Raw genomic sequence first — 108,964 nt, 5'->3', positions numbered from 1 at the left:
GCTTCCTGTGCCAGCAACCTAAATTATCAAGTTACACATGTATTGATCAATCATTAATTTTATACTATCTAATTTTTATACCTGCATAATCCAACACACTCAAAAATAGAGGTACCAGCTTGTATCTAAAAAGGTACAAATGCTTGTCGCTGGGGGTGTACTCTTTTGAGAGACGTTTCTGTACCCTTCAGTTCTGGTCTATTTTTGTACCTTATCAAGTTCAACCTCACCTTATCAAGTTATGTTTTTTATGTTTTCCACAGCATTAGGCCTGGTCCATTCCACCTAGCAATATTATCTTATCTTTAATCTAGAAATAATCTTCAAAAACTCAAAATACTGACCAGCCATACACTTAGTTTGCAGCATCTGACCTTCATTGTCTGGTGTAGTAAATGACTGTTAAGTAGTACTACTGTCATCACTCAACTCTGCTTCAGTTTGTAACATTAAAGCCATTAACATTACATTTTTCAATGCTGCAGGTACCCTTATGGTCGAAATGGTACAAATTTGTACTTTATGTCACTTTGAACCCTTTTTCGTACTCTGAAGGTGTGCTTCTGGTCTCTTAAAGACCAGTATTGTACTTTTGAGAGAACATTTCTTTAAAATGTACCTATAGGTACAGAAATGTCCTTATCTTGTACCTCTATTTTTGAGAGTGAACCGTCCCATTACAGGCAGATAATATGATGGCATCTTAAACAGACAAAAGAAAACAACCCCCCTTGAGTCAAGTTTACAGAATAGCAGAGCTGATTTTACAAAACATAACTTCGCAATGTTCTTGATTAAATGTGTTGAAAGTAATTCTTTTTGATTCTGTTACACTTTGCAGTTTTTTCCCCACACAGGTTAACAGTACATAACTCTTTTATCCCATACAATATTCTGTTAACACATTAACCCTCCCAGAGTACCTCCAACACAATAACCAAATCCTAAAAATGTATCACGCCAAGAACAACAGAAAACCATTCACTTCCCTTTGCTTTACTGATCTGTCCCATAAAAGAGAAATATAGTTTGTGGCAGACACACGGTCTGCACTTTCTTTATTTGAAACATAGGATACCAGAGAACATAAAATGTAATGTTTATACGAGCAGAACAGATGTGCCAAGTCCTTGATCTAAAATCACATAGAACCAAAATGTATAGCAAAGTAAATAGATAAAGAACAGGTAAAAAGAAAATCCATTCAATACTATAAGAAAATACATCTAACTTCAAGTTATTAGCTACACATTAGCCTTTGTGAAGCTGGAAAACAGATGTAGCTCAAAACATTTGCTAGCGTGCTAGTTAAGCTAATCATGCTAATTAAGCTAATTAACATCCTTGGGTTGAACAGACACTAATATAAATCATATGGGAGACCATTTTTTCAGAGTCTCAATAAAACATGTGTTAAAAGTGTTTCACTGTTTTCAAGCACTTGGATACCATTAGGAATATGTGTGTGTATTAGCCGAATCACAATTTAACCAAATACAAGTGACCTTACGACTGATATCAGCCTCATGTTTTATTTGGTAAAACTCAATTTGAAAATGGATCATGTTTGAGCCATCTGTGGTGTTAGTGTCTTGCATATTTTAAATCTTTAGTTGCTTGTTGTTAAGGTAAAGTAAAATTTTGTGAAGTAATGAATTGTTGTGTTGTCCGCTGTGTTTAAAAAAATGTACGATGCTGGGAGACAAAAACAAATACCACTGAAGGGAAAGGTGGGTCTACAGTGTTGTTTTTTAGTTCTGAAAAAAAATGATACACATACAATTACAGCACCAGTCTGATGAAAAGGTGTTTGTGGCGGTACATAGTGTCAACATGCTGGTTGCAAATACCGTGTTAAGTTCTTGCTTTGAGCCAAGCATTTCTCCATGTGTTCTTTGCTAATGTTTACCCATTTAGGTTTTAAAACTGAAGATTACAAAGGTTACCAATGGATTTAACTAAAACATTAAGACTGCTTTAGGTAAGTTATCACACAAGCATGGTCTGTTTTGCTTCAGTAAAGTAAATCACAATTTCACATCCTGTAGCATTAAGAGTTAGCATGTTTTTAAGTAATTTTCATTCTCTTTTTTTCATTAAATAAACAGACACCTGAATTTTACACAGTAAATGTTAATATTCTATTTTATTTTGTTCAATGTTTTTTTTTTTTTGGTCGTTTTTGTTTTTTCTTGGAACTTGTGACTGCTGTTGAAAGTAACTTTGTTTTTTCTTTTTTCATATGTGAATGTAAAGCTCTAATCCCTGAGCATATTCATGTACACAAATAGTTGATCATGTTTTTGAGAATAAAACACATCATGAATACTCTTAAATTGTGGACAGTAAATACACATTTTTAATCTTCGTTAAGAACAAATTATGTTCATGTATTTCCTGTTAATACTTCATTAATGGGATCTACTGAAGTAAATAAATCACTGGCTGGCTTGTTAGTAAAGTTTCAGTAACACCTTTATTTTTGTGTGACTAGCACTTATCTAGGATGTCCCCTACTGTTTGATTTTTTGCTTGTGTTGTTCTCACTCTCAGATGTAAGTCGCTTTGGAGAAAAGCATCTGCTTTTGTAGTATAAAATAGAGTAAAATAGAATACAATATATTCACATTAGCTTTTATTTAGAAAGAATGATTTGGATAAAATACCATTAATCTAGTGTTACTGCACTGAACTTATAGTTTCATGTCCTATCTTTTTGCTGTTTTAAAGAGAAAGAAACCATTAGTTCAAAGTTCTGATGCCTCATATTTTGCTTCTGCTAAAAAGAATCCAGCCAATTGCTCATTGTACAGTATGTAGACCAAATGTGTGGTCAACAAACCTAGCTTTCTAAATTTAAGGCCTGTTGTGTTTGGATGAAAATGACTATGGTCATGTCATACTATAACATTTCTAGAGAACTATAAAAACAACACAACAGCTGACAACATGCTGTACATAAATATAAGAGAGAAAATAACCGAAGATAGCACAAACCTTCTCATAGGTGTGTATGTATATATATATATTGTTAATTTTATATATATATATATATATATATATATATGTATATATATATATATATATATATATATAAAATTAACAAATTCAAGGCTTCTTTCATCTGAAAAGGGAAAGTATATTTATTCAGTATGAAAACAAATACTTTATGAGAATACTTTATGAGGCTCATTGTGTGAGATTATTGTTTTAGACAGTAATGACCTCTTGTACTGATCTGTTATATAAATCTGAATAAGCCTCGAAATTGTTTCTCAGCACAGGCCATGCTCTCCTCATCAGCTCATTCAGTTTGTGTTATTGGCTCAGATGCTTCTGCCCCAGCAAATGATTTCAGATAAAACTGCACTCTTCAGCTTAAAGAGTTAAAGAAGACATGTAACCACTCGCTACAAATGTTAAAGAGAACATTTTACACAGAAACAAAAATAAATTATTTGTTGACACATTTGCTACTCTGAAGAGAGATTCCTAAACTGAGAATTAACCAACTGGAATAAAGCATGAAATTAAGGATCTTGGGTGTTCAAATTATGTCAAAGGATCTCCGGGTGCTCCAGTGTTTTTATTACTTGCTATATGTACTGTAAGTCAGGATTCACAGTCATCCTAACAATTTCATAGTTACACAATGATAAATAGACTGAAATTTCCCAAAAAGCATCTCACCTCAAATCAGAATCCGCTTCAGATCCTAATGGATGTCCCAGACATTGGCTACTTGTAGCATTGTCAGCACTTCGCGATGACAGAGGTCACTGTGAATGAATGTGAAGTCATTTGGGGAGAGATCTCAGGAGTGCTCCACTAAAAGCTAATGTCATTTTGCAAAACACTTCATCGCATGTGGCGCTAAGGACATGCTTGATATTATGGATGGTTGATATCTATAGCGATCCACATTACTCTCCTAACAAACAATTTAACGTAAAATCGGTCTCTATGAGCCCAGTAAGTTTAATTCAGTGAATTCCACATAGGATCAAACGGCCTTCATTACTAAAGACCAGTTCATTTTAGTATATTTTTTCCCATATCTGTTTCACATTAGTAACCCCATGTAGAGATACACCATTTCTGTTTATTCAACTGAAAGTACAGTTCTGAGTACTTAGGACAATTTCAGTAACTTTCAGTGATTCAAAACAGTAATCTTCTTGCTTGAATTTCATTTTTGGGGTAAAGGGAGAAGATGGCTAAAGCAAAGAGCAAGTGCAAGACATGATATGAATTGTACATCTCGGTGATGCAGGAAGATTCTGTTATGCATGATGGCAATTACATAAATGTATAAAAACACATGTAAACTTCCATGAATGTCAAAGGAAATGAAAATCATTCCTTTGCTGACATGTTGTACTTGGTGCTTTCAGATGGCTGTCACTTCCACTGATGTTTGGCTTCTGGATAATAATTAAAGTTGACCCAACTTCCATTACTTTTGATGATCCTCAAAATCAAAGTTGTGTCAGTACGACAACGAATTTGATCTCTGCTTTGCACTCACACGGAAATTGCAAATGTACATCTGCAATTGGTCAAAACAGGACTCATTTGGACCCATTCAAGTGACGCGAGGGCGATTGCAGAGATGCTTCACTGCACAAGATGACTATTTTTAAGGGAACTGCAATCAAATTTAAGTCAGGCTCAAAGATTTCTGAGTAGGGCTGTAGAAACTGAACAGCATATCGAACTGCCAAAATTGTTCTTTGTAAATAGAAAATACAAAGAACGGTTGTTTATACTAAGCTATTTATACTAAAAGACGTTATTTATACCCCTTCTGTCATATTGCACTGTCATATTTTTGTCAAATTAAATAAATGTATATATATATATATATATATATATTAAAAAAAAATAATATATATATATATATATATATATATATATATATATATATATATATATATATATATATATATATATATATATATTTATTTAATATAATATATACACTGCTAAAATAAAGGGGAACACTTTAACAACACAATGTCACTCCATGTCAACCACACTTCTGTGATATCAAACTGTCCACTTAGGAAGCAACACTGATTGACAATCAGTTTCACATGCTGTTGTGTAAATGGAATAGACAACAGGTGACAATTACAGGCAATTGGCAAGACACACCCAACAAAGGAGTGGTTCTGCAGGTGGTGATCACAGACCACCTCTCAGTTCTGATGCTTTCTGGCTGATGGTTTGGTCACTTTTGAATGCTGGCGGTGCTTTCACTGTAGTGGTAGCATGAGACGGAGTCTACAACCCACACAAGTGGCTCAGGTAGTGCAGCTCATCCAGGATGGTACATCAATGGTAAGAAGGTTTGCTGTGTCTGTCAGCGTAGTGTCCAGAGCATGGAGACGCTACCAGGAGACAGGTCAGTACACCAGGAGATGTGGAGGAGGCCATGGGAGGGCAACAACCCAGCAGTAGGACTGCTACCTCCTCCTTTATGCAAGGAGGAACAGGAGGAGCACTGCCAGAGCCCTGCAAAATGAGCTCCAGCAGGCCACAAATGTGCATGTGTCTGCTCAAACAGTTAAACAGACTCCATGAGGGTGGTATGAGGGCCTGACGTTCACAGGTGGGGGTTGTGCTTACACCCCAACACCGTGCGGGATGTTTGGCATTTGCCAGAGAACACCAAGATTGGCAAATTCTCCACTGACGTCCTGTGCTCTTCACAGATGAAAGCAGGTTCACACTGAGCACATGTGACAGACATGACAGAGTCTGGAGACGCCGTGGAGAACATTCTGCTGCTTGCAACATCCTCCAGCATGACCAGTTTAGCAGTGGGTCAGTAATGGTGTGGGGTGGCATTTCTTTGGAGGGCCGCACAGCCCTCCATGTGCTCGCCAAAGGTAGCCTGACTGCCATTAAGTACCAAGATGAGATCCTCAGACCCCTTGTGGGATCATATGCTGGTGCAGTTGGTCCTGGGTTCCTCCTAATGCAAGACAATGTTAGACCTCATGTGGCTGGAGTGTGTCAGCAGTTCCTGCAACACGAAGGCATTGATGTTATGGACTGGCCCGCCTGTTCCAAAGAGCTGAATCTAATTGAGCACATCTGGGACATCATGTCTCGCTCCATCCACAACGGCAAGTTGCACCACAGACTGTCCAGGAATTGGCGGATGCTTTAGTCCAGGTTAGGGAGGAGATTCCTCGGGAGAAGATCTGCCACCTCATCAGGAGCATGTCCAGGCGTTCCCGGGAGGTCATACAGGCAGGCCACACACACTACTGAGCCTCATTTTGACTTGTTTAAAGGAGTGTACCCGTAGTGTGTTTTTCCTCTTTCATTTTGAGTATAACTCCAAATCCAGACCTCCATGGGTTGATACATTTGATTTTCATTGATCATTTTTGTGTGATTTTGTCAGCACATTCAACTATGGAAAGAAGGTATTTTATAAAAATATTTCATTAATTCAAATCCACAACATTTTACTTTAGTGTTCCCTTTATTTTTTTTGAGCAGTGACTATATATAAATAACTTAAATATCCAATCAGCCAATCACATGTCAGCCTCATAATGTGAAGATTAGTTACTGAAGTTCAAAGCAAGCCTCAGAATAGGGAAGAGGACTTAAGTGACTTTGAATTGGCATGTTATTGGTGCCAGACAGGCTGGTCTGTATTTCAGACACTGATTATCTGCTGGAATTGTCACACACAGCCATCTCTGCAGTTAACATTGACTAGTCGGTTGAAAAAAAGGGGGAAATATCCAGTGAGAAGCCACTGATTGAACTAAAATGTCTTCGATTTCAGTAGAGAATTGGCAGGCTGGTTGGAGATTGTAATAAGGCCACGGTAACTCAAAGACTAGTTACAACCAAGCTGTGCAGTATACCATCTCTGAATGCTCATGTCCAACCTTAAAGCAGAGGAGTCACAGAATGAATGAACGAACCAACATTTATTTGACCAACATTCACAGCGACCTCAAAGGTAAACATGTTTGGTGCTAAGCTGTAGCGAAGCTCCTAATTTCCAACTGCCGTTTCATGGCAGGTACTTAAAACATGGACTCAAATTGAAAAGCAATTGAAAACATTTTAAACGTATACAAACCATGTACAGGGCATTCACACAAAATATTTAGTGTGCAGGTTTTCTTGGACACCAACCATCTTTTGGTTTGGCATGAAAACATCTTTAGGTTTGTGCGTTTAATTAATTCTCTCGGAAGAGTGTTCCACGGACTCGTGGCTCTCTAAGGAAGGCTGACTGAAGGTTGTTTTACATCAGGCATCATCCTTGACATGTTTTCCCATGTACGAGATATGGATTTTCTTAAAGATGGAGAAGCGGAGTTATAAAAACCTTGAAATAAAAGACCAATTTGGAAAACTTGGATCATTTTCTCCAAACTTAGAATGTGATGCTTTTTTAGGAAGTTAACAGTGATGGTGGTTTAGGCTTTCAGTCATTATTTTGAGTGCTCACTTGTATGCTTCCACGGGTTTGAGAGATGTCTTTCATGCCCGATACCAGGCTGTTCTGCAATGTAAAAAGTGTAGAATATTCAGTGTTAACATTGATGCTGGAAGCATAAGTCAAAGAATGTGTAATATGTGTAGAATTTTACTTTTTTTTGTTTTTACTGTAACTTTTTTAAAAAATTAGGTTTAAGTCTCGTGTGACATCTATGTATTTAAATTTCACTGCACCAGAACATACCGGATGCCAGTTGTGTCAGCTTAGAACAGGAAACTGACGGTACAATTTGCACAAGATCCCTTAAATTAGCCAATGAGAGACTGACAGACAGAATGACTTTGATATGATGGAGACAGAATTCAGTGTTATCAACATGAAAATGTGAATTAAGCTTGCCTTGTTGCAAAAGTTGAGGGTGGAGGAGGTGGTGTAATGGTGTGTGGGATATTTTGGGCACGATAACCAAATAGGCATCATTTTAAAACCACAACCTACCAGTGTGTTTTTGCTGACCATGTCCATCCCTTTATGATCACAGTGTAGCATCTTCTGGTCGTTACTTTTAACCGGATAATGCAACATGTCACAAAACTCAAATCAAGAAACCAGATGAGGTCACTGTACTCTGGTGGTCTCCACAGCCACTGAATCTCACTCCAACAGGGAACACACGGGATTCTCATCGTAGATGTACAGCCGGCAAATCTGCAGCAACTGTGTGACACTATCGCGTCAATATGGAGAAAAATCTCAGCAATGTTTCAAACATCTCAAAGTCATTGTTTCAGATCACACAATTAGTAAACTCGCTTTTTTTTAGTTAACACACTTTATTTTAGAGCAAATATTGCTAAATCTGATTCAGACTAACGTACAAAAATACCATTTTAAACTGCTTCCTAAACTGTGATGGCTTTCCCACTGCTTTATCCTTATTGTACTGAACTGATGATGCAGAGAGGCAGGTTAATAAAACAGAAGGCCACTTCATTTAGCTGACGTCCATGCAAATAAGCATTGATAAAGATTAATTTCCATATCCGCTACACTGGCATGAATCATGCTGCTGGAAACCAACACCACAAATACAGTACTTACAAATGACATTCAAACTAGGCTTATAGAGCTGCTTCAAAATGTTCCTCTTAAACCAAACGTCTGTAACGTGAGAATGGGGATCTTAATAAAACCAGAATGATTGATGGTTTGGCCTCAGTGTGGATATTTTTTTTATCAGAAATATTGCAATATTTCCTATTAAGGTTATGTTAAAAAAATCTTCTGAAATATTTACAGCATAAGATTAAAGACACCTGCCTAGCAATGAATGCAATCCCCTCACAGAAAGGTGTCAAAAGGGTACAACAATTATTTATTTGGTTTTATGTGACTTCACATTTTTTATCTTTTGAGTCTTGGTGTTAGAAGAGTAACCGTAATTAGAGCAACTCAATCAACGCATGGTGGAAACACACATTTGTTCTCTACATCCTCACGCAGAAGGTCAAACTGATTCTGTACACAAGTGGCTCTTGTGTGTAAAATACATACACACTTTGTAATCTCTTTTTTTTTTCTTTTCTTTTTTTTTTTTTTTTACATGGCCTGACGTATCTTTTCCAGGCTCTTCTCAATGTTGTCAATCACTTCAACTGCAGCCTGCGGGATCCTGGTTCCTGGACCGAAGATGGCGCACACGCCGCTCTGATACAAGAACTCATAGTCCTGCACACACACACACACGCACGCACGCACGCACGCACGCACGCACGCACGCACACACACACACACACACACACACACACACAGAGAGAGGAGAAACACTGGGATTAATAAGAAAGGAAAAGGAAATGGATCAGTGTTTAAGAGACATACAGGTTAAAAATGGGGACGGGATTCTAAAGTTTTATTTTCTTTTATGAAGCGCAACTTTTAGAATTATGAGTCTATGTTTCCATGACAGCAGGATAAAAAAAACAAACAAAAAACAGCAATTATCCTGAAAGCTAGACAGAGTCGCCTCAAGGAGCTGTAAGGATAATTGATTTTTACCCATTTTTACCCAGGGAACTGAATCAAAGTACTTAGTTTGATTTCCATTTCACACCAATTTTCTACTGAACCACTGTACTGGTGTCATGACACGCAACATCCAGCCCAGTTAGATGCACTGACCATACAAGCATGACCAGTAAACCCACCAGTGTTTGTTGTGGGTTTAAAAAAAACAATAAAGTAAAAGATAAAATCAAGTGGTTTCGTTTTATTCGCCTAAGGAAAATACTCAGAAATGCTGGAATAGTGTCACTAAAACCAGTAAAAACACATTCAGCTGGACAGTCAGAGGTTACCTGTGGTGGGATGACACCTCCGCAGATGACCAGGATATCTGGCCTGTTGAGCTTCCGTAGTTCCTTGATGAGCTCTGGGACCAGGGTTTTGTGCCCTGCAGCCAGTGTGCTGACCCCAACGCAGTGAACATCTGCATCCACCGCTTGCTGGGCTACTTCGATGGGAGTCTGACCAAAACCACAAAATGTTAGGCAGAAAAGAAAAAAAAAAGAATTAAAGTCAGACAAAAAAATGAATACAAATAAAAAACATCTTTACTGTAAATATCACGAGCAACACCACAAACATCAAGCTACACATATAAACGGCCATGATGCAAATCTCAGAAGGCAAACTATCCAATCCACAAAACATGTTGTATTTTATGTTCCTCTTTTTATTTCCTCTCTGCCGGACGAAGGAGCTGAACAGCAGGCCATGTGAGCAGTGGCTGAGAGCTTATGCCAACCAAGCGGAGCTGCAGGGCTTCATCCCTTCTATGTGCACAGTGGAATACAAGCTGGGACTAATACCATTGTGTGTTATACAAATGGAGCGCATGAGTGGTCAGACTGCATTAAACTGGAATTTATAAGGAATTGATAAGAAATAGACTATTTATGTAGTCAAGTCTGCATGAATGGATTCATTGTGGACCAAATGCTTTTTTTTTGTCTCGCCTTCAACACCCAATAGTTGTTTTTTAGGCTTTTATTTTTTAACTGAGAACTGCTTCTAAATCCCCAATATATATAATGATCTTTATTTTTCAAATATTAGAAAAGGAATATTAGAAATGTTCTCTGAGACTAAAATGAGAAAAAGCTTTTATCTGAATGAGCCTGGCCTACTTTTCTCCCTTTTTTTTTGGTGATATAAACAAGCATCAGTCAAAATGCTGCTTTTCAATCTGCTAATCTTACCTACCTCCACATGTTCCTCACTTTAATAAAGCGGGAATGTCTTTTACCATTCGGGTGTTTGGACTCTCTTAATTATGAAGACTTATAAGATCCATGAAATGTTATTTTAGTTTTTTTTTTTTTTAAGCTTGTTAGGTTTTTACACCAAAAAGCTCCATCTACTCTGAGCATCGTAGAACTTCTCACTGTAGTAAGTTTGGCTGTTTGCAAGAAAATAAACCCCAAGATGTTACCAAGAGGTCTGTATGAAAATGTCACCAGAGGAGGGAAACATTTGATGCCAATCTGTCCTTCAGTCTTGTATAAAGTATGCGGTCATGGACTGCTCGTCTTCATATAATTGAAATTATTCAGCCAGATCTGTGTGTCATATGACGTTTACAGGAAGGAACCCTCGAGATGCAGGGTCTCATTGTGGATTACGTTGAAATTGGCTCCTTTGTAGTCACTTAAATCCCCTTTTCCACCAGCGCTGGCCCTGAAATTCTGGCGTGGCAGCAAATGGCTGCAAAATTTGCTCTTGTGATGTTCACTCAGCGAGCTTTATAGTGTGCAATGACACTGTGTGAACACGGTAATCCCTTTATGGCAAGTTGATAACAGATAGTCTTTGCTGCTGTTCAGTGTGTCGTTTTCTATTGGCTTTACAACGTCTGCATGTCCGCAACAACACTTTCCTCTCCTGACAGGTAAAATTAAACCTGACTGTCAACACTGAATTTTTTTGCCGGACTTATTTTTCAAACATGATGCTTATATTTTTAGATGATCACATGTGACAAGAGCTTGAGAAACTGACCTGAAACAGCGGTCCGATGTCTACATCAAACCCCAAGTCGGCAAAACCGGTAGCGATGACTTTGGCGCCTCTGTCATGGCCGTCCTGACCCATCTTTGCCACCAGCAGTCGAGGATTCCTTCCCTCGTGGCTCTTAAAGTCTGCAACTCTGATTTTTGTTTTGGGAAGGAAAATGGAAACATATACTACTTAGCTAGATAAAATATCAGCCAATACTTTTTATTTTCTTTTACTACCTATTGTGAGCCTGGGCGATCTCTTCATGCTCTCCGAACTCGCTGCGGTAAGCACCGCTCACCATCCTGGTGCTGGCCTTGTGTTCGCCAAACACTTTCTTCATAGCATCAGTGATTTCACCAACAGTGCATCTGGACAGAGGAGCAGAGACAAACATCACTCATGTGTCACGCAGCCCTTCAAGCTGCTGGGAAGACTGTAGCTCTTCCAGTTATTTGTATTCTGGGTCTTTCTGCAGCACCAACTTCTAGATTTCTTTGCTACATATATGAGAAACTGAATTTCCTCAGATGTTAGAGGGATTAGCCAGTGTGTGGAGGTTGTGTGAGGACTTTCAACCTGGCGCGTGCTGCCTCCACAGCCAGCCCCAGAAGGTTGCCCTCCCTGGTTTGGGCACACTCCTCAATGGCTTCCAGGCACTTCTTCGCTGCCTCGGGATCACGACTCTCCTTCACCTAAAACAGAAACAAAGCATTAAAAGATTTCATGCTTCTTGCTATTCTTACATAAAAGAAAACTTAAACCATTATTAATGGTTCCAGATACATGAACTAATCTCATTTAACCACTCCGTCTCTCAGCTGGGTAGTGTCTCTTAAAGCTGGGGTACGTAATGTTGGGCAGCTGAAAGCGGCGCCCTGTCTTGGCTCCTCCCCCTCTCGTTTTGCTCCTTTCGTGATCCAAGGCTTTTTTATTTGCAGCTTTTTCCACCAATGTTTTTCTCTTTCTCGGCTGTTTAACGAGAGGAGGCAAATAAACCGAGCCAGGTCGGGGAAATCCTTCCTGCATTTTCTCAGCCATGTTTGCCTTCAGAGTTTCTTCTTCACTACTTTGTATTTTCATCCTAACACGCTGTTTATATGGCTATCAGGTATGCGCTGTGGGAGGGGGAGGAGAGGAGCCGGGAGATGAAGTTTAAGAAAGAGAAGAAATGAACAACTTTAATTCTGCCCCCAATGTTTGGATTGGTCATAGTTTTTACAGATTTAAAATAAACTGAGGGGTCTAACTATATTTCTTATTGTTCATGATTACAAAATGTATCGACTACTATCAGGATGAGTAACCACTTCACCCAGAGTAGGAAGAAAAGAAAAAAAAACCGTCTGAGCAAGATTACCTATCCCAGCTTTAACTGAGCAAGCCATTTCATTATACAATTAAACTTGGAATGAAAGATCATTGTTGGAAGTAGTTTACCAAATTTCAAGGTGATTTCTCTTTTTGCTCTATCAGCAGTCCAAACCTCAGATATTAAGTATAAAAGTCTAAAAATGAAAATAAGCAGCCGATCCACACTGAAAAAGCAGAACTCTTTTTTTTTTTTTCTCTCAGCACTGAAGACAAACATGGTGCTAAGTGGCTACAAAGCATGGCGGCAGTGAAGGAAAATCTAATGGGGCTCACCAGTCGTGAGTGCAGTCAGGACTTACCTGATGCGACAACCCACCAAAACACTGGTACACAGATTAAACGGTAAAGCAGCATATACTGACCTGATTTTTAACAGGGTTGGAAAATCCTTTTATTTTAAGCATGCAAGTCAGAGGACAGGCTGATCAGCCCTGGCCATGCAGCGTGCAATTTCTCTCCTTGTTCACAAGCTTTTCTTTAAAATGAATGGCATTCATTACTTACTGACCTTCTAATGAATGCAGTGAGCCTGAATGTAAGCTGATAACATTTTCTCCTCAGTCTGCCCACAGCATGAATGATCGTGTACTGAACTGCAGTGTCACTTCAATAGATGGCCATTTCAGTTCAATTCAACTCAGCATTATCTGTATAGCACCACTTCACAACAATGTCATTACACTTTACAGACACATCAATACGAGCTAATTTATATTAAATAGCCTAGCTAAGGAAAACCAATAGAGCGCATGGAGTCTTGACTCTGATCCAATCCTCCATCCTGAGCATGCACAAGGCTACAGTGGGAAGGAAAAAACTCCCTGTATATTATTTAGATATAAGGAGAAAAATAAACTTTCCAGAATGAGCTGTTGCTCTTTTTCGCATAACATATTTATTACATGGTGGTTTGGATACTTACTCAACAGTTTATTGAATGAATGAATGAATGAATGAATGAATGAATGAATGAAAGAAAAATACTTTATTAATCCCCAAAGGGAAATTCAATATTGTAGCAGATAATTAACTTGAGGAGGTCTTGTTCCAGAGGCTGAAGGCTGCTGGCAGGAATGATCTTCTGTATCTTTCAGTCTTACAGCAGACCTGAAGAAGCCTCTCACTGAACACACTTTTGTTTTAAGAGGCACAAATCACAAGTTTGATAAAGTTTGTTGCTTTTTTTTTTTTTTTTACCTTGTTGTCAGTGTAGAAACTGTAATGTTAAAGGGCTCCTCTTGTAAAGGAACAGAGATTTTCTGTATGGAAAATCTTTGTGCAGGTGAGGATTTGCTTTGTTAATGATGTTTCTATGACAAATATAGAAATCTGTGTTTAAAGATGGGATGTAAAATCTAGCAGAGTCTTGAGATCCATCGTGAAGATAGCATTCAGCTTTGCTTTGTTTAACAGCAGCCCCGTTTTTACACATACTTGGATTGAAAGCTTAATCAGAACAAAAATGCTTCAAATAAAAACCAATCACGTTTCTGATTAAATTACAATTGTTTTGTTTCTCTGTCATCTTGACTCTCTGAAGTGGTCACCACAGCAAATCATCGCACAATTGAATTGGTACGTGTATTACACCAGATGCCCCTCTTCAGACAGCGATGGTGGGGAGTAGGACTCGATTCGCCGACAGTCAGGTCACAAGACAGGCAACCATACCATGTGAGCTGCTGCCACCCCCGATTCAATCACAGTAATTTGGATCAAAATTCAATTATAATAGAGACAGGTGAGATATGCCGTTTGTATTCTGAAATGGCCTGAAATTTTGCTTCAAGTTATCATTACTGCACACACTTGTTACGTCAGCTGGGTGTCAACATAACACAGTCCTTTGCTTTATGTTCGGTCCTCTTCACAACACAAGTTCGTTTCTGTCTGATGGAAAATGTAATAATACACCTTCTCATCCTTGTTCCATCCTGGTCTCTCTGACACCTCTCAGGCTAAATATAACAAGGCGGTGGTGATGCTGTTCTCCTTTACATCACATCACTGCTTAGTTCTGTGTCATTATTTTAATTCAAGTGTTAGATTTTAAATGTTAATGGCAAACCGGTTCTCTATACTTGTTCTTACAATGTTTGTCTCAAAGTGGGATCAAATTTTTTTGTTTGCTTTTAATTAAGCTTTATTCTTAATCAGCTTGTCGTGATTTAAACCTTTGGTTTGTTATCTTTTATTATTGGATGATTTTATAAGTATTTTAATGTGTGTGGATGTGTGTGTTTGCTGTGTAGATTTGATCTGTTTTATTTTCCTGGTTGTGTTTTTATCTGGGAGGAGAGAGCGGAGGGAGCAGAACGATGTGCTGGGAGAGCTGCTGCATGGATTACAAGCAGAAGAGGTTGCAGGTTTGGGCCAGGTGGAGAGGAGAAAGATACAGGACGCGCTAACTGCTAAGTAAAGGAACGTGAAATCGCTTGTGCGTGTTATGAGCATGTTGACTTCATTTATCATAAGATACAGCACCACCTGAGCTACGCTTCCCTCTGTCCCTACGGCAACGCACTCTGGGCATCAGCTGACGGCGAGGTGTACCATGACCCTGGATCAATACCCACTGACTGACCCTGATTACCTTCCACTAGAAGTACAAACAGGAACTTTAAACATCTTTTTTTCTCTCTCATATGCAAGCTTGATGCTGCTGTTCCACATTTTATTCATTTTCTCTTATTGTTTTAATTATTCCACAAAATCTTTAGACCCTATTGTGGTTTTTCTAACAGTGACAACCTAATTTAGATGGTATTCAAAGGTCCCACACTCTACTTTGTGACACTTGTGAATCTGCAGACTTCAGTGACACATCTATAATAACACTTCAAGAGGTTTTTTTTTGTTGTTTGTTTTTTATTTTTCCAAATCAAATTCCATTTTGTCCGTTTCTACTTGAACCAGTAAATGGCATCTAGTTGCTTTAGGTATCAAAATCTTTCCAACACAACTGCAACACTGACCTTTTTCAGTTTCTCAATCTGTTTCTGACGTACGATGGTGTTATCTATGGCCAGCACATCCACGGTTTCCTCCGTCTCTAAGCGGTACTTGTTCACCCCAACAATGACTTCTGATCCTGAGAAAGTGAACCAGAAACAGCATTCAGACACATGAGAAACTCCGGCTCCGTAATGGGATCAGCCACTTACAAGACAGTCTGCTGTGTCTGACCGACCACAAAGAAAAACTGACAGAAAACAAACAAAAGTGCTTTTGTTGTGTGCCTCTGCATTTGCTCTGGGTAAGCCGAGCAACATGGCCTCACATTGCTTTAGTTTTCAAATAAACATTACAGGAACACAACATGTAAACAGCTGGTGAAACATTGAATGAGCCATGATCAAAGTGAATACTTGATTATGATTGGCTGCAGAGTGCCGGTTAAAAAATGTTGTAGGACACCTTTAAAAGATTTCTGGTCAAACAGCCTGATTTTTCTAAATTATTGTGCTGGTTCAAACACTAATTGGTAACCGTGGCAACAGAAACTCAGAACTTACGTTAAAATACATTATTTCACAGTTTATTTACAGTAGAGCAAGACAGTCGAGAAACATTAGTGATTATATAGTTTCCTTTAACCTATTTGGTGAATTTGATCATTTTGAAGGCCGAGATGCAGCAGAAGAGAAAGAGAAGAGAATAAGATGTGACACAAGGAGTCGACACCAGAGGAATTGAACAATTTAGTGGATGACAAGGATCAGAGTGAATGCTGGATAATATTTCTTGTAATAAACAGTTGAGAAATTATCTGTGGACACACAGATCGTGTGCATCCCCTCTGGGGACACACAAGTGGTAAGAGGTGCACTTGTCCTCTGAAGTGATACTTTGTATCACGTAACATAACATTAAGCAATCATCTCACTTTTCTCCACTGATTAGGCCTAATGTAACATCTGCAGCCGGCCGAGCTGCAGGCTCTGTGACCAGAGCCTGTTACCTTGGCAACGCATCAAAACGACCAAAAATCAAAGTCTACTGAGCCGCTTTTTGTGCAAAACGTACAATTCATGGTAAAAATTAAAAAACAACAATAACGTATTAATATTTGATTTAGTATTTATTCCTTTCCTAAGCGAGCACAGTGCAAGCAGGATAATTAAGGGCATCCATTATCAGATATTAATGGACATCACGCCAAACAGTTCACACTTCCGTGTCATCTAACACGACAGCTTTTTGGCATTAAGTAATTATTTGCAGAGGTGATGCTAAGATCTTAGTAAAAATATGACTTTAGCTGTGTGAATGTGTTACTTTACTGCTTGTATTTTTCCATCATTGTCATTATTTCACTCTCAGGCAAATCAAAACAGAGCATTTGCATTTTATGCCTTACAAATGTTACACAATGGGTATCTGCTGTGAGCAACGCTGCACCATTTATGCTTTTCTGATATTTTATGAAAACAAGCAGCAGCGGCAACATGACTGATCTTTCAATGCTTTTCTTTATTGAAGACCGCAGCAGCTTAAGCCTGCCTGATGCAGTCTTTGTTGTTTTATTTCCTTTTCAAATAATTAGAAAACTAGCCTTTTGTGTTTCTTTGTGCACGGAAGAAGAGTACAGCATCACAATTCCCTCCTAACTTTGATGACAGGAATTTAAAGGCCACCAGTAGAGAAAAGTCTGTCAGGAGATTTTTCTTTTGCAGCAATGAATTTCAATGAGATGGTATCAGAGGGATTTAACACAGTATGTAAAGGTTCTGCTCAGCTCAGTAGCAATCACGTCTGCCGTTATGAAATAAAAGTCAGCGTATATACCAGAACGAAAGACAGAAGCCAGGATTTATCTCCTTCATAACCATACAAGTCTCCCTTACCTCACAACAATAACAGAAACACATGATCCTCATACAAAATTTGCTTTTCAAACCATCTCACCAACTTTGTCATGCTATTGATATGTCTGTACTTTTATTTTTGGATCTAGCTGTAGCTGTTTCAATAAGGAGCAAGAAAAAGCTCTAGTGTTTACGTGAATATATGTATATGTAGTGTATTCATGTATAAATGTAATATATACATGTAAAATATGTGGTGTATACATGAAAAAAGGACACTAAAAGTAAATACTGGTCAAACATAAGTTGTTTTAAAGTAAAAATGTAACCCTGTTGGGAAGTCGTATCCTTATATCTTAGACTACTTAACTGTGCATTTGATCTTTTCTAAGATTTTACTCTTTCTGGTTTTTATTGCTCTTTTTGGTCTTGGTCCTGAGTATTTATCCAAACTGCTTGAACATTACAAACTGGTTCGGACCCTCAAGTTCTTAGGGTTTTTTTTATTGACTCATTAAGCTTGAACTAAACTCCTATGATCCATGTGTAGAATAACCTTCATGAAGACCTGCAGACAACAGATAACACTAATGATGTGTGACTTGCTGACATTTTTTTTTCTCGTTATTTCTGTTAAGTCTTTGCGGTAGAAAATTGTATGAAAATTGCTGTATAAATGAAGCACAGACAGATGGATTGATTAATGGACTGACGGCCGATCAAAAGCTGAAATTCATAATATTTTAAGCACGTACTTTTGGGGTTTTTAGTTCTAATTTATTTATTGACATCTTGGTTGCTCAAAGTGTTGCAAAATAAATAAATGAATAAATCATTTTGATGTTTTTTGTGTGTTTTATGAGGGCTCCAGACTGCATGACTGGGAGATGAATGACATTTCTTAATTTGCTTCCATTTCCACCTCATGATATTAGTTTATTCATTTGAAGGATCAAAGTGGATTTATGAGGAGATGAAAGAAGCTGGATATGCAGAAATGATACATTTGTTTCAGTTCATTGGTGATGCCACTGATTCATAATCCGTTCAGCACAAATTAAGGGTTTCCCTTGAAGCAAAGTTGAACACAATTATATCATTATTTTATCTGCAAAAGCACGACTTGACTTTTTAGCCGCTTCAGTAGCAAAAAAAAAAAACTCCCTCCACGATTTCTGCTAAATGTCTCTTCATTACCAAAGCACGCATGAATAATTTCTTTAACATTTCCAGCAGGGAGCTCAGCAAAAAAAGGGAAAAAAGTCAGTCTGGTTTCCTTTGAACAAATATTTTAAGTGTTAATAGAAGCCTTGCAAAGTTAGGAAGCTCAAAGCGCATCCCACAGGGATTCACAGGAGCAAACCAATGTTCAGAACCCCCGTTGCTCACAATTTCTGAGTGAATGGAAAGTGAATAAACGTCAAATTTATGCATTTAAGATGATGAGTTTTCATTTGTGTGAGAACCAAAGTGAAAGCAGAACCACATGTTCTTCGAAGATAAAAAGAATTAAATAGCAGCTGAAAGGACTAGTGTTGTTTGGAAGAGAAATGAATCAATCTATCTGACTGAAAAACTTGAAAAACAGGAAGTATCAGAGGTGTTGCTTTGCTGTAGGAAACAAACATTTACTTGAGTCATGAAAAGAAAATCTTTAACATTTATTTGTCATAAAATTAAGCTTGCACACTTCTGTCATGTGAATTGTGTACATGGAAGAGGTGGCCTTGCTGTGGGCTTCCTAAAGGGAGATATTATTAAATAACAAGACTGCAGGCTGACTGCAGATACGCTCCCTGTCTGGCTTCAGGCCCTTTCATATAAAGCCTTAAAAGTTATACTGAAGCCATAAAAGATGAAAATGAAAAAGTAATTGTATTTTTAAATATGAAAGAAGTGCTTTTTAACAAATCATCTCTTGCACAGCTAACCATCCAGTTAGAAAATCCTTTAACCAAACTGTTATGACTGTGGTCGTTTTGTTGGTTTGTCTCTATGTTTTTTTTGTGTATGGTTTTTTTTTTTTTTCTTTCCTCTGGATAGGTATGCGCCGCCCAGCACCGGCATCGGACCGCCTGAGGAGATAGGTCGGGATGGGATTGGCTGTCCACTTTTTAAAAAGAGGGAGAATCGCGGGCCTGGTTGGAGGGCTCAGAGGGTCGGAGCAGAGTGCGAAAACTTGTGAAATGTTTCCAACGTTTGTTAATAACTGTGAGCTGCTTATCTTGGTTTGAGTTTCCTCCTGTTTTTGTTAGATAAGGAGGTAAGCACCTGTCTTTTGTTTTCACGTTAAACTCAGAGGATAGGATCTGTTTTGTTTGTTATTTTTGGCATTTGCTCACGTTGAGATTCATTTTACACATTGTTAACTCTGACGTGTTTTCCAGATCAGACGTTTTCTGTTAGATCTTTGTTTCACATTGTAAAATAAATCTTTTTTGTTTGAACCTTCCCAAGAGCCAGTCTGTCTCAATTGAAGGATGGTATTTTCCTGTTGCGTTCAGGAACCCCTAGACTGGGCGTTCGCACCATAGACTGTATATAGAAAGATGGACGTAGCCTCCGTGAAGTCACCCATAGATTTCTAAAGAGCTGAATTGAAGCTCGGTGGGCGCTTCCTACCATCGGCATCTTGGCAGCGTCATGCGCGTCGTCTGGCCCAGAAAATACAAATATGGGCAAAGAGGTGGAGCTCGGGGGGGGGGGGGGGGGGGGGGCTGTGAGCATCATGGTGGATGACTGACATCGAGTGAACTCTGAGCTTTCTGTAGCTAAGAGCTAACCGAGCTAACCTAGAGATAACGGGAGCTAACCAGCTAACGGAAGTAAGCGGGCTAAAGCTGTCACGTTGTTAACTGGCTAAAAACCGCGGTTGTTCTACATTCTTCTTACTTGAAGACGGAGATTGGTACCTGTCAATCAAAAGGACACGCACCTAAATATGCCGAAGGGGTTTTTTTTCTAGGGGTTCCTGAACGCAACAGGAAAATACCATGCCGAACTTTGAGATGAAACTACTTTAAAACGGGGGAGTTAGAAAAAAATTCACTCCCCCCACAGTTGTCATGAAGGTAAACCTGACCTATAAACTAAAAATGGATTTTTGAACCACACTGTAAACAAGGACACATCCCTAATTATGCCAAATTTTGAGATTAAATTACTTATAAAGTGAGTTATATAAAATTCACTCCCCTCCATAGTTGTAAGGAAGGAAAACCTGAGCTATTAAACCTAAAAGGATTTTTGTACCAGGCTGTAAACATGTGTTTTAATGCTGTGAAGTTGGCCTTTTTAACATGGGAGTCTACGGGGATTTGCTCTGTTTTGCAGCCCCTAGCGGATGAAGGAGGAACTGCAGTTTTATGCACTTCCGAATAGGCTTCACTTTTTACCGCCGCAGGTTCCCACTTGGTTTGCACGCTGCAGCGCGTTGTGGAGTTTTCATGCTGCACTGCAACCTGAACTTACACGTTGGCCTGGTGCTGTGAAGAATAACAGCATCCTAATGTGCTTACGGTGGGAAAAGAGGACTTAAAAAATGACAGATTTAAAAGCACTTAGAACAGGGATCATCAAACCTGGTCCTCAAGGCTCGGAGTCCTGCAGGTTTTCCTAGTGTCCCCGCTGGAACACACCAGACTCAGACTCTGGACAAGCTCTACATACGTCTGCTAAATACATGTTGATTTGTTGAGGTGTGTTGCAGCTGGGACGCTTGGAAAACCTGCAGGACACCGGTCCTCGAGGACCTGGATTGAGGATCCGTGATTTAAAAGGTATCCTCTGCAGCACCTGAATCGATGCGAGCCTGTCTTCGTGCAGCACATTCCTCGATGCGAAGCTTGGGAATGCCCTCTGCCACAGCTTTGGCCATGCCTCCCATCTCTTCAATCTCTTTAATGAACTATGAAAAGAGGAACGCTGGTTATGATCAGAGGTTACTGTGGTCACCTCATCTTGTCAGCCCAATACACCCAGACAGGCTGTTTCTAATACAACTGCATGTAATTAGAATAGATATGACAGTAAAATACTCATAAATAAGGAATGACAGAAAATCATATAAAACTGAATAAAAAGGATTTAAATAAAATAATTGTAAAAATAATTAAATTATAAAACTCTTATTTATCTGCACATAAACAAAAGGATTTTAAATATATAAAATGTAAACCTAACTGTAAACCTAACTATTCAGGTCAAATCATGAATTAAATGACACATTTTAAATAACCCAGTCTGGTTAATGTCTACTTCCTGTTTGTCCCTTTGACGAACCTTCAGAGCGGTGTTGTAGACATCATCAGTAAGCGCTTCCATCATGTGGGAACCCCCCCAGGGATCTGCCACTTTGGGGATGCCCGACTCCTCCTGGATGATGATCTGGGTGTTCCTGGCGATGCGAGCACTCTTCACAGTTGGCAAACCCAGCGCTTCGTCGAAAGAGTTGGTGTGGAGAGACTGGGTGCCCCCGAACACAGCAGCCATGGCTTCGATGACGGTTCGGATCACGTTGTTGTATGGATCCTGAAAACGATCCGAGGGGGTCATTTATCCATGCAGACAGTTTTGGAACGCCAAGAGAACTCAGTTTGATATAATAATCTGTGTGTACCTGCTCAGTGAGAGACCAGCCTGAGGTCTGGCAGTGTGTCCGCAGGAGGAGAGACTTTGCATTCTTAGGCTGGAAGTTTTCCTGAAGGAGAGTGGCCCATAACCTCCTAGCTGCCCTCAGTTTGGCTATTTCCATGTAGAAGTTCATCCCTATGCCCCAGAAGAACGACAACCTGACACGACACAAAAACAAAAATGCCTGAAAAGGATAAAACATTCAATAAAAAAAATGATAAACAGAGATCTACATTTTATATGATGGGGTGGAGAATCAAATAAAAAAAATTAAAAAAAAAATTTTAAATAAAAAAAATCTTTTTGCTTCAATTTTTAAATCAATATTTTTGTTTTTTTAAAAAAAGTTGTTTTTCCCAAATGAATAAAAATACTCCAATATAAAAAATTTAGTCATTTTTATTGCTTTTATTGACTTTATACTTTTCTTCTTTGGCATAATAGCAGCAGAATGATGGTCTGGCTGCTGTGTTGTTTTTTCCTAATTGAAGATGACGAGCAAATAAAGTTTTGTACATGTCGCAATTAAAGTCGATTCGGTTCAAATAATTTCTCAGTTCTTTCTAGCTTATAGGAGAATGAAGTTACGAGGGAAATTAGCACCTTTTGTTACTAAAGTGTAATGATTATGAATAAAAAATCTGTTTAAATCAAGAATCAATTCTGAATCGAATCATCACTCCAAAAATCAGAATCGAATTGAATCATGAGTTGTTGTTAGACTTACATTCCTATTATATATAAAGGTACTAATTAAGCTCCATACAGCTGAGATCCACTAACAAGCACCTGTCATGCAATTTAAGAAGCTTCATCCAGAGTCCTGACATTCTTTACTGCCTTTTGAAGGAGGTAATGCAAATGAAACAATTCCTTCTGATTATACTGAATGGATAAATTCAGTTAAGTTGGAATTGCTACACATACAGCAAGCCCCAACCCTGCCATATCAGCTCAGCTGTAAAAGATATATCATTCCTGAGCAGCTGCACCAATGCATAAAATATGCTGCAGCTTTACAGCCAAAATAAATTATTACTGTTCTTTCTGTGTTTCAACATGGAAAGGTTTTTAATCATACAATAAATTAAACATTTAAATAATGTAAAGGGTGAGGAGAAGTGATGCAGCTACTGCAAAGACAGGATGGTGTCTACTGATGTGTTTATGTGCAACGTAACACTCCAAAAGTAGCAAACTGGGATAAAGGAAGAATATCCAAGTACTCGTCTGCGATGACAGATAATTCATATGGATGGAAATCTCTGATTGATTGGAGGCTTTTTGTAGTTCTGATGTCATATGAGGATAACATTTGGTGGGTTCTAAATACCGGCGGGGGGGGGGGGGGGGGGGGGGGGTCAAATCGAAAAATCAAATATCATGATTTTAGCTTCACAATTTTAAAATAGATTTTTTTTTTAAATATATATAGATTTTTTTAAAAAGAAATAATCCATTATAAAATTTTTGTCATTTTTAATGTTTTTACAGATCTTTTTCCTTGTCTTCTTGGGCCTTACAGCAGGTCTAGCTACTGTGTTGTTTTTTCCTGATTGAAATCAAGAAAAAGGACGAGAAAAAAAAGTTTTGTATATTTTTTTTGTTTTTAATCTACAAAAATCAGCAATATCGAAAAATTGTGAGAGTCGCAATTAAAATCGCATTGGCACCCAAAAAAATCAGAATCGAATCGGGACAAAAGCAAATCGTCACAGCTCTACTACATACAGCATCAATGAATAGTACAGAAAACAGTGAATATCTCCTCTTAGATCAGCTTATTTGACACAAATGTGTGTGTACAACAGGGAATTACGCCACCTGATCCTCTGTGGCCTGATGCCTAATATCTAATGTTCTTTTTGGATTAAAATGCACAACCTTGTTTGTAGTAAACAGAGAAATGCGCTCTAAAAACGGCACTTCCAAAAGTTGCCTTTTGGTTTTGTGATGAAAAATCATTTGTTCCTTTCTCCTGCTGAACTTGCAGCAGAAACCCATTTTTAAACCAAAGAAGCTGGAATGGTTTCTCCCAGATCTGGAATAAATCCCTCACCAGATTCACAAGCAGCAGCACGATGAGTAAACTCTGAGTAAAGTCATTTCAAGGCATTTTTACTGACACAGTCAAATCAAATCCAAATTACTGCAGTTAAATTATAATTCAGTTAAAGCAAACCTATTAAATTAGTCCATTTTACAATTACTAAGTAAATAACCCTAACCCATAAAAAGCATGTTTAAGAAGCCAAATATTGCATTTAATTCAATTCCAACCCATGGGCATGCATGTGTTTAAGCTTTGGAAAAAAAAAAAAATCTAAATGTGGAGTTGGATTTATATGCTGGTCACAGACTAACGGTTTGCCATTTCTTTGCATTTCTTCACATTAGTATTTAATATTCACAGATGGCATTTACAAGCTACAATTCAAAAGGGAAATCTTTATATAAATACATAAAGGAACTGTTTGATTTGAGCAGCATGATCTCAGTCTGGTGCAGTCTTAGACATTCAAAGCGAAGGAAATTTTCCTGTCATTTAAATCTGGCTGTCAGTCTTTATCATTGCACTTATAGATTAATGATATAACTGTAGTGTATAATATGCAGCTTGTTCTTAGCAGTAAAGCTGCTTGTTAATCTCAAAGATCATTCCCTTCCTGTTCTTTAAACTGAATATACACACTGCTGGAAAGCTGTTGAACGTCTTTAGATATGATAACCAAATCAATAGCTCCCGCTGTAGGAGACGTCAAGATGTACATCAAAGTTAGCATGTTTTTGTACCTTGGGGCAAATTCGTCAATGGTCAAACCTGCCTTCAGGCCAGTGCGGCAGTACTCCAGGCCGTTAGCGACAGTGTAGGCTACCTCCAAGATGGCGTCCGCACCAGCTTCCTGAAGATGGTAACCACTGATGGATATGGAGTTGAACTTAGGCATGTGCTGTGGATGCAGTCGTGGGAATACATCAGTTTAGTCCCATCAGTCATAATACTGCATGAGAAAGATGCTGCATGGTTTCCAAAGCAGCCTTCTTCCCCCCTTGATGTACATACCTTGGATGTATATGCGAAGATGTCTGCTATGGCGTGCATGGAGGGCTCTGGGGGGAAAATGTAGGTGTTGCGTACCATAAACTCCTTTAAAATATCGTTCTGAATTGTGCCGGTTAATTTCTCTTTGGGCACGCCTTGCTCCTCTCCAGTCACAATAAACATCGCCAGCACAGGAATAACTGCTCCGTTCATGGTCATCGACACTGACATCTTCTCCAGGGGGATCCCATCAAAGAGCATCTTCATGTCCTCCACTGTGTCGATGGCCACTCCGGCCATGCCGACGTCCCCGTGGACTCGAACATTGTCCGAGTCGTAGCCGCGGTGCGTCGGGAGGTCAAAGGCAACAGAAAGACCCTGCTGACCAGCTGAAATAAGAGAAGAAAACTGGTTACAGATAAAAGGACAGGAAAGGGAGGTTGTGTAGTACAGTCTCGGTAGGGCTGTGACGATATGCTTTTGTCCCAATTCGATTCAGATTTTTTAGGGTGCTGATTCGATTTAAATTGCGATTCTCACAATTCTTTGATACTGTTAATTTTTGTAGATTTAAAACAAAATAAATGTATAAAACTTTTTTTTTGCTCATCATTTTTCTTGATTTCAATGAGGAAAAAACAACAAAATAAGCCAGACCATCATTCTGCTGCTACAATGCCCAAGAATACAAGTAAGAAGATCAATAAAAACAATAAAAAGGATTTTTTTTTTTTTTGTTTTTTTAAAAAAAAAAAAAGAAAAAAAATAGATTTTTTTTTTTTTTTTTTTTTTTTTAAAATCGATTTTAAAATTGTGAAGCAAAACAAATCCTGATTTGCGATTTTTTTTTTTTTTTTTTTTTTTTTTATTCGATTTTCCCAATCATAAGTCTCAGTGCAGGAACCCTCAGTATGGCTAACACGAGTGTGGCCACAGTGAGAACAAAGCTTTGGTGCATAAAGTGGACATTAAAAGTTTAAAACCTCGGTTGAAATGCCAGATTTTTACCAAGAAACCACAATAAACCTTTCTAAAGTCTTTCCTACCTATATGGAACTATTATGTGCATTTCAGGCTACTTTTTTTTTTTCTGAGACCAGAAGGGCTGGGATTGATCGAGTTATTGTCACAAATCGCTTTATTTACTTCAGACCGACCCTCTCCGTAGGCTGTCAGATCAGCCTGTGGGCAAAACGAGTGGATTGAGACTCTTCCGCATTAAGCCCCACCTCCCGCCACTGCACTACATCAGGAGCGCGCACCACACCTGCTTTCGCCGTCATTGTAACATCTCATAAACAGAAGGATTAGGCTAATATGAACTCAATAAAAAAAACTAAATACAATGTCAGCACATAGCATACAGCCCTACATGTTGGAACCTGAATCAGAGCCTGGAAACGAAGTGGAAAACAGCAACCCACAGCAACGAATGCAGCAGGATGTCTCTCTTTGGTAAACTCACCAGCCATCGTTGGAAATAACTTTATCCAACGTTTTCCACCCGCCTGATGTATTTGTACATGCCCTTGTTAACCAGTAGAAGGAAACCAATCACCGAACCTTATCCCCCGGGACGTCACAAGGACTTCCAAGTAGAAAAAAACTCTCTAAAACAACGCGTTTTCCGTCGCCATGGAAACCGAACGGAGAGCGTACTGGAACTCAAACTCAAACATGCGTTTAGGTCACAGGTGTCAGACTTCAGTCCTCGAGGGCCGGTAATCCTGCAGGTTTTTGTTGTCTCCATGCTCCAGCACACCTGACCGAAAACTTGAAAACAGGTTGACAAGAAGCTGCTGGATGCATTTGATTTGAATCAGCTGTGCTGGTGGAGGGAAACAACAAAAACCTGCCGGATACCGGCCCTCGAGGACTGGAGTTCGACACCCCTGGTTTAGGTGATAAAAGACAGTGCCTTTCACATGTCTGATGAGGATTCAACACTGTAACACTATAAAGTGACGTATAAGTGACGTATAAGTTGTAAAGTTAAAAACAAACACAAATATGTTCAGAAGGGAAATATAAAACAAAAAATAAGCCATCTGCATTTCTGTTAGTCTGTTAAAGCCCCTTTTGATTTAATCACAGCCTTCAGGCGTCTGTGGAGGAGTCTACCAGCATGGTGCAGCTTGACTTGACTTGGCAGACTATAAGGGCATCTCCTGTCCACAGCACCCAGGAGACTTTCTTCAGGATTTAAGTGTGGGCTTGGCTGAGTCGCTCCATAACTTTACATTTCTCATGTTAAAGCCATTCCTTTCTTGTCATGTGAAAAGGAGACAATCTTCTGCTGCTTCAGCATTCAGGTTTTAGAACAAAAGCGACTTATTTGGTACTGTTCATAATTCCCTCCACTTAACTAAAGTCGCAGTTCAAGCTGAAGAAAAGCAACCTCAAAGCATAATACTGCCTTCACCGTGCATATGCAGATAAAGTATTCTGCTTAGTAGGGGTTGAACCGAACCCACCTTTTGGAAATATAGCTAGTCCCATCAGACATTAACGCCTTTCTCCACATGCATTCGGGAGATTAGATTTTCTTCTGGCTTGGATCATTTCATTTCACTGTCTTGCAACCAGACCCGACAATACAGGAGATTTTTGTCCCATTTAGTGCCAGTACTTACTGGGAATTCCTACAACTCCTTCAGCCTCGCTGTAGGTCTCCTGACAGTCTGCCTGACCAATTTTCATCTCATATTTTCATCAATTTCTGGGGAAGTACATCCAGCTCTTTGCAATTTCATTGTTGTCCCATATTTTCTCTATATTTTTAATGAGTGTTTTCACCATGTCACATGCTGTGAAGATATTTGTACCCCTCCTCTGTATGAGACTTTTCAACACTGAAATCCCTTTGATGCTTTTACTAAAAAAACCAACTGTGTAAATGTAAAAAGAAATCCTATTTGGAAGTTTAAATTTAATTGGGGTTAATCTGAGGGTGAAAGAATACATTTACACTAGACTGCTTTGATTATATAAAAAGGTTGTTTAAAAAGTATTAGTTTAAGGTTGTACACACAAGCAGCTTATTGTACTCTTCCAGCCAAATAGATTTGTTTGCCAGTTTAGCTATACACAGATAATAGGTCATATTAAAAGTTATTATTATATATTAAAAGAAAGGTTTATACAATATTTATTTCAGACACAAATTTTAATGATAAAAACCTGACATTTCAACAGAGGTGTGTAAACTAATGTGCTGCATGAGAATGAATCTGAGCAGATGTTTCTTCCCCTAACCCAAGAGAAACTTGACCTTCAGACCTTGAAAGCCACAGATCTGCAAGTTTTCCCTGTTTCAACAAACCTGGCTGAAATGAAAGCGTTCTTGAGTTTGAACCAGGTGTTCTGAAGCAGGTTAACATCTAAAATCTGCTCTTGAGGACTGGAGTTAGATTTCCCTGCAATTCATTTTAGTCAGATGCCGCCATCTTCTGTCACATCATCAACAGTACTATAGCAATGCCATTACAAGCCACACATGCCCACACATCCATCAATCATTCCTTACTGTAAGAGCATCTAAAAGATATGTTTGTACATATCAAATCCAAAAACCTGTTTTGGTCAATCCCTAAAATGTCAAAGTTTATATCGGTGTCCACATATTTCCAAACTAAAAGCTGAGAAGATAGTATCAACTGAAAGGATGATTTCTTACAGGAGTGTACTGTTTCAATGTAAAACGGCAGAAAAAATACCTTTAATGTTGTCTTTATAGAACTTGTTGCTCTCTTCCACAGTGCTAAAGCCAGCATACTGCCTGATTGTCCAAGGCCTGTAAGTGTACATGGTGGGATAGGGCCCTCTAGTGTAGGGAAACACTCCTGGTAATTCATCAGCATGTCCCTCCGAGTCTGCCTTTGTGTACACTGGCTTGATGTTGATTCCCTCCGGTGTGCGCCAGATAAGATCTTCTGGGTTTTTTCCTTTCAGTTGTTTCTTGGCCAGGTTGGCCCACTCGGGATGCAGCTCGGCCTGCTCCTGACATGATGCCGAGGTATGGATCAGCGAGGAATGTATATGAGATGAGGAGACAGAAGCTCTTACCAGGCTGCGGGCAGCCATCGCTGCACATGCCCTCTGTGCAGTCAGCATGCTTGCTGTTGGCTTAAGTCAGACAAGCATGAACAACCTGACGGGACAGATATAAAGCAGTGAAATGGTCATATGTTAGACAATGCAGGTTTGCAAATCCAGAGTGGTCATGATCACACAAAACTGTATAGTGTCAAATGAGTTGAGGGGCTATGTCATTCTTCTGTTATCTAATCTGGGGCGTTTTAACGTATACATTTCTTGACTTTTTTCAATTCAACAGACCTTTTCCTGCAGCACTTGTTTAAGACAAATGTTTTTGACCTTTCAGTGTTTCAAATGTCCCTCACATGATCGGTCTACCTACAGATAAAGCCTAATTTAACATGCTCAAATTGTCAGCAGTAGATGAAAATAACGTTGCTATGATCTGGTCTGATATTGACACACAGTGTAAAATGTCCTCAGGATAGCTGGTTAATATAAAACATTTTAAGATATGTTAAAGAAAAAACAAAATAAAACTTCCAAATAAATATAATTAGAGCATAATTCGTGCGAAAATAGACACATTCAATCAAAACCTACGTGTGTAATACTGTGGCTAGCAAAAGAAGCTACAGCTATTTAAAACAATTATTATTCGTTCAGTTTGTTATTTAATTAAAACTCTTATAGAGTAAATTAATCTTTTAACTGTCGAGTGACTTTGTGTATGTATTTTCCAATAAAATTGGAGAAAATAAGCGTCAAGTATAAGACTAAATGCTAAACATTTGTTAGCTGACATCGCATGTCTCGAGCGGTCTTGACTTACTGTAAAACACCAAAACAGAGTTCACTAAATGCAACCTTTTGTAGTCGTGAATGTTATAAAACACTAATTATTATGGATATTATGATAAATTTCTGACCTTGTGGTTTGTTGTGTTTGTTCAAGTTGGTGGCAGGTGTGTGTTATTCTGCCCAATGAAGTTTCATAACACTAACAACCAGCGAATCAGTGGAGAGTACCGTCAACTTTAACCTAAGATACCGGAAGGGAATGTTATAGTCAAGAAATGGTCCGCTCCTTTTCCGTCAGCTCGCAAGATGAGCCAGGGACGGCGAGCGGGGAAGGAGGAGCTTGCCGCTTAAATATACGAGAAATCATTTTAACGTGGATAACAGGTTTACAAAAACAAATGCATTAATCTTTCGGAACGAGGTCAATAATAAAATGTTTATGAAACTATTAATTTTCTTGCATATTTCAGGCTTTAGTATTCAAAGTGCAGAAGTTTCCATGGGGTGTCTCTCAAGGATGCAAAAGTAGAGCAGCTCCTCCCAACCAGTCACAAAACCAGGTGAATTTAATTACATCAGCTCCACTGCATGGTAGATGATCCTGTTAGTGAAAACACCTGTTCTGAATGCATCAGTAGATCCAAAAACATGGCTTCGACTTTATTTCTACTTTACACACCTCCTGTGTCTCTTAATAAGTACAATGCAGTATAAAAATAGTTGAGTTTAAATAGTTATGTCAACTTAAATAGTTGACATAACTTTAGATCCTGCTTAGAGCAGCCGAACAGTAACATAATTTAGAGAAAGGTAGTTTGAGAAATCATTTTAATACAGCGTCAATAACTGATCCTAAATTAAGGCCACACATAAACATAATTTGTCAATCCGGAACATTTTTAAAGTTTATCTTCGAAGCGACTCCGATTTGTTTGTCCCACTCGTGTTTAAACAGGCGTTCACTCATGAAACCCGCCTCATGTGAGTGGGTTTTCTGCATACAGTCTATGGTCTTCTGGCTGCTGCCCTGACGCAGGGGCGTCGCCAGGAATTTTGGGCCCCATGACAGACAATGGCATAGACCCCACCACTTGATACAAATTTTATATTTTTGTTTTTGCTTCAAGCTGATAAAAAAAAAAAAAATAAAGCTTTTCATGGGAATAATAAATACTAGGGCGGTGTTTAACCCTTTATAGGGCAAGTTACTATTTTTGATCACTTTGTTTCCTTTTATATTCAGCATTAAACTTTTTTTTTTTTTTTTTTTTTTTTTTTTTTAATTTTACAACAGAAAGGAGGTCTTGGTTCATAACAGAGGAACAATTTTAGGTTAAACTTTCCAATCTGAAGGTATTTCATCGAGTGCCCTAGAGTTAAATTACATTGCATACATATAACTAGGTTATTTTATTATAAATGGTTTATCAGTTTATATTACTGTTATATTTTATTACAACCTTTGAAAACAGTATTTATTATTTTTACTGAAGGTTTAATGATTTTTTTATATAGTTTGTACATCTCTTTGGGCCCCTGTCAAGTCATGGGGCCCTTAGGATCTTCCTAACTTTTCCCCCCCATATGGCGCCTCTGGCCACACGTATCAACCGATTTGAATATCAGAAAAACTCCGCCCACTCGGCAAGCCGCTCTCTCGCCCGGTCAATAAATGGGACGAACCATTTGTTGTGCGTAATAAAGACAGACAAATATCAATGTTTAGCATTGTAGCACTGTGTATTGAGACATAGCATTATTTATTATTCTTTATGTTTATGTATGCTTATCTTAAAATCTCACTTATCATTCTTCCTGTCTGGATCACCCATGCATCGAACACAGAAGGCAGACTTCAACACAGTACATGCCATTTTTAATTAAGAGTTGGTCAGTAAACTGTCATAGTAGTAATGGCTCCTCAAGAGTGCTGTACAGTATTGATCAAATTTAATAGGGTACACTTTGCAGTAAATGTGCATAACGGTTATAAAATACACTAAACAGCAACATCATTCAGAGCATTCAGCAGGACAAGCCTTTATCAAAGTGGCAATGAAGACAGTGGCGTATAATGCCCAGTTCATGTACAGAGCAGAAATATTGTATTTTAAACACATGTACCCTTCCTCTGTTCAAATTGTAAGGCAGTTTATGTTTTGATTGCAACGTCGTATTGATTTTCATCTGATGAAAGATTTCCTCTGGAAAAATTTACAACCTGAAATGAAACAAAGATAAAGCATCTCTAACAAACGGAAAATAAAACGTGTGTGTGTGTGTGTGTGTGTGTGTGTGTGTGTGTGTGTGTGTGTGTGTGTGTGTGTAAAAGTCTTACGTGGTGTGATGTCTTATAGCAGAATTCATAATGACAAGATGGAAACAAAGCAGCAGAAGATACATTTTAAATACTGATCTGAAGAAGATGGTAGAAATCAAAATAAAGACAAGGAGGAGGTGGAAGGTGGGAGGCAGCGACCGGGTGTGGTCTCCCTGCAGAAACGCAGCCTTGTTGACCTTTGCGTGTTACTACAGGCATCACTCCAGCTTGAGCAGTTCCACGTCGAAAATAAGGGTGGCGTGTGGTGGGATGACCCCGGGGTGGCCTGTTGCTCCGTAAGCCATGTCTGGTGTGCAGGTGATTTTAGCCCTCTGGCCGAGGCTCATCTGAGGAACAGGGGGGGATGTGGTTAAGAAAAAAGGATAATAGACATTTCAGGAAATAATTCTGCAACACAGTCCTCTGACAGGGGACAACGACATATCACACATCTTTTTCCAAACCAAATGGGTTTGTCTTCGAATGTTGCACCCGAGTAACATCTCAATCCAACTATGGAGTTTTAAAGTCCGTGCTTCTCTCCAAACCTGGCATGTGCAGCCAGTAGCCAGGGGATTATTAACAACTATCGTAGACCACTTCTCTTACAGCATTAGAATTATTATGTAATAATAAAAGCCTGAATGTGCTCTCAGACTGCAGCCGATTATCACCATCAATAACAACATCAGTGTTCTCTGTTTTTAATTAGATGTAGTAAAAAATGGTGCAGCCGGTACACAACCGGCTTCAGATCAAGACCATCCTACTGTAATCCCATCGTGCAGATCAACAGAAACATGACAATATTCTGGAAACTAATTAGCAGCATAAATTCTGTGTTAACATTTCTCTTTCTTGAATGTAAGTGCTGAAAACAAGAGAAGCAGTAGCAGCAGGTGCTCGCTGTTTTAAAGCAATTATCTTCTATGAACTGATACAATTTAAGGCCTGAAAGACAAACATAACAGACCCTTTTTTTTTCAATTTATGCATATGTCACATGTGTTTGCACACAGCTGCAATGGAAGGCAGAAAGCTGAGATGTTACTCAGGGCTGGACGATACTTCCAATTTTGGTATTAATCTGATAACAAGTAAATACAGTATTTCCAATATTGATACAGATAGATTTTGCTTGAAGTTTTATAATCATTCTATGATTTTATTATTTATTAAAACACAGCAGAAAGATTTTTGTCAAAACATTTTTATTAAACTGAAATTTAAATTGAAGTTTTTTTATAAGAAATAAAATAACAACAATATATCAAAATAATCAAATCTCTTATTCCCTGTAATCACTCAAAATTTGTTTAAAATCTAAAGTTAGTAATGCAAATTACCTACTATTGGTTACCTCTCTTTCATATTCTTCAGGCTTTTTGTCCCTTAAGGCCCTCTGAATGATCAATCTCACCAGCTGGTATTGAACAATACGGAAACTTGCCTTCGTATCAATATTACCAGTAATTGGATCACTCTTTCCACTCTCCACCATTAAGTGAAACAGACTATGTGTTTGTCTTTGCTGAGGAAATTAGAACAATTCCAGACAGCTGCTGTGTGTATTTGACAGATCAAATCATCCGGGCGAGAAGAGACCTGAACCGGTAACGGGTTTTTACTGATTTCCGATTAAAAAAAAAAAAAAAAAAAAAAAAACAGCTGCAGCTCGCCTGGATTTGAGTGACTGTCTGGTTAAAATGTTCAAAAATTATTTGTTCATGTGATTTCTCCCCTCGTCTATTTGAACCAAGCGGCAACCTCGGGTGGTTAAAAGTGAAGCCTATGTGGAAGTGCCAAAAACTGCAGTTCACCCTGCATCCACTAGGTGCTGCAAAACAGAGCGAATCCCCAAAGACTCCCATGCTAAACAGACCAACTTCACAGCATTAAAACACATGTTTACAGCCTGGTACAAAAATCCTTTTAGGTTTAATAGCTCAGGTTTTCCTTCCTTATAACTATAGAGGGTAGTCAATTTTATATAACTCACTTTATAAGTAATTTAATCTCAAAATTTGGCATAATTAGGGATGTGTCCTTTTGATTGACAGGTACCTGTAAGAAGGCAGAGTGCAGCACAACCACGGTTTTTAGCCGTTTAACAGCGTGATTTCTCTTTAGCCCTCCTACCTCCATTAGCTGGTTAGCTCCTGTTAGCTTCAGGTTAGCTTTTAACTACAGGCAGGTCAGAGTTTGCTAGATGTCAATCATCTACCCCCACGCTCGCAACGCCAGCTCCATCTCTTTGCCCATTTTTGTATTTTCCAGGAGAGACGTTACGCATGACGCTGCCAAGATGGCAACAGCAGGAACCGCCCAGTGATGTTCAATTCAGCTCTTCAGAAACCTACGTGTGAAATCACGGAGGCTCTGTCCATCTTTTATGTACAGTCTCCATGATTTGAACAGTCAAAGAAACAACAAATATCCAGCAATGCTTTAATTTACTTAGTGAAGATGAACTCAATGAACCTACTTCACTTAACAGCCTGCTTTGTGCTCTCCATCATGGTGATTAACATGTGTCCTTAACATGTGCATAAATCACAGAAGTCTGCCATTGAAGCTCATTTCCCTCTCACCTGTACTACTCCTTCTTCCCAGCCCTTTATGACCTCCATCCGTCCAATTTTGAACTTAAAGGGCTTGTTCCTGTCACGAGAGGAGTCAAACTTTTTCCCATTTTGTAGCATACCTGCAGAAATGAAACCAAATCAAGTTAACACACTTCTAAGACGAAAGAAATACAAAGTGAAACTTAAGTGCTTTTCTTCTGTGTTCATTCCGGCTGTTTCTTTGCACATGCAAAGTTAAAAATTGCTCCTACAGCTAGAAATTCACTTGATGGGGTTTCATATCTTGGCTCCATTTCAATTACTCAGATGAACAAAGGCAATGTGATCCAGGAAGCACTGGCCTCCTTAGTGGATTATTTTTAAAGTTAACTAGGCCATTGCTCGCATGTATCTAGACCACAGGGAGAAAGGGGTAACAAAGAGAGCCGAACCGGACCCTTTTCCTTCAGAACACTGACTGGTCGTTCGTTCAGGCATGATAATAACACTGGGACCATTAAACACGTTTAAAGAGACAGAGAAAAACAGTGGCAGACTTCATTAGTTGTTTTAACAGCCTGAGGAAATCCTAGCTGCCACGTGAAGTCAGTCTGCAGTCGTTTTCTATTTTTTCTGAAGACTAATGACAGCTTATTAACTCTTGAGGAGCAAACCAGTAAAAACACTTAAGTCCTCTCAACAGTTGTGAACCCGAGGTGCAGTTTATGAAAAGGGCATATCAAACCACTAATGTAAGATTGCCTTAGAAGAAAAAACAAACAACAACAAAAAAAACTTCCACCAGACACAGGAGGACATATTTCCATTTTATAGCTCTTCCTCCCTCTTTAGGTTCTAATGCTTTGCACAAGCAAGGCCACAATCGTCACCATTTCCATCATCTGGTCCTTACTATGTCTTAAAATCAGGTTAATGCAACATCAACCATACAGCATAAAATATCACAATATGTCATTGATATTAAAAGACTCAGTGTGTGTGTGTGTGTGTGTGTGTGTGTGTGTGTGAATCACCTTCAGCAGCAAAAACTGGAGGTTATTGGTTTCTAAGACATTATCAGTCTCTCATAGCGCTCTAAATGTAAGTTTGGTTCTCTCTTCCTAACAAAGTTGCTTCTGTCCACTTGAACGTCTCTGAAGATCCCAGAACAGATTTTTAGGTCTGAACTTGATCTGGATCCCAGCAGCACTTTTATCATTTTAATCAGACATTGTGTTGCAAATTTGCAGCTGTAACCGGGACCGGTGTCTTGCTGCATGGCCCAATTTCAGCCGGCTTTAGCTTTTAGATGTGTTCATGTCCTGTGACTTCAAAACAAGCCTGAACCCCCCCACCACCACCACCACCACCGCCGCGCTTCACAGGATGTGTGATGATACTCACTTTTGTCTTTCCTATTCACGAACATTGTTACAAAACTCTGTTTTGTTTTAGAAATCTAAAATCATGCTAACATGTTCTTTCTGGAGACAAACTTAAACATTTAACAAGCAAAACTTTTCAGATTCTAAGATGTATTTTTAAGTTTAATGGCATTTTTCTATCATTCAGGGGAACGCTTCATGGCTGACACCAGGGTATCCACTTCTGGTAGATTGAAAATTGCATTTAATGAATAATTTGTTTTGGTGCAGAACAACAGACACCAAGTAGGTGGGATATTTTCTAATAATCCCTTTTAGATTGATGGTGCAGTAACAACTGCTTTGCTAAGGTCATTGCTGATGTCTTTCCTCCTTGGCATTGTGTCAAAACACATCTGAATCCTCCAGACCGGCAAACTGTCCAAACTTCTGCTTTTACAGAGGTGCTCACAATGATAAGTTAATTAAGTTCATTTAAATAGCTGCTATTATTTATATATAGAAGCAGGGAGAGTGTACTTAAATGACAAGGTGTAAAATGTCATCCAAGGTTGCTTTTACTCAAATGCAAGACCAAGCAAGGACCAGATAATTGTATTTTAATTACAACCTTTTCTTCAAAGGCAGTACATTCATTTTATGTCTATGAACATTAAATTCATTTTGTAAAATAAAGACCGCCTGTCCGAGTGGATTGCTGCAAAGTATACATTAGTAAGATTTTACAGAATTTACAGAATCTTGCTTTTAAAGCACAGTGATTTGTTTGGTATCTTACCATCAACATTAGCTAAATATATCATTCAGTTTGGGGTTATTTTAACTGCTATGACTTTCCCTGCTTAGAACCCAGGAGATGAAAATTAAAATAATATAAAGCGCAACAGCACATATATGCAAAAATCAGCATTTCAGATTTAGTCTATGTAATCCACCTGTGCAGGTAGCAAAATACCAATTCTAAACATTCAACGTTATGTTGGGGTTAGGCCTGCAACGGTTCTGATTTACCTTTTCTCTGTCGTAATTCAGCAAGTGTGAATACTTGGCATTTAAGGTTTGTGTTAACCAAGGTTTACTTATGGTGTCATGCTCATCTAGTAATATGAATGTTGATACTGTACTGCTTCTCCTCTTTCATTTCCCCTAAACTTAGCAAGTCCACCATTTCCAAGAATCCATGTAGCCCATATATCAGCAGACCGGTCCCTGTCCAATCGTGGAGTCATCAACTTCACACACCAAGGCGAATACCACCTGCTGCAAGTCATTTGAGTAGCAGAAAGACAAAAAAAGAAAAGAAAAACTTCTTGCAACAACTGCAGAAAAGCGGGTTCGGTTTCTGGCGGTGATGTCTGCATCTTCAACAAAAATACCGGCATGCAATGTCTGCAGCAGGGGGCTAGTGGGCGTTGCACTGCTGAGTGCTACGGTTGGTTGGGGAGTCACCGGAGAGGCTGCTGAAGCGAGGGAGTTATTGTACACCTATACACTTCACTTTTAGAAAAGTCCTCCCTGCTACAGGAAGAGGAACCTCTTCATGTGGATTTTAGGGGGTTGCAAAGACAAGCAGAGGGGTTAGCAGAAATGGGGATTGTGGTGGACACCGGCAGCTGTCCGAAACCAGTTAGAGAAAAAATAATGCAGAAAAACGCCATCTCATTCCCCATTTCAATCATTTATTAAATCGCAGCAAAACATCAACTCTAGCTCAGTTTTAGAGAAGAAGAGCCGGCACTACACTTAAATCCCCTTGTATCACTGCTCCGTTATCACTCTTTGTGTAGCTAAGCATGGGTGGGGTGTTTGCAAAAATACACCAAAGCCTATCCCTTCCTGAGGTTGGCTCCCAGACTCGTTCTCCTCGTGAGAAGATTTCACTTGGTAGTAGGCTGGCTAAAAGCCATACCACACAGGGGTGGGGTTATTTTTACTTCGTTTACTGTATCCTGTCTTGGCCCTCGTCTAGAACGGATGCCAGTAGAGGAGCCCCCTGGGCTCAAGTTGGGATGAAACGAGATATGTGTAAAGTTATCCTCCTACGAGACCTGTGTTCGTTGCCATGTTTTACAGCTACAGGCAGACATCTCAATAGAAAGAAGAAAGTTTTGATCACCCTTCATTGGTATAAAGTATGAAGTAGTTATAGGTTATAGTAGCAGGTGTTAAACAGCAACAGCTTTAAAGTTACTATATTATCGCAGAAAGAGAGTAAAATCCTTTTTTTTTTTCTATGTACTGAATAATCATCAATGTGCTATGGCGTTATTGTAATATTCCTACTCATATTCCAGACAGGTACTGCATTAAGATATGTTCATAATTAGAGTACAAAATGCTTAAAGCACAAGAAGAACTACAACGAATAAAAATATGATGATACTTTTGTCTTTCTTGCATCTAAAATATGATGGTGAAAATGATTCCTCACAGTAAGAAGCACTTACACAACACATTACCTTGCAGGAAGAGTTTGGCAGCTCCAGACTTTCAGTTGGTCTATTTCTGGGTTACACACCTACAGTCATTAAGTTGCAACTTCAGCATGTTTCCTGCTGATGTCCACAGCACAAATATGGTAAAGAATGACAACCATGTTTATATCCTTTTTCAAAAGCTTGTGCCACTTGTCACTGGAGACAAACTATGAGGGGCCGTATAGGCCATAATTCATACACACACTCACATACATACATATATTCTTACTCTTGCATACATATATTTTTACACTTACATACTTATAATTATTCTCTCACATACCTATATTCTTATTCTTACATACTTGTATTGATTCACTCACATACACATATTCTTATTCTTACATACTTGTATTGATTCACTCACATACACATATTCTTATTCTTACATACTTGTATTTATTCACTCACATACACATATTCTTATTCTTACATACTTGTATTTATTCACTCACATACACATATTCTTATTCTTACATACTTGTATTTATTCACTCACATACACATATTCTTATTCTTACATACTTGTATTTATTCACTCACATACATATATTCTTATTCTGGAAGAATGTATGTATGTGAGAGCAAAAGTATAGTGGAAACGGAAGGTAGGCAATTTGATTGGCTGAGAAACAGGAAAAGGTTCGTGACTTGTGTTTGGGTCCCGCTCAAAATGGATGGAACAAGTGAACCAGGAGTAGTCCTGCAGGAAGCCGTTGGTGTGTTACGAAATATTTTATCATCTCCCACTGTCATTTCATCGTTGTCTTCGACTCTTGAGTATCAAAGAGCAGGCTCGTCTGTTCCTAGTATTTCACACGCTGCTGTGGAAAATGAGATGAGAGAACTCTTCAGATCTACGTCCACAGCGAGCCAGGCGGGCTTACAAGACCGGACCGGAGGATTTCGGCAGTCATTAAGATATGAGACTCAGAAACACTTTGGCAATTGGAAGTCCCGACCAAGGAAAAGGTAAAACAAACAAACAAGTAAAATCTTAATGTAATTTGAACTATTGGTTAACAGTTAGCTAAGTCCTTGCTCTAGTTATATCTGCTAAATTAGATACATGGTCGGTGCTCCAGCTCCGATTTAAAACAAAACAAGATTAGTGATGATGAAACACTGAAGGTATAACATGTTGTTAGAGGAACAAAATGTCTTCATTTATTTGAGGTGCATTCACACCTAATCGGTCAGTCTGTACAGTCTGATGTTAAACTCAATAGCGTTACTAGCGGTTTTAGTATTCCAGTTGGGGTAATCTAATTACTCTTTCCATCATTCGTTACAATGCCGTTAGCGTTACTTACGACAAAACAATTTCGAGAGCTCGTATGAGCTAGTTGTGCCCATATTATTTCTCTTACCCACAACTCACATTCACCAATAGTTTGCTTCTTTGGTATGAATGATCGAATTTTATTGCGCACTTACATCTCCTAAAGTAAACGGATCTTTCGAGCAATTAAACTTAGATTAAAATAATATAGACTGGTGTGAATGTATCCTAATGATTTGATATTGGATTTGTGATAATTTTTGAACAGGCATGGATGTACACTATCCCGGCTAAAGTATTTAGTCTCTTTTTTTTTTTTTTGGCTTTGTCTTTAATCTATTTGAATTAAATGCCTCAATATTGATTAAAACCTTTTAAGAAACATTAAACTTGATGGTATCATGAAACCTTATTTAGTATAGAAAATTGATACAGCTGATATCCTGGCCATCATGAATGTTAAGAGTTTTTTTTTTTTGTTTTTTTTTTTATGAAATGCATCTCGCATCTCACACAGATTTGGTCTTTGTATTGTAAAAGATTAGAATGACGCCATGTTTAAAGCCATGTTTGTTTGAACTAAAGCAGTTTGAAGAATGCTTTTTTGGATGTATTTTTTGCATTCTCATGTGTGCCATTTTTGACAATCATGGCTTGTAAGGGATATCAATTGGAAACAGGAATATAAGGATGAATTGCCAAGCACCTTCTAAATTATCAGGCCTCTTATTTGGACCAAAACATATTCATTCTAAAGCTAATAGATTTTTTTCTTAAGTTGCTGTCTTTTATTTACAGTTTTTTAGTAAAACACAAATAAAAGTGACAGTTTTTTTTTAAGTTTAGTTTTTTGATAGACACATTTTTTTGTTAAAGAGTGCTCTGAAAACAGTTCAAATCATTTGAGTCAAAGCATTTCTAAAGCTAAATGTGTGCTTTACAGCTGGGATCCCCAATCCTGGTCCTCAAGGCCCAGTGTCCTGCAGGTTTTCCTAGTGTCCCTGCTGAAACACACCAGACTCAGACAAGCTCTGCATACATCTGCTAAATACACATTGATTTGAATCAGGTGTGTTGCAGCTTGGATGCTCGGAAAACCTGCAGAGTCTTTAAGGACCTGGATTGAGGATTCCTGTTTTATTTAACCAGTGACTATTTGCTCAATCCATAGGATGCAACATGAGAAACTCTCATACCTTACAGTGGCAAGAGTTTAATGTCATCTAAAAATGCATACATGTTTAACATTTTTAAAACAACTGTAGTAACATTCCAAAAAGATCTAGTATTAACTATGAATTTTAAAATGTGTTTTGTTTTTAGGGCAAAAATGCATTATCACGATACTTTCAACAAGGATGTCATCCTTCTTCCGGGGCCATCAAGCTGTCGTGTTGTCAAACATCGCACAAAGCAAAATTTACATGAACAAGGGCATATTCTGAATGGATTTGAATTCCAGAAATCCTGGGACCAAAGGACTGTTACAAATAAGGGATGCCTTTGGAGAAAAGTTGTCAACTGATGTCAGGTATGCCCTTTTATGTTGTTATTACTTATATACATGTCTAATGTTTTATTAACTCAGTAATTGATATAAATACAATTGGTAAATTACTATAAAGCCATGTGATATATTTTGCCTGTATACCTTCTGAGTTTATCCTTTTATGGAGTGTATCATCATAAAAGGAATTGAAAACAAACTATTTTATTGTATTGCTGCATTATTGTAATTATGTGTTGTACATGCTTTAACTTTTTTTTTAAAAAAATACTTCTATTTACATGTTCTAAACTTTACTTCTGTTACAGTCTGGAGTTTCTGATGGCATGTGGCAACAGATTGATTTCACCCAAACTGCGTGCAGGACAGGAGCTGGATGCAAATCTTATACACAAAATATATAAATCAAAAGCTCTATACATTAGACCATCAAAGCAGATTATGGTATGTTTTGGTTTCACTCTTTAAATAACTTAAATATTGTTTGTCACCACACATCTTTGTAATGTCAGATCTTCATAAACTATTATTTTAACTTTATGGCTGCAAACAATTTGAGGTACTATGTGAATCTGCTCTACAAAGATTTACAAAAGTATGGACAGTATGGGTTTTAAAAAAACAAATTGTTGAACTTCGAAGATACTTTTACAGTTTAAATTTAGTGCATCAAAAAGTGTATAATTTTTTATTCAAATGTCTTTCCAAGGATGACATCACAGACTACATCAGTGAAGATAATGTTTGTGAGGATACCACTCTTCCAATGAGGCAGTTGCGTTCCTCGTCTCAAGGTGGACCTTTATCTGCATCTCCTGATTGTTTCACCAGTGCAGTGAATCCCTGCACACCAAACTATACCCTTTCACCTGAGCCTCCTGCACCATCTCTTCCTTGTGGTCCATCATTCTCTCAAACCTCTGCTCTGATATTCCAAAACATCTCACCCAGCCAAAGCAACCCTTCAGCAAGCTGCTCCTCGACTCAGCAACCTGTGTACCCATTGAAGGGATGCCTTTCCACTAGTCAGCCTTCTACCTTGCCTCTTGAAGGAACATGTTCACTCGATCCATCAGAGCCATCTCTGGTTTTTATTTGCCAAGATGCTTCAAGTTCCTACTACCAAAGCAGCACTCCTGCAACTCATTCGGCTACCACCTCAACCCATCAGCAGTCCGATAACTATGACAACTATCTAACAGTGATGGCTGCTCTGTCTGATGCATCCTCTGATGATGAAGAGTTGAACCAGGCTATTCTTGCAAGCCTTCGCGCTGAAAGGTTGGTTAAAAAATGTAGCTGTTTTGTAGCTGCTAATTCCAAATGTATTTTTGCATTACTGCTTAATGCTTGCTGTGATGGACTGGTGACCTGTCCAGATGTACCTGCCTCTCGCCGGAGGATTGCTGGGATAGACTCCAGCTTTCCCGTGACCCTTAATTAGACTAGTTGGGAAAATGAATAAATGTTTAATGTTTGTTGTAAGGTCTTACACTTTTTCAGTATTAAAACAAATATACTTCTTTGGCATTGAGAAGTACATACTGTCAAAGCTGAAAAAAGTGACACTAAATTGGACAAATATATTGTTCTTCTGATGGCAATGGAGTTTTTATTTTTGTTTATTCTTAACTATTTATACATGTTTCTGTTTTGACAGTACAAAGAAACAATTTAACTTTACAACATGCAAAGTAATTCAAAATTTAGTTAGTTAAGGCTGCGAACAACCAGTCCTAATAAAGAGCTTCTGTGATTAACAGTGAGAAATTCCTTAAAGTTTTTTATTTTAGGTTAATTTCTTTTTAAATATCTTCCAAAATTGTTACTCTTAAGGAAAACAGATGCTTCTGAGATTGTGTAAAAACAGTAAGCAGAACATCACTAAATGATCTTTTCTAGATATTATCTACATGACTAAGCACACATTCAGTAGAGTTTAAACATACTATTGCAAAAAAACACATGCTTAAATTCACAACAGTTGGTAATAATGAAAGAGCTCTAACGTTACTTTGTCAGTGTATACTTATCCTTTTCTTGTTTGTTTCAGATGTACCACTGGGTCTTCAGTGCCAGCCAGAGACATATTGGAGGAACTTGCAATGAAAATAAACCATCATAAAAAATCCAAATTCAATATTAACAGAACCACTGTCCTTGATGGAGCTATTAGAGGTTTTAAACGAGGAACATATGATCCATGTCATACAATATCAGTCAGATTTTCTGATGATATGGGGGTACCTGAAGAAGCTGTAGACCTGGGAGGTCCAAGAAGAGAATTTTTAAGACTTTTATTGGAAGCTTTGCCACAGTCCTCAATGTTTGAGGGAAATGAAGGCAAAATGAACTTGGCCTTTGACAGTACTGGTATGAATTGATTGTACTTTGTATCACTAATAGGCTAAATTCATAAATCCTTCATTTTATGTTTAGAAATGAACAATGCTGTAAGGTTTGCTCAGTCTTTGTTAATTTCTCACTGGGAATTAATCTGTTTTTTCTCCAGCCATGAGGGAAGACAAGTACGTCATTGCAGGCAGGGCCATTGCAGTGAGCCTTGTACATGGTGGTCCTCCTGCTGGCTTTCTGTCCCCAACCCTTTTCTCATGTCTTGTTGATGGCCCAGAATTAGCCAAACCTGTTTTGGAAGATGTTGCAGATAGAGATATCCGTGAGAAGATTAAGAAGGTCATTTTTTTTTCTATTTCAAAATATGATGAAGTGCAATTGTTTTGAACAGGTTTTAATTATTGTATTATCCATATTTTATACAATATATTTTTTGTTTTATTTTTATACATATAAACATTTTATGCATTTTATTTATAAATGTATATAAAATATAATATGTATACCAAAATTATATTCATTTATGATATGTAGATAGCTCACAGAGTGCCAGTCGTTTGAAGATCTTCTAGCAGCTACCGAACCGCTTCAGGACTACCTGGCTAATGCTGGCTGCCTAAAACCACTGCGGAGGCTGGAAGACAAGAATCTGCTTGTAGATGACATCCTCATGTTCCAGGTACTGCACAGAGTACGTGGACCTTTTGAAAGGTCAGTGCTTTTTGCATTTCTTCTGAATAATTTAGCTTTACCTGTTTTTTGGGGGTTTTTTTTGCCTCCACTTATCTATTAAAACACCTCTAATCTGTCTGTAAATTTCTTCTGTATTTCTCTGTCTCAATCTTAGATTCCGAGATGGACTGAGAACACTTGGTGTGCTTGACAAAATCCAAGCTCACCCTGACAGTTTTCGCCCTCTTCTATGCTGGTCTCCTACAACCCTCTCAGCTGATGTGGTTGACAGTCTCTTCACTATCCACCTATCTCCAGCTGGCAGCAATCGAAGGCGGGCTGAAGAAGTTGTTGTTCCTTTCTGGCGAGACTACCTCACAGATGCAGAAGGTAAATTCATGAAATTTGACCTTTTTGTTTTGTTTTTTTTTTAAATGCTGAAATATTTTTGATGCAATTGGTCATCGTGTCAGTTTACAATCATGATATGTGCACTGTACTTTGTTCATAGTCTAAAATCTTTTTCTTTTTTTTTTTTATATTAGATGAAGAAGGAACACAGAAGCTGTCTATGATTCTGGCATTTGCCACAGGAGCCAATACTGTTCCACCGATTGGGTTTTCTCCACAACCTTCAATAGAATTTCTTCACCAAGAGGATGATTCAGGAACCACTGCAAAATTGCCCATTGCAAATACCTGCATCAATTGCTTGAAACTACCCCTGCACACCTCATACAGAGACTTTCAGGAAAATATGGACTTTGCACTCGGCAATACCCATGGTTTTGGCTTAGCTTTGAGTACAAATGTGTATAAGAGTATTCTGTTTAGAGTCAAGTTCATTCATGCACAATTGGCCACAAAGCATTTAATTTAGTGTTTCATTCTGTGCTTTAAATGCAATAAAAATACAAACTTGTTGCATATTTCTACAAACTGAAGTTATAAAATATAAAGTTCAGTTCACTTTTCCAGCTATTTTCAACAAGTAATGTTAAAAGTGTTTAAGGGTAGTTTTTTTTGTTTGTTCTACTGATAAGATAGATTTAAAGAGAACTAGCTTAAGACTTCATTATTCACTCTTGGTTTTGTTGTCTACTGTTTATTCTGGAGCTTGAATCATCTGCCTGCAAACAATGAGATAATTCAGATTTTTATTTTTAGGGAACAGTTTTAAGTTTCATCAAGTCTTATTGTCCCTCTATTTACTGTATAATGTAACTTTGATGTGACCAGACATAAACCATAATTAGTAATGATCTGCATTACTTATTTTTGGATAATTTATAATGTCTGAGAACAGCCTTTTAAGAAATGCACATGGTCACATGTGGTATATTGTACAGTAAGAAATTCAAGTTCAGATAAATTTTGTGTAATCTGGTACTTGAAGAATGATGTAGTGGATGATACATTTTCATTTATGTATCATTGTTTCCTCCAAACAAGCAAAAGTTTTGTTCAGCGAGTCATTATTTCACATGTTAAGCTAAATAGTTTATTTTTGCCTTGACTTCACCTTTTGGGTATACTTCTTAGGTCTTCCTAACTCTTAGTTCCACATGATGGTCACACAGTGTTGCATTATAGATGTTATTCTTTGTTCTATTCAATGAAGGATATAAAATGTTGAATATGTTTAACATGATGTTACACATGGAAAGAACTTTTCAGACATAAACTTTCATAAAATGTTCCATGTGCTTGACTTTTTTATTGACAGGATGAGCTTGCATTAAAAAAATTCTTTGAATGAACTGGAAGTTTGAATTTTAAATTTTAAAGTTTTTGAACAGAAAAAAAACACTTAATATTTAGTGCAATTAGTAAATAGTTTTATGATGTACTATTATAACGCTTGGTACAATGTTGGCCTATTTGGAATTAGATTAAAATAATATTCTATTTGTCTGATCATGTAAAATTGATATTGCGTCTCAATATCAAATATGGTCATAACTAGGAACTCCTCCCTTCCAGAAAACGCACAAGGTTGCAAAATAAATATATACCATGGTTTCCATCATCTTCACATGGATCAAAAGTATGTTGAAGAGTATACATTGTGGCATCACTGATAGTAATGTTAATAGATGGAATAACGACATTATTGTTTGTTTGGAACTGGGAAAGTGTTGCATTCTCATCATCCCCAAAGCCACAGTCTAATTCACAGATGCCATTCATACTTGGGTTATGTATTCCTGCATTGTTGATCACACCCTGCTGCCACAGCTAAAGAGGAGTTTGCCCTCTTTGTGTTGAAAGACCATGGTTATTCCACTGATTCTGAAATTCGGTTGCAGCCCTTTGAATTCGTGGCAAATAAATGTAATGAAGACAAAATAAATGTAGTTCACTAATGGAATCTAGTACACCTTCTTCTTCCATAAAATTGAACAAATTAGCAAAATGAAATGATACAACTCTATTCAATTCTGCCCACAATCTCTCAATTCTTTGATTATGCACTGACCTGCCAGTAATAACGCTACGTCTATTTAACCCTCTCCTGTAAAGCATGAAACGGCCAACACCAGTGTTTTCCAGTCCGTGGTCGCATCTCACCCGAGATGGTATTCCAAAGTTCTGAGTTCCAGTTATGAATAGTGACAAAACACTTGAGGCTCTGTTGTTGTCCAGACAAGCAAGGTAAATGATGGTCCGACTGAAACCATCAACACAGCCGTGAAACACCATCCTCCATCTCACAAGCTTGTGGTTTCCATCTATGTGCCTAAGAAAAGTGAAATCAGTGATTTATTAGAAGGAAAAGCATAACAAATGTGAAGACTAAAAATCTAGCTTTTCTGTCAAAGGTCAGTTATTTTTATTGTAAATGAGCAACTTCATTTTAGGGATGGGCAATACCGAAATTATTCCTGTCGATATTATAATGTGACTGTTTTTTTTTCTTCCATAATGATGTCGATATCAAGACAAGAACAAAATAAAACTTAAATAAAACTCAAGAACATCAATAATTGAAAGAAATGGTTTTAAAACAATGAATTATACCAAGTAAGTCAAGTAAGATATTTTTTAAATAAAATATAACTACGGTTTTTAAATTTATTTACATCTATTAAATTAAAAATAATAAAATAAAATGTGTAATAGTAATATTTTAAATACTGAAACATAACCTGCATTAAAGGTGGAGTATGTAAGATTTTCAATATTTAAAAAAAAAAAAATTAACTAAAAAATTACTAAAATCATAATTAGACAGTTTTGTTTTTTTTTTTAAACTGTAGGTTCCAGTCTGTCCATATTTGATGTGTTATTAAATACAAGTTTAATTAATGACAAAGACCCTTTTTAAATGTTTTCCTACCAGTAAAAAAAATGTGCTTTTTGTCATTTGTCAGTAATTAAACTTGTAATTTAATAACGCATCAAATATGGACAGACTAAAACCTACATGTTCAAAAAACTTTCTAATTACGATTGTAGTTATTTTATCAGTTAATTTATTTTGAAAATATTGAAAATCCTACATACTCCACCTTTAAACCAATGAACAATTAAAACACAACCTCCTTATCCCTTAAAGTAGTATAATCATCATAATCATGTCACATAGAAACACACTGTTTCTTGGCTTCACATAGCCTAAAACTCTCAAAAGTAAAAACAAATGATGGGTTTTGTATCAGCAGAGTGGTATCTTAGTCTTTAAAAAGGTATAGAATCCGATATTTTGACTGGCAAATATTGAATTATTGACTACAGCGTATCGATACACTCATCCTTGCTACATGTAACTGCTACTGTTGTTGTATGAATGTCCTTACCAAAGTTGATTTGAAGTAGAGACATGATAAATCCGTCGACGTATTGCATGACGTCTCCTAAAGGACCGCCCAACAGGGTCAACTTCTCTTAGACTTTGTCTAACACGCCACCTTTGAAGGCGTAATCCACGTGACCGCAAACTGCCATGAACATATCTTTCACCTGCATTTGTGGTTGATTGTAGAATTTCACCAACAGCTCTGTTGAGATTGTCATTTGATATTGTTGAATATGTAAGTGGCTGAATCCCAAGATGTTGTCTGTGCCTGTAGAGGGTACGACGGCTTATTCCCAAGCATGTTGCAATATTTTGCCAGTTCATTCCAAGGGACACTAAATGAGAGATTTGCCCTTCTGAAATGCCGTACCGAGGTCGACCTTGATGTCTAGCCATGACTGATGGTGGCAAAAGGACTTCTCTGTTCTCAGACCTGCTTCTTTGTTTGGTTTCGTATACACTCAGCAAAAATTGTAGACATCCACGTAATGACTCTAACATACCAACCGCTTCTCTGTTTCTTGAATCTTGAACAGAACTTGGGATTGATAGAAATCCAGATAAGATGTGAATATCATCACGGAGGTCTTCATGGAGTCTCTGATTAACAAAGTCTGCAGGTTCTCTTTGTATTTGTTCAATACATCCCAAGACATTTCCCAAAAAGTATCTGATATCATCTTCATTGCTTCTTACTTCCAAATGAAAAAGCATTAGAAAAGAAATTGCAATGAATTTGAATAACATTGTTGTACTATATTCTTCTCTATATTATTACCACATCTGCACAAGCTAAGCAATTCTAGCTAAAGAATTTCCTAGTTTAAGAATTACTTCCTGTACAGAGAAGAGCGTCCTGTACTGCTGACAGTTACAAATGCTAAGCAAACAACAAAATGAGAAAACACACAATTTATGTGTGAAAGGAGAATAGTTCTATATGTACATGAGAGAATATGCTTATGTAAGGGGAGAGTGTATAGTGTAAGAGGAAAATGTATGTATATAAGAGGTGAATGTATGTGTGTAAGAAGTGAGTATGAATTTATGTGTATGTGAGAGTAAGAATGTATGTATGTGAGAGTAAGAATGTATGTATGTGAGAGTAAGAATGTATGTATGTGAAAGTAAGAATGTATGTATGTGAAAGTAAGAATGTATGTATGTGAGAGTAAGAATGTATGTATGTGAGAGTAAGAATGTATGTATGTGAGTGTGTGTATGAATTATGGCCTATACGGCCCCTCATAACAAACAATACTGGTTGACATTGGATCCCAACATGGTGACTCACAGGTTCATTTTCTTCATAGTGAATATCAAATACACCTCCATTTTCCTTCTAAATAAAGAGCCTGATATACAGAGAAAGAAGCCTGAGACGGCCAGGTTTGACAGAAACAAGAATGAGACTGCCTTATTTTGTTGCTTTGAGGCCCTAACTGGTATCTTCCCACCATGAGCGCTTTGCTAAATTGGGCAACCACAACTCTCAGAGTCAGAGAAGGGTCAGTCCCATATCTGCGTATCTATGAGCTCTGGCATGTGTGTCTGCATGTTTAAAATCCCAGAAGAGAAAGTGAGGATCAAAAAGGGGTACCAGTAAAAGAGTGAAGTTCTCTAATGCCAAATACTGGTTACGCTGAGTGGTTTCAAATTCTATTAAGTGTTAGGAAATCTCTCTTTTCATATTGTGCCTTTAGTTTCTGGAAAAATAACACCACGGCTGAGTTGAGGTGAGGTTATGCTGTGGCTACACAGTTAAGAGCCAGCTGGATGCCTTGGACAGGGCTTGGCATCTGACTAAACTCTTATCAGCACCATCTCCTTATAAGATTTTTAACTAATCTGGTCCTTGAGCTTTCGAATAAGTCTAATTGTTTTTTTCTGTCTTTCCAACGGTTGGCTGTATCATTCATTGCAGCACAAAACTAGTGGTGGCCAGCTACAACCGATGTGGTCACAGTCTGACCTCCTTTGAACTGACTTTTTCGCCATTTAAAATGTTGAATTTTGAAACATTTATCTGTGTTGGTTTGGTTGCCATGCTTCCAATTTCTGCCTGACTCCAACATCTATATTCCTGTCAACAGGAAAGTCAGGATCTGTTTTGATTTGGATTGACCTCCGGGCCAGGAATAAAAACTAATAAAATGCTAATATTATTTGATCTCTACATTTTTGGCATCATAAAACAGGGTCTTTTGGCTGGCTGACACTGGTGCTTTCGGGCATAAGGGAAAGGGAAACTGGGTTCCGGTTACAAAACAAACAAGAATAACATTAATAGGTGTGTTGTAAAATGAAGCAGAATTTTTTTGGTAATGAAGCTATTTGGGAAAGGTAAACTGAAACAATATCTATTCCTCAGTAATTTGGTAATTAATATTTCTTCAATGGATTTTCTGTGTCTGTTTAGTAGAACCTCTAGGACAAAATATAAATTCAGAGCACTTTAGTGCACTTTAGGGAGCTTGCTCTAATTAAAGTTGTCATTTGGTTTCTTCCTAAGGACGTAAGTGGTGATGCTCATATGACAGAGAAAATGAGGCTTGAATCATTTCAAAGAATGAATTTATTCCAATGGTAAACATTGTTGCATTGGAGAAAACAATATATGGATTTCATACATTTAAAGCTGGGGTAGGTAATCTTGCTCATAGTTTTTTTTTTTTACTCTGGGTAAACTGGTTACTCGTCCTGATAGTAGTCTATACATTTTGTAATCATGAACGATAAGAAATATACTTAGACCCCTGAGTTTACTGTAAATCTGTAGAAACTCTGACCAATTCAAACATTGGGGGCCGAACTGAAGTTGTTAATTTCTTATTTGTTGTAAGCTTCTTCTACCGGCTCCCCTCCTCCCACAGTGCATACCTGAGAGCCACACCCTGCATATAAATAGCGTTAGGATGAAAATACAAAGTAGTGAAGAAGAAACCTCGATGGCAAACATGGCTAAGACATGGCGGCAGGAAGGATTTCCCCAACCCGGCATAGTTTATTTGCCTCCTCACGCTTAACAGCCGAAAAGATGAAAAATCGCTGGTGGAAAAAGCTGCGAACTAGAAAAGCATTCGGAGAGCGCAAACCTCCAGCAAGGCCTTTAAATGTTCCTGGATCCAAACGGTGATCCGGATCACCACCAAAATTAAATCACTTCTTTCTTTTTACATTTACAACATCTCCTGAAAATTTAATTAAAGTCTGTCGATAACTTATTGAGTTATTTTGAACACAAACAGATAAACGCCGGTAAAAACATAACTTCCTTGGCGGAGCCAAGAAAAAAGCCTTGGATCACCCAAGGAGCAAAACCAGAGGAACAGGAGCTAGGAGCTCTCTAGCATTACCTACCCCAGCTTTAATCTTTTGTTTTGTGTGTTTTCAGCTTGATTCTTCATTCAAATATTTGTTCAACTTATTAAATTTGTTTTAAAATAAAAATAAACGAAAAATGATCAAAGACAGGAATATTGTAGTTCAACTGAAAAGTGATAACTAAACTATCACCATTCAGACACAATGCTGAAATTATATATATATATATATATATATATATATATATATATATATATATATATATATATATATATATACACATATACATACACATATATAAAATAGGGTATCTAAACAAAAGGGAAAGAAAAAGAGGATAAAGTTCCTTTATGTGTAATTGTATTTAGGCTCTTGACTCCAAAGTTCCACATTTATATGCATGACATTTTGACACTCATTTCTACCATCTCTGCAAATTGTAATTTCTAATGCCTCATGCTCGACACCAGTCATGTTAACAAAACACATTCACATGCACAAACTTGCAGACATACAGACACTCCTTAACCTTTGTGCCGATTGTCTGGTGAGAATGGCAACCTTTGTAAACAAAACACTGAGTGTGAAAAGCTGACAATCAGCTGGTGTCAAATGTCTGCAAGTGCATGGAGATGTTTTGCTTTCTCATATATGGGTTTAACTGGACTAATGAAATATGTAGAGAAATTTTAATAATTTGAAAGGATACCATGTAACTTTTGGCCATTAGGGCAGCAACACAACACTGTCGCGGAATGAAACAGTCTCCATCCATGTTTTGGAATCGTGTTTGCAGACCTCTTTGACCAGCTGACAGTGATTCAGATTCAGCACTCAGGAATTTTGTAAAAGATTCTTAACCATTAAAAGGATGGAGCCCTGGTAGATGTCTGTGCCCCTGAAATGTTTAGGAAGTCACATTAGGTTTGGTCTGTAGCCCACTAGCTTCAACTGGATACATTTAGTTTCTACTAAACAGCAAAATAAAGATACAGATGTAAACTGCAACATTCTGCAGCTCATCGGACTGAAAGATGAAAGATATAAAAAAGTACATCACAATTTGGTACGTTGGCACTACAGGCAAAGAGCTAACATACCAGTCTATTTCTTCAGACTCCAACAAGCCAACTCTTTGCCAGGGTTGATTGGTGTCTTTCTTCTGTAGTGATCTCTTCCCTGTTTCTCTTTCCGACCTCCTCAGACACCATTTTCACCTTCTCACTTCGATCAGCCTTGACAAACTTTTGTTCAGAGGAGAAATAAGTAGCAGAAAGCAGAGCTCTCTGTTTTTATAGAGGGGAAACCATAAAGCAAAGCGCTCCAGGTCATAGGATCCCACGAGAGACTGATCCACTCCAGCAAAGTTACAATCTCTTGGTTTTTTGAAGAGGACAGCCCCCTCGTTGCACTAACACACACCAATCACTGTAAACTAACCCATATATAATCTATTATTACTCATATTAGGCTCATTTTGGGCCGAAAGTTAAACACCATCCCTTTAACTTTTTAATGCAACATTAGCGAAATTACAAACCAGCTAATCTGGGTCTTTTATGTCACAGCATTCTGCACTTGAAACAAAAACATACATAGGACACATCTGCCCGCTGTTATTAATAAAGCTTAATGCCTCATTTATGCTGAAAACAAAACAACTGAATGGATCCTGCAAAATCTGGAAAAACACTTCAAAACTCCCCAAAGGATGATAAAGTTGGAGACTGTTTCATGGTTCACACATCTAACTCACTCCCTACAGGATCCATAATGAAGCGCAGATTCCACCTGAATCTTGTGTCTTCAGGGCAGATGACATTAATTCATCTGCTAATGGTAATATTATCCGATCCCAGTTATACTGAAACATTTACCCTTTCATGGGTCAGCTAATGGACAAGTGGGAGGAGATTTGTTTTGTGGAGAACTTGTGATTTTTTTCAGTTCTCTTGCACAGTGGCTGTACGCAACCATGTTATGACTCTGCTCTCACATTCTGTACTTCGAATTGGGTCAAACGACTTGATGCTCCTTATCTACATATATAAACGATGCTCTGCAAAAGAATGCTTTGGTCTCCCCCTCAATGGTGTGGACGGCTTTGCTCTCTGCATGACAGACTGCCCTCCTAGTCAGGATTAAATGCATTTGATGCTCCAGATCTCTTTATGTTGCCGAATTCTCACCGCAAGACGCAGCAGTAAATACTCTGAAGTGAAACTCTCTACATACTGGAAGTACATCGTGGTCTCTCCTTACCGTTTGTCTTTGCTTTCTGGAAAACTAACACCAGGGCTGAGATGAGGCAGGGTTACACTCTGTGCTTATGCACTAAAACCAAGCTGGATTACTTGGACAGACCTCTACAGCCTACTAAACTCTAATATCAGACCATCTCTTTATGAGATTTTCAGCTAATCTGTTCCTTGAGCTCTTGAATAAACTAAATTTAGGTTTTTCTCTGTCTTTATAACAGTACACCAGTCTGTCTGGTAAACTACCAGTCATAACAGTACAAACCCATTGGTTTAAATGTAAAATCTTTAAGGCCTCTCGAGAACTGAAATTGAGCAGCTCTGCTCTAGAAGGTAAGGTCAGACAACTACTAATGTATTTCATATACCATCTGAATATGGCAATTATATTTCATGATGTTACATAGTTATATGTCACATAAAAGCACAGACAGGTTATGCGGCAGGTCTGAGGTGGGGAATAGCACACATATTGGTAAAAAAAAAAAAGTGTTGTAATTAATAACACTGACACAAACCTGTGCATTTATTCGTCTATACAAGCAAAGTCTACAGTTGTAACTATATAATAATAATAATTTTAAATATACTCATTATTAACAATAAATACAAACTATAAGCAGCAGATGAACAACTGACTGAGCTGCTTAAATCCCAACTAATACCTGGAACATGGCCCTAAATGTAGACAAGTTCAACAGAAGGCATCACTGGTTTGCGCAGGAGCAAAAAAAAATAAGTTTAAATCACTCCTAGCCTCAACTTTCATGAAGAGTGTGAGATCACGATAAGAAAGAAAATAAGCACGAGCTTGGAACTGTTGAGGACACTGCAGGAATATCAGAAAAGCAGAATAATGAGCTTCACCATCACATGACTGCTGGAGTATATCCAACACATCTCTACGCGGCTCTCTAACGGTTACACAGGCAGACAGCGATGGCAGACAGAGCAGCACGAGAAGAGGAAGGGAGACTGCAGCCCTGGTTAATCCTGAACATGTAACTGAGAAGGAATGTCTTCACACCTCACATATGAAATTGTTAGCTGGGAGTTTCTGTCCATGTCATCTACAAGTTTGTACATCTGTGCTACCAGCCGATGGCGCGTTCGACATCATCGGCTCGGCTGTTGCCAGGCTGCAGACACAGCGATCTCTGGAGGGTTCAACCACACCTCAGTCAGCTTTGTAATAATTTACAAAACGTCAGTATAATTTCCCCTTGAGACTGACATAAATTATTCAGATTTCAAATATTCATGAGTTCAGCTTTCTTGGATATTAACTCACATCAATAAATGTGCACATTTAGTTTTACAACAAATGTAAAATGTGGATTCTTGTTCAGCATCACTGCATGATGCTTGACTTAAAAGTGGATAAATACCTCAACATATAGCGTGTCACTTCTTACATTAATATTTCATATAAATGCTTCTTGTTTTGTTTAAGTACATTAAATTCTCCAGCTTTGATATTAAAATATTACTTTTGGACTAATCTGTGCAAATGTACTTACTCGACGGATAGAAAAACACATTGTAAGCTTTTTTGTTCCACAGGTTAAGGCTTGTTTTGATTAAACTCTCCATCAAACTACGAGTAATTTATAGGAAAATCCTGTGACAAGAGAAATGGCAAACAAGGATGAAGAGGACCTGATTCAAGCTACCTTAATCTAAATATAACAAGTTACAGCTATAGCCAGTTCATTTAGCAGAGGGCATTTATAAGAATTTTTTTTTTTTTTTTTAAAGTGCAGCTTTTTGTCAATAGCTAGTACAGACTTCTCTGCGTGCTCATTGTTGTGTATAGTCACTGCTCTGTAGGCCCATCTGAGTCTGTCCCAAGCTGCGGCACATCCCATTTGTTATCAGATTCTGTAGACTCATCCACTTTGGTTTCATTTCAGGATGTGATAAATAAAAACAACAACACTTAATGTGATTGTGACACCAAAGAGAAAAAGAATAATTACGGAAAAGTATGTGATACATGCTATTCTGGACTGGGTGACATGCTGATGGGGGTAGAAATCGAATGATCAGATTTAGCTATTTGAGTAATTTAATATTGTAGATAGAGGGAAGCAGAACAACAAGGAAAACAGCAACCGACTCTTAAACCGTCACTGTGCAGAACGGCATACTGGGATGGGCTGTATCTAAACAGATCGGTTCAACATCATGAGACATTTCCATTTACAGCCAATTTATCCAAGTAGTAGCTCATCTCAGCCTAAATCCAGCCAGAGAAACAGAATAAGCATGAAACAAAGACTTTAATACAACACTGAGTGTCCAGTTTGTTTTCAGACAATAACACAAAGTAAGAGCAAAAACTGCTGCAATTGTCAAGATAGCATCCTGTAAAAGAAGTCTTATCGAACAAGTATTACTCATTATATACTAGTATGTTCAGCAAGAAAACGCTCAAGCTCATATCTAACTCACTTACCACAGAAACAACGTACGTGTTATGATTTCTATAAGCACATAACAAACATGTGATACTCAGACGGTGGACAGATGACATGCGAACTGGGATTTGTTTACTTTCTGTCTGACCTAGTTGTCTGGACTGCCAACCCGAGGGCACAGAACAGCCCAAATTTATTTCCCCAATGTCTCAGCGTCTCGGTGCCCCACCTCAAAACTGGGCAATCTGACAAGAGGCAAATAGGAAAACGATAGCGTTTGTTTGTATGTATGTGTGTGTGTATGGGTGTGTGCGTGTGAAACAAGCTGGAATACTCTGAAGGATTGCAAACACAATGAAACAGCAAATTTCTCATTCAAAGACACATTTTCCACAGAATGTCTGAAACGCTGAGCAATACACAGGTGCTTTAGAGTAAAACAAATAAATAAATAAATAAAAGGCTGTGTGCATTGTTAGAATAGCTTGCAATCTGAGCAATGTTTTGCTGCAGATATTGTCCAAAGGGGGGCAAATTTCCTCCTGCAAGGAGACAGGAAGGATGCAGGGTTTCATGATTACCAGAGGGGGGGGGGAAAGGGGGAAAACAAAGTAAAGACAGAAAAAGTAGTTACCTATGTAATGAACAACACATGTTTGGCCTTTCTTTGGAAATGTTCGCCCTGGTAAGGAGAGAGAAAGACAAATGTTATTGCATGTTTGTTAGTCTGAATCTGGGAGGCTAATCTTGTATTTAGCAGTCTCCTAAAGCAGTGATCGTGTTAAAGTCTGGTGAGGTGTTCCTGGCAGGAATGTCGCTCCCCTTCATTTTTTTTCTGTCCAAAGAAGGAGGCTATGAAAGGCGCCTAAACCTTTACCAGTGCCTTTTGACAATAAGAGATAAGCCTTCAGGCGCCGTGTGGGTGTAACTCTCCGACTGTTTCTCTCTCTCACCCGAAATTGTGGTGTCACAAATGGCTGGTTATACTCGAAAATATGGCACCTTTTTAAAAGTATCATTTATATTTTTAATCTAATTTCTTATTTGCGGAGCTCTGTAAATTGAATTTGCCAGAATTCCCCTCAATAATAATAATAATAATAATAATAGACAGTTCTGGAAAGATGCCGTATAGGTGTCAGTGATGAGGAGACCTGTTTTTATATTTAAGAAAGCTCTAATTAAATATATAATAGTTGATAACTATCAAAATGCTCATATTATTTGTTCACAAACCTGAAATTTAATGTATAGGATGTTTCCTAAGGTTTATACGGCATTCCGGGGGAACTACCGAGCCCCAACCCCACCACCACTTCCACCCCGCATCAAAGCGCAACCAAGCGGATAAGTCCACTTACCATCACCCGGAGATATTGTCTCGACTTCCACGCCCATGGTTGTGCTAGTTAAAATATTAGCTATAAAACATACAGTCTAAAAAGCCCTTTCTACAGCCAGTGCTATCCCTTTGCGGCTACAAGTCGGGCTTTAACGATTGAAACCATGCATTCACCGACCCGCAGCTTCAGCCAACCAGCCGTCAGACACCCGAGATGTTTTGTCGCGAGACAACGTCAGAAACTACAACTGCACAACAGACGCGGTAGCGTCACCAAGCGCCAAACGGCGGATGTGCAATATTAATCACTGTAGTGGTTACAATTTTCAATTTCAACGTTGTCATTGTCGGTTTTGTTTATTTATTATTTATTTTTTGCTCAGTAATAATCACCTCGTGCTTTAAACGGCATGGTTGTTTGACCTTACGTCGTTACAAAGCAAGAAAATAGGTTTTTAAAACTGATTAATTGCACTACATTTCCCATGATGCACCCCAATTTTCGATTCGTTTAGCTTCCGGGTCACAACTACAACGTTGGAGACACATTTTAGCTTAAAAATGTGTTTTGAATGGTTAAAAACTCCATTTTCTTGCTTTAAATTGTTTCCACGTGAGATGCTTTTAGTGTTTTAAGGTAAGTGCACGTTAAAGTGATATGTTTTGGTCGTTTTCCTGTCTTTTCATCTTTAAATACTAAATATAACTTAGTCAACATTGTGTGTATTCTAGTGTAACTGGAATGACCATGGATGTAATCACACTTGCTCTCTTGTAGTTAAAAAGTTTTTTCTAAATAGCCTCCAGTTGTGGCACATATTTTAATATATATCAGCCGTGACCTAATTTGGAGTTTAAACTTTCAGTTGTGTATATTTAGCTTGCTTCTCTACATTTAAAGAGATTTCTCTGGTCTATTTCTGGCTTGTTCCAAATCTTCTTATGGGAAAAAATCTATTTTTTCCTAAGGTGGTGACCTAAAATCCCCATTTCTAAATAAAGTAAATGCTGTAGCAACATACTCACAAAGAATTGTTAATACCCTTAGTTCCTATCAATGTGCTGTTAAGGTCATCCGGCGTAAGCAGCTATAAGGTGTTCGTCACCACAGCCTCAGCTCAGGCAGGGGCGGATTAAAGCATGTACTTGGTAGGAAACACAGGAGAAGCTTGTGCTATTCTTAATCTGCATAGGTAGCAATAGCTACTCTTCCACAAGCCCATTTCAGATCATATAAAGGTCTTTCTTACCCATGCAAGCTTTTTGATTTTTTTTTTTTTCTTCTTCTTCTTTTTCTCTTGAAGCAACTTTCTTCATTACTGCAAGGATGGATCTTGGTAAGGCGAAGCTGCTTAGGACAGGACTCAACACTCTGCACCAAGCTATCCACCCTGTGCACGGGATCGCATGGACAGACGGCAAGCAGGTCTGCCTCACAGCTCTCTATTTCATCAATGGTGAGGTGAAGTTTGGAGACACCAACGTCATCGGGCAGTTTGAGCATGTCTTCGGGCTCTTCTGGGGTCCCCTGTGCTGCTCCGACTCTCCAGCCCTGCTTGCTGTTCAGCATAAGAAGCATGTTACGGTGTGGCAACTGCAGCTCAGTGCCCTTGAGCAGAACAAGCTGCTTTGCACCCAGACCTGTGAGATGAGCGAGCCTTTCCCTTTGCTCTCTCAAGGCTGCGTCTGGCATCCGAAACTGGACATTCTGGCTGTGCTGACAAAAAGGGACACATCTGTGTTGTTTTCTGTCAGGGTGGACAACAGGAGGATAAAAGCAGACATTAAAGGTGGTGGACTCATTCACTGTGCTTGCTGGACTAAGGACGGCACGCGCCTTGTAGTGGCTATAGGCAGTGCTCTTCATTCTTTTATCTGGAATGACATCCAGAAGAGTTTAGTGGCCTGCTCCTTCTGTCCCATTTTTGATGTTGGGGGCTACATCTGTGCCATTGAGGCCACAGGGGAGACTCAGGTAGCCGTAGCTACAGAGCTACCGCTTGATAAAATATGTGGGTTAAATGCTGGCTTAGCTTTTGACATACCAGCAGAGACAGAGCCAGGGCACGGCTCACATGTGGTCATGTCAGACGATGACAGTGTTCTGGACTCAAGGAGGAGATCATTTGAATCAGAGAGATCTTACATCCCCAGCTCAGGCCCTCTTGATCTTACCCACCTGCTGGCGAGGCACCGTCGCTCTGACCCTAGCCCTCTTATCCACTTGCGTCGTCGGGACACAGTAACAGGCTCTGGCCAGGACTGCTCGCACCTTGTTCTGGTTACTTATGAGCGAAAGGTCACCACCACCCGCAAAGTAAGCATCCCAGGAATACTGGTCCCCGACATCATTGCTTTTGATCCACATGCCTCCACGGTTGCAGTGGCTTCCAACTCCTGCAATATGGTGCTTGTGTATTGCATCACAGCCTCTGCAATGCCGAACATCCAACAGATCTCTCTGCAGCAGAACGATAGACCCAAAGGAGTCTGCTTCCTCAGTGACAAGGTGTTGCTGCTGATGGTGGGCAGGCAGAAGTCCACCGATCCCGCCTTCCTCCCGTCTTCCAACACAGATAAATATATTCTTCGTCTGATAGCCAAAGAGTTAATTTATGATGGAGGGACGCCTATTCCACCATCCCCCTCTGCTCACAACCATGAGTCTTCTGCTAATTTGTGCGCAGGGATTAGGAGGCACTCAGAGCACCTGTCAAAGGATGACAGGGAGCGCCAAGGGATAAAAGACTTGGTGTTGCCTGGTGGTGGGGCAGTTTGTTCACCAGGGAACAGACGGAGGCTGATTCAGGAGGTGCGGAGTGGCGATCCCAGCCCTGTCACCAGTTCCGTGGACTTTTCCGACCGATCAGACAGACCCCTGTCCAGCATCTCCTCCATCACGGTAGAGAATTTTGACATGGACCACGTCAGCCGAATGGCCAGCCTGGCGGTTGCCGGCCAGGCCAGCAGGGACTCCAGTCGAGCCAGTTCACCTCGTTTTGAACCACCAGAAAAGATTCATACAGAAACAACACTTCCTGTGCCGGAGAAGGCATCCAGCCAAACCAAGGAGCGTGCACTGGAGCAGCTAGTTGTCAACATGGAAAGGCTTTTTACACGCTTCGCAGATGTGCAGCAGTGCCTGACAGAAATCCGAGATTATACCCATAATGGGAAGAAGGCTCAGAGTGGCTACCCCACTGCCTGCGAACCCCCATACGTCAACGTCACGTGCCAGGTACAGTTTACTCATCACGCTCACCTTTATAGCTTCTGATAACCTATTGTTGACAAGTTATGTTCACACTCAAGATGCAAAGCTAGCTAATGGAGAAGAGATCCTCCCTTAATCCACCTCTCATCGGTGGTCGTTGAATGTTGGAACAGTTGCACCTTTCATAAAACCCGTCAAATACATCGTAAACACAAGTCCAAGTAGATGTTTGATTAGCGCTTTAAATCCAGACGTCGATTGACGATGATAGCATCCGGCACAAGCTCTTGTCATCACCTTGTATTCTCACACAGAAGCAGCTATCAGAAAATGTGTTCATCGATGAGAGGAGGCCGGTGCTGCTGTGCGACGGAAAGCTTTGTCTGCGCGCCCTCCAAGACCTCTTCAACTTGAGCATTGTGGAGATGCTGTACGGTACGCGTGAATAAAACTAATTTTGCTGTAAAAATAGGCTAAAAAGTTAGCATGTCTTACTTTAAATCACTTTCATGACTGAATTGTTGCTATGTTTTTGTTTTCCACTTAAATCCAACTATGGCATTGTCTTTACTCTGAAACGAGACCTAAGCTGGCTTTGTTAAAGCCCATTGTGTCGCTTTACCTTTAAGATTAACTGTGCAGTGACAGTGTACAGGGATAATTCATGAAAAGCACTCGGAGGAAACTCCTGGTAGTCCTCTCGGGCCAGCAGGTAGGTCTTCCCTTGTGTGTATTTTAAGAAAGGTCATAGTTTAAAGGGCTTTCCCAGTGGAGTTTCTCGGAGGTGTTTGATTTAATCTTGCAGCCATGTGGGGTTTTTTTTTCTCTCAGTTTTACTTATTTTTATCAATTCCTTTTGTCACACACTCAGGATGTACTTTTGTCCTAAAAGAAAATCACATATTTTAAAGTAACTTGAAATCACTGACAGCTTGCTCGAGTGTTGTTCTTCCCCTAACGTGCCTCAACTATAATTGGAGGTGATTAAGAGCCCAGGTCAGATTATAAGGTTTAAAACAAAAGCGCCTTATCGCCCTTAAGAAGCATAGTGTTTTGTTGCTGTTGTGGCAAAGACTAGGTGTCCCTAAAGGGACACACACACCAACATTAGTCCTATGCATTTTAGTTACACATTCTTGGATGTTGTTTCTTTTTTTCCAGGACCGTTGTGGATCGTACTTGTGGCCGACGCGGATGGCTTCGTGCCTCTAATGTTTAAACCCAAAGATGAACTTACAGTGCGGAATGGGAAGCGGAAATCTAACCTACGGTCTCCTGGAAGTCCAGAGAACTCTTGCGCATCCAGTCCAGCACCCAGCCAAAGTCCCACCACGATGACCACAGAGACCACTACATAGTAACTCTTGCCTCACACCTCACTGTACGGACTTGCATAGATATATTGGTCTGTAAACCTTTTTTTTTTTTTTTTTAAATCTCCAAAGTGCAGCAGATTTCACATTCACAAATTAAGATTTTCCTCATAAAATGTTTGATTTAGCCCTTTTATGCTTCATAAATACACCTAAGATGTTACAGACTGAATTAAACTGCCCTGTAAAAAATGAACTTGTAAAATGTTAAAGGTGGAGGATGTAAGATTTTCAATATTTTTAAAAAAAATTAACTAATAAAATAACTACAATCATAATTAAATAGTTTTTTGAACATGTAGGTGCCAGTCTGTCCATAATTGATGCGTCATTGAATGACAAGTTTAATTAATGCCAAATGACAAAAAGCACTTTTTTTTTTACTGGTAGGAAAACATTTAAGAAGGGTCTTTGTCATTAATTAAACTTGTAATTTAATAACACATAAAAAATGGAAAGACTGGAACCTACATCTTTAAAAAGAAATATGTAATTATGATTGTAGTTATTTTTTTAGATAATTTATTTTGAAAATATTGAAACTCTTACATACTCCACCTTTAAAGGAAAGATGCACCGTTAACAGATCTAGCCACAAGAGGGAGACAATCCTCCCAAAAAGACTCTTCCATTTTCTGGTTGTGCTATTTTTAAATCAGCAACAAAAAAAAAAAAAAAACGGTCCCCATAGATCTTTTCTGAATATTAAATTTGCATAACTAGTGCAAATATATTCTGTCTACCAACCAGTCTCTGCAGCATTTATTCATTTTTATACCAATCTTTGTATTCCTGTGATAAATAAACAGCAGTGTTGTAGAGTTAAACACAGCAAACAATGATATACATTCATTTATATAAATTAGATAATGTATGTTTATATAGATCCAAGATGATTCTACAGTACATGTGAAAATAAAAACCAAACATGTTTACATTATTACAATTTTAAATATTTGCCAGTGTAATATACACTACAAAAAAAAAACAACCTTCCAGCTGCAACGCTGGAATCCGTGGCTTTGTGAATTCACTCCATTCAAGATCCAGCTCACACGTTACTCAAATCTTCCACTGTTCTGGAGCCAATGCTTTGTTTCCTGCGAGAGACATCAGTATCAGTGATGTGCTACATTCATAGGAGTGGTAGAAAATAAGTACAGTGCATATGAAAAGTTTTCAGACCCTTTGTTTCTCATGCGACAGTCTTTTCTTTTTTTTTAACTATGAGAATGCAAAATAGTTTTTCAGGACTGTATTTTTTTATCAGTGATCCTTCAGACGCTTCAACAACTCGACAGGAATCAGCCGACTGGCAGAATTAATTGGACATAATAAAGAAGGCACACACCTTTTCATGTCAGACTTGGAGTTAATGGTGTATGTCAGGGTGAAATATTAGCCATGTAATTAAGGAAGGGTGTCAATTAAGTGACATTGGATTGTGTCAAGGCACAGATCTGAGGAGAAATGCTCAAAAGTTTACAATTTAAAATCACTGAGCAACTTTAAAGAGCTAGCTACCCAGCAAAAAGTGAATGAGACAGATGAGTGGAAGGAGTTGGCTCGGATCAAACCTAACAGTCAGAATGCAAAACGACATGTACAGAGCATCATGATGTGGGGTTGTTTTTTCATAACAAAGTGCATGTGGTTAATGAGGATAGAGCAAAAGCTGCATACAGATTGGTCAGGAATTCAGTCTTTGAAGGAAGAAAAGGAAGGAAAAAAAACTGTCTTTTGGAAAAACTGAAGTCCCTGAAGCGATGCAGCAGAAGTAGAAAAAAAAAAAAAAAGAGTCCAGTCCAACGTGGTCCCATCCAGGCTGGTCCAGCTTGCAGATTTCTGCTGAAAGAAATCTGTGAGATGCTTCTAAATGAAAAGAGTGCCAAGCTTGATAATCCCAAAAGACCAGAGACAAAGTTAGTTACGATCTGATACAATTATGAGACTAAGTTTGCTTCTTTTTTTTTTTCTTTCTTAACTCCAGCATGTTTTTGCTCCGTCACTGAGGAGCACCAGGTAGCACGATGAAGAAACAGAGAAATACATATAGAGAGAGTCTGAAACATGGCTACAATCTGAAGATCTTCAAAGGGTCTTAAAACCATGCATATTTACTGTAAGTACATGTACCCAGGTGCTGCACCTGTGTACAGTTCTGAGATATTTGTACTTGAGTATTTACATTTCCCGCTGCTTTGTACCACTATGACACAGACATGACAGAGGCATATATACTCCACAGTTACAGAAGAGCCTATACAACTGGTTTTGACAAGTAAACTGGGCTTGGCGTGTAAGGTCACTGGAGTTGAAGGATTAGAGTTTTTTCCCTCAGCTGTCCGTTAATGATTTCTACACACCGTAGCTCCTCCAGGCAGAGTTTATTCCTGCGCCGCACATCTTCACTGATGGGATACAGGAGAAGGATCATTAACCCTGTGACTATGAAGGCTACGGGGGCGGCACCGATCAGCAGCTTCAGGGTGTACACTACAGGAGCGGGCTGCTTGCAGGCCCCGGTGTCATACCCCGCAAACCTACACACACACACACAAAGAAAAAAAAAAAAAAAGAAGCTTTTACCTGTCATGAGATGATTCATACATATGACACACAAAAAAGGTGTGTGAGAGCTCAACGGACTCACTCCAGGCAGAGGGTGGACACACCGAGGGAGATTCCAGCGGCAAACTTTGTGAAGAAAACGTAGAACGAGTAGAAGATGGCTTCATGGCCTTTAGAGAAAGGGTTAGCCAGCCTGAAGTCATCTACCACATCTGGCAACATTGACCTGGATTGCAAGCACACACAAAAAAAGCACACACACATATGATTTCATTTTGATTTTTGGAAGCATTCATCCTTAATCTGAAAAGCTTTAAGCCGATGTACCTCTCAGACCTCCCTCGTGATCTTACTTTAATTATCTGGCACAACCGGTAAAAGATGTCAGCGGAGCTTTAATACACCGGTGGGATACAATTAAAGCACTAATAACAGCATCAGATGATGAGCAGTGGGTGCATCAACCACCAGCCTTAGCCCACAGACAAGGAAAAACAATCTGCCCCTTCCAAAGTAAACATGCCCCCATGGGAGGCTATAATTTGGGTGTAAAGGGAGGGGACAAGACGTGAGCGAGGAGTGGAGACATCCATAGAAACGACTGGAAAACAGATGTAAAGAAATGGGAGATTTACAGCAGATGCCGGCTTTAATCCTTTGAAATGACTACACTGTCATGACCGTTTCATGAACTGGGTAATCAGACCATGCAAAGAGCAACCGTGCACGTCCACAGCAGCGCAGACAGCGGTAAATCTGAGATCCCTTTGCAATCGATGTTTGATGCAAAATGAAACGTCTCACCATGGGAGCAGCAGTGACGCAGCCACACTGAGTCCAGAGGACACAGCCACAACGTAAGCCACCACCACGTTCGGGATGAACACCAGCATCATGGTGAAGGGCATGATCCACTGAAGAGACATTAAAAAAAATTAGGTAAAAATCAGATTTTCTTCACTTTTTGCATAAAAAGGCAGGTGCATCAGGGATTCCACACTTCTAAATTCATCCACAAGGTGGCGCAAACATCCAAGCTCAATTTTAAGAGCCTCTAGCACCAAAACAGCAGCTGTACTTGCCGTGATGCCACAATAAGCTGCTGTCTTCTTGCCGAAGCGTTGCAGAAACCATTGCCAGAGTGGGATGCTTATCACTGCAGAAACCTGAGCAGGCGAGTGCAAGCAGATCATTTACAACATATAGTCAATGTGAAGAGATTCAGTCAGGTCAAGCATGTGCAATGAGGTGCTTGTGCTTTTTAAAATGATTCAAGATGACTTACAAGGATGGTCAGCACAATGTTCTGGAAATGATCCCTCAGGTCGGCGGCATAAGTGCAGAAGAGGACAAAGTTGCTCTGTATCAGCTGCGGAAATCAGAGACAAGACAGTCAGATATTCAGCCTTGTCTGCTCAGCGCTGCAATCCGGCCACTATTGCTGTGCTGAGTGCCTAATGAAGTGACTGGAGAAGCTGCTGACAGTGTTCTGCTGCGATGCATTCCCACGCCGATGACAACTGACACCTCCAGCTGAGACGATTGGAGAAAAACGCGCAGAAACGGCTCATTTGCTGCAGCCTGAAAAGTTTGCATCAATCTAAACAGTGTGACAACGACTTGCCAAGTCCCATCAAGCGCGTGCTCAGCGGCTATCACAAAACTCCCAAGACTTAAACACACTTTTAAAGCGTGAGCTCTCAGTAAGTGCTCTTCTGCATTGATCAAATCAACATTGAGCGGCAGCAATTCTCCCGGGCTGTCAGGATGCGGGACCGGCTCCGTTTACTGTAACTGCATGTCATGTCTGAGTAGAGCTTTATAAATAAATTTACCTGGATTGCAACGGTGATGAAGAGGAATGCGGCAGTTAGAGTGAGGTATGGCCCGTGTCTCATCACCAGGATGAAGGCCTGATGGAAAGGGATCTGCTTCTCTGTCTTCGGGGCATACGGATCTGAAACAAATGGAATAAATACATGAGCATGCAGCGTATCATATAACATGCAGTAAAGGAAGGGGAAATAGACCTGCTCATCCCCACTGCTAAAACTGCCCCTGCATTGCAGTGTGTGTCCCTCTTAAAGTAATCATTTATACAGCAATAAAGATGAATGTTAATGATTTTATATTTTATTGCTCCATTACATGTAAGCATGTTTTGTCTGAATTCTGCGGTGTGTTATGACCGACACATCTCCACTTTGGTTTTATTTTTCAAAATGATATTTTTTCCAGGAATCCTGTTGTTTGTTCAGATGGAGCTTTACAAACACGAGCCACATTGCCATGTTCTTTTCAGAGAAAAGCTTTCTTCTCCAACCTTCCAAACAAAGCCATGCATGGAAAGTCTCTTTTTTTTTTCTTTGTTTTATGTGTTGCTATGAACTTTAACACACCAACTAATGCCTGCAGAGTCTGAGATGAAGCCCATGAGTGTTTCTTTTCAGAACATCTTTATGCTCTGCACTGTGTGACCTTGAGGTGAACTTGCTGAGACTTAAACTCATGAAAGACATCTTGACAAATCAACAGCAAATTGTTGTGAAATGAAGCAGTAAGGCTTTTTCTCACACATTGCCTCTGCACTGTAGCCTGGTTTTACTTTTTTTAATAAGTAATTGCTGTCAACCAACTTAATCTGTTGGTTTCCTTATATAGGCTAATATGAATTGGCTTTCATTATGTTTTTTTTCCTGTCTGTAAAGCGTCTTGACATTGGCATTGCTGTGATTTGACGCTATATAAATAAAGTTGAAGTTGAAGTAAATAATGTGTGGTCTTTTAACCTTGTAAGTTCCTGTTCTGCTGTTTGGTAGGCCATAATTTTTAGTGAATATGAAGAATGTATTAAAAAATGTGGAAGTAAACCTGCCTGAGTCATCTCTACCAAAAAGTTTGTGTATATAATACCCAAAGTAAGTGTTTTTTATCCCAGTGTTATTTCAAACTCTGACCATTCTACTATTTTCACATTTTCATTCACTTTTATCTCAGTCATTTGCTAAAAAAAAAAAATCATCCAAAATAAAAGGGGAAAAAAAAGAAGCATTTTGTCCTTTCAGTGTAAAGTTTAAAGTCTTAAGAATAAATGATATTTTATGATGCCCTGATATGTATTTTTCTCTTACACAGGATTGTGTCCTATAGTCCAAAAGAATAAAATATTTTTTATAAAGTGTGACACTGTGAAATACACAACTACACAAAATGAAAAATTAAAATACATGAAATGCATAAATGTATAAGGTTTACAGAAGTGAGAGAAATCTCTACGCACGGAACAAAACCCCAGACTGTTCGCTTTGAAGCTTCACTGCACTGCATTAAAAACATCACTAAAAGTAAACACACTCTTTGTCCCCTCAAGAAATAAAAACACCTCAGAAAGTCTACATCTTCTGGCAGAAAACTTTCCAATGATCGGAACAAAATGTGAAGTAAATGTAAAATGTGAAGTTCCAAAGAGCATTTCTGTGTTTTAACACATGGCACGGCTCACTTATGTGCTGGCTCCTGTAAAGCTGAACGATATATACAGACTAGAACCGGAGCAACACATGCAGCTTTCCAGATTACATTCTTTTGAGTAAAAGCTTTGTTTATTTCAACGAGACAAAACCAAACCACATTCAGTACCTCATATCTGTACTGCCTTGTAGTAAATACTTTGCTTGCCTGCAAATGAGTATTAGAAATGAAAACTGTGACAAAAGAAGCGCTGCACAGCTGAAACAGCTAAACCAACAACAAATCTAAATTTAGCAAGAATAGTAAAACAGGTCACGCCACAGTAATAAATGTTTACCGAATCCAGCTTTTTAAAGGAGATGTTGGCACATGCAAAATTAACATGTAAATAAATAAGACAGCTGTTAAATTAACTGAAAAAAGACAGCCAATTAGAGAACAAAATTTGCGGCGAGCCCTTTAAATGATTGATGAAGTATTTTAATAAACAACTTAATTAAACGTGGGGGAGGGGGGGGGGGGGGGGGGGGGGGGGGGGGGCTTCTGCCAAGTCTCACCATCTCTCTCTTTGACTCCCAGGAACATCACCACGGTGCAGATGAGGAACACGCCGCCAATCACACCGGCAGCTATCATGTACACCTCCTTCTGCAGAGAGAAAGAACAAACATACGGTATGGCCTACATCTATCCATCTCCTTTCACAGCGGCAGCACAAGTCAAGTCTATTCTGAGTTCTTCCCCCGATCTTTAATTCATAATGTTCTCAAATGTCTGAAAAATTGAAGCGCTTCATTTCAACGTGATCCGCATCTAATCTGCAGACAAACATCCGCAGTGAGAGTGAATCTGTACGTCTATTTTGTTTTCATTAGTATACTTCCTCTTTCATGTGCTCATGAATGCGTGATTTATTGTCTGTAACTATCTGTGTGGATCGTTCATGCCAGTTGGAGGTACCCAACCTGCTGCACACATTTCGCTGCACAAACAAGAAGAAACCTCAAGCAGCCAAAAATACAGACATGCTGAATCCCAACAGGAACTGCTCTGCCTTAAACAACCTCTGTTTGTTTGCTATTTTTCCATGCGGCTCAGCCCAGTGGTTCATTATTATTTATGAACATCAAACGCTCCCTGTTTCCGAGGGCAAGTCGAGTTTGCCCAAACGGTGTGCCACCCTGACCAGCAACCACGGGGGAATTTAGCGGGTGGCTGCAGAGGGTTTGGCATGGCGAGTGGGTTGCCCTGATACAGTTCACCCAAAATCCACTGGAAAAGGAGCATTCAAAGCTCAAATAGCTGCGGCGCAGCTAAAATCCAAAACAGGACAGCTTCGTCTTTACAAAAAGTCCCATGAAGGATTCATAGCAGCGACTTCTGTTTATTCGCAGCTCTGCAAACGGAAATGTGGACACGGCTCTATCCAGTCATGTTACTTTCCCTTCAAATATAAACTTAGCTGCAGCTACTGGAGTGCAAAACAAATATTTCCAACAGAGTAAATCTGGGGGGCTCTAAAAATGTTCTATATAAATAGACCTAATGACTTACAGACTGGAGGGACCCCTCAATGTATTGGGGCCACTTATGGAGCCTGATGTGAGGGAGGAACCCCCTTTGTGGTTGTGAATGTGGAGCTGGCTCAGAATGCTGGGTTCAGATATCAAACGAAACCATCTCCTTTCAATCCCAAAGGGTTACATGGGTTGAAGCATGAACATATTTTGAATGTCAGAACCTTCAGACAGTAAATATGGAGCCAATTTTCAACAATCCTCCTTTTCATTCATTCGTTGTTGTTTTTTGTTTTTTTTTCTTGAATCTTGTGTATTTTGCCAAAGCCAACCGCCTTGAGCACACACTGTGGCTCCAGGTTGAGAGAGAACGCTCATGACAGCCCTTGTTATTTTCAAAGCAACTCTTCGCCCTACTTTTAGCACACCTGAGCTCCCGCTTTTGGCACAGAGACACTTACAGCGTGTGACAGGTAGTCCTGGGAGCGAACCAAGCTCTTGACGATCTCTGCCCCGCTGCTGTTGCCAAGGTAACTAGCAGACATGTTGTGAGTAGGGCAGTGCTTCAGAGTATGCGCACTGGCCACAATCTGGCCCTGGATGGCAGCACCCACAAGAGTCCCCAACATCTCCATTGTCATTCCTGTCATCACACCAGTAAAGATTCAGATCTCAGTCCTGGTATTTAAGGTATTTTATTCACAATGCATCCAAATTAGAAGCAAATTAAACACTGAAAGCAGTGATAAAAGACCTTACGGTAGGCGGTGGCTGAGTCCCTTTCCTTCTGGTCTGTGCTTAGGAACATGGTGAGAGCAGAATAAGGCACATGGAAACACTGCAAAAGAACAGAAATACTCTGTTAATTTTCATAAAATAAATATAACTTGAGTAATAACGTAGGTACAGTCACATGCCAAATAAGAAGACATGAAACTGGTTTTTATTTGAATTTGCAATAATGGTTTATTCCTAAGGACAGCTTTATTCGCCCATCAATTCATAATTTTTTTTAGAGCAAATTATTTAAAAGATGGACTGGCGAGCTGTCCAGGGTGTACCCTGCCTGTCGCCCAAAGCCAGCTGGGATAGGCTCCAGCTTCCCCGCGACCCTGAATTGGAATAAGCGGTTCAGAAAATGAATGAATGAATGAATGAATGAATATTTAAAAGAAAATACAGAATGGAATGACTTTTTTTGTCTTAGTCTTAGTCTTGGTCTTTGATTTGTCTTGTGTAATGAAGATGAATTGGAATTATGTTAAAGATCCTGGTATAAGTGAATAATTTCCATTTTAATAAAAAAAAAAAAAATCACTTCATACGAAAAAGAAGCCTACGCAATATCACCTTAGATGTGTAAATGTTTAACTGGCCAGCAGGCTTTAGTAATTTGGTTGCAAATTGTTGGACTCTGAGTAAACAACTGTATTTCTAGGGCTTTTTTATGCTCAGTGTAGAATTTGAATGCACATATAAATGGGGACTCTGTTGTCTGCATGTCAGTATATTTTTAAAGAGCTTGCAGATGCACACCCCAACAGAGCAAACGGAGCACCAGAAACCATAATGGTAGTGTTGTAAAGAGCAGCTCATAAGCAATCAGCAAAACAATCAAAAGAAAGAACCCAAGATGCAACTAATGATCAGAAAAACTATCAGCGTCCACCGCGCCACCTCTGTGCATTATCGTGATTTACTTTGACATGTGTGTGTCAGAAATTTGATGGTTTTTTTTTTTTGGGGGGGGGGTTTATTTTTTGGTTTTCCCAGAACTTGGAGGTAAGTTCTGAACTTTGAACGTCCCTCTAGTGGATATGCCATCTACCAACCATGCCAATGTAAAGCACTAATAGAAGTCTGGAAGCACAGACTGACACAGAGTAAAAAACAGTAAACAGAGTAAACAACCAGTAAAAAAAAAACTGTCAAATGAAATCATTATCATTTAGGAGGTTAAGGTCTTCAGTACAGCACAATGTCAGTTTAGTAAATAATAGCAAGTAATAGAATAAAATACTGAAAATGCTTTTAGCCAGAGCAACCTTGGGACTTAAAAGTTTCTATGGGATGACCAGACATTCCTTCAACACTCACTTTCTTGCTTACAATGTCCAATTTCAAAAAACCATAATGACCCACCAGAGAGATGCTGCCAGAGGGATTTATGACTTCACATGAAAGGAAACACCCATCATTGTTTGCCAAATTTGAGTTATAGCTCTCTTGCAAATGTTAGCTAACAACGTTAGCATACTTCCTGCTTACTATGCTAACATAATTTCATCAAATAGAAAAAGTCAGAAAAGTTCAATCGTTTATCTTCAAAGTTTATGTTATGTTCTTATATTTAAGCTCCCTTAAAAGAAGCCAATTTTTTATTTTCCTGTTTTTAATTTAAACTAACCTGCACCTTTATTACAAATGCTCTCCATGTTGTTTAGACCTATACTTCCACACACGGTGATATCTATCTTTTAAAATTGTTTTAGGTCTTAAAGGGTTACTGTATTGTGTTTATTAGCGACAAAAGGTTTGTTATATTTCTTTTTAGAACAACAATGTTAGAGCTTTAACAGCAGAACAGTAAAACTAAGGTAATATCGTCAAAACTTCAAGATTCCATGACTGCAGTCTCTTTTGGGGACAAGAGAGATGGTGAATATGGGAGACATTCCTGCTAAATGTTATCATTGTCATTTTAAGAATGTTACCATACTAGTGTTTGGATTAAAGTTAAAACAGACTCACATAGCCACATATTCAAAATAGGATTCACAGTCAAAGGTTTGCTGCCTTTTATCCATATGTTCCGGTGGAAATGCAGATGCGAAGCATGCATTTATAGCTATATTTCAAAAGCAATCTCTGCATTTTCCATGTGGTCCAACCTCTGATATGTTTTCTACCTCCTCACCACCTCTCCCAGAGAATAGGCGAGCAACCCAAGTCCAGCTTCACTTTGTAATTTACACAAGGGCTCAGTCAGCACTCTGGCCAAATGAGCATGCACAGCCACAACGAAAATAAATGCGGCCGTGAAAGGATTTTTGCAGTCACTGCTCCGATGCAGCATGTCATTTATGGGGCCTTTACAGGACGCAAACATTTATAGAACGATTCTGATGCATATACATGTGGAGGTGAAAAGTGATTAATCTGATAAGAACCAACTATTGGCTGATTGCATAGATAGATAATGCTTTACATCATCCTTTGTTTATTGATCATGACCCTCTGAATGATTGCAGCTGTTCTGCCCTGCAAAATTTCACACAAATACACATCCAGAGACAATGAAGGGCGGCTAAAAGTGGCAACCAGCATTTACCCCGGAAAGAGGTTTCTGGCAGAACTGACTGTATACTTATCAAGTAGTTAGAATTGCATGCAGTCAGAGCTCACCACAGTGTGGCTGCAGCGGTCTGCATGTGCTGTAGCACATACTATATGGGTTACCCCAAATCAGAACCTAAACAGAGTGGAATTGAGAGTAATAGTCTAGACCATAATAACAAAAGACAATCTAATAACTACATTTCCCTCTTTGAGGTAAAGTCTCTAAACGTTACTGCACTTTAATCTGCTGCTCATCTCACAAATCAAAGCGTAAATCTTACCAGCGGCTGTCAGTGCTTGGCATCCAATAACTGTAATCATCTCCACTTTAAAGACAGCTTTTTGCAACATTTTCTGCATTTTTCGGATGTTATGTAACATGTCATCGGCAGGCTGTGAGCGACATCGATCATGACTTTCATGTCCTGTTTCCACAAGTTCTGCTGAGCCATCTGAAGCGTTGCAAGCAAATCTGAAATTCTGAAAGGGAATATATACTCACAGTGATGAGAGTTTGGTAGAGGCAGTAGAAGCCTAGATACCAGATGAACCTCCCGCTGGTAAAAGGAGGAACAAACCAGAGGTAGAAATACGAGACCACCAGGAATGGAGTGCAACCCACCATCCTGTAGAAAAATCAAGATATGACATATAATGACTACTAAAATCTGCCCAGACTTCCGTCCATTTACATTATGTTGCTTTGAGCATGAGAGGAATCTGCCCTGGGAGAGACAAACCAACAAGAAAATACCAAAATATTTCAACCCCACAAGCAGCGCTGAGAGATCTAAACACAGACACACACAGTCAAATACATGAATATGCGGCACACACTTAAGCCAGCCCCACATGAAGCAATTCTGCTGTGATGTGCTTTTCTTAGAACTTGGAGTGATACAGTGTGGGCCATGTATAATTCATAAGTAGACAACTGCTATGTATCATTGTGGTTACAGTGAACAGCTGTGTGAAGAAGAGAAAGAGTGGAAGATGGATGATCGTTGGTTTGACTCGCTTGCAAACAACAATACACACTCCTGCTCTTCTTCCTGTTCTTTAAAGACAAAAGAGAGTTGGTTTGTCGTGTGATCTAGAGATCGGAAGAGAGGTCATACAGGATATGTGTACAGGTAGAACAGAAAGGGGTGAATGGTATTTAGGTGACTATGGCAAATCCACCAGTGGCTCTGACCTCTGACATCTGACCTGCCTATGCCAGGACAGAGAAAGTGTTAGAAAAGAGGCAGAGGGAGGCCTGTTACAGTCATTTCTGGCATCATCCAGCACAGCCACCTCACTCTCCTCCTGATTGTTCGATCGAACAAAAGCAGCTGACAATGCTGGTGTTGCAGTATTGACTGCTTGGTCATGGGAGCGCTGAAAGGGCCACAGGGCCGGTGAATAGGACAGTCAGAATGTTCCTGCAAGATGACTGTGTTCAGAGAGAGTCAACAAATGCACATGTGCAGAGATACCTATACTTTCTCACCTATTAGGCATGCATGGATACACAGCCCCACCTGTCTCAGAAATTTGCACACTTTTAATTAAAGCAGTGGACTGATAAGAAGCAGGCACTTACTATTTTTTTTCTCGCTGACTTGTTCAGGACATTTGGAGCTTGTTAATTAGATGTTGTGTAATAGTGCAGAAAGGATTCAAATATGGTCTTATAGGTGCAGATGTGCTTTCTTGGTTGACTTTAGGCTTAGCTGGTCAAATATACCAGGTTAGCTGTCTTACACGGCTGAATTTCTTGGGTTGACATACATCACAATAATATTTGATATGTCTCCTACTCTGTTCAGAGGCAAATCCTATTTTTTCAAATCCACCCCCCGAGATTTCTGCAATCTTGTAGGAACACCCAAAGTGTTCCCCATTGAAATAACTATAGTACTTGTATAGCTGTAGAGTGTAACTACTGTCAATATTTAAAAATGGCTCATTTAGTTTTTATTCTTATACTTTTCCAGATCTATCTGTCTGATATAAAACAGTTACATCAAAACCCAATAGGTAATCTTAACTTTGTTCGAAACAACAATCATAAACACAACTTGACACTTAGCATGTCAGTTAAAGAAATATTTAGCTTTTTTTCCCCTTTGTTTTTCTTTTTGCTGTTATTTCAATTTAGCAGTGTGACATTTTCATGAGTAATTTATGTTTTCCCTGCTAGCGGAGAACTCTCAAATTGGGAAAGCTGGTAGGAATTCTTACAGGGAAACTAGCAGTTAGCAGTTAGCAGCTACATAAGATAAGGACAGTTAAATTAAAACAATTTTAATCTCAAAGAGATTCAAGCACATGGTGTGTGTGTATATATATATATATATATATATATATATATATATATATAGATATATATATGATGGTACATATTTTATTTTGGATTTTGACAGGGGTTGTTTTTTCCTTTTTTTTTTTTTCTTAACCTTTGTACTCTTTTGTCAAATAAATAATGTCCATGTTGCATTACTGGCATTGTGCTAGCCAACATTGACAAGAGGCTGCAAAATTCCTGAGCAGCAGGGATGTTCTTGCTATGCAATACAAAGAGTTAACCAAATTAACTAACTTCAAAGTTCAATAATATATTGTTTACACAAACCACTACAAGCCTATGATGTCTAAGTTGTTTTAAATAGTAAAAATTCTCCCCCTTTTTTATTTAAACTAGCTGCTAGCTTAGCTTCTGTACCAGAGTTCCTCCCTGCTTCTTAAAACTGAAAGCATGCTATTCACTGCCCTCTCCAAGTAAAATACTAACTTTTTATAAATATTTCATACAAAACTACAAAAAATAAAGTGATAAAAAAGTGCCCTTTAAGTTCAAATGTTTGATGAGGAGATTTTAGAGCTCACAATGTGTTAAGGTTATCAGCACTATAAATGAGATTAAATGCGAACTGTCTTGGCCTCTTTAACAGAAAGTCTTTCTCATGCTGAAGCCTCATAGATGCCCAAAACTTGATCAAGTGGATTAGTCATGTGTAATAAAACTGCATGTGGAACAACTCATTACTCACATGGATGCTTGAAACATAACATTCAATGCTTTTTACAGATTAACTCTTTAACTGCTGAACCCTTTAACTTAAAAAATGTTCACTTTTCCAACCACTTTCATATAACCTAGTTTATCTCTAACACACAGTAGCTTTTATTTACAACAATCATGGTACTTTCAGGCCATCACAAATGATAAACTTGGCAGCTCCCGTAGGGGCATTTTTGGCCCAGAGACTATCCTTCTGAATACACAGAAAAGATACAAATCACTTAATGTCTGGCTGTGGATATGTCAACTTCCTGCTGAATGGACAGAGGGGACTTTCCAAATAGGATAAAAAACTTGGGGAGTGTCTTGCTCTATCATCACAAATACTGGTCAACACACACTCATAAACACAAGTGAGAACATGCACATCCCCAGGTTCCCAAGGGGTAATCAAAGCTGATTTACCATCAGCATCTGTCTGCAGCTGAGTGTGGCTGGCAGTAGTGGATTTGGTCCCTCTCCAACACTGTCAGCTTGTGTGCAAGCTATGGTTTATAATACGGTCAGCAGTGGATACTGCCTGTGTTATTACAGAAATTGTCACAGTAGTGGGTTCAAAAGACACATGCTTAGCAGCTTAAATGTTTTCAAAAACAGGGATTAACGGGAATGCTGGTGGAGGCTTCAAATGATCCAGAAAGTCCCATATAAAATAGCACTCAAAGCCCTAAAATACTATGAAACATCTTGCAGATGCAGCAAGAAAAAAAAAAAAAAAGCCAAATCTGAACTTGGGTGTTATATCAGTGTAATGGAATCACAATAAGCAGCTTATTAGCAGATCATCAAAGAATGCCGACAAACTTCTTTGACTAATGTTGTCTGGGATCAAAGGAGGGGAAAAAACAGCCCATGGCCTTGCAGCATAGCTTCTGCATTGTTAGTCAGAGGGAGCGTAAAGAACAGTCAAACGTACTGGCTGTGTAGTTGGTATAACCCTCAGGTGTGAATCTTGAACCTAAGAGTAATTTCGCAATGCTCAAAAAGTGGAGCACTCAGCTTGTTTTTGTTGAGATTCTTTGCAAACATTAGCACCATAATTACGTGCGCAAATGGTGGCGCAAACAAAACATATTTCATAATCCGCTGCCAAATTATAGTCCTTCACGCAAGCTTGGCTTCATGAAAACAGAGGTATTTTATCACATCTTTACCAAAGAAATCAACAATATCAGGCCTAAAGTTGGTTTACTGGGTATATAAATAAATCATTTTGTTGTGTTCTTGCATACAAATAATTTAGCTAAATAGTATTAAAAATGGCACCATGGTGGATTGAATTACATTTTTTTCGTCACTGTGTCCATCTATAGCTTTATCATATTTGCAGTAATCTCGTCATTTCTTTAAATTCACAATCATTCTCTAAAGTTTCTTGTGATCATAAGTTTTGAAGCCAGTCTGTTTTAAGTGTGTCAAAGAAATAGAGTAAGCATGGGGCTTACCAAGGCATGAGTCTGCCTATTTTGGTCCATCTGCTCTTCGTAATAAAGAAGCCTACAATAGGGTCGGTCACTGCACCCCAGACTTTACCTATGAACAACACCATGGAGGCCTGGAAGGCATTGATCTGCAGAGTAGAACAGGGACAAGTCAGGGTTCCTGCAAATCCTGTTTCTGTGTATTCACATATATGAGTCAAATCCACGCTTTTTAAACTTGTACTCTCTTTTTGACTTCCAAAGAATTTACCAGCGCAACATCAAGCAGGTAGATTTGCAGGAAGAAGGCTGTGGCGCTGGCAGCCACCTCCTTTGGAGCGCCGCCAATGGCAAAACACAGCTTGCTGCATAATGACAACCTCTGGCTCAGGTCAGTCTGTGAAGACAAAAGTGACAAGGAAAGTGAGAAAAAAAAACAGCTTAGTATAGGAAACTGTGTCACAGTAGTTCAGGCTTTTAAGAAACGAGTTGACTTAAACTAAACATTCTTATATGGACTTATTTCTAATTGAGATGGGAAACCAAGGAAATAAAGGCCTAAGGATATCTATTACAAAATGCACAACTGCTATAACTTCCAACAGTGCATAGACACAATAACTGACTGTATGTTTACATTTTTGCAGTTTGGACTGTCATAATCATACAAACTTGCCAATGTGAGCTGCCTAAGGTAGTCTGCTACCAAGTACACTCACATCTACCATATGCTCAAATGTGGTGTTCATTGTGGACAATCTATAACTAGCACAGAAGTCTAACAACAAAAACACTCAGGTTCATAGGCAGGAGGCCATTCCTCCCAATTAAGGCCCCGACAGGGCACCAGTAGAATGGCGCTCCAGGGCACCACGCAGAGACTTCAAAAAGCTACTCTAAGCTACTCTTTGGTGCATAAGCACAGACATCAGCTCCTGCAACCCCCAGACACTGGGAGGTAAACCTCTTTCTCACTGGGGAGAAGCACTCAGTTGGGGGCTTGTAACTATTCACACACCTGCACGACCTCTGTCCCTCCTGAGCAACTATGGAGTATGATCAAACTCTCTCCAAGAGTTTGTTTCCAAAGCCATGCTGTGTCCTATTATACATAGTTGGTACAGCTTCAGCTCAAACACCAGTTGTGGCTCCTTCCCCGAGAATCACCAGTTTACAATGCTGAAAACTGGCACTCCCAGGCACCCACCTTCACCTCCCACCCAGCTCACACAAGATAATGTTTTCCACTCAGCAGGTGGTGAGACCACGATGGAAGTATAAGATCAAAACAATGTTAAAATGGAGGGAAATAAGACGTACTGAACTGTACTCTGGTACACTGCAACATTTTTCATTGTCTCGGTTGATCACTGTTTTTTTTTGTTGTTGTTGTTTGATGCTCTGATTCCAAATTTAAAAGATCAGAGTTGACCAAAGCCCTGTTTATGAAGGCTGCTCACCACGTTAAAAATACCCATTTCCCTCTGAAAATGACCATAAAAGCCATTTTTTTCCATGTCACCTAATGTTTCTTTTTAAACTTAACCAATCAGCCAGTGAAGTGAAAGAAAACAAGAATAAGGAGTGAAGAAATGAGAACACGGAAGTAAAAAAAATATATTGTCTGTTGTTTGCTGGCTCGACCGGTCCTCAAGTTCCTGCTGTGTTAAACTCCTTTTTATGATTATTGCAATTTATCATTCTAAAGTCACACACTCACTGATGTTATGGTGCTATCAATATGAGATTCAGCTGTCATATAATGTGAGATAATTATGGTTAAAATATCAAATCCATCTTTATTTATAGAGCACATTTAAAACAACATTGTTGACCACAGTACTGTATGCAATCAACAACCAATACAAAAATCATTTTAAAGAGTGAAATACTATACCATAAAAGCAATAACATTACTTGTACCATTAAAAATATGGATATGACTTCATCCAACTTATTTCTGCAGCAGGAAGTTAACAAAAGAATGTGTCACTGCGGCAAAAAGCATGGATGATGCAGTGTTGACATGAGATTGAGTACATTTAGCTCTAAAAATAACGTTCCCTCTGTGTCTTCATGTCACAGCCGATGATTCACAGCTCCTTCAGTGATGTATGTCGAAGATGTAAATCACTAGCATCACTGAAAGAGAAAGTCCACAAATCCACAAATTTTCTTTTTTCAAATACAGCCTTAAGTCACCTCATCTCCAAGCATCCCAGTCTCCCTGAACAGCACTTTACTGTAGCAGACAGGACAGATGTTCATTTATAAGTGTGCATGTCTGCGTGTCTGTGCATTAAAAAAAACAGAAACGGATCAGAAAGAGACCCCCTGCAGACTGTTAGGATTGTGGTCCATGGGTGCAGACACTGAGGCTTATAGAGGAGCCAAAGAAACCCACTAAATCATCCATGGCTCTGTTTCCTTCTCCGCGCTCTGCTAAACCCATTAGGCACGTGACTGCTTGTGTGTGTGTGTGTGTGTGTGTGTGTGTGTGTGTGTGTGTGTGTGTGTGTGTGTGTGTGTGTGTGTGTGTGCATGCTTTCATCCTTTTCCGACATGACTGAGATGAGACACCACAGTCTGGGGAGCCCAATATTTACAACTGTCTCAGAAGCTGCATGCACATTTCAACCTTTTGCCTTTTCCCTCCTCCCTCTGTGTAACCTTTGGTGTCACATTCAGACACACACATAACAAACAGGATCTCTCCACATCCAGTGGCCCGGCTTGGCTGACAGCGGCTCCCTTCAGAGCTATATGAAAGAAGGAAATCACCAAAGTAACCACAGCTGTGACCAAAACTCTGTTATTATCCAGCTCAGGTTTTCTCTTCCTCCTTCTTTCGTCCCCATCAAAACATGGAGGGGCTGGAGAACGACAATTACCAGGAGGGAGGTGTATAATTATTCAATCGCAAGACAAGCGGGTCAGAGGTAAGTAAAGGCTGCGTGGTGGTTCCGACTTCAAAACTCTCTCTTCTTCGACTCTCACTGCAATTATCCCTAATTGGAGAGGGAAAATCAAAGTCTTTGGTGTCTAGAGAGTGCTGCTTAACTGATGATGTGCAAAAATACTCTCCCTCCTTCGCTCTCGAAACACTTTTTTCTTTCCCACCAAAATCTTACAGTCAAATCTTTCATTACCGAGCTCTCATCATCAAAGGGGATAAACAGGATATCCCCTCTGCTGTTGTCTGGATGCACAATCAAAACCACATACGCACACTATTTCTCACACGCACACAAACGCACAGATATGCAGAGAGAGTGGCGAGTTCAGGCTGCGCTAAAGCGAGGGACAAGGACAGATAAGACTAATCTCTGAAGCTGATGAATCCTCAGGCATGGAGGGGAATCACTTTTAATTATGACAAGAGGATAATTAAAGAAAGGAGGAGAAAAAGTGTTTTGCCAATTAAGCTACGTTGATTCAGTTTTAGGGTCATACCATGTATTCTACTTATTAAAGTCTATACCATTAACTCCGAGCCCTCTGCTCAGATTAGGGATAACTATTATTACTGTAAAATGTCAGCAGCTGCCTTGTTAAACTGGTGAAAGTCATTTATTCTTCCTCTCTTGTGAAAGCTCCACCGGCTTTCATGTCAGGGACAAAGCTCTGCCAACGTTACTTTGAGATGAGTGGGGGAGTCCTTTACACTTTACAGTGGTAGTTTCCTCACTGCCAATCATGGATCTATGACTCGTTGTCATTTTAATTGAAAGGAGAAAAATGCTTGCATGTTTAATATCTCATTCAACTCTGATTTTGACCAGGATGATTTGGCAAAACAAACCTATTTTTCTACCACGTTCAAAAATGTAATTAGGGATTTTAAAATGACATAAGAGCTTTAACATTATCTAAGAAACTTAGGAAAGTTTCACACAAACACAATTAGAGCCAAATAAAAATATATAGGAATGGCCAAAGATGGAGTTTGCACAATAATGTGTAGAATCTAGTTGATGGATGAGATCTTTAGAGCTGGAAAGTTTGTGTTTTTGCTTGTAACATGCTGAAATTTGCTCGTTTGTCTTATAAAGCAAAACTAAAAAAAAAAAAATTTTTAAATAACTGGTAACATTTTCTTAAAAATGTCTAAGAATTTGTCAAAAACCAATTTCATCTGAGTCCTTCTACATCCATGTGGGAGGGGTTTTGGAGGAAGAGCTGAAGCACAGCAGAGAGGAACCTGCTAGTCCAGTAACTCACATTTCTACACACTTTGATGGAAAGTGGGAATAACAGAAGAAATCCTAGATAGTACAGATAATAAAAAGTTCCATGTTGGATTATTCATATATTAGAGAAGGCTTTTGAAATCCTAAATCACAATATGTTGTGCAAACAAATGGAAAAGAATTGAATCATGGTTGTGATGTTAAACTGAATGAAAGCTAAACTGAAAATCTGCAACAGTTTGTACAAATCAATAATCACAACGAGTAGTTAATTAATACTAATGTGGTGTACCACAAGGATATGTGTTCAGCCCCATATGGTTTAACATGCTGAAATACACTGTCTTCACAGATGACACCAGCAATGTTTGTACTGGGAAGTCCATCAGCAGATTTCAGAGGAGTTGACCACAGAAGTAAGAAAGTTAAAACAAAGCTTTGACAGGAAGAGATTAATTCAATTTCAGCTAAATAAAATCTACATTGTTTGGATATCATAATATCTTGACATACAACAGAAACAATAAGAATTGCTAATGTTGAAATAGAGTATCCCTTGGAGAAACACCAGAACTTAAAATTTGCTAAAAACCCCAAATTATTGAATCATCAAAAACCATTGCAGAGCTAGCAGAGCTGGTTTACTTAATTATAAAATCTTCCCTAGTATCGCCATATGGTGTGGAAGTCTGGCGTAACGCTTATAAAAGCAATCTGCAGCCATCATATGTGCTACATAAGAACGCCATCATAATGCTGCACTTTGTGGGTTCCTGGGAACACACAAAGGCTATATTAAAGAAATAATGCAAAACTTCAGGGAACCTTATCAAACTGAAAACAGCTCTTATCACGTTTAAAGCAAAACAAACAGTTTACTTCCAGGTAACATTAAAACTGGAATGGGGGTTATAATCTAATAGATAAACTAAACATTCTGTCCGAAACACACAGAGGAGGATGTGTGTGTCACTTTGTGGTGTGGATTTGAAGAAAGGATTGAATGAGGATTTAAAGCAAATCAAAATTGGAAATACATTTAGAAAACAATAGGAAAAAGAGATGGTTGGGGAATATATGGTGGAGAAACGTTGCTGTGATTGTAAATATTAATAGACTCAAATCAACCACTGTTAGGTCTTCATTACACCAGCAAACCGGTTCACGAAGTGCCTTTGTTTGTAGCATTTGGCTTTGTCCGAATTGTGAACAAAATGTCAAACTGATTGTGTAGTTTATTAAGTCTGTGTTTAAAAAGGGTCGGAAAATATGTTTCTTAATTTTTTGTCTGCTCCTTTACGGACAATTTGTCCTGTCCTTTTTGATTTATGCTGTACACATTTTTGTCAAGCTGCGCTTTAAATAAAATAAAATAAATGAGGATGTTTTGGTTTTATGCACACAGACAGAAAACTGAAACATAAAATCAAGCTTTGATTATCTTAATTTCATTGTACTGATGCTGCAGTTGGAAAGGCAGGTGTCTTCTAAAGTCTTCACATGTCCTACTGAACATACTTGGAAGGATGAGATGTCTAAAACAGACACACATCTGTTAAATACTGGTTTGTTGGGATGCTCATAAAACACAAAGTGGATTGTGTTGCCTCTTTTAATAAAATCGCAGACCCATCTGCTGTAAATCATGACTGAATACAAGTATATTATCATTTCAAATTGGGTCAGTTTGAGATTTTTAGTTTTAACTTCTACAAATGTCATTAAACTAGAATATTCTGGCGATTTTTGATCCACTTTGATTGTCTGATTTGTTGACTACCTCTTTTGATTGTAACTCACTATTTGCCTTTAACTCTTTCAACAAGACCAGGATTGACAACATATATGAAATATTCTGTGTGTGATCGTCTGCAGCATTTTCTGAAACGACATGACCCCTCCTGTGAATGATTTATTAACACATAAAGACCCAACCCATGAAGAAATGATCAGATAAGTCCATTTGTTTTAATATGAGGTTATTATTGTTTGTCTATTTATGATTTGTCTATTTAACTAAATGTAAAATAAAAAAGTTTAAAAAAAAATATTTTAAGGATATTTACCATTAATTACTAGGTGATATATCAAATTTTTCACAGTGTAATCTTGTCCTCTCTGGTATCCAATAAGGGACAAAAGACAAAAATCATATTATGTTCTACAGGATTTTAAGCAAAGTTTGTACCATCAAATGATGCCAAACGTCTCAGAAACTGTATGAATCATATATATCACACTGGGTTCTTATGGGTTAAATGACCTGTGTTGCAAAAGCTGAGACCTAAACTGGTTTTCTCAAATTCAGCTAGTTTTCCAAGTTAATCTCTTCTACTGCCATTTTAATGGCCTTTCATAGTGTTCAAATCTGCACATTTCAGTTGTCTGCAGGGAAATGGTCTCAGTTGCTTGTAAAGTCTCAGGGAGAGTCAAATTCCACAGATGATAGTGTCTTCCTTGTTTAACAGCAGTTAAAAAAGAATGAACCAGTTGCAGAACTGGTTAGACTGTGTGTTGCAATGCTGTTTGAAGGAACCCCGAGGTACTGTAATGAAGCATAAGACGAAGAGCCAACTGTCACACTTTAAGAAAAATACAATGCATCACGTATAAACTTGGTTATCATGCCTATCTTTCATTTCCTTTACTCAAGAGGCTGTGGGGCATGTCCTCGTGAGAAACAACCTGAGCATGAGGCTCCTTATGCTTCATGTGCTCTCATTATATGCAAACATGAAACTTATTACGTTGCTTTTATATGAGACGAAACGAGTTATTCTTCTCACCTTTTTTTTCAGAGTGATTTAGGCAACCAGCATTTAAAAAGACAGAAATCATCAAGCAGATCTCCCAGTTAAGTTTTCTGAAATGAAAACAATCAGCTTGGAGGCACTGAATCCACCATCTGATGGATTACAGTCCTCAGGAAAACAATTTAACCGGTAAATCGCAAAGAGATAAGCGATGAAAGGCATTCCACTTTTTGCTCTCCATCCAATCAGGTTGCCCTCAGTAAAGTCAAGTCACACACACACACACACACACACGCCAGATGAGTGTAAAAAGATCAGTCCTTTTCAGTACTTTCTGCATGTGACATCCGCAGAACGGTTGAAGCTCCCCGCATCAGTGTGACATGACAACCTGTGGAACAAAACCAGACAAAAAGAATCACAAGCATCTTACCTGATGAGGGGTCTTGGGAAACAGGGGTTCGGTGGGCTTGATGATCCTCCTCGGAGACCCTTGCACTCCCCTCTCCCCCTTGGTCATGGCTGAGAGATTGTGTGTGAGGTGACAGCCGTACCTCTGCGACTGTGTGTGTGAGGGAGTGATAAAGTGAGTGTGACCGTGACTCCTTGTGTGAGCCAGAGTGGCTTGCCACTGGGCGGTGCGTGTCAGGGGTTGGAAGTGGATGTGGCTCTGGCTCCGGGCGTGTGTGCGGTACTCATGAGTGACAGCCATGGAGGAAGGGAGCTCCTCCTGCTCCTCTGTGAAAACTCTGCTGCTTTTTGCTGCCATTCACATGCTGTTGTGCTCTGGAATGAAGCCAGGAGGGAAGGGCAAAGTCAGACACATAGAGGAAAAAGCAAACACACTCATCTGCTCTGATTAATCTAAACCATGAAGCAAAGCAACACAAGAAATCACACACACACAGATGAACAGAGATCAAATGGAACAGTGCAGACAAGCAAAGGAATGCAAAAAAAAAAAAAGAAACAACACTGATCACAAAGCATCATATTAAGGTATAAATAGACAAACACAGATGTCCCGTGCAGGAGTATGCTGTCCTCCCTCCTCATCTTACCAGAACTGGAAGTGCATTCACTCGCTGCACACTTGGAAAAAAAAAAAAAAAAAAAATAACAGAGGAGGAAGACACAGGAAAACAAACAGCATCATCTCACCTCGTGATGATGGAGAAGCTGATGATTTCCCAGCTTTGTCCTGTCCGTGCTGCGATCCGTCCAGTCAGGCAGTCTGACGGGAAGGATGAGAAGGAGACTGCGGAGGATGGAGATGGTCTGCGCGTCTCCACACCAGCCTCCTGCGCGGCGACGGAGCTGCGCCCTGCAGCGGCCGCGCTGCTGTATGACACGTGATGGTGCGCGCGGGCGTGCGCGATGGGGATTAGATTAGGGATGATCCGACTCCAGCAATAGGCTGTGCGTTGATTTATATGATTATCATCGCTGCCTCGTGCATCCTTTTTTTTCCCACAGCCATGTAATTAAACAGGCACTTGGTGATTGATTTTATTGGCGGCGTGACATCTGCTGCATTCCTGTTACTCCCACACCTCATAAGGAGAAACAAAAAATCCGGTTTGAAACAGGTGGAATGTAGATAGAGATATCTTTGCGTGCAGAACAGGTGCGTGCGCGTGTGAAAAGACCACACAAAGATTTCCTGCTGTCATATTTCCCCCATTCCATCACCATCACCATCATCATTTACCTTGCACGCCCTCCTGGCTGAGTCACTGCTGACTCTGGTTGAAGTTTGAACTTATTAAGTATTGGTTAAGCATATTGGTTATTGGTTATCTGCACCATAAGTGAGGGTGCATGTGCCAAAAAACTCATGATTTCAATAAATTAAAACAGATGAATATGTCAGTGTGTGTTTCTGTCACATGTCACAGAAGCACTTTAGAATAAAGGAAGTTAACTGATCAAAATCATAAAGGAAAGACAAGCAGTAAGATCCCAAGTTGGGACTTCAACCTCTGTCCTTCATGGTTGTTTCACAGCAATATTACACAGTCTTTATAACACCTGGTCAACTGCTTGCTAATACAAATAGCCAACCAGCCAATCACATTGCAGAAACTCAACGCATTTAGGCATGTAAACACAGTCAAGACAACTTACTGAAGCTCAAACTGAGCATCAAAACGAGGATTAAAGGGGGTTCAAGTGAGTTTGAATAAATAGTTGACTATTTTGGTGAGAAAATACCTTGTTGATGTCAGAGGAAAATGAGTAGACTGGTTGGAAATGATAGTAAGGCACCAGTAACTCAAATAGCCACTGGCTACAGTGAAAGCATGGCAAGTACCATCTCCGAATACACAACCTGAAAGCAGATGGGATGTGGCGCCAAAAGTTCACACCGGGTGCCACTCCTGTCAGGAAAAGTGGCTTTATGATGCACATTTCAGTCTAATTTATTTTAACATGCAAGTCCAGAAGGGGAAAAAAATAATTGAGCATTTTTTAACAAACCTCTTTATTCATTTGGTATTGATCCTCTCAGATCAACCCATATGGTCTATGGATCAGCCTCAGACAGAAACAAGTGAACAGAGAAAGCTCCGCCCTATGTCCTGCCTGCGCTGCGTCTGATTGGTCAACTGCTAGGAGTATTTTTGCTGAGCAGTGAAGGTGGGCGTGGCTTTCTTCTCGTGAATACGCACAACCTAGAGAAGATGACCAATCACTGAGTCCCTCCCCCGGGACGTCACTAAAATTTCGCAGTAGAAAAAAAACTCTGAAACCATTCGTTTCTGTTGCCATGGAAACTAAACATATAAAGTGCTGGAAAACTCAAACTTGCATTTAGGTGATTAAAATAAAAAAAATTTTAAAAAGGCACAGCTAGTATGTCTGATGGGTATTCAACACTAAAACACTGTAGAAAGCTCAGAAAACCAGAAATAGCATCATAGAGCCTCCAAAGCTGAGGCTACGGTTCTTGCAGGTTTGCCAAAACTGGACATAAAAGAGGTTTGGAAGACATCGCTGTTTGAGTTGGAACAACATGAAAGCACGAAGCGTTCCTGCCTTGTCTCTGCAACACATGGTGATGTGGTGGTGATGGTGTAATGGTGTAGAAGATATTCTCTTGGCGCACTTCAGGCCTTTTACTACAAATATCACATGGTCTAACACCACAGTGCACCTGAGTGTTACTTGACCGTGTCCATCCCTTCATAACCACAGCGTATCATCTTCTGATGCTGGAACAGTAGCATAAAGGCCATAATGCAGTGTTTTTCAACCACTGTGTCGTAGTGAGAGATTATCAGGTGTGCCCTGAGAAATTACCCAATTTCACCTAATTGGTCTAAAAAGCAGCTCTGTGTTCATCCAAACAAGCCCCAGTGAAAGATAATAAAATTCCTTCTTCTTGTATTTATCTGATTTCTATTCAAGAGGCTTTGACGAGATGGACTTTATAATAATAATATGGACTTTTTTTTAAAAAAAAACATTTTGGTTTGCCTCGTGATTTTTCAGTGAAAAATAGTGTGTTTTGGCTCAAAAAAGGTTGAAAAACACTGCTATAATGCTATTCTGCATCCACATTATCTGTGTTTCTTTAAGGCAATTTTGTTTGTTTCTTTTTTGACATTATATGGCTGTTTATTATCATCTTCTTTAAGCCTTTATAGGGTACTCAATGAAATACCTTAAAATTGTCTGTCTGGTATGTACCAAGACCTCCATTCTGTTTTTTTTTTTTTAATTATTTGTCTTGTGCTAAAAATGAAAGAAAACAAAGTGATCAAAATAGTCACTTGCCTGATAAAGGGTTAATGTAAATCAAAACATTACCTTTATTATGCAATAAATCATAGCTTACAAAAAGTTGTAACTATTATTTCCAAGTCTTTTTTTTTACCCTGAAACTGCTAGATGTTGTGCTGTGGATCCACATAGCTATTACTCATTCAGGTGTGAAGTTGCATTGTTATTGATCAAGCAACAGATAGTGGCCACGGATGCAGAATTTGAAATCGCAGTGGAACCAAACCAGATAGCGTTTGTTTGTCCCGTTTAGTTTCAGCTGTAGTTGAGTTTGAATTGAACATCCCTGTTGTGTATCTGACCAGATTTTTGTATTTATTTCTATTTTACATTTTGCATTTGACTCAGACGTTGAGTGTTTTGCTGCATGATAGGTGGCCTAAATATAAAGTGTATGGTTTGCTGCTTTAATTGCCAGCTGATTTTATTCCTTCAATACTTAGTGAATCTAGAAAAAAAATGTTTTTTTATTTTTATTCTTTTTTAGTTTTCCTGAGAAATGATTTAGACAGAACCCAAAAACAAAGCCTTTTGTCTGCATGGAGAATGGAATACAGCCCTCCCTACAGTGACAGTTATTTTTTCAGGCCTTATTCCATCAGATTTATGAGATATTAAGCTTTTGATTCCCCGGTAAAGTACTTTTCTAGGCAGATCTTTCGGTGGAAGATGTTTACGCTCCACGGTAAGTCTCCCCTCAGAGCATGACAGCAAACATGTCAAGAAGGACTTGGCTGCTGAGCCCAGACTTCTCTATAAATTCCAAATATGCAAACCCCTCGACCGAAAACCACATTACTGACAGCGACAAAGGCACCGCTGCAGAAAAGGTCAGACATATGACCTGCATTAGAGTGGGCATGTTTCTGATAATGCGTGAAGAGGAATGTGCAAAATGAAAGGTTGGCTGCTGCACAAGCAGAAGGGTCATTCTGAAAGGAAATGTGGGAGTTAAAAGAAAGTAATTCTCTGCATGCTTAGGCTTATTAAATATGTAATACAAAGGAAATGTGTTCTCTTTAAGTCTTTAACCAGACCTATCCACCCTCCATCTCATCCCTCTGGCTGCAGACAAAGATCCCCACAGCCCTGCACGTTCAGGTAGAGAACACTGCACATGCAGCAAAGCCTCACGGAGGGATTTTTAAGAGAAGACATGACATCTCTGCTGCTGAGTTTCTTCCTCTGACCTTCACTATCCTGAGGATGTCAGCTCATCTTCCTCAGCCATGAGCGCTTTAAATATTGAAGATGGATAATGGTGTTCGCCTTCCTTCAGAGGCCAGGAAGAGAGCTCAGAGACACTGAGGCAAACCCACACTTGTGTGAAAGTACACATGTATGTCCTCACACATAATAAGTCGAACACAAATATGGAAATCTCAAGATTCAAAGTCAAATAAGACGAGGATTTTTTTTTTTTGGTTTCATTTTCTCCCTGTCACAGTGGATGGGCTGACTAAACTGAACTGAACTATATTTTATTTTATTTTATTTTATTTTATTTTATTTTATTTTATTTTATTTTATTTTATTTTATTTTATTTTATTTTATTTTATTTTATTTTATTTGGTTTTGTTTTGTTTTATTTTATTGTTACTGTTTTCTCTTTGGTTTTTTCTGTTGTAGTAAAATCCCTTTTTTTGTCTTTAATATTGATTTGACTTGATATTCTTTCAAATATGACAAGCATAATTTTCTTGTCTTGTTTATCTCTGAGGTAAAGTTGGTTATTATATGTATGTGTACAGATAACATTTTATACTAAATTAGTTTATTCTTCAGTGGCTGGCAGTGTGTTGGGTGATTTTCCTAATACCCACTGAAATGGCAAAATTGCAAATATACCATCCTCACTTATGAATATACTAGAAAACAACCTTTAAATGGGTTTCCACTGTAGTGGACATGATGAATCAAAGGGTTAAGAGGAAACTTCTTTAGACATACGAAACATACGAGAAGGATGGAAAGAAAAGCACAGAGACGGATGCATGGAAGATGAGAACGGTACAGCATCTTCTGTAAAACATGGGATGCAGTGTGGAGGAATGAGCATGTCTATCTGTCAGTGTTGTGTTTATGATGTGACAGAAGCAGCATCTAAATTCTGACATGAATCAGGATTTTAGTCTGTCTGTATTCAGCAGAGATGATTGGATGAGTCTCCAGAGCACAGATGGAGAACAACCCAAAGCATACTGTGAGAGCAACCTGAGGGGGGATTTGGAAAGTGAAATGATTTGAACTGAATGAAACTTTATTAATCCCAAAGAGAAAATAGATTATAGTCGTATATATTATTCAGCAAAAGAAAATAAGTACATAAATAAATAGATACACAAATAAATCCAAAATTAGAACAATCTGAAACTTATGTAAGGCTACTGCCGTGAACAGGAATGACCTCTGTTCATCTGCTGGTCCTTACTGCAGCAAAGCTGAAGAAGCCTCTAACTGAAGGCATTGGGGTGTGCAGTGTTGTCCATTATGAATATGGATGGAAATATGTAAACTGAGTTACATTAAGCCTAAATGCTTTATACAATTGAATCTTTGCTATGCTTTATCAAATAGTTAATTTTTTAAAAAATGCATCTTTTTCAAACTAATGTGTAGTGATCTGGATATGCTTTTTTCTTATGTGTTATATCAATAAATGCTATATTTATGTTTTTTGTACTTTATTTAAATCTTTTTACAGAATATGGGATTTCTTACAACAACAGAAATCATTGATTACCATTTGCACCAATACATACTTTTGATTTTGTTGCAATAAAAGCCATACTGCTGTCGTAACACCTCATGGATAAACTTTATGATCCTTAAAGAGATGAGTGGAAGTTTATTAATGGCTTGCTTACCACATTGTGTAAATTGCTGTCTGTCTGGGAAACAGAAAAGATTTAAAGCACCTGCACTTGATTTTTTTTTTTTTTTAACAATTTTACTCTTAATTCCAGAAAAGGAACTCATCTACTTTGACTTTTGTCTTTTCCACAGCAGCAAAGCACGTTTCTAGTGAAGCCCCCTCGTGGCAGTAAGATGCTACAACATGTAAAAAATTAATAAGCATAGCAAACAAAACGATTCCATTAAAATGTCTAAAGCATACAAATACCGGGCAGCTACCATGCTGTTTTTTTTTTGTTTTTTTTTTAGAATGATCCAATCAGACCAATCAGAGCAGACTGGTTAAAGATGCTCCAGCATTATACAGTATCAGAAAAGGACTGTGTGTCTTTTATGCACTTTATTCCGTACACCTTGCAAATTCCAGGTTGGACGTCTTTTTACCTTCAGAATTGCCTTAAGTCTTTCAACAAGCTGTTGGAAAAAAATCTTAGAGATCTTTATCTATATGGACAGAACAGCGTCACATACCTGCTGCAGAATTGTTTGCTGGACATCCACAATCACAATCTCCCCTTCAACTACATCCCTGAGATACTATATTGGATTAAGACCATTGGATTGACCTTATATAGTGCAAGTACATAGTTTTTACTAAAAGTGTGTTAAACATATCCCCACCTTTACACCAGCCTGCACTGATGATTCATGGCAGGGTGGCTCCATGCTTTCATGTGCTTTCCACCAACTCTGAGCCTCCCGTCTGAAAGTTGCAGCTGAAATGGAGACTCATCAAACCAGGCAACATATCTCCACCTTCCAGTGTTCAGTTTTGGTGAGTGTGTGTGAACTGTAGCCTCAGTTTCCTTTCCTGAGCTGATAAGAGTGGCACCTGGTGGGGTCTTCCGCTACTGTAGACACATCTGCTTCAAAGCTCAACATGTTGTGCGTTCAGAGAGGATATTTTGCATACCTTGGTGTTATTTCATTCAGATCTCCATTAGCTGGTAAAACAGCTGGTCTTCCTGGAGTTTATCCAGCATGCTATCATACTATCAGCAAGTCATCTTCACCATGTCTACTAGGGGGTGGGAAAATCAAATCGAAAAATCTGTATTTTTTTTCCACAATTTTAATTTTTTTTTTTTTGTTAAAACAATGTAAAAAAATTCAAATAAATAAAATCAATCCACTATAAAATTTGTCATTTTTGTTATTTTTATTGATTTTTTTATTGTGTTCTTGGGAAGCAGAATGATGATCTGGCTACTGTGTTGTTTTTTACTCATTAAAATAAAAAAAAATTACAAGCAAAAAAAAAATTTGTGTACATTTTCTTTGTTTTTAAACTACAAAAAAAAAAAAAATCAACAATATCGAAGAATTGTGAGAATCGCAATTTAAATCGAATTGGCACCCAAAAAATTGGAATCAAATCAAGACAAAAGCATTTCGTCACAGCCCTAATGTCTATATGCCTGATTGCTGCCATGTGATTGGCTGAATCCTTTTTTCATGCCAACAAGCAACTGAACAGCTATTGTGTGTATTCAGCGTAAAACCTCATTCCAAAGTACGGTATCTGTCGTACAAAAACAAATAAAGCAAACCATGCACTCAATCTTGAGGATTTTTTTTATTTATTATTGTGTCAGTTTGATTTCTGATGTTTTTCCATGATTCAAAGAAAATACTTGATGTTCTTGACTCCCACTCATACATAAAAACAAAGGCAAATATTCACAGGAAAAACATCATATAAAAACCCTCCAGATCTTAAAAAGAAAAATAAAATAAAACAGACCAAAATAAATAACTTCTATATGACAATAAAGTGCAAACAAAACATCATATAATCAGTAGTGTAGAACTGTAAACTTAACCCATCAGTCCCGTATTCAAGCTGCAAGTAGTGCACTGAAGTAGTGGTTTCACTTCGGGAAGACTTCGGAGACTTTGTTGTTGACGGTTGTGGGATTGTGGCTGTGAGGTGAGGAAGAGGAGGATGAGGAGCTTAGACTTAAAGCAAATGGACACACAGCTGATTATCTGCGTGGTGACATCAGTTTTGTTGCAGTTTGCAAGTGAAAGGCGGGCATGTTGGCAAGTGGACTCCTCCAGAGCGAGAACGCCAAGTCATCGCTGTAAACGACTCCTCAGCTTCGTGAATAATCTGGTGGGCTAATCCCACAAAGACCCCACGGAGGGGATGAGAGTAGTCAAATGAAGTACCAACTGGAGAGTAAACGATACATATTTTGAGGCTGCTATAAGGAGGATAGTACTGTGTCTGTCAGAAGGAGGAGGGTGGGCATGCTGAGTTGGATTATAGGACCCTGTTGGTCAGGAGTGTCCAAAAGGAGCCTGTGTGTTCAGGGGTCTCTGGACAATGACGGCGTTGGCTAAATCTGCCTCTTCCAGACTCAATTCTTTGTCGTTGAGCTCTCGGAAAGGGAGGGAAGTAGTCAGGATGAAAGGTGGGCAGCTCCTCTGGCAGCGGGCCACAAAATCTTGAACATCAGTGATCCTAACAGAGACATACAACAAACAGATCAGGGTTGAGGAATAAAAATACAAGGACAAACAAACAAACAAACAAACATGGCAGGGATTACAGCATTCCCCGCTAGACATCTTTAGCAGCTCAGCATACTCAGCCAAATGCTTTACTCCGTATAGTGACACGTGATTTCTCTCCGAGGCCGCATACGAGAACATCATCTATTATTAATGCCGTCCTGGCATATACATGCAACCCTACGGCAGCCCTTCCCCTTTCACATAGGCTAGCTTAAGGTTGGAGGGGTAGATGCCTCTCCATCCTTTAGCCTGTTATATAAATGCTGCAAGAGTTATGCAATCCCCTCGCTGGGGGATTTTATAGATCCACGCTGTTGCTGCATCTCAGATTATGTTTTCTGCAGCCTCATGCAGCATGCCTTCCAACTTCAGCAGACAAGAACAAAGCATTACGTAATCCTACAAACAAACCCTCCCATCACCACCTCTCCAGCTACAACAACCAAAAAAAATCTTTAGTCACCCCCCTGCCTCTGTACTATTTATTGTGCAGCGATGCTGGAGATTATGGGATTTACAGACATTTCAGCAGGACTACAGAAGCGTCAAGACATTCACCACATAGAATACTTTCTCTACGTGTGAAGTGGTGATTTTTAGCCTCAATGCCGTGATACGCACCGATGCGATAGGTTAAACCTCTGCACCAGTCTCCTGCCATCAGCCAACCAGATCTGCAGGGAGGTAACAGGAAGGGCGTGGTCTAGTGTTACCATGGGAATAGGAGGAGATTCTCCATCCTCGTGCACAGATGGTGACCTGGCCACAACTCTGGGAGCAACACTGGGAAAGGACAGGGAACAAATGGCAGATTAACCATCAGTTCAGAGTGTGAACAGTGTGTGAAAAGAGGATTTTTTTAAACCTTATTTCTAAGGTTGCAAGAGGTCTTCAAACTGGCCTCATTTAATGTTTTTTTTTTTTTTGTTTGTTTTTTTTTTTTGGGAGGGAAGGGTCTTCTAGATGAGGTGGTGTTCATGTAGTAAAATAGCAAAGCTTCTCATGTTACAATGACAGTCTGCATGCTCAGATTTATTTTTAAAGGCTTTATTTGGTGGATTTAGAGCGACATCTAGTGGTGGAAAGAAATATGGCAGAACATTTAGAAAAACTTTCAGATTATCTTTTTTTTTTTTAACACTTATTATTTGTTGCAAAGCAAAATAACTCTTTATGACGAAAAACTGGTACCTGCCCAGCCGATATCCTCGACCGCTAAAAGGGAGAAAAGTCTTCTTCTTGGGAACATAGTTTTCCTCCTTAAGATCCTCCACACTGATCTCCAGCTCCTCCTCTTCCGCTCTGCTCTCCCACTCTGCTGGAAGCTCCCTGGAACAGATTATAGATCAGTCCGGGAGACTTGTCAGACCAATCAATATGACAAACGGACCACACAAACAGCAATAATGCTTTATCTTTTTGAAGTTGCCTGATTGTGGGTCGAAGCCAGGATGTGTTTGCTGCAAATTCCCTGTAGGGTGGATTGATGCAAACCAGTGAATCATACAAAGAGAAAACACCCCCTTAGGTGTGACTGAAATGTAGGATTTGTCTCTCTCTGTCAATGCACTGCAGCGCTCCTCAAGCTTTCTGCTTCACTTTGAATTCGAGCTTTATAGGAATATTGACGGAGTGTTTTGTTTTTGCTTGGATGTGGCTTGTTTTGGATTCCTCGCCCAGATGGTTCATGTAAAAATGCTGCAGTCTGAAAATATGAGGAGTAAAGAAAAATATCAACAAATTAAATGAAATGAAAGCTGTTGAAAACACTGATTAGGGGTTATGGTTGCATGATGTTTAATCCGAAATGAAATCATTCTCTATGATAAAATTTTCCTTCGTGTTTACATGAATAGAAGGAATCCGAATTGACATTTATGTGGAAAACACGCTTATTCGCCTTTACTTTATTCTGCTTTAGAAATGGGGGTTGGGAAGGGTTTCTGAGTGAAAGGGGGGTGGGACATTATGTATTTATGTCTACCAGGTAAAAACAAACTCCACTTCCTGCTTCTTATCTTTACGACTAAAACATGGAAGCCCAAATAACAACCACTCTGCAGCCAGCTTCCACCTACAGCTTCAACGTGGTGAAACTGGGTTAAGAAGAGTCCAAACGGTGAAGGATAGTGGGGAACCATCCTCTATGAGGAAAAAATAGTGGTCAGAAAAAAATCGGGAGTCAGGTCCTGCCTCAAATGGAGGAGTTTAAATATCTCGGGGTCTTGTTCACGAGTGAGGGAAGGATGGAGCACGAGATCGACAGACGGATCAGTGCGCCGTCTGCAGTAATGCGGACTCTGTGCCGGTCTGTCGTGGTGAAGAAGGAGCTGAGCCAGAAGGCGAAGCTCTCGATTTACCAGTCGATCTACGTTCCTACCCTCACCTATGATCATGAGCTGTGGGTCGTGACCGAAAGAACGAGATCTCGTATACAGGCGGCTGAAATGAGTTTCCTCCGCAGGGTGGCCGGGCTCTCCCTCAGAGATAGGGTGAGGAGCTCGGTCATCCGGGAGGGGCTCAGAGTAGAGCCGCTGCTCCTTCGCATCGAGAGGAACCAGTTGAGGTGGCTCGGGCATCTGGTCAGGATGCCTCCTGGACGCCTCCCTGGTGAGGTGTTCCAGGCACGTCCCTCTCGGAGGAGACCCCGGGGAAGACCCAGGACACGCTGGAGGGATTACATCTCTCGGCTGGCCTGGGAACGCCTCGGGATCCCCCCCGCAGAGTTGGCAAATGTGGCTGGGGAGAGGGAAGTCTGGGCTTCCCTGCTTAGGCTGCTGCCCCCGCGACCCGACCCCGGATAAGCGGCACAAAGACGAGACGAGACGAAAAAAAATCTGGAATGAACATGATTATAGGGCTTGGCGATTAATCGGATTTTAGTCTCAATTACGATAATCAAAAGAAAAAGGTGGGATTTTTTTTTTCTCGTTGCAGTTTTTGCTCTCGTTTTGTCACCAGTTGCCAATCGAGCTTCACTGGCATTGCAGCGCTGTGTTATAAACTCCTCCAATAGCTGCTTTGGTTTTACTCAGCCTCTGTTGCCAACTTGGCGACTTTCTCGCTAAATCTGGCAACTTTCCAAATCCTTTCTTGGCCATTTTTTTTTTTTTTTTTGTTAAAAGCAACTAACAACAAATCTTTTCCTGGAGTTTTTTCTGGTGTTTTGGCTTGAAGTCACATATTGTTCTGCAGCCAGTCACAAACGAGCAGCGGGAGCTTCTTCCCGTCCTGAAGAGACTCCCAGGCGGCCAGTCTCACAGCCGGCTCCGGCTGCAGGTCAGTGTAGAATAACTGCAGTAGGTTTGTGGAAGTTCACAACAACATAGTTTATATTTAACTATTCAGTTTACATCAGTATTTGCACTTTGTCAAGACAAAGCTTCATGTTATTTGTCTGTGGAATCCTAAAGGTATTGTTTAAAAGCCACTTTTTAATGTTAAATAAATTCATGTTGTTAAAGATAAATGGATAATTGTGTTAAATAATCGAGATCTCTATTCAGTCAAAATAATAATGATTATTATTTTTACAATAATCGAGCAGCCCAACATGATCGCTGATCACTTCCACATTTGATTAAATCAAATTGTAAAAAAAAAAACAGTAGAAGTCACGGTTATGTTTAACAGTGAAAGAAAGAGCATTTCCACACACAATGTGAAGGGAAATGAAGCTGCGTTGCCATAAGACATCCACCCATCAGGCCCATATTTATATATTTAGGCATCTATCTGTCTTTGGATTTTTCTGTATGGATTATTCTGTACAGAATGGAGGGACACCGTGTTTCCCCCTGAAACAGCAACCAGAAACAGTTTCCTGCCAATGCTTCCTCTGTAAAGAACACAGAGAACAGCTGAGACTTTGGTTAGCAGACGTTACGGCTACCAGCAGATTTAAGGAGAAACCAGAGCCTGAAGATCCTTTTCCGGAGTAAAAATCTCCTGTCTGCGAGCACCAAGAAAGCGCAGTCATCTGGTACTGTCCTGAGATTCATTCCCCCGATAGCCCCGCCCCCTTCACATGCTGGAGCACGCTAACTGTTCTGGGTGAACTGTCCCCATCCCAAAATAAACATGGAAAGCATGAAGCCTTTCTTTTTTCTAAGGAGTTAAAATTGTTTTTATTTAAAAGACCTATTTTAAAAAAATGTCTTTAATTTCTAATTTCTAAAAGTAAATTAAATGTGTTAAATGGTTGAAGAGTTTTTAGGTTGAACACACACTTTATGTGAAAAGCTGTCCATTAAAACAATTGTTTGATCGACCAAACATATATCTTTATTACACAATTATAAAATTAAAGTAAAAAAAAAAGAAAACATAGAATAATGGTTTAAATGAATATTTGTACAAGTTTGTACAAGTTTTCTCTTGAAGCATCTCTCCCCTCCTTTTATAATACTGTCCAATAAAATAGAAGAGGGCACATCTGTATTTGTCATTATTATATTTGTTTCAGAATCCTTTATGGGGGAATTTACCGCGCGCTGTCTTCCTTTATGTTTTAAGTTCCTGTTTAAACGTGTTTAAATGTGCTCCTGTTTACACCAAAGTGAAGTAGTGTAACATTTTCTATTTGTTCCCTGACTTTACCTACACGGTAATACTTCACCTGATTTGGATCTGATGTGAGCTGATTAAACTCACCCTCTCTTTATGGACTCCAAGAAATCTTGATTTGCTGGTACGGAGTAGCTACGAAACTCCCCGTCGTTTACAGTGAAGCCATCCTTCCACAGCCTCACCACCATCTCCACCTGTAATGAAGATGGTTCACATTATCAGTGTGACATGTTCATTGTGGACTCAGAGCCAGTAATGGCATAAGCAAGAATGCACACATGGTCTGCTGCTTTCTCCAGGATGCAGCTCACACCATAGTTCTTGGTTTACGGTTGGATTTATGAGCATATTAACTGCTGAAACACACTACAGCAAATAAACATGAAAATATCACTAAGCTTCTATAAATACGCACAACTAACTATGCTTTACTTTTTTTTTTTCTTTTTTTATGCAAACCAGCTTTTTCTTACTTATAACATTTCCTACATGAATGTATAACTCTGAGTTGTCAACATTGGAGATGCGATTAGAGCTGCTTCCTTTAATATCTTCCTCTGCACAGAAAACATTGAGCCATCTGCAACAATCTGAAAACAACTGAGAATATTTTCATGCATTTTCATGCTTTTTTTTCCTTTACTTCTTCAATAACCAATCTGGATAATACCTTAAAATGTTATACCTTACAACACTAATATGATGCAAACTTAACATAAAACATCAGGAAATGTGATCTTGGAGTATTATTTATTAGACAAACGGTGCTTCAGAGCAGTAAATCTCACACCGTTGGAAAGGTTGAGCGTTTCCATATTAAATGAAGCCACATGTTTACAGAAACTGCATTGGTGTGTTTTGCATCAGAGTTGAGTTTGTGGGTTGTGCCAAAGGAAATTTGCTAAATCTTCTCTCCCGATGCTAAAAAGCACAACCCCAACAACATCAGCCAGCCGGGATCATCGTGTGAAGAAGATGCAGAGAATACTGTGCTTGTTGTTTCAGTGATTGTGCAACAACTGCTCTGGATGCTGTATGGCAGCATCTCCCTTATCATGACTGGAGGTCATTTCATTGCAGAGACATATTTAGAGGAGATTCTGCAACCAGTGACAACCATATATCTCCACATACTGGGACTCAAGTTCTTCCACATGACAATGCTCACCTCCAGTATTTTTTTTTCCTTTTACTATTTCACTGTGCCGAATAATCATTAAAAGGGAATCTTCGATTATTAAAAGAATGCATTTGCAACAATTAACCTGAGTGTAGTTTCCATATGCCATTAATACAAACTGCATAAATAAATCTAATAAATGATGTAAAATATGGACATAAAAAACATCTGACAACTAAGACATATGATGCACATTAGTCTGACTAAAGAAAAGTACAATGAAGCTACTTCTACTTAGTAGATAACTAATATATGCAAATTTACATTCAGTAAAGTATATTACATGAATATAACATCTGTTTTTTTTATATTTAATCTAGTCTATATGTTCATTATGTTTTCTGAAATGTGAATGATACACAAACGCAAACATTTTAGGAACTACAGTGTCACATAGGTTCACTGTGTCACTGTGTAGTGTCGAGATAAGGGTTGAGTGAATTTATCTCTGACCTTTGACGTGCTTGAAGCATCATAACAGACCTTCTCCACCTCATCAAGGAGGTCTTCAACAGAAAAACTGCGACTCATTGGAGCCTCCTCTTCATTTTCCTCACTCACAGCCCTGCAAAAGATTAAATGTTAAGTAATGCACTCAATCTGTGTGTTGTATAACCTGAAGGTGTTAAAATGATTAGACCTGGATAAAATATAAGTTCATGGATGTTAACATCCACATCCGAAAATGGTGTTTTAGATGCAGTTGTGCTGTGTGCTTATTCATACCCTTTCATTAAAGAAAAGGCTGAATTTACAAGTCACTCAAATAACTGGAGACTTAGAAAAAGGAACATTAACTAAATATCCGCAAAAATATAATTAAGTAATACAAGACACTGTTTTTCCATTTAATTGAGTTGAAGAAAAAACAAACAAACAAACAAACAAAGAAATTGGTCCCGGACAAATTAGAGCACTTTTATGTTGAACAGTGGGACAAAATACCTGTCAACAGGTGCAGAAGTCTGACTGAGAGGAACAGAAAACACCTGACTGTAGCAGAAACATTAAATGATTGTTCAACAAAATATTAGTTTATGAGTGATGTAGTATGTAATAAATCATTTTAAATATTTCAATTGAACCAGATTTAGAAAATAATGTAAAGATTATCATAAAGTTTTTATTTATTATTACTTTAGTCAATTTCAGCTTATCTTACAGGCAGCTGTTTTTTTCCCTTCTTTGATGAAAGGGTATGAATAAATATGAGCACAACTGTATATTGTTGTGTGGCTAATTTAATTTCTCATTGTAGGGCTTTTGCGTGACTTACTTACCACTTTTCATCCTTCTCATCCCCCACAGCGTCAAACTCTTTCATGACGCTGTGTGTGATCCATCTAAGGAAGCAACAAAACAGCAAACATGCCAACGTAAAGACAACAGGGCCTGGCACAGCTTTAAAAGGACAGAACTGTCTGGTTACCCTTCATTATTTTACATGTTTGCTTTATAACATTTAATCATAATATTATAGTGCACAATATAAGGGTATTAAAATACAAAACATAGTAGGGGGAAAATGCAAAGTGGTCGTTTTAATAAAGCTTGAACCAGATCCCCAAGCAGCGTTATCGTTATTTGTGGATGTGGGCGTCACAGGAGAGCCCTGCTCTCGCGACACATGAGCCAAACATAAAACGTGACTTTTTATGGCCTACATACACGGCAGATGTTTATATACATGCGGGTATTAAGGGTAAGGTCAAATACTGATTTACCAGTCCGCGTTTTGTCGGTTAATCCCGGGCTGCACATCTGCAGTCCGAAGTTTTTCGGGCAGCGGCTCTTCTGCTGAGCAAGAGGTGTGACGTAAGAGTGCCGTAAATCCGCTCCTGTGGTCGTGATGCTGCTTTACTGCTCAACTCAGCACATCTTCATCCAATTGAAACCAATAAGAATAATAAATGGCATGAGGAGCCCATTAGATACAAACAGGGGCGACGCCAGGAATTATGGGCCCTATGAAAGATAATGGCATGGACCCCACCACTTGATCGTAAATTTTAGATTTTTGTTTTTGCTTCAAGCTGAAAAAAAAAAAAGCTTTTCATGGGAAAAATAAAGATCTAGGGCTGTGTTTAACCCTTTATGGGGCAAGTGACTATTTTTTTATCACTTTGTTTCCTTTCATATTCAGCATTTTTTTTTTGTTAATGTAACAACAGAATGGAGGTCTTGGTTCATACCAGAAGGACAATTTTAGTATAAAATTTCTAATTTGAAGGTATTTCTTTAAGTGCCCTATAAAGGGTTAAATCACAGTGCATACAACTAACTAGGTCATTTTAATATAAATGGGTTATCCGTTTATATTACTGCTATATGTTATTGCAACCTTTGAAAAAAGTATTTATTATTTTTACTGAAGGTTTAATGATTTTCTTATACAGTTTGTACATCTTTTTGGGCCCCTATCAAGTCATGGGGCTCTTAGAATCACCCCATTTGGCGCCTCTGGATACAAATACCCCTGTTTGACAATTTACCTGTCTCATGACATACTTAAAATGCATTTGTAAATACTTGAATGTACACAAATCAGTGCAAAGGTCTTACGTGTCTGCAAAAGTATTATACTGATATAAAAGACATAACACTGGTTTATCCGTTGAATTTGGTGAACCAATAATACTTGAATGGTTTGTAGCTAAATATCAAGTACAAAGCCTGGAGAATTACTACTCTGGACTGCTTTAAAAGAATGTAAAAAGTCTGAATCATTAGAAATGAACATATAAAGAAAATGAGGGATGGCTGAAATCAATAAAATGGGTACTTATAGCAGACATTGCAGACTACCTGGACATTGTCCTGGCTATTACTGACAATTGTAGTTAGATTACCTGTTTTGGAAGCAGACAATCTTAACCAACTAAGCATATAAAGTATAGCAAACTGATATAATCTGGACAACTTTTGTTCTGTCTGAGTAAATACTAACTCCAAATCATTTATACAGCAATAATTTAGCGTTAGAACCTGACATATTCTTTAGATTCCTTTAAATACATCCCAGAAGAAAAAACTGTGCAATCATAAACTTTGGTTTTAGATTTCAAACCCTTAAAGCTGAGAGGTTATGCCCTCTGCTTGCCTCAAGTGTCCCAATCCACTTAATTTAGAACTTTAATGTTAGTAGAAGCAGCATAAGTTTGACACATACACTGTTTTTTTTTATGGTTTAAATTATTCTATTTTCCCTCAGGCATAGATAGCTTGTGAAACAACTAAAAGAAAAGAAGAGAAAATGCTCTACTAAAGTAAAACAACCACAAAACATACTGAGACAGCTGTGGTTTTGGGTATTAATCTGTGGACCTTGCAGGTATTTGGCATAACTTGTATACACATCTGTATGTGGTCAGTTTATGACCTGGTTTCAGCTCCAGTGTGTTTTGGCTTGTTTAGCATAATTTTTTTGTTGAGATTTTGAAACTATTTGGAGGGATTTTCCCTGTTTGTTATCTTTATGTATCTTCCAGTAATGTGGGCATTACTGTAGGTCTCCTATGTTTCCTGTTCATCCTTATAAGGTTGTTTTGTCTAATTTTGGTTATATTGTATCTCTGGGTCTGAATGATTTTTAAACTTTTATTGTTGCTTTTAGTCTGATTTAATTGATTTTTCTGGGGTCTTCCCATTTAACTTCTCATCTAAACTCTCTTTGTTGCCATTTTTCAGTTTTTCATGAGTTTGTGTCTCTGGAAATGTGTGAATCCATTTCTGCTGTTTTTATTGGCACTTTCTGTTTCATAATGGTCCTTTCACATCTCAGTTTTGTTACTAGATATTCCTATGAGGCCACTGTTGCACGTATCTTGCACTTAAAGATTTGTTCCACTTTGAACCTCAATGTAACCCTTTTACTTTATTTTGTGGTTGCCTGCTTTGAATTATCTTGACATTTTGAATTAATGTTTTTTTTTTTTTTTTATAATCTAATTTTGGTTGCTCTTAATGGCATAACAGCTCACCGATCTATGCCAAAACATCAGTTTATTGATCAAAAATGTAATACTACTGATCCAAATAGAAAATATCATTAAATATTAATACAGTCTTTATTTGCAATGCACTTAAGAAAGAGCACAGTTTCCATTTACTTTGTTCTTCTAACGACCAAATCATCTTATGGTAATTTTATGAGAAACATGTTGATATCTGAAGGCTCAAATATATATATTCCTTCAATTTTATTTACATAATGTGAAACTTTAAAAGTTCAAATTACAGAATATGCCAGAGTAATTTTGTAGAAAGCATTGATTGTCATTCAAATGTCTAATTTAGTTTAGTAATGAAGCTACATTTTGATACGTTAATCATTGCTTTTTTGTGCTTTGACATGGATGAAAATGATTGTGTTAAATCAGCATGTGAGATTACATCAATCACTGCCTCCCAAATCAGAGTTAAATTGTGCCATAATTTCTGATATCTGCAAAAGTGGAAATTATCCACTGATCAAGCTTGATCATCATTTCCCTTGATCAAGGTAAATATGAAGTAATGATAACACAGTAACGAAGAAAGTTGAGTATATATGTTAATGAATCACACAGAATATTGAACAGTTGTAATATATGCAAATAACACTGTTAAGTGTTCTTGCAGCAAACTGCATATAATATTGCTGCTTAATATACAAGAACACACAACTCTGAAGCAAGGCCGGATTATCCAATGGGCATTATGGGCACAGGCCCAGGGGCCCACACCCATTGGAGGCCCATGTGGGACCCACGTAGGGTATACACCAGCAGTTTTGAAATTAAACAAAATGTTTATAAAAGCCAGACAGTTACACCACAGTGTCTAGTGTATTGCTACTGGTACCATTGGCTGACAGATGTTAGAAATGTCCTATCACTCAAAATTTTATAATGTTATGGTGTGGAATGGGGCCCCTGGAACACTCTGGGCCCAGGGGCCTGTGCACTTTTAATCCGGCCCTGCTCCGAAGGCACCAGTGCATGTCTTCAGAGTTAAATCATGGTAAATATTTACTACTTATTGCAGAAATCTTAATGCAGTTCTTCATCTTCAGTTTCCACCATCAGTAATTCTTCTACAAACTGCATTGTATTTGTGACAGCATAAACTCTAATGAAGTTTTTAATAGGGTGGGAAAATCGAATCGAAAAATTGAAAATTTGGGATTTTTTTTGCTTCACAATTTTAAAACAATTTTTTATTCAAACAAATAAAAATAATCCACCGTAACTTTGTCATTTTTAATTGTTTTCATTGATCTTTTTACTTTTCTTCTTTGGCGTTATAGCAGCAGAATGATGGTCTGGCTACTGGGTTGTTTTTCCTAATTGAAATAAAGAAAAATGACGTGGAAAAAAAAGTTTTATACATTTATTTTGTTTTTAATCTTCAAAAATCAGCATTATCGATGAATTGTGAGAATCACAATTTAAATCGAATCGGCACCCCCCCAAAAAATCGGAATCGAATCGGGACAAAAGCATATGTCACAGCCCTAGTTTTTAATGTGGGTGTAATGTCCATCTAATAAGTAAGGGAACTGGTCCCTGTGGTTGTGATCCTGTCAGCAAAAATGAATGCACCTGCCAAACAGACCCACTGCCACTTGGGAGCGAGATAGACAGGGAGAGATAGACAGGGAGAAATGGCGCCTCGATGCTGCGCTCACTGAAGCAGTGTTTGGAGCCGGCTTGAGAGATTCTGTGAAGAAAGTCCAGAGTAGAAAAAAAACATGGTGAACACGAGGAAGAGCTCTCGGACGCGGAGCAATCCATTTATCACGAGGACGAGGTCGTCGTCGAGAAAGCAGCGAAACTCTGAGGTACATGTAACCCGGTTTCTTTTCTTTTGCCGGCGAGCTAGCTCTGGCTAGGTAGCTGTAGCATTGGCCTCAAGCTGCTCCAACTAATGTATTTGCTGCCAAGTACCAGCAGTATTCACACTGACACTCGTTCAGTCACACAGATATGCAGCAGAATATTTGAATGCGGGGTTTTGTTCGTGTGGCATTTGCACTGAAGCTACTGTGCAGCTGTCAAAATACAAGCTAGCGACATTAACTCCTTGCTAGCCACAAGTTGAGTTCCCTTTGTGTTTGGCAATTTTACCCGGCTCACTTGTTTCATCGTTGTCACCCCGAATTAGCCTTTAAATTGAGGCCAACTGAACATAGTATATTAGCAGTACTTCTTTGCATTGTATTGAAAGTAGCTACATGCACGTTTAATCCAATCTGAAGAGAGAAAGCATTAGTTAAGCTAGCGTTTATATGTGATAGCTAGCTACAGCTAGCTTACAGTGGGGGAAGGGAGTCCTGAGTCCACAACAGTTGGCTGGCTCAAGTCCCGTTTTTAGTAAGTCTGAACTTGGTGAACTTTCTGTTGTAAATAACCCCAGGGGCCATAGGGAGATTGTTTTTTTTACACTACGTGTTTATAAACGTCCCGTAAATGTTGCATAAATGCTTGTACGAAACGCTTAACAGATAGCTTTAGTGTTTACTCTGCTCCTCTGACCCACAAGCTGTCAGTCTTTGTCTCAAAATGTAAACAATGAGATGATGTAAGCCAGGAGGTCCTGTATCTGGTGCTGTATTTTTGCATCATGATAGGGTTGCATCGGATAAGCAACCCAGTTCGACCACCAGATACTTTGGGGATAAGCGATTGCAGATTTGAGTTTTAATTAGTTGTTAAAAGAGGCAGATTTGTGATTCAATAAGTTCAAGCTGTTCCTGCTGTTCAGCAGAGACTATGGACTGCAGCCAGGCTAATTAATGACTAGTTATACTACAAAAAAGGGCCATAAGGGTAATCGATCATGCCGGTTATATGGATCATACAAATGATTTATTTTTTGGAGTACGTTGCCACAAATTTTGTGACTTGGTTCAGTTTAAAATAGCTCAATTTATGTTCAAAGTTCAAAGTAAAAAGATGACATATAATACACAAAAGACTTTTAAAGACAGAGTTGCTTTGTACAATCTGAGAGGTAAAGCTGTGTTACAGAAACCATATGCACGCACCGCCCTAACAAGCAGATGTGTTATGGAGTAACTTTATAGAATGGACAAAATTATGTTTTAAAATTATGTAATAACATTGTTCAGTTTAAAAAATTGTACAAGAATTTTTTTTGGAATAAATATAAAAAAGAAGAAAATTCATTATTTATTTTGCTGCTTTATATTTTGCCATCTGGCTGATGACTTTCAGTATGTAAACTGTATATAGTCATATAACTATATGAATTAAAGACTGTAAACACAAATGTGCATCCTTGTTTTGTATTGTACATGTGTTTGAGATAAAAAAAAAAAATCTCATGATAGTGCAGTCTGTGATTGAGCAGGTCAAACTTTAGATTTACTGTTCTAACATGGTGTCACATTTATTAGACTGGTTTGTTTGCAGTATGCTGACCTTGTATTTGGAGAAGCTGCTGTTTTGTGATGGCATTTGCTAAATAAGGATTTCAAGGTGCACATTTTTGGCAACCTGCATGCATTTTGTGTGTTTTGAGTACAACCTGCACCTTTTCTTTTCTTCTGGATTTATCTTCCTGTCAGACAAACTCCTCTGCTGTCACATTTGCTTCTGACAGCAATGACAAATGTTTCTCATATCAGCAGAAAAGTTTAGCTGTGAAAGATGTGTGCACCAAGGACATATTTCTGGTTGATGTGATCCATGTAATGCTTGATTAAAAGTTGTCTAGTCTCCATGATGCTGTGTGATACATTTAATTGATTCTTGCTGTGATTTGACCTTTTTTAAAAAAATTAAAAAAAAAGTAGATAGATAAAGGTGTATTTCTGTGCAGGAATTTGCTGAATTGTGTCTTTAGGTTTGGTATCAGATCTTGGTGAAGTGCCAGTCTTGTATTTTCTCCTGTCTTGTTCTTTAAAATGTGTGTGATTTTGTTCAACAGAAGGAACCCAGCAGTGATGCAAGCAGTCCCAGCAGCCCAAGGTTGGCACCTCCTCCCAAACGGACACGGCGGCAGACGACCTCTGAGCCAAGCTCCAGTGACACTTCCCCATCCCCACAGGCAAAGACCCAGAAGGTCAGCTGGGGTCTTCCCACATACCGGACCAGGTCAGTTTCATTGTGCTGCTCACTCTTTTCATCTGTTTCGCAATCACTGGAACAAAAAAAGCTTGAAAAGTAGTATTATTCATTCTGTCTTCTGCACAGATTTCATTCATATTTGTAAATTCTGTTTCTGTTTCTAGGTTATCCTCTCGCAGAATGCAAAATGGGCATGGTAATGCCGTTCTGCTTGATTTTTCAAATTTTAAACCCACATGCATTTCACATGGATATGATAAACAAAAAAACTCATCTTAATTTCTTTGTACACTGCAGCCCATTTGGGTCACCGGAATGAGGAAAGTGGAGGGGGAGATCACTCCCATATGAACGGCCATGTGGAGCTGAAAAGGAGCTGCCGGGTGAAGAAGAGCCAATTTGAACACCTCAATCAGAGCCTGCTGTTTGACCAACTGGTTAACAGGTAGCAGGCAGTTTATTACTTTAAAACTCAGCACGCTGGACTTATTTTACTTTATGTTTTAGATCCACCTGCTGAATGAAACCCAGCTAAATGTATCAACAATACTCCACTGTAGATTGTTTATATCCTATAATCTGAAGGTGTGACATCATGTGTTGCTTTGCTTGTACATCTCCAGCACCGCTGAGGCTGTTCTCCAGGAGATGGACAACATCACCAGCATCAGGCAGAGCCGTGAAGTGGAGCGACTTCGCATGTGGACCAGAGACACTGAGGAGGTGAGCACGATTCTGCCGGCAGATGTTCGCCGCTCCCTGATGCTGCATGTTGGCCGCACATTTATGTCTTCTTTCCGACTACATTTATCTCTTCTTTCAGGAGAACATGGACATGTATTCCAGGGTGAAACGCAGGAAATCCATGCGCAGGAGCACTTTCAACCTGCCTGCACACCACAAAGCCATGAGCAAAGCGGAGGATGAAGAGGAGGAGGAGGAGGAGGACGAGGAAGGGACTGGAGGTACATTCTCTGCACGTTTCTATGTATGAATCGGGAACATATGAAATCTTCAGGATGTTCTAATTCTTTAAAGGTTGAATGTGGAAGTGCAACAAAATTTAACCT

General features: G+C 38.9%; 6 protein-coding genes across 7 annotated transcripts in view; 2 read left to right on the top strand and 4 right to left on the bottom strand.

The window, feature by feature from the left end:
• Positions 1–7,024: 7,024 nt before the first annotated feature.
• On the bottom strand, positions 7,025–30,430 carry mmut (methylmalonyl CoA mutase). Of its 2 annotated transcripts, none has more exons than XM_079255486.1 (13): positions 30,358–30,430; positions 29,107–29,540; positions 25,412–25,779; positions 25,141–25,298; positions 22,334–22,505; positions 21,997–22,245; positions 21,511–21,622; positions 15,883–15,998; positions 12,113–12,228; positions 11,773–11,904; positions 11,537–11,684; positions 9,835–10,002; positions 7,025–9,208 (listed from the first exon to the last, which is right to left on the bottom strand). In XM_079255486.1, exons 2-13 carry the CDS (start codon positions 29,501–29,503, stop codon positions 9,080–9,082), a joined length of 2,265 nt encoding a protein of 754 aa, XP_079111612.1. In that variant the 5' UTR covers positions 29,504–29,540; positions 30,358–30,430; the 3' UTR covers positions 7,025–9,079. The 2 variants fall into 2 exon arrangements, with proteins under 2 accessions (XP_079111612.1, XP_079111613.1); XM_079255487.1 differs by lacking the exon at positions 30,358–30,430 and adding an exon at positions 30,261–30,347.
• A 1,658-nt stretch (positions 30,431–32,088) lies between these two features.
• fkbp1b (FKBP prolyl isomerase 1B) lies at positions 32,089–58,140 on the bottom strand. Its single transcript, XM_079255572.1, has 4 exons — positions 57,954–58,140; positions 57,227–57,274; positions 35,141–35,253; positions 32,089–32,896 (listed from the first exon to the last, which is right to left on the bottom strand). Exons 1-4 carry the CDS (start codon positions 57,988–57,990, stop codon positions 32,768–32,770), a joined length of 327 nt encoding a protein of 108 aa, XP_079111698.1. The 5' UTR covers positions 57,991–58,140; the 3' UTR covers positions 32,089–32,767.
• A 1,121-nt stretch (positions 58,141–59,261) lies between these two features.
• Positions 59,262–62,506, top strand: wdcp (WD repeat and coiled coil containing; the record flags this gene model as incomplete). The annotated part of the gene is made up of 3 exons (XM_079255143.1): positions 59,262–61,172; positions 61,463–61,583; positions 62,310–62,506. 3 exons carry the CDS (start codon positions 59,262–59,264, stop codon positions 62,504–62,506), a joined length of 2,229 nt encoding a protein of 742 aa, XP_079111269.1.
• A 1,066-nt stretch (positions 62,507–63,572) lies between these two features.
• Positions 63,573–85,619, bottom strand: mfsd2b (MFSD2 lysolipid transporter B, sphingolipid; the record flags this gene model as incomplete). Its single annotated transcript, XM_079255032.1, has 14 exons — positions 63,573–63,621; positions 64,888–65,064; positions 65,175–65,318; positions 65,897–66,006; positions 66,175–66,258; positions 66,378–66,461; positions 66,928–67,049; positions 69,121–69,211; positions 70,542–70,723; positions 70,840–70,918; positions 73,922–74,045; positions 77,932–78,056; positions 78,179–78,304; positions 85,284–85,619. The coding sequence occupies 14 exons, from the start codon at positions 85,617–85,619 to the stop codon at positions 63,573–63,575; spliced, it is 1,833 nt and encodes a 610-aa protein (XP_079111158.1).
• Positions 85,620–93,116: 7,497 nt separating this feature from the next.
• On the bottom strand, positions 93,117–101,659 carry ubxn2a (UBX domain protein 2A). The gene is made up of 7 exons (XM_079255925.1): positions 101,547–101,659; positions 101,103–101,165; positions 100,276–100,387; positions 98,727–98,836; positions 95,265–95,402; positions 94,695–94,856; positions 93,117–94,020 (listed from the first exon to the last, which is right to left on the bottom strand). Exons 2-7 carry the CDS (start codon positions 101,144–101,146, stop codon positions 93,837–93,839), a joined length of 750 nt encoding a protein of 249 aa, XP_079112051.1. The 5' UTR covers positions 101,147–101,165; positions 101,547–101,659; the 3' UTR covers positions 93,117–93,836.
• A 3,808-nt stretch (positions 101,660–105,467) lies between these two features.
• atad2b (ATPase family AAA domain containing 2B) overlaps positions 105,468–108,964 on the top strand; it is a 69,014-nt gene continuing 65,517 nt past the window's right edge. The window contains exons 1-6 of the mRNA XM_079255468.1: positions 105,468–105,643; positions 107,755–107,921; positions 108,059–108,090; positions 108,192–108,339; positions 108,518–108,617; positions 108,718–108,859. Of these exons, the coding sequence (XP_079111594.1) occupies positions 105,554–105,643; positions 107,755–107,921; positions 108,059–108,090; positions 108,192–108,339; positions 108,518–108,617; positions 108,718–108,859 (679 nt within the window). The 5' untranslated portion in view covers positions 105,468–105,553. The remainder of the gene's footprint in view (positions 105,644–107,754; positions 107,922–108,058; positions 108,091–108,191; positions 108,340–108,517; positions 108,618–108,717; positions 108,860–108,964) is intronic.

The sequence above is a fragment of the Telmatherina bonti genome (assembly GCF_933228915.1).
Source record: "Telmatherina bonti genome assembly, chromosome: 16".
Taxonomy (NCBI): Eukaryota; Metazoa; Chordata; class Actinopteri; order Atheriniformes; family Telmatherinidae; genus Telmatherina; species Telmatherina bonti.
This window is presented reverse-complemented; position numbering and strand designations above follow the sequence as displayed.

Excerpts from the sequence above, each read along its gene's own strand:
- ubxn2a (XM_079255925.1), bottom strand. The coding sequence starts at position 101,146 with ATGAAAGAGTTTGACGCTGTGGGGGATGAGAAGGATGAAAAGTG. Across the intron at positions 100,388-101,102 it reads GATGAGAAGGATGAAAAGTG|GGCTGTGAGTGAGGAAAATG; the intron begins GTAAGTAAGTCA and ends AATCTTTTGCAG. Across the intron at positions 98,837-100,275 it reads ATGCTTCAAGCACGTCAAAG|GTGGAGATGGTGGTGAGGCT; the intron begins GTCAGAGATAAA and ends TCTTCATTACAG.
- fkbp1b (XM_079255572.1), bottom strand. The coding sequence starts at position 57,990 with ATGGGCGTGGAAGTCGAGACAATATCTCCGGGTGATG. Across the intron at positions 57,275-57,953 it reads GACAATATCTCCGGGTGATG|GGCGAACATTTCCAAAGAAA; the intron begins GTAAGTGGACTT and ends TCTCCTTACCAG. Across the intron at positions 35,254-57,226 it reads ATGTGTTGTTCATTACATAG|GTATGCTACAAAATGGGAAA; the intron begins GTAACTACTTTT and ends TCATTTCTGCAG.
- mmut (XM_079255486.1), bottom strand. The coding sequence starts at position 29,503 with ATGCTGACTGCACAGAGGGCATGTGCAGCGATGGCTGCCCGCAGCCTG. Across the intron at positions 25,780-29,106 it reads CTATAAAGACAACATTAAAG|CTGGTCAGCAGGGTCTTTCT; the intron begins GTATTTTTTCTG and ends CTCTTATTTCAG. Across the intron at positions 11,905-12,112 it reads GTGGAGGCAGCACGCGCCAG|ATGCACTGTTGGTGAAATCA; the intron begins GTTGAAAGTCCT and ends TCCTCTGTCCAG.